The 144,179-nt window shown below is 38.5% G+C and overlaps 2 protein-coding genes and 1 non-coding gene across 6 annotated transcripts in view; 1 reads left to right on the forward strand and 2 right to left on the reverse strand.

Moving 5' to 3' along the window:
* Positions 1-11,674: 11,674 nt before the first annotated feature.
* LOC119819716 (heterogeneous nuclear ribonucleoprotein C-like) lies at positions 11,675-109,755 on the reverse strand. Its single transcript, XM_042055375.1, has 2 exons — positions 109,627-109,755; positions 11,675-12,637 (listed from the first exon to the last, which is right to left on the reverse strand). Exons 1-2 carry the CDS (start codon positions 109,753-109,755, stop codon positions 11,675-11,677), a joined length of 1,092 nt encoding a protein of 363 aa, XP_041911309.1.
* On the forward strand, positions 108,529-108,630 carry LOC119820127. Its single transcript, XR_005286396.1, has one exon. It is a non-coding gene; the product is annotated as a small nucleolar RNA SNORA28 (small nucleolar RNA).
* Positions 109,756-141,278: 31,523 nt separating the features above from the next.
* Positions 141,279-144,179, reverse strand: part of Hnmt (histamine N-methyltransferase) — a 23,631-nt gene continuing 20,730 nt past the window's right edge. For all 4 annotated transcript variants that reach the window (XM_038337098.2, XM_038337099.2, XM_038337096.1 and 1 more), the window contains exon 7: positions 141,279-141,942. In XM_038337098.2, the coding sequence (XP_038193026.1) occupies positions 141,587-141,942 (356 nt within the window). In that variant the 3' untranslated portion in view covers positions 141,279-141,586. The remainder of the gene's footprint in view (positions 141,943-144,179) is intronic.

A 144,179-nucleotide genomic window follows, 5' to 3' on the forward strand; every position in this document is an offset into this window, starting at 1 on the left:
TAAGGAAAACATCTAATTTTTATTTCTGGGCTTCACACATATGCGCACACGTATATTCCTATCTGCAGGCACGTGTGTGAACATACATGAACACATATACCATACACACAAAGAACACATGGGAGAATTCAGGAAACTATTAATAAGTTATATGAGAAAGCAAAATAAATCATTCCCACTATTCTGATCAGCAATGAACAGTACTGTATACAAAGAAATACAAATGCTGAATATTGATATAACTACAAAATATTATATTTATCTTGTTGGAGAAAGAAGTAAATGTGAATAACTAAGTGAGGGAGTTGAGTCATTAGCTAAGAAGTTGTACATGGGGAGTATATAATGGATAATAACACTTACCTAATATATAATAATTAATTGCCTATCGATAAATAGTTAATAAATAAAATGAGATATACTTACAATGGGATAATCAAAAGGAGACCATGCTGAATATGAATAAGTCACAATGATTATGTTGATGCTGAATGAACAAAGCACCATATTTTTAAAAATAAATGCTGGAAGCTGGAGAGTTTTCTTAATGATTAGGAGCACTTGTTGCTCTTGCAGAGGATCCTGGTGTGATTTCCAACAGCCACACTGTGGCTCAGAACTGTCTGTAACTCCAGCCCCAGGGGGTGCAATGCCTTCTATTGACCTCTGCGGGCACCAGGCCCACTCATGATGCACATACTTACACGAGGCAATACACTCAAATACACAAAATAATAAAATAAACTTTAAAAATATACATTGTCTGATTTCACTTATATAAAATTTTATATCAACGAATCTGTAATGATTGAAAACAAGTCAATGATAGCTTGGTGCAGGGAGGCAGTAGACAACTTTTGGGTGTTATAGAAATCTCGTCATTTTATTTTTTATTTATTTTTAATTGGTACTAGAGTTGAGCATAAACCTTTCATGTACTCAGCAAGTGTTCCTCTACTGAGCTATGTTCCCATACTTTTTATATTCTTTTAAAACTTCAATGGAAAATCCTCAGTTGCCCAGGCTAGTTTTGAACTTGTTCAGTAAGCCCGGCAGGCATTGAGCTGCCTCTGCCTCCTGAGCAGGTAACATTACAGGATTCTACCACAAGCCCGGGGCAGAGTTTAGAAAGGTTTTATTTGAATTTTCCAATGGAGAGTCACTGTAGGTTTGGAGTCTCCCTTCCATAAAGAAGATTCATTCCAGTAGGTGTGGTTCTGCTGCCATGTCCCATATGTATTTATATAATTAAATGGCTTGAGATAGCCTGAAAACAGAATCCCAGATAGGATTCTTGACTTCATGTTGAAAATCATGCTTCTGATATTTGCATAAAAGAAAAACGCATGAACATTTGACACTAGTGTCTGCTTTTTAACAAAGTAAGTTCTGTCCTAGGCATATAAATAAGGAAAACACAGCACCATTAGTATTGAGTCAGGCCTCCCTACTCTGCTCCCTTGCTCTGTGTTATAAGACTTCTGGACCATTGCAACTATGAATTGAAGCATTATATAAGACAAGATATCCTCATAAATAATGTGAGGAGATTTTAAATTGCTTATATGTTGACTTGGTAACTTTGCCAATACTTTTTTACATACTTTTCTCTGGAAAGAAAAATGTAGAAAACATATTTTAAATAACAAAATGCTGCCAAGTTAATTGGAAGTGACTTTATTTCACTGAATTAACCAAATATAGGTTGAAAAATTTGCTTACCTTACAAATATATCATACTGACTTTATAGGTTATATGGTTTCCCAACTAGTATAAACTTGCATAAGTGTGTTTTTTTTATTAGCAACCATTATTTTAAATACAAGTTTTGGAATCTATATGTGGATTCTAATCTAACATAATGACCTTTAAAAACATTAACCACACATGCACAGATATAGCGAGCACAAACAGATGTAAAAATGCACTTTAAGAGACAAATTTTCACAACTCGATACTTGTTCATTTTCTATATCAGTGTATTACACAGACACAGAAAACACAGTTTCTCCAACACAAATATAAATGTACTTCATTTTAATGATAATAAAATAAACAGCAAAATATAGGAACGTAAAGCATAAATTCTCATGCGCTTAAATTCACTTTTTTTTTTCTTGGCTGGGGGTTCTGGGAAGGGAAGGAAATACCAGAAAAGGAAGTTGGCCTGTGTGGAGGGCCAGTTTTGAACTGCATAGAAACTCTGTGCAAGGGTGACTTGAGGTAGCATTCTTGCTGATAGGCTTGGCAAACCAAGTCAGGAGGAGGCAAACCTCTCCCATCAGTAGATACCTTGCCAATGAATGGTCAGTCCTTGAGAACACAGATGCACACTGTAGTTCAAGGTTCTGATTAGGTTGTGGTTTGTCTTCTGATGAGGTGTTTTTACATATTATATTACAGCAAAGGTTGTTCCCATAACACCAGGCTTTTGTTTAGATTAACTAGGGCATAAAGCTCTTGAAATTATTTGCAACAAGGTTATTAATTTATGTAACTATTTTCAAGTATTATGGGAACCTAGTTTGAATTGTGATTTGAGTATTATAAAAAGAGCACTGGTTTTGCAATAAAGTATGCAGTTGTATATCCTATTCTGCATCCCCTGTGTCCTGATTTCAGTGGCACTACCCAGGGTCATCCATAACCGAGGACGTTGGGGAAGGGTCCCCAACAGGGCTGGGAACTGAATAGAAAGATTATAACTTCTTCAACTGACTGGTGAGAAACATCTATTCTAATGCCGGTCTATATCAGCACTGCAGAAAAGCAGGCTCTCCCAGCTCTCGCCTGAGGAACTGAGATGAATAACCATGCATTATGTTTTGACATTTACAAAGGCCAGAACAATTGCAAAACAACCATTACTCATCAGCTTCCAGTTAAAATCATTTTCCAATTAGAATTATAAGTTGCCAACAATTTTTCAGCTATACTATGGTGTGGGAGGTCCTTCTGTCTATGTGTTACTTTTATTGGTTAATGAATAAAGAAACTGCCTTGGCCTGTTCATAGGGCAGAACTTAGGTAGGTGGGAAAAGCTAGGCAGAATGAAAGGAGGAGGAAGGCAGAGAAAGAGCCGCCATGGAGCCGCCACCAGAGTAAGACATGTTGAATCTCTGCGGGTAAGCCACTGCCACGTGGCAATATACAGATTAATAGAAATGGGTCAAATTAAGATGTAAGAGTTAGCCAATAAGAAGTTAGAGCTAATGAGCTAAGCAGTGATTTAATGAACACAATTTCTGTTTGATTATTTCAGAGCTAAGCTAGCAGGGCAGCAGGAACCAATAAGCAGTCCCCTCCTGTTATAATACTAAATATTCAACTGGTTTCTGATTTCTGTGTATGGTTGAAATAGTAAACACGTTTCATTTTGTTGCTTCAAAGTATAAGACTAATGCATAGTGGCTCTCACTGTGACACAGGGCATTTTGCCACTATATATAAAGGTTAGAGCAAGCATAGGACACTTAAATTGTGTATTTTTAACTATCTAAGAAACCCAACCTTTTTTTCAAGACAGGGTTTCTCTGTGGCTTTGGAGTCTGTCCTGGAACTCACTCTGTAGACCAGGCTGGCCTCAAACTCAAAAATTTGCCTTCTCTGCCTCCTGAGTGCTGGTATTAAAGGCATGCACCACCGCTGCCTGGCAAGAAACCCAAATTCTTTAGGAAAAAAAATCGCAAATGTATTATTATAGTTACCATTTGAGGAATATTCTGTTTTAAAGACATTTTGATCATGTTATTAGTGTATAAGCAGAGGAGCTGTTATATGGTGTAAAATGTTTCAGCCTGGGAAAAGTTGTCGCTAAAACATGTGCCATTGTCTGCCCTCTGTCTTCCTAGAGCTATGGTGTACAAATTCACTGAGATGGTAGAAAACTGTGTAGCTCTTGCAGTACGCTTCTTGTTGCTGTGATAAAGTACCTGGCATAACACAAACGCTTCACAAAAGGAAATGCTTATTTTGTTTGACGGCTTCAGAGTGGTTCCACCAGGTTGGGAAAGTTAGGAGAGCTGGGAGGAAGCAAGAAGCATCCGGTCACACTGGATCTGCTGTTAGAAAGACGAGGAGAGCTGATCTGGTGCCTACCTTGCTTTCTCCTTTAATGAAGCTGTAATGTCAGTCCCTGGGATTGCAGCACCCACGTGCAGGGTGACTCACGATGCTCTAGTTAATTTTTCTAAAACATACTATATGTAGACTCAGCAAGAAGTTTATTACTATGGTGATTCCAAATATCCTCAAGTTGACACTAACAATTAAAAACCTCACTTTGCAGCTGATGTATTACTTTGTTTCTTGAATAAAGTTTTTTAAATGTTCAATTACTAAATAACTTGAAAACTTTTTAAACTAAGCAGGTCCAGATTAGGATGAAAGTGAGTCTTGCCACTATGGGAAAACAGTTTTTGTTTATTAATATTGAATGTTATATAAGAATATTCTGAATTAAAAAAATAATCTAAGTATATTTCATCAATGTATGTTCACAGATTCAAAAATATTTGGGTGAAATGATTTTAGATTTCTATTTATTCTTTCAATTTGGTGATGATAGATTTTAATGCTGCCAAGACTATTATTATAGAATAGGGAGAAACCAAAGTGAAACAGCAGACATACTGAATACATATTGTTGTTATTTCTTCTTACTTAATACACAGTTGGGGTTTTTATGTAGCTTGGGAAAATGACATCATAAATACCAATGAATAAACCACCATCACTCCTTTTACCTACAGGAGATCATACAGTTCAGGAATGTTAATTATTCAACAATGTTATTTTGGATACATCTATAAGAAGAAGATCAGTTCCAACTCTAGATGTGCTTATTCTCCAGGTTTTTAAAAGTGCTATAATACTGGAAAGAAATCATTCCACCTTGTCTGTGAATTACATAATTTTTTTTTTGTAAAATAGTTGTACACTGGGAGAAGCCTAAGGGGAAAAAAATGTTTCCATGTGTTATAAGAGACACGTATTTTCTTCAATTACCTTTTGCTGATGCTTTTTTCATCCAAAAAGGTCTTCATCTGTGGGAAAAGATTGCTAAAAGCCTCCTTTTATGTAATACTAAGACCAACCTTGATGTAGTTTTTCTGGCTTTGAATTATAATGTATGTCACCAGCAATGTAGGTTGTTATAATTCGCTTCTGACATTAAGATGTTGCCTTAGGGAATATTGTTGTAAACGAATCCTATGTGTTTCCTTGACTTCCAAATGCCCTTCATGTTTCAGCAAAACAATGCAATCAAAACTAAAGACCAAAACCACTGCAAAGCAAACCAGGCTACAAATTTTTCCCAAGCATTCCTGTAATACTTTACTCCTTCAGGCAGAGACTGTTTTGCTTTGAGAGCTGTGTATAATAATTTAAGCTTAGCAAAATGGCCTCTGAAAATGTCATCAAGGATATTCTCAGTCAGGTCCTATAGGACGGGGGAAAAAGACATTTGGAGTTCTTTGGGGTATGGGAAGCTACCCGAGTTAAATATTCCCAAGATCGTGTCCAGAATGAAGCAGGCATGCCCCTATTTACTTTTTTGCTCTAGCTTAGTGCCAGATTTTTAAACTGTAACTTCATGCTGGAACTAAAACTCAAAAGCCTCAGTTCATTTTCTCCACTGAGATGTGACCAATAATTTAGAGCTGGATCATTTCTGAAGTGTTTGCTTGTAGATGTCAAGAAAATAATTAATACAAAATTCTTAAGGAGGCATTCACATGGAGAGATGCTAGAAAAGTCATTTTTTAAATATTGGTCATAATATTGATAAATTAAATGTATGTAGAACATAATTAATTCATAGTAGAAAAGGATTGCCAGATAATTATTATAACAATATAGCAATTATCCATTTAACAGCGAACAAAATTGTGACAAAATTATTTTTCTTCCTCCTAGGTTCTAAAGAAGATTTTAATATTAGTAAATAAAATAAGCATCATTATTAATATTCTATGTGCCAAAAGATAGGTAAATAGGAGTGTGTGTTTATAACCATGTATATACTTTTCTGATATTATAAAATAACATTGGAGTATAAGTCCTTTTATAAAATAGCATATTCCCCAGGGTTTGGGTGAGTGTTTTCTTTGTTGTTGTTTTTATTCTTTACATACATCACTTCATGACCACAGTTTTCCCAACTCCATTCCTCCCAGTGCACCCTCTACCTTCTCTCTCCCCCAGATCCACTCCTCCTCCATTTCACTTACAAGAAAAAAAAAGAGCAGGCCTCTTGGGGATATCAACCACACATGGCATAACAAATTACAAGGCTGGGCATAATCCTTCAAATCAAGGCTGGACTAGGAAGCCCAGTGAGAGGAAAAGGGTTCCAAGCACAGGCATAATCATCAGAGATACCTCCACTCCCACTCTTAGGAATGCCAGAAGAACACCAAGCTATACAACCATAGCACATAGGCAGAGGACCTAGATAAGACCTATACAGGGTTTGTATTGTAGCTTCAGCCTCAGTGAGCCACTGTGAGCTCTGTTAGTTGATTCTGTGGGCTGTGTTCTTATAATCTCCAGCTTTGTTTGTTAACCTATGTATTGTATAGAATTTATCAACTGTGTAGCGGGAGCTATAGATAAACCACTGAATAGAATTTGTTCGCTTCCTAAAGCTAACTTTCTGCTTGTTTTAAGTGACAATATAAAAGTAAAATACTCCCGTCAATCTACTCACTGTTATCTGCAAGACCACAAGCCTATTCCAGACCCACAGCTCACAATTCTTTTTCTTTGTGAGCCATTTTGCTGGGTAAGTCTCTTTTTCTTTTTCCACTCCCCCTTCAAGCCTTTCTTCCACCAACTGGGATCATCTCCATACACATAGGCTTATACACACATGAAAAAGCCTACAAATCAATATTCATGATGAACATAGTTGCAAAAACTCTCAGCAAAATATTAACAAACTAAATACAAGTACATATCCTGAAGTATGGTCATGTTAAATGCATTAATAAAAAAAACTCCTAGTCACCAATATGCTGATGCCTCATTAAGGAATGAAATAAAAGCACTTCCCTTTGGTGCCACTTAACCAAACAAAAAACAAATTTGAATCCTCTACTTCATGTTCCCTGTGTCTTCTTAATCTGTTCTTCTATATATGTCTGTCCTTGTGTGTTTGTGTGTTTCTGTCTGTTGTGTGATCATGCATAACATTGATTATCAAGCAACCCCAAAATAGTTTATTGAACAATACCAATAAAAGAACTTTACTAAGAAAAATAATTACCTCTATAATGAAAACTTTAAGATGGTGAAGAAAGGAAGACAGTAGAAGCACATCTGATGCTCATGGATTAGAAGACTTAATCTCAGGAAATGGCCATCCTAAAAAAAATCTACTTTCATTACTCTTCAATCAAAATTCCAAGGTCATTCTTCATAGACAAAGAAAAATGTCAAAAATGTATATGAAGGCACAAAAGACTAAAGATATTGAAATCGACCTTAAATTAAAAAATACTATGGAAGGTACTACCATATCTGATTTTAAATTATACCACTAAGGCATATAATTAAAAATAACATGGAATTGATACAAAACAGAACATAGATCAATATAATACAGTCAGAGACCTAAATGTTTGTCATACAGATACAGCTATATGATATTTTTGACAAAAAATAAATAAAATACATTGGAGAAGAAAGAGTCAAGGTCTTCAAATTATGTTCTGGGAAACCTGAATTTCAGCACAGAGAAAACCTAAATTAGACCTTAGATGAAGGACTCTCATTGGTTAATAAAGAAACTGCCTTGGCTTTTTGATAGGGCAGGATCTAGGTGAGTGGAGTAGACAGAACAGGATGCTGGGAGTGAGGCAGATGCCTAGGGCAATTGCCATGCCTCTCCTCTCTGCGTCAGATACAATGAAGCTCCGGCCCAAGATGGACATACCCTAGAATCTTCTCAGTAAGCCACCACCTCGTGGTGCTACATAGATTATTAGATATGGGTTAAAGCAAGATTTGTGAGAATTAGCTAATAAGAGGCTGAAACTAATGGGCCAGGCAGTGTTTAAATGAACACAGTTTGTGTGTTGTTATTTCAGGTTTTAAGCTAGCCGTGCGGGAGTCAGGCAGGACGAAAAGCAGGCCTGCTTGCCTCCTCACTACAGACCTTTGTCTCTCAGCCTGGATAAGATTTAGCTAGAAATGGATCAAGGAAGTTACCATAAGACTTGATAGTGAGACTCCTACAAGATAAAGTAGAAAATATCCTTAAACTTATGCACACACACACACACCCTCTCCCAAAATAAACATTATCAGCACTTTAGACACACTTATGGACTTTCTTAATAGGATTTCTATAGTTCAGGAAGTAATAAAACAATTGACAGATAGGCTATTATAAAATCAAAAGTTCTGTATGGAAAAACGTTGTCAGTTGAGTGTGGGACAGCCCACAGAAAGGGTTCTCCAACTGCACAGCTACATTTTCAACAGATGTAGTTTGACGCGAGCAGAGTGATGGTAGGATGGAGGGACGGGAGACAGATAACTAATGTCAAGAGTGTTCAATAAACCAATGTTGAAACCTGCTCCTCACACACACACACACACACACACACACACACACACACACACACACACACCTATAGATATAGATAGGTGATAGATAGATAGATAGACAGATAGATAGATAGATAGATAGATAGATAGATAGATAGATAGATAGACAGACAGACAGACAGATAGGTAGATGGATAGAAGTTTGACTGGGTATTACCCAATATTTCCTATACAAAGAATACTGCACCTCTCAGAAACCATAGGTTACAAAAAAAACACATAATACTAAGTGTGTGATACTTAATTCACATTGTTGACTAAGCAGATCTCCAAAATAATATAGGCCATTGTTATGACTCTTGATTATACATTAAAACTTGGTGGTCCACCATTGTTGGACAAGGGTGTCAGTAGATCCCTCAAACAATACGAACTACTGTTACTGTTCTTGATTGCTCACCAGAACTTGATGGTAACACCCTATTGCTAAAGACATCACAAAATTTGATCACAGAATATGGAAAAGTCGAATTAGTGTTGACCAGGAAGTTTCTGTCCTGTTAACTATCTTTTATAGTACTAATTGGTACTGTGTAGGTTGCTGGGGAGAAAAGCCATCCAGAAAAGCCATCTATAAACCCTATGGGCTATGATGACTACTTTCATGGCAATATATGTCCATAGGTGAAATAGCATGAATGTTTTGGGAATTGGCATGTTTTCTGATTGGATTTAATGCCTTATCCACCGGAGTCAACAGATATCTGGTACTGCAAACATGGTCAAGAACTATGGTTTGGGAGTTTATTGTCCCCAAAGATGAACCAACTACTATTATTTTGCTAAGTGGCAATAGTATCAAACTGCCCTATAAATTAACATCCCTTTACTTATATATTATTTCAGCTCTCAGCCTACATCAGAGAAGTGTGTTTGTAAAGTGGATGGCAGCAAATGCTGAAGCTTTAAACTGGTCAGAAAAGAGAAAACAAGTAATTGTTCAGTGCTCAACCACAATTGGGAATCTATATCAAACTTTCTCTCTCCAAAAAGAAAGAAAGATGGTAAAAGGCTGAGGTTTGGTAAGAATGTAGAAAGGGAGTTTTGTATCTTTTTCTGAACACTGTAGAACCCAATGCACTCATAAACCTACAAAAGCTGTAGTTACCTGCACACAAGCTATCTATACCAAGTAGGTCAACGTTTCAGCTAAGAGTAGGGATAATTCCATCATGCCCCACATCTGTCTGAGGAGTTATCAAAATCATTGTTTTTTTTCCTACCTCAGACAAACAATGCATTTCACTTGGATCATACAATTTCCAAACTAAGTTAAGAATGGTGTGAAATACATATTTTGAATAATCGTTGGAAGGATACAAGCACTTCCAGTAAAAAAAGTGTCTTTGTACATTATTAAAACTCAGATTGTTCTCAGGTGCCCAGACTCAAAATTACCAGATAGAAACTGTATTAATTAAATCACTGTTCGGCCTATTAGCTCTAGCTTTTTATTGGCTAGCTATTACACCTTAATTTAACCCATTTCTATTAATCTGTGTATTGCCACGTGGCTGTGGCTTACTGGCAAGTGTCAGCATGGCTTCTCCTTGACTCTGCCCTCTTTCTCCCAGCATTCAGTTTGGTTTTCCCCCACCTACCTCTATTCTGCCCTGCACAGGCCCAAGAAAGATCCTTTATTAATCAATGGTATTCACAGCATACAGAGGGGAATCCCACATCATACTTCCTCCAACAGGGGCATACTTCCTAATTATTCTCAAGTAGTGCCATTCCCTGGCGGCTAAGCATTCAAATACAGGAAACTGTGGGACAATTCTTATTCAAACAACCACAGTGTGTCTTCACTGTAGAACAGAGGCTAACACATACACAATAATCAGTAGCAACGACAAACATACTGAGAAAGAAGTCAGGGAAGTAATACCTTTCCCAATTGCTTATATAATGAAATGAAGAATACCAGGAAATTATCAGACTACATGTAATATTATGAACCATTCTAAGAAGGATCCCTGAATTCATTACTTCTGTTACTGAAAGAGAAAGAGTATAATTCCCAAAGAAAAGCTAGTGAATAGCTGCTTTGTTATTAGGACCCTGAAAAAATCTGGACCAAAACCAGATCTTCAGACCCAGTACATACAAGGGCAAACAGTGCAAATATATGACAATCAGAGTTGTAATATGATCAGACAAACAAATTGAGAGCTAGAAGAAAAATATTAATAGATTTCACAGTCCTCTTGGATGATTGGGTTTTCATGCCATAACAGCATATTGTCAGAAAATAGTGCTTTAAAAAAGACAGATTCATTATTTTTCAGTTATGTAGATAAAAAGTTTTGTGTTTCTCTCAGCTAAAAACAGGCTGTGAGCAGAGCCCTATTCATTTGATATCTGGAGTCTCCAAGGAAGAGTCAACCTCTCTTCCTGCATGTAGAGACAGGCCATATTAATTTTTTTCCTGGTTTAGTAAGGAATTGTTTATTTTGAGAAAAAGATCCCAAACATCAGGCTGTTCACAAAAATAACCCATAGTATTAACTTTAGAAAACAAATATTAAGACTATTACCCTATTTTCCTGTAAGATGCATTCGACATGCCAACTCTCATTCACAAAAATACATGGTTACATTTGTGTTGAACAGTCCCACTCACGTGAGGGAAAATACACACCTCTAATGCAAAGCTGCTCTCAGGGATCACAAGTAAATGAGATGCCTCTGCAGTTAGGGAAGCAACTACTGAAATTATATGAATGGGAAGTACTGTACTCCCTGTATAACAAGAGATTATTTTGGAGACAGTTGACAAAAACCATACATCTTTTTATTGTTAAGTCAAAGAGGTATCAAAATTAAAAGCAAAACTTACAGGGTAAGACTTAACAAAACTACTAAGGAGCATCAAAGGAAGTGAGAATGAAACTAGGCGCAAGGCAAATATGAATCAATGAGCACAGGAGAGGGAGAGGGCGAACAGTGAGAATGTGCTGAGGACACTAGGGGAGAGGACCTGGTGTTACTTCCATCTCTCACAAGCGCCTAGGTAAAATGGATAAGGGGATAAGATCTCTAAATTCCGCTATGTGCTTAGGAGTCATCCTCCCCATTGACGCTGTCTCTGTCATCCTCTCCTTCCTCAGCTTCTTTTTCATCGTCCTTGATCAGCTCCAGCTGGTCATCCCCTAGATCCTCATTGTCGTCGCCATCCAGCAGGTCGCCCTCCTCGGCAGAGTCGTCAGCACACGCCTCAGACTCCATCTTGACGTTCGTCTCGTCTTTCTTCACAGAGGCGCTGCTCTGCTCCTCCTCCGACTTCTCATTCTTCATCTCTGCTGGGGAGGAGAAGGACAAGTCGGCTTGCTTGCTTTGTTCTTTTTCAGTTTTTTCCAGGCTTTCCAGCAGAGAATCCACTTTTTGTTTTATCTGAGTCATCTCCTTTTTAATGGCCTGAAGGTCATCACCTTTCAATTTTCCGGGTTTGGAAGAAGAGCCCCGTTGTCCACTCTTCGAATTGAATCCACTTTTGCCCCTCTGAGAGGTGTTTCCAGAAACACGTTGGCATTTAAAAGGCACCACCGCTCGAGCAAGAGGAGGAGGAGGACGAGGAGGAGGAGGACGAGGACGAGGAGGAGGAGGGCGAGGAGGAGGAGGAGGAGGAACACGAGCTGGGTAACTGTACATCCTGTCATAGTAATCCCGTTGAAAGTCATAGTCCAAATCAAATGAGGAACCGTACATCTCCACTGCAGATGGTTTCACACCTGCCTTCCCTCGGTTCACTTTTGGCTCTGCAGCCAGATTAATATCTAAAACCTGGCCAGCAATCATTCTGCCATCCTCTCCAGCTACAGCTGCCCGGGCATTTCTTTCATTGGCATATTGGACAAAGGCAAAGCCGTTATGCACAGAGCGACCCACAATTTTGCCATACTTTGAAAAGATTGCCTCCACATCAGACTTCTTGACCACAAGAGTATTGAGATTCCCAATGAATACACGGGAATTTGTGGATCGAGGATCTGTCTTGTTGATAACGTTGCTAGCTATCTCCTTTGTTGATGAGGTTTCTCACAAAACTGAAACGGAGGAAGGAGGAGGAAGAGGCGGCCGCTCCTACTGCGGATCCGGGCCGAGACCGAAGCTCCAGAGGGCGGGCAGCGCACGACTGTTCGCTCTCCGTCTCTCCACAAAATCTGCTTTGTTCTTCAAAGACAGGATGGTTGTACAAAATAAATTTAGATCCACTTAGATAACGTCGGGTACTGTGCCTTCTTAGGGTTTATAATCTTAAGCATATCTACAAATCCCTTTGCCACATGAACTAGCATATTTGTAGATTCAGGTAGTGAGGGAACAGATACGTTTATATGAGATTATTCAGACTATATATTATCAAATTTCACAGGTTTCTTGGCTCTCTTCCTCTGATCTTCTTCTGGACATTCAAAAACATTTCAAGGAACTCAGAATCCTGGACTGGGCAAGATGGCTTTGTACTTGTAAGAATATTTGTGTGTGTGTCCTGCTCTAGTATTTGGAGATGAATGTGCAAAGTATAGGTGGGCTAACAAAGAATAAGTGTGGTGATTAATAGGAACTTTTACAATGTTATTCATGTCATTTAAAAGAATATTTAGAATAATCAGCACCTATCTTTAAATGAGGGTTTTTTTAATATCCAATTCCCTGATAATTATGGAGATAAGAACTGTATAATTAAACTTAATTCCGTATGGATGATAACAGAACAGAACAGAATCACTTTCTATTTTCAAGGAGGATTGGAAATTAGTACTTCCCATCTACCTGTGGCAGTTCCCAGGCTACATCCCCACAGAGCATTGTCTTCTGCTTTATAAGTAATTTCCTTAGTATTTCAAGTGTTGCAGACAGATAAGACTGTACTTCTTCTTAGGAGAGTTATTTCAACATTGCTGTCACAGTCTGGAGTCCCAGAGTTTGTAAAACTGTACAACTGTTTTATTCATTTGTGTTTCTTTATTTGTTTGTCTTTTGTTTTTACCTTTTCTTACTATAAGACATATAGCATAGAAATAAATGTGTTTGTTCATTGCAGATTTTAATGGAATTGAAAATATAGTGACATTTTTCAAAGTTAATAGCTCATTTTCTTGTATAGATGTTAATGTTCTTTCCACAAGGTTTCATTCTCTAATTGTGAATCATGGTTTAATTTTTACCTGCAGGTCTGAACACCCTGTTCTCTTAAATTGTCTGAATTATGTGGGATGTCTTTCAGTACCAATAGAGTGAATTTTTTCTATTTGCCTAAAACTAACGGCATAAGATGAAAGTGGATACACTTTTGAGTTCCTCATGTTTTAGCAAGAATTTGAGAGGCTGTACTGTTACTGAGTTACTGAGCTGAGAGTTAAGTGTTCTCTCTCCCTGGTGCTATGTGTTGTGAATGCTATAATAATTCTTATTTTCATAGCAAAACTATGAGCTCAGTAGAAGAATGAGACAAAGAACTTGTCTTAGGTTTTGCACTTAGCATGTTAGACAGTGAGCTTTGGATCTGCTTCTGACTCAAACTTTTGCCTAGTTGAATAAGAGGTGTTAGAAAAAGTTGATTTCCCTAAAAAGCAGTGGCTCCTCACTTGGGCCTCTAAAAAAAGAATGAAAGTCTGGCATCACTACCTTCCATTTTTGCCCCCTGCCCCACGTTTTTACTTGGTCTTGGGTATTTCTACCTGACTGCATAGGTATGACCGTCACTCAAGAAGCATCTATCTAGAAACAAGTGCTAAGTAATCTCTTCCTTCTTTTCAAGGCTATGGCATGAAGACAAGAGTAGCCAAAGCACCTCACAATCATCTTAGGTCAAGTGTGACTAAAGGGCTCCAATCACTTCTCTAAACTTGAAGTTGTGCTAGGCTCCAGGAAGAGCAGTCACACAGGGCAGACTATACCACATGAAGGTAAATGTCAGCGCTGTTGAGACCTGGAGATGGGTCATCATCTCCTGGGAGCCTGTTCGTCCCTTAAAGCAATGAGGTCTTCAGATCACCTTGTAGAACCCAAACAGAGATGGTGGTGGTTCAACCACTTTAACCAGGGTTGCTTTTTATTACTTTCTGCTTGCTCTCTTGTGCTCTCTCCCTCTCCTTCCTTCCTCTTTCTCTCTTTCTCTCCTTTCAGCTTCTATTTTTTCCTTTAGTCTTTCTTCATCCTTTCTCTTTTTACTTACTGTTACAGCTTCCAAAACCCAGAATTTGACGTGGTTTATGATACCTGCATATATATATATATATATATATATATATATATATATATCCTTCTTTGTAGTTCAGCATTAACCAAAACCCCCATATCTTCATCTTATTTTTTCCTTTGCTTATGATTCTTGCTATCTCCTCTGCTTTTTATCTAAAACCCTGGCACTAATCACTATGTTTGCTTACTTTTTCTTTTTATTTCCACTCCAACCCAAATAACTAACATATTAGCATACACAGTAGTATTAGAGTCTGTTTACTCCCTAAACCAATCAGTTCTTAACAGGTGGATGTTTTGTAGCCACATATTACTAATCAGTGGATACTGTTGGAGCAGACAATATTCAATACACAGACGAGAGATAGACCCTAGTGCCTGGAACACTAGAGTTGTGGAGTATACACCAGAAAAGACTACTTTGACAGAGGTTTAAGTCAATAGAAAGTCTTTATTGGTCAGCTGCCAATTACACTGGGTGTTCAGGATCCCAATGTAGTATCAAGCCTTTCATGGGGTGACCTTTTAAGTATGAAAACCAAATTCTGATTGTTATACTTCAGTCACAGAAACAGTTATCCAGAAGTGGAACCACAGCAACCAAAAAAAAAAAAAAAAAAAACAAAGTTAGTGAAGGGTCCCATGCACCTCAGGGTGCTCCCCTCTGGACCCCAGATTAGGTACAGACCACACCCAAACACCAATTTCCAAATGCAAAAAGATCCTTTATTAAACAAGACAAAGAGACAAGGTGGCTGGTCAGAATCAGGCAGAAACTGCAGCAAATAGCTTTGCAGGTGTCAATTTTAAGGGTATAAAAGGGGAGGTCTGTGTTAGAATGAGCTAGGAAGGGTTGGGAATGTTAATTAGAGTAGTCAAATGGGGTTCTTATTCTTGAACCTTGACATTTTGATAGTTGTACCTTGGTGATCAGCTTCAGGAATGAACCAGGCATAAGAAATCTGTTGATTGCTTTTAGGAAGATTACCATTTTTACTATTAATCCTACCAATCCATGGGCATGGGAGATCTTTCTGTCTTCTGCTATCTTCTTTAAAACTTGAAGTTCTTATCAAACAGGTCTTTCACTGTCTTGGTTAGGGTTTCATCAAAATATTTTCCATCATTTGTGGTTATTGTTAAGGGTGTTTTTTCCTTAATTTCTTTTCGAGCCCATTTTTCATTTTTTATTTTTTACTTAGGATGGATTTTCTTTTTTTTTTTTTTTTTTTTTTTTTTTTTTCCTCATGGTTTATTTTTTTTTATATTTAAAAATTTCCATCTCCTTCCCTCCTCCTCCCCCCTCCCTCCCCTCCTTCTCCCCTTTCTCTCCCCTCCTTCTCCCCCTTCCCTCCCCTCCCCTCCACCCATACCTCCCCTCCCTCCCTCTCAAGGCCAAGGAGCCATCAGGGTTCCCCACTCTATGCTAAGACCAAGGTCCTCCCAACTCCCCCCAGGTCCAGGAAGGTGATCGACCAAGCTGAGAAGGCTCCCACAGAGCCCGTCCATGAAGAAGAATCAGAGCCCAGAGCCATTGTCCTTTGCTTCTCAGTCAGCCCCCGCTGTTGGCCACACTCAGAGAGACGGGTTTGGTCGCATGATCCATCAGTCCCATTCCAACTGGAGTTGGTGATCTCCCATTAGTTCTGTCCCACCGTCTCCATGAGTGAACGCACCCCTCTCGTTCCTGACTTTCTCCCTCATGTTCTCGCTCCTTCTGCTCCTCATCGGGACCTTGGGAGCTCAGTCCAGTGCTCCAATGTGGGGCTCAGTCACCTTCCCCATCTGTCGCCAGCTGGAGGTTCCCTCACGGTCCTGACTTTCTTTCTCATGTTCTCTCTCCTTCTGCTCCTCATCAGGACCTTGGGAGCTCAGTCCGGTGCTCCAAGGTGGGGCTCTGTCATTTTCTTCATCTATCGTCAGGTGGAGGTTCTATGGTGATATGCAAGAAATTCATCAGTATGGCTATAGGAACTGGCCTTTTCAGGCTCCCTCTCCTCAGCTGCCCAAGGAACTAACTGGGGGCGTCTCCCTGGAAACCTGGGAACCCCTCTAGGGTCAAGTCTCTTGACAACCCTCAGGTAGCTCCTTAAATTCAGATATATGCTTCCCTGCTCTCATATCCACCCTTCCTATATCCCAAGCACCCCATTCCTCCGAGCTCCCCCCGCTCTCCCCTTCACACTTTTCTCTCCCCATCTTCCCTTGGCCCAGTCTTGCCCAACCCTCAAGTTCCCAATTTTGCCTGGCGATCGTGTCTACTTCCAATATCCAGGAGGATTACTATATCTTTTTTGGGAGTTCACCTTCTTATTATCTTCTCAAGGATCCCAAACTTATAGGCTCGATGTCCTATAATCATGGCTAGAAACCGAATATGAGTGAGTACATCCCATGTTCATCTTTATGGGTCTGGGTTACCTCACTCAGAATAGTGTTTTCTATTTCCATCCATTTGCCTGCAAAATTCAAGATGTCATTGTTTTTTACCGCTGAGTAGTATTCTAGCATGTATATATTCCACAGTTTCTTCATCCATTCTTCCACTGAAGGGCATCTAGGCTGTCTCCAGGATCTGGCTATTACAAATAATGCTGCTATGAACATAGATGAGCATATGCTTTTGTTGTATGATTGGGCATCTCTTGGGTAGATTCCCAATAGTGGAATTGCTGGGTCCTGGGGTAGGTTGATCCCGAATTTCCTGAGAAACCGCCACACTGCTTTCCAAAGTGGTTGCACAAGTTTGCATTCCCACCAGCAATGGATGAGTGTGCCCCTTACCCCACAACCTCTCCAGCAAAGGTTATTATTGGTGTTTTGGATTTTAGCCAATCTGACAGGTGTGAGATGAAATCTCAAAGTTGTTTTGATTTGCATTTCCCTGATAGCTAGGGAGGTTGAGCATGACCTTAAGTGTCTTTTGGCCATTCGAACTTCTTCTGTTGAGAATTCTCTGTTCAGTTCATCGCCCCATTTTTTAATTGGGTTAATTGGCATTTTACCGTCTAGTCTCTTGAGTTCCTTATATATTTTAGAGATCAGACCTTTGTCAGTTGCAGGGTTGGTGAAGATCTTTTCCCAGTCAGTAGGCTGCCTTTGTGTCTTAGTGACAATGTCCTTTGCTTTACAGAAGCTGCTCAACTTCAGGAGGTCCCATTTATTCAATGTTGCCCTTAAAGTCTGTGCAGCTGGGGTTATGCATAGGAAACGGTTCCCTGTGCCCATTTGTTGTAGAGTACTTCCCACTTTCTCCTCTATCAATCTCAATGTGTTCAAATTAATATTGAGGTCTTTAATCCATTTGGACTTGAGTTTTGTGCATGGTGATAGATATGGATCTACTTTCATTCTTCTACAGGTTGACATCCAGTTATGCCAGCACCATTTGTTGAAGATGCCCTCTTTTTTCCATTGTGTACTTTTGGCTCCTTTATCAAAAATCAGGTGTTCATAGGTTTGTGGTTTAAGATCCGGGTCTTCTATACGATTCCATTGGTCAACTTCTCTGTTCTTATGCCAATACCAAGCCGTTTTCAATACTGTAGCTCTGTAATAGAGTTTGAAGTCAGGGATGGTAATGCCTCCAGAAGTACCTTTATTGTATAAGATTTTTTTGGCTATCCTGGGTTTCTTGTTTTTCCATATAAAGTTGATTATTGTCTTCTCAATCTCTGTGAAGAATTTTAATGGGACCTTGATTGGGATTGCATTGAATCTATAGATTGCTTTTGGTAGAATTGCCATTTTTACTATGTTGATCCTCCCAATCCACGAGCAGGGGAGATCCTTCCATTTTCTGGTATCCTCTTCAATTTCTTTCTTCAAAGACTTAAAGTTCTTGTCAAATAAATCCTTCACTTCCTTGGTTAGCGATACTCCCAGATATCTTATGCTATTTGTGGCTATTGTGAAAGGTGATACTTCTCTGATTTCCCTCTCTGCTTCCTTATCCTTTGTGTATAGGAGGGCGACTGATTTTTTGGAGTTGATCTTGTATCCTGCCACGTTACTGAAGGAGTTTATCAGCTGTAGGAGTTCTTTGGTGGAGTTTTTGGGGTCGCTTATGTATACTATCATATCATCTGCAAATAATGAAAGTTTAACTTCTTCCTTTCCAAATTGGATCCCCTTGATTCCCTTATGTTGTCTTATTGCTATTGCTAGAACTTCAAGCACTATATTGAAGAGATAAGGAGAGAGTGGACAGCCTTGTCGTGTTCCTGAATTTAGTGGGATAGCCTTGAGTTTCTCTCCGTTTAATTTGATGTTAGCTGTCGGTTTGCTGTAAATAGCTTTTATTATATTTAGGAATGACCCTTGTATCCCTAATCTCTCCAAGACCTTTATCATAAAAGGGTGCTGAATTTTGTCAAATGCTTTTTCAGCATCTAATGAGATGACCATATGGTTTTTTTCCTTCAGTTTGTTTATATGATGGATTACATTAATAGATTTTCGTATGTTGAACCAGCCCTGCATCTCTGGGATGAAGCCTACTTGATCGTAATGGATAATTTTTCTAATGTGTTCTTGGATTCAGCTTGCCAGTATTTTATTGAGAATTTTTGCGTCCATGTTCATGAGTGAGATTGGCCTGTAATTCTCTTTCTTGGTTGAGTCTTTGTGTGGTTTAGGTATCAGGGTAACTGTAGCTTCATAGAAGGAATTTGGCAGTGACTCTTGTGTTTCTATATTATGAAATACCTTAAGGAGTATAGGTATTAGGTCTTCTTGGAAATTCTGGTAGAATTCCGCATTGAAACCATCTGGTCCTGGGCTCTTTTTGGTAGGGAGGTTTCTGATAACAGTTTCTAATTCTTCGCGACTAACAGGACGATTTAGAGCATTTACCTGGTCCTGGTTTAACTTTGGTATATGGTATTTATCTAAAAAACTGTCCATTTCTTTTACATTTTCCAATTTTGTGGCATACAGGCTTTTGTAGTAAGATCTAATGATTTTCTGAATTTCCTCTGTGTCTGTGGTTATGTCCCCCTTTTCATTTCTGATCTTGTTAATTTGCGTGTTCTCCCTCTGCCGTTTGATTAGATTGGCTAAGGGTTTGTCAATCTTGTTGATTTTCTCCAAGAACCAGCTTCTTGTTTCATTGATTCTTTGGATTGTTTTCTGTGTTTCTATTTTGTTGATTTCTGCCCTCAGTTTGATTATTTCCAGTCTTCTACTTCTCCTAGGTGAGTCTGCTTCTTTTTTTTCCAGAGCTTTCAGGTGTGCTGTTAAGTCACCAATGAGTGCTTTCTCCGTTTTCTTTAAGTGGGCACTTAGTGCTATGAACTTTCCTCTTAGCACTGCTTTTATTGTGTCCCATAGGTTTGAGTATGTTGTGTCTTTGTTTTCATTAAATTCAAGAAAGACTTTAATTTCTTTCTTTATTTCTTCCTTGACCCAGGTGTGGGTCAGTAGTTGACTGTTCAGTTTCCATGAGTTTGTGGGCCTTCTGGGGGTAGCATTGTTGTTGAATTCTAATTTTAATCCATGGTGATCCGATAAGACACAGGTGGTTACTAATATTTTTTTGTAACTGTGGAAGTTTGCTTTGTTACCAAGTATATGGTCAATTTTCGAAAAGGTTCCATGAGCCGCAGAGAAGAAGGTATATTCTTTCCTATTTGGGTGGAATGTTCTATAGATGTCTGTTAAGTCCATTTGGTTCATTACCTCCATTAAGTCTTTCAATTCTCTGTTAGGTTTCTGTCTGATTGACCTGTCCATTGGTGAGAGAGGAGTGTTGAAGTCTCCAACTATTAGTGTGTGTGGTTTGATGGCTGCCTTGAGTTCTAGAAGTGTTTCTTTTACATAAGTGGGAGCTTTTATATTAGGGGCATAGATATTCAGGATTGAGACTTCATTCTGAAGGATTTTTCCTGTTATGAGTATAAAGTGTCCCTTTCCATCTCTTCTGATTGATTTTAGTTTGAAGTCAACTTTGTTGGAAATTAGTATGGCCACACCCGCTTGTTTCTTAGGGCCATTTGCTTGATAAACCTTTTCCCAACCCTTTACTCTGAGTAGGTGCCTGTCTTTGTGGTTGAGGTGTGTTTCTTGTAAACAGCAAAATGTTGGATTCTGTTTTCGTATCCAGTCTCTTAGCCTGTGCCTTTTTATAGGTGAATTGAGTCCATTGATATTAAGTGATATTAATGACCAGTGGTTGTTAACTTCAGTCATTTTTAGTAGTAGAGTTTGTGTGTTTCCCTTCTTCTAGTTGTGCTGGTGAAGGGTCGCTAGATGCCTGAGTTATTGTCGGCGTTGTTGGACTCCTTGGTTTGTGATTTTCCTTCTATTACTTTCTGCAAGGCTGGATTTGTGGCTGCGTATTGTTTAAATCTGTTTTTGTCCTGGAATATCTTGTTTTCTCCATCAATGGTGAATGCAAGCTTTGCTGGGTATAATAGTCTAGGCTTGCATCCATGTTCCCTAAGTGTCTGTAGCACATCTATCCAAGCTCTTCTGGCTTTCATGGTTTCCATTGAGAAATCAGGTGTAATTCTGATAGGTTTCCCTTTATATGTTACTTGACCTTTTTCCTTTGCAGCTCTTAATATCTGTTCTTTATTCTGTATGTTTTGTGTTTTGATTATTATATGGCGTGGGGATGCTTTCTTTTGATCCAGTCTATTTGGTGTTCTGTAGGCTTCTTGTACCTTCATAGGAACATCCTTCTTTAGGTTGGGGAAGTTTTCTTCTATAATTTTGTTGAATATGTTTTCTGGGCCTTTGAGTTGTAATTCTTCTCCTTCTTCTACCCCAATTATTCTTAGGTTTGGTCTTTTCATGGTGTCCCAGATTTCCTGAATGTTTTGTGTTAAGAATTTGTTAGATTTGTTTAGTTCTTTAATCTGTGAGTTTATTTCTTCTATAGTATCTTCAGAGTCCGAGATTCTTTCTTCCATCTCTTGTATTCGGTTGGAAATACTTGTCTCTGAAGTTTCTGTTCGTTTACTCAGAGTTTCCATTTCCAGTCGTCCCTCAGATTGTGTTTTCTTCAATACCTCCATTTCATTTATCAGGTCTTGTACTGTTTCCCTTACCTGTTTGATTGCTTTTTCTTGTTTTTCTTGTTTTTCTTGGGTATCTTTGAGAGATTTATTTATTTCGTCTACCTTTTTGTTTGTCATCTCCATTTCTTTATGGCAGTTTTTTACCTCCTGTTTAAGGTCCTCTATTATTTTTATAAAGTACTGTTTAATGTCGGTTTCTTCTATATCTTCTGGGGTAGGGTGTTCAATTCTTGTTGTTTCGGGATGTCTGGCTTGTGGTGATGTCATGTTGCCTTTCATGTTGTTGGAGGAGCTCCTGCATTGGCGCCTGCCCATCTCTTCCTTCAAAAGGAGGAGCGGAGGTGTTTGGTGTCCCCAAAGAATGATGGATCCTCCCCAAAGAATGATGGATCCTCCTGCAGACTGTCAGGTCCCCTTGCAGGCCAAGCAGCTCTCAGACAAAGGCCTACCTTGCTCCGGGCAGTCAAATGAAGGAGGGGACCTCCCACCGGCCTGGGTGCACTCAATTCCAGGTCCCCAGAGCCCAAACAGGCTGAGCTGTGGGATTTTGTGGCCCCAAAGACGGGAGGATGAGGCAGGGGGAGGGGGGGAGGATTCTGGGTGCAAGCTGGGAAGGGACAGGAAGAGAGAGGCAGTATCCGGGGAGAATAACCCCTGCAGGAAGAGCAGGAAGTGTGCTGGTGGCAGGGGGAGTTGTGGAGAGTCGGTGGTCCCTCACCGGGCAGCTGCCGCGGTTCGGGCACTCACTCCTCACTCACCCCAAAGAATGATGGATCCTTCTGCAGACTGTGAGGTCCCCTTGCAGGCCAAGCAGCTCTCAGACAAAGGCCTACCTTGCTCCGGGCAGTCAAATGAAGGAGGGGACCTCCCACCGGCCTGGGAGCACTCAATTCCAGGTCCCCAGAGCCCAAACAGGCTGAGCTGTGGGATTTTGTGGCCCCAAAGACGGGAGGATGAGGAAGGGGGAGGGGGGGAGGATTCTGGGTGCAAGCTGGGAAGGGACAGGGAGAGAGAGGCGGTATCCGGGGAGAATAACCCCTGCAGGAAGAGCAGGAAGTGTGCTGGTGGCAGGGGGAGTTGTGGAGAGTCGGTGGTCCCTCACCGGGCAGCTGCCGAGGTTCGGGCACTCACTCCTCACTCACCCCAAAGAACGATGGATCCTCCTGCAGACTTTCAGGTCCCCTTGCAGGCCAAGCAGCTCTCAGACAAAGGCCTACCTTGCTCCGGGCAGTCAATTGAAGGAGGGGACCTCCCACCGGCCTGGGTGCACTCAATTCCAGGTCCCCAGAGCCCAAACAGGCTGAGCTGTGGGATTTTGTGGCCCCAAAGACGGGAGGATGAGGCAGGGGGAGGGGGGGAGGATTCTGGGTGCAAGCTGGGAAGGGACAGGGAGAGAGAGGCAGTATCCGGGGAGAATAACCCCTGCAGGAAGAGCAGGAAGTGTGCTGGTGGCAGGGGGAGTTGTGGAGAGTCGGTGGTCCCTCACCGGGCAGCTGCCGCGGTTCGGGCACTCACTCCTCACTCACCCCAAAGAACGATGGATCCTCCTGCAGATTTTCAGGTCCCCTTGCAGGCCAAGCAGCTCTCGGACAAAGGCCTACCTTGCTCTGGGCAGTCAAATGAAGGAGGGGACCTCCCACCGGCCTGGGTGCACTCAATTCCAGGTCCCCAGAGCCCAAACAGGCTGAGCTGTGGGATTTTGTGGCCCCAAAGACCCATTTTTCATTTTTATAGAGGAGGGTTACTGGATTTTTTTTATTTTGTATCCAGCTACTTTCCTAAATGTGTTTAGCAGTTGTAGGAGTTCCCTGGTAGAATTGTTGGGGTTACTTATGAATACTATTATATCATCTGTAATTAGCCATACTTTGACTTCTTCCTTTCCAATCTGAATCACCTTCATTTCTATTAGTTGTCTTATTGCTCTAACTAGAACTTCAAGTACTATGTTGAATATATATATATGAAGTGTACAGCCTTGTCTTGCTCCTGATTTTAGTAGAATTGCTTTAAGTTTCTCTCTGTTTAATTTGATGTTAACTATCAACTTGGTATAAATTGCTTTTATTATGTTTTGGTATGTTCCTTGCATCTCTAATCTCCCTGACTTTTATCAGGAAGCAGTGTTGGATTTTTTTCAGGTTCACATATTGAAAGTTTTGTTTCTATTTGTTTTGGGGGAAACAGGGGAAGCTTTAGGAGATTTTGTCTATCAAGGGAAAATTTATCTGTGGGAAAATGACTTTGAATGGTGACCATGCCTGGTCACCAGTTCTTCTCAGTCTGCTTTCATATGTTCTTGCCATCATAATGTTCTTACCTTCCCACTGAAGCAAGGACTATGGATTGAAAGCTCTGAAACCATAAGCCAAGAGAAAAATAATTCCTCCCTTTAACTATCTCTCTGATAATTTTGTCATAACTAAAGAAAGCTAGCCAACATATTTTAAAACCAAATCCTTCTCATTAACTTTCCCTATAACTGAAATATTGTGCTTTGTAAGATATAAGCCTTAGTCTAGTAATAGCCATTAAAGTTGTAATAAATCTAAGCTACATTTATGATTCAAAGAAATATTCATGCATCATCTTTCCACTGTGGCACAGAAGAGGTCAGTTATAAACTATCTCTCCCTTTTTGTCTACAGCAAGTAGACTTGCTTATGTTTAACAATATAATTATTGTATTTTTATTTAGACAAAAGGTATTAAATTTCTGAGAGCACTTTAATATAACCCAGTTAAATGACTTCACATAAATTCTAGAATGACCTTATTTATTAAGCCATACAAAAGAAAATTCATCAAAAGCAATATGAAACACATAGTTTGGCACCTGAGCCACAACCACTGGGAGTTACATATCATAATCACATATTTTTTATTTTGTTTTAATTTTACTTTTTAATCTTCCTAGAAAATCTTGATGTATTTGAAATAGATTAGTTTTTCCACAATGATAGCTTTTAAAAGTAATTCCAAAGCTATTATCATTAAAGAAATCTAAAAACTTGTAAAAAAAACTAGTTGTAAAAAAATTGGATCTAAGAAATTAATAAGATACTTGATAATTTGTCACCCACTGAGAACCTGATAACCATCCTGTACAGACAATGAACTGATTTCAAGTTTCACTTTCATGAAATCCTCTGAAATGACCACTCATCCCTTTATAGCCTTTACATCTGATGCTTTGCTGCAGCTTGGAGAACAGCTCTTTAGCTTATTTTCACCATCAGTACAATGCTGATCCCTTACAAAGTTAATTTAAATGAACCCACCAGCAGTATACTTTTAAAAATAATTCACACCAATAACATCAATTTGAAAGTTCTCCTTTTTCTTCTTAACCAACTATAAAACCACTGATTCATATCTTTTTTTTCTATGAAATGTGTTTAACTTTATGAAGTTAAATATGTAGCTTAATAGTTTTATTCCATTACAAAAGAGTTGACATTGGGAAGTTCAGGGAGAAAGTGCAGCAGACGAAATGGAAGCTTAAATATATAGTAGCTGTGATAGAGGCTGAAATGAATCCTGATAGGAAGGCTTACATGTTTTCTAAAATGTAAAAAAGAGAAACTGACTTTGTGAGTTACCAACTGAAGTATTATCATTTTAAAATCTTTCTTGCCATACAGTGGACCCAGCAACACAATAAAGTTTTCCTCACCAATTACTTTACAACAAATCTAGGTTCTTTAGAAGTAAAACAAGATGTTATAAAACTCATTATTTTTTCAGAATAATATTTAATATGTAATCAGTAAAGCCTGTGTTTGTCATCCATCAAAATCATCAAATTAAAGAAGAACAAGGGTCAATTTTTTACAGCTGTACAAAGAATTTCCTTCAGCAATCAATTTGGAGATGATATTATGAAGTCAAAGTAAAATTATATAATTTCTTTTCTCAAAAGGCATACAGTTTATACATTTCTGACAAAATTTATTTTTTACCGGATTTATTTTGGAGACGCACAAAAAATCGAGTTATTATATCACAGAAAAATATACAACATATAAATGAAAAATGAATCTAAGCTCTTTATTTACCTTATTAAAACCAGATCTCATAAATTATGTTCATTAAGACACTTAATAAAAATACTGATTTTAGGAATTCTTCACTAAATATGAATGTAATATCCACTAAGATTTTTGCAACACCTCTTGTCCCTAATAACTAAGTGCCAGTAGTGAGTTTTTTATCAACATGACAATCATTACTTCTAAATCTTTTTAAATGGATACAAAATGGTAGACGCATTCTTCTTAAGACCCCTGATGAAGATACAAGTCCAACAGTCTAAGCTGCCCTTCCTACCTATATCAAAACAGCAGAACATACCTTAGCAATGCAAATTGAGTCTGGATTTTGAGAAGCATTTTAACCATTTTGTGAGGTGTGCTGAAACAAAGAAGTTTTGGTTAAGAACTAAAATTCCAAGAGCCAATCATAGTATTGTACTGCCTTGAAGTTAACAGTTGTCTAACCTTGGAAAAGTCCTTTTCCCATTCTGGATCTCATCCTTATCAACAAAATAGAGATAAAAATAGTTCTTTTTCTGCCCACTTCAGATTTTCTTTTTCCAAGAAAATCTCAATCAATATGAAGCCTTATTTTGTCAGTTAGTTAGGCATTAAAACTATATAATAATTTTCAAGTACCAGAAATGTCACAAGGATACAGGAAAATCCATTTTTGCAGCCTTGGGGGCTTTTACAAGTGAGAAACTAGCCCAACTCCATTTTGTAACCAGGAGCCATTGTTCAGTTAGATTTCTGTTTACTGTAAAATTTAAATTTCTGTTTCCTGGAAAACAACCTACATGTTTGACCGACTTTGACCTAGCAGCTAATCATAAACCCTTGTTCTTAGAAATGTTCTTTTCTCAAGTTCTACGCCCCTATTTTCCTAACTATTTCATTCCATTTCAGCAACCATGCTTCCAGGTGTTTTGTGGTTTTGCTTTATAAAAGAGGAGTGAAAAATTGACTTCCTTCTCTTCTCCTGAATTCTGTATTGGATGAGACAGCTGCTGGCTGGCTTTCCAGTATACACAATAAAAAGCCTGCTTTAATTTGGTCAAAATTCGTGTTTGGTATTTCTTTTTACCTCTGTGAGATTAACATTTTGGAGGCCTCAGTGAGATAAGACCACTATCAGATTCTGAAAGCTGAACCTTAGCTCTGAAACTCCAGAACCAAAGCTCCACTTCTCATAAGGATGCACCTTGGAGGTGCTCCACGACTCCCGAGAAAGACAAAAAGTCACACCATAAAGAACCAGTTAGTGCCTGCCTACGGTCTTCTTAGGTAAGTCATAATTTTGTGTCCATGACATCTGATTCTGGTTAAATTAGGAATTCCATTTGGGGGAAGTGAGGTACCTGATGAGACACATGAACACCTATTTAGGGCTTTAGCAAGATGCTGCATTGCCCACGTGATTCCCTGAGCCTTGTTCTGTGGGTTTTTTTTTTTTTTTTTGTCTCTTATGTGCCCTTTTCATAAGTCTTCCTTGACCTGGACTTGGGATAACTGAATGAATAGACAGAATGGGCAATAAGACTAGTAACCCTGATAGTCCTTTAACTGTATCTTGAATAATCTTACCTCCAACAGTCAAGCAGAATTATGATTATTCCATCACCAAAGGTAGCTTCCACAATTTTTGTGAATTGGAATGGCCCATTTTGGGAGTTAAATGGCCATCAGAGGGTCTGTTTGATTCTCAAGTAGCATAGGTAACCATAGCTGCCCTGACCAGATTGGATACATCTTGTCATAGGCAGAATCAGTCTCAAATCTGCCTCTATAGATAAACGTCTGCATGGTCCAAAATGGGTAAGGTGGTCAAGGTTTGATCGTCAAATAAGGTCCCCTCAGAGAGCTTTATTAGAGACTCATAAACTCCTCCATTTAACAGGAATATCCAGAAGACTGTCTCCTTCCCCCATATAATCACCACTGTCCCTCATTTCTCCCGTATCTCCTCCTCAGCCACAACCTCAACACCAATATTTATCTCATCTATCCCACTCTACTACCTCCTCTTCCCCATTCTACATTGGTTCACCCTATACACCCCCTGTCGTTTTCCCACCACACATCACCAGGAACTCCCTTATGGTCCCTCTGAAACTTCAATGAAGACAACAAAGCCCCTGTCCTTCCTTATGCCAAAGTTTCCCTCAGTAATTGATATGTTTATGTTCCTTTTTCTACCACTGACTTACAAAATTGGAACAACAAGAATCCCCCTTTCAGCACAGACCCTAGATCCTTATTCTCTCTAGTTGACTCTGTTTTATTCAACCATCTCCCTACTTGAGATAATTGCCAGAATATTCTCTGCACCCTCTTCATTTCATGGGAGAGGGCATGAATCTTGGCAGAAGTGGTAAAAAACATTTCCTGGAATAGATAACATGACTAGTAACCAAAGAGCAAAACTATCAATTGTTCAATTGTTTACTGACCAAATGAAAACCTGAATGGGACTACAGGACAGAATAAGTCACCAGGTTGAGTAACACCAGGCTTTATTGAAGGGACTAAAATGGACAGATCAGAAACCCACTACCTTTTTATTCAAGGTAACAGATATAAAATAGGACTCAAATGAGTCACCTAGAATCCTATTATTTATATAATCCAATATTAAAAGGATCCAGCAAACCTCAAGGTGATAAACCTAACCTTTGCTACTTAGTTGGCCCCAAATATATGTTTTAAAAAATCCAGAAAACTGGTGGTCTTTACAGGAAAGAGTATGTCAGAATTGCTAGAAATAACCCAAAAGGTGTTTGACAACAGAACTGCAAAGAAGACTTACTGGCAAGGAAAATGAGCCAAGCCACTGTGAAGGTACAAGTCGGCAGCTCCTTCAAATCTGCCTACTGGCCTTATGATGAGAAGAGAAGAGATGAGAAGAAGAGAGGAGAGAAGAGAGGAGAGGAGGGGAGGGGGGGGAGGGGGGGGGAGGGGAGGGGGGGGGGGGGGGGGAGGGGGGGGGGGGAGGGCAGGGAGGGGGGGCGAGGGGAAGGGAAGGGAAGGGAAGGGAAGGGAAGGGAAGGGAAGGGAAGGGAAGGGAAGGGAAGGGAAGGGAAGGGAAGGGAAGGGAAGTGAGGGAGGGGAGGGGAGGGGGGAGGGGAGGGGAGGGGAGGGGAGGGGAGGGGAGGGGATGGAAGTGGAGGGGAGGGGAGGGGAGGGGAGGGAAGGGGAGGAGAGGGAGGGGGGGGGGGGGGGAGGGAAGGGAAGGGAAGGGAAGGGAAGGGAAGGGAAGGGAAGGGAAGGGAAGGGAAGGGAAGGGAAGGGAAAACCCTCCAAAGAGATCAGTGTGGTTACTACAAATAACTGGGACACTAGAAGAACAAATGATCCCAAAAGAAGTAGATAAGACCTCCCCCCGCAAGGCCAGTCCTAGCCCTAAATAAATAGTGGGGCCAGGGCTCTTTCAAACTGCACTCTGGAAGACTGTGGTGACCTTCTCAATCAGAGGCCAACCTACAAACTTCCTGGGCAACGCTGGGGCTTCTCATTCAGTATGGAAGAAAGTCCTGTGATCCCTCACTAATCAAACAGTGAAGGTGCAAGGGGCAACAGAGGAAATTAAAAAATGCAAATGGACTATAGAACAGAATGTCAATTTGGGACAAGGAACAGTAACACACTCCTTCATTGTCATCCCTGAATGTGCTTTCTCCTTGTTGGGTAGGTACCTTTTAAATAAGCTCCAGACCACCATTTTCTTTTCAAGAGATGCGCCTACACTGCAACTGGGGAGCCCAGCTAAGGCTCTAACCTTAACCTGCCAAGAAGTAAAGAGCGCATACTTCTCCAGAGCCCAATGCAAACCTCCCAGGGGTTATTAAAGGAACTATCCATCCAGGATGTTCCCATGTGAGCTGAAGATAATCCTCTAGGCCTGGCCAAACACATGGCACCAGTTATAGTGGTATATAACACAGGAGCCATGCCCATCCTACTAAAAAAGTACACTATCATCTCAGAAGCCAAAGAGAAATAAAAACTTTTATCTCATATTTCCTCAAGGCGGGCATACTCACTCCATGCCTGTCGACCTGGAATACTCCCCTTTACCAGTTCAAAAGCCTTGGAACCCAGGATCTAGACCAGTACAAGATATAAGGAAAGCTAAAAATGGGTGGAAATCGTCCTTCCAATTGTCACTAACTTTCATTTCTGCTTACCATACTGCCACCTGAGCATAAAGTCAACAATACAGGCCAAGTGGTGGTGGCACACACCTTTAATCCCAGCGTTTAGGAAGCAGAGGCAAGCGGATCTTTGTGAGTTTGCGGTCAGTCTGCTCTACAAGAGCTATTTCCAGACAGGCTTCAAGGGCTATAGAGAAACCCTGTCTCAAAACAAAAAGAAGTCTACACTATAGATTCTAAACCGCACTGGAATAAAAAGATGAATTTTTCTCCATTCCTCTGTCAAAATTAAGCCAGCTCAACCTTGCATTGGTATGGGCCAGTCCTGAACTTGGAACAGACTTGACCTGGATCTGATTACTTTAAGGATTCAAATGTTTCTCAACCATCCTTGACAACCCCCCACCCCAAAACAGTACTTACGTCATTTTTGCAGTGCGTACCCAGAAGTTACCTTGCTTCAGCACATAGGTGGCTTATTGCTAGCTGTCAAGCACAAAGAGGTCCAACGTTTAAATGCTACTTGGGGTTTCTTAGAAATCTCGGCTCAGTTTGGCTACTGAGTCTCTAAAAAGGAAGTTCAGAGTTGCTCGCTCCAGGTGACCTAAGTGGGCTATGAATTAAAAGAAGGAAAAATGTTTTGTGAAAAGCCAACATTGAGGCCATAATAAAAATCCCTAGAGCCGGGCGGGTGGCGCACGCCTTTAATCCCAGCACTCGGGAGGCAGAGGCAGGCGGATCTCTGTGAGTTCGAGGCCAGCCTGGTCTACAAGAGCTAGTTCCAGGACAGGCTCTAGAAACTACAAGGAAACCCTGTCTCGAAAAACCAAAAAAAAAAAAAAAAAAAAAAAAAAAAAAAAAAAAAAAAAATCAGAGTAGTCCTGGAGGTCACTGGATGTTGCTACTCTGAACTCCTGGGTTTGCTGAGATTGCCAAACCATTGTACCAGACAAAGACAAGACACAACAAAAGGGGACTGAGGAGCATGAGTTGCCTTATGAACTTGAAAGAGGCTCTTATACAGGCCCCCACTTTAATCCTACCTGATATTTCCAAGCTCTTCCATCTCTATGTCCATGAAAGAAAGTATTTGGCCAAGGGAATCTTAACTCCGACTCTGAGTCCATGAAATAGGCCAGTGGCACACGTCTCGAAAAGACTGTATCCATTAGCATTGGATTGGCCTCTTATCTGCAAGCCATAGCAGCTATTGTGATACTCAGAAAAGGTACAGACGAGCCTACTTTGGGAAAGACTCTAACCACAATGGCCCCTCATTTCTGTAGAGGCCCTATTAAGGGATGCCACAAATTTCTGAATGTCAAATAACTACCTAATTCAACACCAAGCCCTTCCTTTATATAAAGACAGACTAACCTTTGGAAAATCCATGACCATTGACCCTGCTACCTGCTTTCAGAGAATGACCCCAAGGAACCTATCCATGACTGCTTGGAGATGCTAGATGTCATCCAAGGTACATGGTCAGACCTGATAGACATTCTGCTCTCAGCCACAGACACTGACCCTCTGCCTTGATGAATATGTCCCTACATCTTCTCCAGAGTATACCAGATTATACTCTAGAATGGGAGCTCATCAGAATCACCATGGATGGTAGATTCTACCATACGGGAAAATCTGCCTTCCCAAAATGTTTGGAAAGAATGGACTGACTACTTCCTGAATTCAAGGCATTTCTCACACCCAAGAAAATTTCAGAACTTATCTTCCCCCATGTCTGGTTGCCTGGCAGTGGGGAGATACTTCAAAACCTCTCAAATTTCTGTTTGACCTGTGCTCAGGTAAATGCCAAAAAGGGCATGCTTCCCCAAGGACACTGGGGTCAGGTTAGGGTATGCTATGCTCAGTCTTGATGCAGCAGGGAGGAGCTTGGTCCTGTCTCAACTTAAAGTGTCAGGTTTTGTTGACTCCCCATGGGAGATCTTACCCTTTTGAAAGAGTGTAGGGGGGAGGGAGAGGCTGGGGAGAAGCAAGGGGTGGAAGGAGGAGAGGGAGAACTGTAGTTGAAATGTAAAATGAATAAAAAATAAGTTAAAAAAACACAAGTTCAAAGCCAAAGGAAAAAAGAAAAGAAAAAGAAAGACTGTATCTGAAGATGAAAAGATACCACAAACAAATAAAAGAAAATGTGACTTATGTCTTTCTGGTTCTGAGTTACCTCACTCAGGATGATTGTTTCCAGTTCTATCAATTTACATGCAAGTTTCACAATTTCCATTTTAAATACCTGAGTAAGATTCCATTGGGCAAATGTAGCACATTTTTATTATCAGTTCGTCAACTGGATTGTCTCAATTTACTAGCTATTCTGAATAGACCATATGTGAGTATGAATGAGGTGGCTCTATCTTAGGATGTAGAGTCCTTCAGGTATATATATGCCTAAGAGTTGATAGCTGAATCATATAGTATATGTATTTCTACCTTCAGAAGGAATGCCCGTATGGATTTTGATAGTGACTTCATCAGTCTGCATACCAGCATTTGTGATCATCTTTGTTTTGAGACTTTAGCCGTTCTGATTGAGGTAAAATGAAATCTCAAAGTTTTAATTTGCATTTTCCTGATGACTATAAACTCTGAATATTTTTAAAATATTTCTCTGGCATTTGTATGTCATCTTCTAAGAACCTCTGCTTCTTTAATGCCCCATTTTTCAATTGTGTTTCTCTTTTCTTGATGGTTATTTTTTACTTCTTTTTATATTCTAAATTCTAGCCCTCTTTCAGATACATAGCTGATAAAGTTTTTTTTTTCCATTCAATGGACTATTTTCCCTCAAATGTTAGTGGTCTTTGCTATAAAAAGCTTTCTGATGTACCATTTCTTAATTATTGGTCATTCATATGTCATTAATTATTGATCGTTTCATATGAAATGCCTGTGCTTTCAGGAGCCAGCTCAGAAAGTTCTTTTCTGTGAAAATGGGTTCTACCATATTCCCTACTTGCTTCTCTACAAAATCCAGTAGGTCTTGATCCAGTTCATAAGTGGGGGCCCTTGATTCATTTCTAGTTGAGTTTTATACATGGGGAGAGGTAAGGATCCAGTTTCATTCTACACGCAACTATCCAGTTTGACCAGCACTATTTGTTGAAGGTTATCTTTTCTCAAGTGTCTTATTGGCAACTTTGAGAAATCAAGTGTCTAAAGAGTATGGATTATACACTGGTCTTCAATCCCATTCCATTAATCAGTATGTCTGTGAATAACCAGTCCCAAGCTATTCTTATTACTTGAGCTCTGTAGAATGGAAGTCTGGCACGGTGATAACACCAGGAGTTCCTTTGTTGTTCAAGATACTTTTTTCTATATTGGATTCTTTGTATTTTTGTATGAAACTTAAAAGTGTGTTTTCAATTCCTGTGAAGAATTGTGTCAGAATTTTGATGGGGTGTATGTTGAATCTGTAGATTGTTTTTCTTAGGATCACAATGTTGATCTTCCAACCAATCAGCATGGGAGGTCTTTCCATTTCCTTGCTCTTCAATTTTTTCCCCAGTGTTTTAAAGCTTTTATTTTACATCTCTCACTTCCTTGGTTAGATTTATTTTCAATAATTTTTATCTATTGTGAATATTGTTATTTCCTTGTTCATTTTTCTTGAATTTATCATTTGTATATAGAAATATTATTTATGTTTTAATTATGTATCCTACTACTTTGCTGAATGTGTTTATCAGCTGCGGACATTTTTCTAGTGGAATCTTTAGAGTCTTTTTTTGTATAGAATTGTATTTGCAAATAAGGATACTTCTTCTTTTCCTATCTACATCCCTTTTATCTCCTTTTCTCATCTTATTCTTCCAGCTACACTTTCAACTCATATGTTGAACAGGACAAGAAGAGTGGAAATTCTTATCTTGTTCCTCATTTTAGTGGAAATGCTTTGAATTGTTTTTTGTTTAGAATAGTGTTGGCTACGGGCTTCCTGTATATTGCTTTTTTTGTGTTGAGATATGTCTCACATATCCATAAATCTTCTAGACTTTTATCATAAATGGATGTTGGCTTTGTTGAAGGTCTTTTATGTATCTAATTAAATGATTGTGTTATTTCTGCCCTTTATTAATGTGGTAGATTAGCTTTATTAATTTATATACTTCCAATCTTTATTACTTCTCTGAAATATATATCTGATGAAAGGATGGTGGATAAACTTTTTTCCTGTGTTCTTGAATTCGGATTGCAAATATTTTATTGGAAATTTTTGCATTGCATTCATGAGAGTTAATAGCAGGTAATTTTCTCAGAGTAATACTGACTTTTGAAGAGGACTCTTCAAATATTCCTTTCTATTTTGCAGAATAATTAGAAGACTATTTATTTAATTCTGCTTGATAGAATTCAGCATTTAATCCATCTGGTCCTTGGCTTTTTTTATTTTTTTAAGTTTGGAGGTTTTAATTACTTCTATCTCAATGGCAAAAATTAAAATTGGTCTTTTACTATTTACTTCATAGTGATCCAACCTTATTAGGTCATATAATCTTAGAAATAGAAAGTCATTATTATTATGCAGGAACACAAATAAATGATAAATGCCTTGATGGCATAAATCACAAACAATCCCACACCAGTTTGGAATTATGATTAATAGAATGGTTATTTATTTAAAGGGGAAAAACTTACAGATCACCATCCCAGACAACAGCCCTCTGCGCAATCAGGAAGGGAGCCTAGCCGTCAGAAGCGGAGCCGGAAGCCAGAGAGAGAGCGCGGAGGGAAGTGGATGCATTTTTAAAAAGAGAGACCACGCCCCAATGGGCTGGTATCTCAGCGGCTATTGGCTGAAGGAGCAGAAGGAGCTCCCGCAACAATGCCTGAAGAGATAAATGCAGGAACATTATCATGGTTGTACTAATTTTCACCATAGACCTATACCTTGGCTATTCATGCTTGTGGTTTTGCAATGAGACATTGATATCTGGAGTCAGGTCATTGGTAGCGTTTCTTGAAATTGAAATCTTGTCTCCTCTTTGTGAATTAGGATTTAACTCTCTATTTCTTGTTACCTTGATTTCTCAAGTTATAAACCAATTAAAATGAGCTTTAGGGTTTCAATTGGGGGCAATTTATGATATGAATTCATCTTGATGATTGGTGTTAACTTCCTAATTTGGGCAAAAATAAAAAAAAAACTGTCAGGGGATTAGGTATGTTTGGGTCCAAAGGAACCCACCACAACTATGTCATATGGAAGAATGCTATGGTCCAAGGCTAAAGGCCATTTTGAAATAGTTTATGATGTATGCTCTTTTCCTATCCACAAAAAATTTTAGCACTGGATGTTCTGGTTTTGGACCTTGGCCACTCTGACTCAGAGTTTATAGTTAGCTCTCTGACAGGAATGACCGCTAACTCAAATTTTGCTTTCCTTTCACACAACTTTAATGATAGTTTTAATTGGCACATGGTGTTGAATTGACTCAGAGAGATACTCAGAAAATGCTATATTACTTTTTTCTTCAGTGTTCTTTTCCTAAGTCATGCTTTCTCCTTGACCACTAAGTACTATATCTTGTAAGGTTTTTTTTCTTAATTTCTGTACTTCTTGTGGATAGATAGAAAAAATTTTGCATTTTTACTTGATGACTTTACTGCTTTTGTATAATTAGTATAAAATTAAGATTCAGAGGATTGCGGTTTTAGCTGGCTCCATGGCCACCAATGTACATTTAGCTGAGTACCACTCTGAGCATCAGTACTTTCTTTAGAAAGTAAAATCTAGCTTATTTCATCCTTCAGTTGCAACAGAAGTACTAAATATTGGTTCAGGTAGATGGTTTAGTAGATAAATGCACATGCACACAGGTTTAAAAATTGAAGTTCAATACTAAGATCCTCCAAGTTGGCAAGAGAGAACTGGCTGCAGGAAGTAATCCTCTTACCTATCACACATACCATTGTAGGGCCATGACTGCTTTCATACACAGGTGCTCTCTAAATAACAAGCAAGCCAATAGACATGCTAGAATGACAGATACATCTCATGAGGACTCAACCCTACACAAAAAACTACTAGCAAATAAGAAATGCTGAGATTTGGAGAAATAGTCTTCTCAAGAGAAAAGCACACCAATCAGTTATTTAATACCAAATTGTCAGTCCCAAAAACATACATTCAAGTAACATTATACAGACCGAATATGTTATATTTAGGAATATATATGAATATACATATACATAAATTTATGTAATAACAATTCATGAAAAAAGAGGCCATGAATTTGAAAGAGATCTGGGGATAGTAAAATTACCTGGCGTGAGTGAGAAGGAAACATGGAACATGCAACAAACCAGCTTAGGAGTTTATTAGAGGGGGTGCATACAGGCTTGGGAATCCGTGTGCAGAGAGAGAAAGATGGCACATCCAGCTTTTAAAAGCTGCCTAGCTCATGTGCACAGGCGTTGGCATGACTACGTCATATGCAGGTGATGCAGATGACAGGCACACACATGCGCGCAAGGGTTTAGCTGAGTCATACATGGATGGAACCACACATGAATGCACGTGGGTCACATGGGGCTCTTTAACATCACTGCGCCGAAGAGCCCATCTGTACATGCTCGACTTTAGAACTCGAAGTGCAGCCTTATTAGTGACTGAATAATTACATTCCACCCTTTTGTTAATTATAAAAATTTGGGGGCTTGGGGGTCTCAATGGGTGGGAATGGGGCCTCATAAGGTTTCTCATGACTGCTTCATGCTGATATTGTGGGCGTTGTTGCTGATTTTGTGGATGTTGGAGAGTTGAGATGCTTGACCACGTCCTGGGGTGACTGATTACTGTTGTTTCTCCGAGCTCTGAAGAACTGGCTGGCTGGCAGCTTGGACCTTGAAAAATGCTGGAAAGGCAGAAAATTATGTCTGGAAAAATTTTAGATCCTGGTGATTAAGAGAAGAGAATCCCAAGATGGAAGATAGAGGGAGGGTTCTTTTGTGGGGGGTGGAGGAGGGAATTTCCCAGGGGTTCCCGAGACCAGGAATGATAAGGGAAGAATTAATTGATACTTATTCTGGGCAGGTCTGGTCCATTAGGTAGGTCCAATTGACTCCCTGGAGCTTATGAAAACATGTTTGAAAAGAAATAAATTTCAGACATATTAAAAGTTTATGATTATGACGATAGAATGGAAGATGGTGGGGGGGAGGAAGAAGGGGAAAATTATTGAAAAGGATAATTATTAGACCCTTTAATGTTTTGCATGAAGTAAATCTTAAAGCACTTGTTTTCCTTTAGCATCATGGTATTACCTTACCATCCAGGAGACACTGCTGCAGTCAGTGATAAACCTGTTGTGTTAAAGGATTTGGGAGAAAGAGGCAGATGGATCTCTGTGAGTTCAAGGACACCCTGGACTATTCAAGAGCAATACAAAAATGCAGTGGCAGCTCACACCTTTAATCTTAGTACTAGGGAGTCACATGCCTTTTATCCCAGCACTGGAGAGGAATATAAAATAGTAGGAGAAAGAGGTTTGGGGCTCAGTCTGCAGTCGCCCAACCTTGGTAGAGGCAAGACTTCTCTAGTAGCTGTAGGAGCCAGCCATGATAAGCTAAATATGAACAGAGCACCCAAAGGAAGTTCTTTACTTCCAACCATTATCACCTGCCAGAGTGGGACTCAGCCATCGATAAATTTAATAAGAGGCCTCACTCTCAGTAGTTTACCCTGAAGCAATACCTGGTTGCAGGAAGAACCACAAACTGAGATTATCTGAGCACCACCCAAGAACAGACCATTCAAAAGAAGATGCCTAACATTCCAACTGCTGTAGAGAGGATCACCTGCCAGCACACACTCACCAGGACACCCCTAGACATATGTCAGCCAGTCAGGGGTCCTAAACCTCAGAAAACACTCACCCTCACCTTTACTACTATAAAAACCCAACTCTAACCTAGCTTGGGGCTCTCCATTTATTCCAATACGTTGGACATGCGGAGAGACCGAGTTTGCAAACTTGTATAAAATAAAGGCTCTTTGCTTTTACATACAGGACTCAGTCTCCTTGTTGGCTTTTGCCAACAAGGATTTTATTATTCGTGCTACAGTAAAAAAAAAATATTAGAAAGTTTAGAAATATTTGAAAAAGATATTTTGAAAGTTTTGTCACAAAGAAATAATAAATGCCTAAAGAGGTAAATGCTAAGGATTAGTTAACAATACACACCTTATATTATTGGGGGTCTCTGAGTGACAGCCTCACTTCTCCCTCAGTGTTCAGACCAAACACTTAGCAAATGGGAAGTGAGTAAATGGATCTGAGGGTAAAAGGAAAAAATCAGCTCACACTTGACTTCTCGTCGTGTCCCATTTATTCTTCCGCCCTGCTGCAAAAGTTTCTAGCTTATACACACATACAGACACAATCAGCAAGTTTTGGGCAATAGCAAGGTTGATGTGGGATATCCTTCTATATATGTGTTGCTTTTATTGGTTGATGAATAAAGCTGTTTTGGCCAATGGCTTAGCAGAGTAAAGCAGGAGGGAAATCCAGAGTATATACAGAGGGTAGGTGGAGTCAAGCAGATGTCAGCTAGCTGCTGAGAAAACAAAATTAGGTAACACCATGGCCACATGGCAATACATAGACTAATAGAAATGGGTTAATTTAAGGTGTAAGAGCAAATTAATAATAAACCTAAGCTAATAGTCCAAACAGTATATAACTAATATAAGCCTCTGTGTTACTTTGGGACTCAATGGCTGCAGGACCAGGAGTGACAGAAACATCTGCTTACACAAGGTTCAGGGCTGGAATTCCTTCAGGGTCATAAGAGGCAGATAAGGATTTTCATACAAAGCTGCAACTGTCCATTTAACTTATGTATCAAAGTGGGGGTGGTTTGTGAAAACGTCCACGAACTCCTGGGGGAGAGGGTGGCTAATTAAGAGAGAGAGATTAAGTCAATAAGGGTGCTAGGAAGGAGAATTGGTGTGATACACTATATTCTTAAATGACTAAGGAAAGTGCTAAGACATTTATAATCAGTAGAAGGCATGAACAAAACTGGATTTGTCTTGCTGCTTTTGCCCAGCAGGCAGAGAGGGTAATTGGGTAACTAGGCAAGCTACATAAGCAAGCGGAGGAGGGGAGGGGGGAGATCCTGTGGCATTTGATCTGAGTTAGTCTATTTGCCAAATGTTGGCTAATTAAAGAGGACCTCTCAGCCCTAGAGATAACATCTAAGGTGGCCAGATCAAAGGGGAAACTGTGGTTATGTAGTGTAAAATCCAGAACCTGGCATTTCCAGCCTCTGGACCAAGTGCTGACTTTGCTCCTGCTGAAACCCAAGTGAGAAGAATTTCCTTTCTCCAGGGCCTTCTTGAGAATTCAAGGCATTCAGTGTATATTCTATATATCAAGATTATACAGACAAATGAAAAGTCATTCAGTATAATAGTACATGAGAGAGTTATGTCCAGTAATTGATTAACACACTGCTGGGGATTTTTGGAACAAGTCCCACTACACACACACACACACAAACACACACACACACACACACACACACACACACATATATATATATATATATATATATATATATATGAAATTTTTTAGAGTGGAGACTGTGATCCACCTAGATTCACAGTGTCTCCTGACAGAAAGGTCAACAATGCCATAGCTGTACAGTCCAGGAAAACATCAGTCTCAGTCTGCTGCCGGAGTCTTGGAAGATTCCTAGCAATTGGCCGGTCTTCAGTCCACATTTGCATCTCAAATATGTAGGCTCTAATATCAGTGAAGACATTTCTCAGCAACAGGATAGCTATAACTGCCAGCGAGAAGGGGGGCAATAAGGCAATAAGAAATGCCTACTTATTTTATGTCTTTTAAAGTGAGCTGCCTCTTGAAAGTATGGCACAGATTTAGGATAAGAGTTTTTACCACAAAAAAATACAATAAAGAAAATTCCTCGAAGGTGTGCCCAGCTGCTTGAGTTTCAGTTGATTCTAGATGTAGTTAATTTGAAAACCAAAATTAGTCATCACACTGATAAAAATTAAAATGAAATGAAATCACCTTAACAAAGGCAATAAATGAAGAGACGTATATAGTTTATTTCATAAAGGAGACTCGACTTCTTTCTGGTGTCCCTGGACTATGGGCAACAGAGAGAATTTAAATAAAAATAATATGGAAGAGAATTTTAGTGAACAGACAGGAAAAATCTGGAGACACTATGCTAGCTATAATCACCAGTAAGCCAGTGAGGTTGGATCAGTGGTTGAGGACCATAGAGTAGAATGTAAATGAGATATGGAGACATGTAAATACTCTATAGTACATTGTCTTCTTTGGTCAAAATAAGTTTTGCTTTAACCTGAAAGCAATGAAGTTTTGGAAATGAGAAGGAAATGATCTACAACCAGATTTGTACTTTTTTTCCTGGTTTTACTTTTGTTTAAATAACGATGAAGACTGAACAGTGTAATTCAGTTGGCAGAGCCCTTGCCTCCAATCAATGAGTCCTTTCATCCAATCCACAGCGTCACAAAAGTCAGTCTCTGGTGGAGAGGATCATAGTATATGGCAGGCACGGTTGGCTTTATATTATTTTTTTAAAAATTGATCACCCTATGCAATAAGCTACTGAATGTGTCATAGTAGTCTACAATCCAGCTCAAGAAACTATTTAAATAAAAATAGCCACCTTTGAGTATTACAAAATAGGTGGGGTTTGACTTAGAAAAAGTAAAATAGCAACATTAATTTTTTTAGAGAAAATTAAGATTCTCCTCACAGCTTCAAACTTTCTTCTTTAATCGTAGTGTAGACGTTATCCATGGAAATAGAATCTGTATTATTGCCAAGTTTCTCCCACTGTCAGTCACTGTGACAAATGCAGGCCAGGGTAACACAATAATTAATCACTCACGACACTGAGTTCTCATGTGACTGTTCAGGATTTTCAATAGATTCTGTTGCCTGGAAATGCCACAGACGGACACTAAGTGGTCTACTCTTGAGTAAAGCCAGGAATTGCCCTTTTGGAGAAATGGTGATGTGGAGCAAGACTTTAGAGGCTTTGTTCTTGTTTGTCTGTTTCACAACTTCGTGTGGCAACTGTTTCGATTGCTTCCTAGCACATTTGCACTTTCCAATCTGGTCTTGTCATAGCGGACTGAAATGAAATAAAATATACTTCAGAGTACACTGAGACATGGAAATAGTAAATAATTCTATGTATCATTTTAACCTCTGAAATAACATAGATTGTCTTCTACTGTAACCTTGAAAATTTTTATTTATTAAAATTTATTTTATTTATTTGTTATTTTATCTTTGTTATTATTTTAACTGATTTTTATCATACCAATTAAATGTATAATTTAATTATACATATTCAAACACACTTTCAATATTCCGTAGCTTCCTGGTAGGTAGAGAGTTTGTCAGTAATCAGTGCCTCAAATCCATGTTTCTGGGTAAAAAATGTTGTAGCCTTCTGATTATTATTCACAAAGTCGTCTTTTTGAATTATTTCTCCTCTCGTACAGTTTTCATGATAGCAGTTTGATGCCTTAGCAGTTTCAAGGTTATCGTGTGATTGAAAAGCCTACTGCTTACTTCAAAGTGTAACATACAGAACTGTGCCGTTATCCATTAGAGCAGCATAATAGGTTTTGGTAATGCCTTCCATGAAGTGCTGATTTAGAAGGATCAGTCTACCTTTTGAAGCTATTTATCAGTCTCTGCTTAGGAAAGTGTTGAATCACTCTAAAACATCACCCAGGAACGACTCTCTGAATTACTTGGAATAAAAGCTAAGCCAACTTTTATTTCTCTGCTAAACAGGACCAGCGCCCTCCTCTGTGAATTCCTGAGTAATAACAAACAAAAAGCCAAGTTTATCTAGCCTTTTGATAGACTCAAGCTAGGCTGCAGTGAATGTTAGCAAAAAGCAGTAGACTTGTAGGTAGTGGCAATTCAATTGGAAGAAAAGAAGTACTCAGAGATAAGGGAGCAGGTTTTACTAAAGTAAAAATACACAAAAGTTAACTAAATCACAATTATCCCAGGGTGCAAAAATACATCATTTCTTCTCCTCCCCCACCACATTTCTCTATTCACACATCAAATTTTAGTTTTAGAGGTGGCTGCTTGAGTGAGTTTAGAGGACAGCATCTGTTTAAGTAACAGATGTCTGTGTCACCAAGGTGCTATATTCTCACTTTTTATATATGGAAAAATTGCTTCTGAAAGAGTTTAATTGTCTTTATGCAAATGAAAACATCATATTCTTCTCCTTAAAGGGTTTCTTGCCCTGATGTGGATCCACAACAACCATAAATGAACTGAACCTCGTCAATTTGTTTTCCTATCTGATGGAGTTTCATGCGCATTGCTAATTATGCATGAAATGAGGTTTGGAATTGCAAACATACTTGCTTTAATTTAACAAGTCCCACTGGGTTAAAGTCGGATTAAAGGGGTAAGAGGTGATGCTGACCTCTTAACAAGATAAATCCAGGCTCTTGCACAAGAAGAAACCACATCTCGGGCACAGACCAACTCCCTCTGACAGCTCTAAGTGGGGAGAGGAGTGCCTGATGACTGACTTCAACTTCCATTCTATTCTGTTTTGTTAAAAAAGATGAAGGAAAGTGTGGTTTAGAAAAAAGAAGAACAAAACCAACCCCCCAAGTTACAAAGGAAATTAGCCATTTCAACTATATAGCAAAACAGGAAACGTGTAAAGAATGTTTCTATTTCTGCTGTATACCAAAGTGGCTGTCTTTGGTTATCTTTGCATTTATGCAGTTGACCCAAAGTTGCAGTACTTAGTTTTGCAATGGAATTCCCTGCTTACTTAAGAGTAGAAGGTAGAAAAGGGAAGCGGGAAGTGTTGGGACATACCTCCAGTCCCAGAACTCCAGCAACTCAAATAGGATGAGTGCCAGGAATGGACGACAGCCTGGGCTATCTAGAAAGTTTAAGACAACTCTGAGTTGCACAGTGACACCTTTTCTTAAAGAACTGAAACTAAAAGCACAAAACAGAGACAGTCTAAAGCCATCTGAAACAGACAGATAAGTAATTCAGAGAAATCAAGAAATTAAAGTCTTAACTTCTACAAACACTACAACAGAAAACCGAGTGTTTGGAGAATTTGCGTTCCCACACAACAGTGTCAGTTATGCAATGTTTAAAAATTGTAAGGCTATCTAATCTATTGTTAATTAATGAGATGAATTAATTTTGAAAAATATAATAAAGTATGTCAATGTTTGAATAACTGTATATTTCTGTGAACAATGTTTTCCAAGGCACCAATACATGGTGCTAGAGAATCATGCATAGTAAAACATATAATTCAATGTAAGACACCCATGTTATTGTGTTATAATTCAGCAGAGTACAGGGAGAGTGCCTTGATAGTATTTCCCATCCCCTACGTAATCTTTAAGAAACAACTTTAAGAACAATCGAGGTGTTCAACAAAAATCAATGTCTACTATCAAATGTGAAGACTGTTATAATTGCTTTTGACAGTTTTGATTCATAAAGTTTTCTAAGGCTACTTATGTACTAAACAATTAAGTGCAAATAAAAGCCGATACAGGAATTTAGCTATCATCTATTAAGCTAAACAATAATAAGTAATAGCTTCATAAAATCCCCACAGACTGTCAGACTGGTTGACTTATAAGTTAAACCTGAAAAACTGTATTAGCCAGGATTGTCTAAAAAAACAGAACTGGATGTATCCTCTGTGTGTGTGTGTGTGCATGTGATCTGTGTGTGCACATGCACACACCTATGAGATTTATTAAAGTGGATTATAGGTTATGGTCCAACTAAAATTTAAGATTACAGTAATTATTCTATCCTTGAGACTGGATATCTCAGCTGGTCTTTAGTACATGTGGAATCCTGAAGAAAAAACTCTCAGGCCAGTCAAGGAATGGAACATTTGGAGGAAGAGATGGGCAGGCACCAATGTAAGAATTCCACCCACAATCTGAAAAACAACATGAAAACACCAGAACCAGCGAACTTACAACAGGAGGACTTGAGCACCCTAATCCAGAAGAAGTAGAAAAATTGACTTCATGAAAGTGATAGAGTCCCTTAAACAGGAGGTGAAAAACTCCCTTAAAGAAATGAGATGAGAATGAGAAGAATAACAAAAAGTTTGAAGAAATGAGTAAATCCATAAATGATACCCTAGGAAACCAAGAAAAAACAATCAAACAGATAATGGAAACAGTGCAAGACTTGAAAACTGAAATGGAGGCAAGGAAGAAAACACAACCCGAGGGCCAGCCGGATATGGAAAATCTATGTAAACGAACAGAGACTACAGAAACAAGCATAATCAACAGAATACAAGAGATAGAAGACAGAATGTGCCTTTTGATTAAAGCATAATTACAAAGTTCCCTCTCCATTTCTGCCTCCAGTACCTCCCAAATCCATAGCTTCTTTTCCTTTAGTTTTGTGTGTGCTTGCACACACACGTAAATCCAACTTGCTGAGTCCATTTAGTGTTGCTTTGTGCATTTGATTTTAGATCTGACCATTGTTTGGATAATTATTTGTATAATTAATTAGAGGCTCGTTGCCTCATTCCTTCTTTTGACGTCATTTAACCTGTAGTTATTTTCTAGGGCTGGAACTCCAAGTGTGTTCTCTATTCCACAGTAGTATGTCTATTGGAATTGTTCCTTTCTGGGTGTTGTTTCAGCACCCATGTTGTTGAGGTATCACGTATATAACTTCCCTGTTTTTTTTAGGAAATACAATCTCCCAGCACATTTCCTGGTCCCCTGGCCCCTACAGTCTTTCCAGCTATCTCCCATGAATTTACCTAACCCTTAGATATGGGGACTGTCTTTCCATTTTCTGGTGCCTCTCTCAATTTCTTTCACCAGAGATTTAAAGTTTTCATTATAAAAACTTTTAAGCTTTTTGATTAGGTTTATTACTATTTATTTTATTTTCTCTAAGGCTATTCTGAATGGTAGTGTGCCCATAATTTCTTTCTCATTTCATTAGTTGTTGGTGTACAAATAGGGAAATAATTGTTGAAAGTCAATTTGCTGAAACTATTGCATGCTTCTTGTTTTCTGGTAGACTTTTTGAGATGGCTCAAATAAAATATCATATCTGCAAAGAGGATTAATTTACCTTTTCTTTTCTTATTTGTATCCCTTTAATTTCTTTCTCCTGTCTTGTTATTCTAACTAGTGTTTCAAGCACTGCATTGAAATGGGGAGGTGGTGGTAGACAGGCTTGTCTTCTTTCTGGTTGTAATGAGATTGTTTCAAGTTTTTCTTCATCTAAGATGATGTTGGCTATGTGTTTGTTATAAATAACTGTTATTATGTTGAGATTTTTTTCCTCTCAAGTCCTAACTCTTTCAGACTATTATAATGTATGCATGTTGAATTTTCTAAAAGATTTTTGTCTGCGTCTATTGAGATTATCATGTGAGTTTTGTCTTTAAGTGCTTGTATATGGTTTTCTTATGTATTGACTTGTGTTTATTGAACCATACCCATCTCTCAGATAAATCCATGAACACAGTGGATATTTGTGACTTATCTCTGTATTCCATTAGTATTTTATTGAAGATTCTCTATCTATGTTCATTGGGGATATTGGCCTATAGTTCCTTTTTTGTCTTATGTCTTTGCCTGGTTTTGTAATACTGGGTATTAATAGTAGAATTATAGTTTTGAAGCTATCCTGCCATTTTGTCGGATAGATTTCTTTTTTGAATCCATCTGGGCCTGAGCTATGTGTTTTTAATTTGTGAGGCTTTTTCCCCTGTCTTAATCTCCTCATTTGCTATGTATCTGTTTATGTTATTGGTCCTTTATTTATTTGGTTTGAATGAATCTAGAAATGCATCTTTTTTATTTTAGGTTTTCAAACCTAAAGGGTTACAGGTATTGGCAGTATTCCCCTTTAATGGTCTGAATTTCTTCTTTGGAGTCTCTTATAATATTCCTCTGTTCATTCTGTTCATTTGAACCATCTCTTTCCTTTTTTTGTTTGTGGGACCAAGGGTCTACTAATCTCTTTTACCATCTTACAGAGCAAATTCATGAATTTGTTAATACTTTGTATTGTTTTATTATATTTCACATATTTCTGCTCTGATTTTTCATTTTTGTCAGTTATTTGATATGGGTTTTTCTTGATATTAATTTTTATCTTTTTAAGGCATTGATTTGTACATTTTCTCATTGTTTTAATGTAGGCACATAGAGCTATAAATATATCCAGTATATAAATATATCCGGTACATCCCAGAGGTTTTGTAGTGGTGCATTCATTTTCATTTAGTTCCCAGAAGTTTAGCTTTCCTTCTTGACTTTGTCTTTGACCCATTCATCATTCAGCAATGACTTGCTTCTTCTGCACATGTTTGTGTACTTACTATCACTGTGTTTACTGTAGACTTTAAAGCTTATTGCATAACAGTCAAATAGGATATTTGAGTTATTTCAAGTTTTCAGAATTTGTTAAAATTTGTTTTCTTTCTTTACTTTTAAAAAAAAAGAAAACAAACTATCTTTTTTCATTTTACATATCAATCCCAGTTTCTACTCTCTCCCCTCCTGCTATTCCCTTCACCTACTCCCTCCCCCATCCACTCCTCAGAGAGGGTAAGACACATTGCTTTAGGTGAAGGTCCAGGGCCATCCCTACTACATCTAGACTGAGCAAGGAATCCATCCAAAGAGAATGGGTTCCCAAAAAGCCAGTACAAGCTGTATGGATAAATCCTGATGCCACTACCAGTGGTCCTGCAGTCTGCCCTAGCCATACAACTATCACCCACATTCAGAAGGACGAGTTTGGACCTATGCTGTTTCCTTCACTGTCTGACTGGAGTTGGTGAGCTCCCATTAGCTCAGATAAACTGTTTCAGTGGGTGAACCCATCATGGTCTTGACCTCTTTGCTCATATTCTCACTCCTCTTACTCTTCAACTGGACTTTGGGAGCTCAGTCCAGTGCTCCAATGCAGGTCTCTGCATCTGTTTCCATCAGTCTCTGGATGAAGGTTCTATGGTAATATTTAAGATATTCACCAGTCTGACTACAGGGCACCATCTCCTCTATTGCTTAGGGTCTTAGCTGGGATTATCCTTGTGGATTCCTGGGACTTTCTCTAGTGCCAGATGCCTTGCTAGGCCCATAATGGCTTCCTCAATCAAGGTATCTCTTTCCTTGCTCTCATTTCTATCCTTCCTCCATCTCATTCCTTCAAGTTCTCCTCCCTCTTCCTTTCTTCCCTCGTCTTCCCCTTCCACCCTCACTACTCCCCTTACCCAAATGCTCCAAATTTTGTCAGGCAATCTTGTCTATTTCCCCTTTCCGGGTAGACTTTTGTATGTTTTTCTTAGGGTTCACCTTGTTACTTAACTTCTCTAGGATCATGAACTAGAGGCTCAATATTCTTTGCTTTACAGCTAGTATTCACTTATGAGCAAGACACAGACAGTGGCACTACAGAGCAGACCAAGAACGGTTCCCAAAGACACAGACAGTCACTGCAAGGATTGGAGCAAGATGCAAAGACACTGCCAGCATTAATTGAAGAAAGAGATGTGTAGGCACCAATGCAAGAATTCATCCAACAACCTAAAAGCAGTGTGGTAACACCAGAAACAAGTGCTCATACAACAGGAATACTTGATCATCCTAACCCAGAAGAAACAGGAGAAAATGATTTTAAATGTAACTTTATAAAGATGTTGGAGACCTTTAAAGTAGAAATGGAAAACTCCTTTAAAGAAATGGAGGGAAAAAACAAATAAAAAATTGGAAAAAATAATAAATCTCTCAAAGAAAACCAAAAAGAAACAATCAAACAGGTAAAGCAAATGTTTCAAGATTTGAATACTGAAATAGAGGCAATAAAAAAACCCACAAACTGAGGAAATTCTGGATATGGAAAATCTGGGTAAATAAACGGGAACTACAGAGGCAAGTGTAACAAACAGAATACCTAAAGATGGAAGAGAGACCTCAGAAGATACTATAGAGGAAATAGTTTCATTAGTCAAATAAAACATTAATCCAACAAATTCTTAACACAAAGCATCCCGGACATCTGGGCCACCAAGAAAAAGTGGATTATTGAAGTCACTATTACTGAGTTGGAGTTAATCTATGTCTGATTCTGTAGTACAGTTTTTTATAAAATTTTGAGCACAAGAGTTTGGTGTATATAAGTTTGGGATCACACCATCTTCCTGATTTATTGTTCCCTAGATTAGAATGATGTAGCTGTGCTTTCTTCAAACCACCAGTTCCAAATAATGACTTGGAAACATTTTATTAATTAAGAAAGCTTGGCCTTTGCTTGGACTTGTTCCCAACTAGTTCTTATAAATTAAATTAACTTGTTTGTATTAATATATGTTCTGCCATTTGGCTAATTACCTCTTCTCCATATTGTACATCCGAATTCCTCCATGTCTCGCTGGCGAATCCTATCCTCTCAGATTCTTTCCCTGACTTCCTTTCTCTCCCTGAAAGTCCCACCTATCCTCTCTTGCCAAGCCATTAGCCATTTGGCTCTTTATTAAATTAATCAGAAGGTGCCTTAGACAAGTGAAGTAAAATAGAGTCACATCTTCACACAGTGATCAAACATCCTGCAAGAAGATGAAGCATCCTTCCTTATCTCTTCTAATTAGTTTCTATCTGCAATCTATTTTGTAATGAATCGAGACAGCAGTGTGTGCTCACTTTCTGGTTCCATTTGTTTGAAATACTTTTTCCATCCTTTCACATTAAAACAGAGCCTGTCTTTAAAGCTGAGTTTCTTGTAGACAACAGAAATATGAATTTTGTTTCTTAACCATTCACCCGCCTGTGTCTTTTGATTGGTGATTGGGGCAGTTAATATTTACACTTGTTATTGAAAAATATATGTTGAGTGATATTTTTCTGTTTCTGTTCTTAGTCATAGCCTCTGTTTCAATTATTGCTTTGTTGTTTTCTTTCTGTGGTCTCTTGGCTGTGCTTATTTCTCTCTTCAGTCAGAAGCATTGCTTCTAGTGTTCTCTGGAGGTTTCGTTTTTGGACATGAATTATTTTATCCTTTCGGTATCAGGGATAGTTTTTCTTTCTCCTTCAACTATGCCATATACCTTTGCTGGGTACATTAATATATGCTGGCATTTATGGTCTCATAGATCTCAATGACCTTGATATGCATGTGTACGGGCTTTTATGCTTTTTAAAGTTTCTATTGAGACATCATCACCTGTCATTCTACTTGATCCATTCTACTCATGAAGTTTTCTCTTGAGTTTCTAGTTGGGTTACTGACTTCTTCAATCCTTTCTTCATTTTAATTTGAGTGGAATTATCTTCAGTGTTTCTATATCTTTACTGAATTTGCTTTGCAAATACCAGATTGTGTTCGTCATTTCATTCAGTCTTATATTTGTGGGTCCCCCCCCCCTTTGGGTATCTTAGGAGTTTATTCTCTTTAAATTCATTATCTTTGAGTTGAGTTCAATGAATTGTTTGTTTGTGCATTCTTTAAACACCTTGAATTTGTTAATGAAGTTTATGATCTTTTAAATTCTGTGTGTGTCCTAAGGTTCATCTAAGTAATTTTTATTGAAGGACTGTTTCTGTAAACCTTGTCATTTTGGAAAGGGGGCTTACTGTCTTGATAATTTATGTTGTTTTTATTATTGCAACAACATCTGGGATTTTTGATTTTTGTATCTACATCTTATGGGGACACACTGAGCTGAAACACAGCATGGGATATATGGGTCTGGGATGAGTCTAGGTGTCAGATGTTGCATGGCAGCAATTAAGTCAACTTGTCACAGGATGTTTGAGGTGGTACAGGCAGAGTTCACCAGATTAGGCCAGACACTGTTGGTGGGATCTAGGTTAAATCTGATTATTGCTAGGGCTGAGAAACATAGGATCAGACAGACTCACCAGGCTAGGCTCTAGCGCAGAGTATACACAGGCTAGCTAGGCCTGGATATTAAATGTGATATGGAGGGATAAAGTTTTGTAGCTTTATGAAGCTCTGGACAGTACAGGGTGTGCTTCTTAGTCCGAGTTCAGAATTTTGGGGTAACATGAACAGGGCTCACAAAGCGAGACAAAGAGATTAGTTTATAGGGCTAATGGTCGAGCTGATGGCTGCACAGGGTACAAAGAGATAGGATCAGGCAGAAGTACCAGGCTTCGCCCTGGAGCAAGCTGTGTGTGTGTGTGTGTGTGTGTGTGTGTGTGTGTGTGTGTGTGTGTGTGTGGAGGGGGGGTGTTTGACAGAGCTGTGCTTAGAAGTTGGTTGTTGTGCTGGAAATATGAAATCATGGGGTTGCAAGAGGGGTCAGAGGGCCTGCAGGGTGTGTGTTTTGCCCCAAGCCTGGATGTTCAGAATGATAATATTAGGATTCACTCAACTAGGATGGGATACTAGATCTGGGACCTGGCTTAGATCTGATGTTTGAGAAAGTTGCTGTGAAGTGGTATCAGGCTTAACCCAAGCCAAAATCTATCTCATATTTCCAAAAAAAAAAAAAACCCACTTGATTCTATGGCTCAGAGGTTAAGAGCACTGACTTCTCTTCCAGAGATCCTGAGTTCAATTCCCAACAACCACATGGTGGCTCACAACCATCTACAATGAGATCTGGTGCACTCTTCTGACCTGCTGTCATACTTGGAGGCAGAACATTGTATACATAATAAATAAAATATTTTAAAAAGATACATAATGTCTAAATTTATAGCAAGGTAAAAGACTTTGGTTCAGCTTGTAGGTGCTTAATTCCTTAAATTAAGTCTTTACCAATATGTCTCTGGTGTGATTTAAAATGTAAGAGTCTTGGATATTCCAGGTCCTAGAGAAGTAGAGACTTCTTCTGCCATGTTGATATCATTTAATAAATGATACATCTACCATACTATGTTGAAACTTTTTAGCTAAATATGGGTTGTGGAAAAGAGATTATTTTTTATTACATGCATCTGTCATGGGCATGACAAGGGAGGCTGCAATACGTGTGACACAATCATGATACCTGTCCCATCTATTCTTGGGTAACCTGACAGATATGATCACCTTCTCCTTCCATGATCTCAGGTCACCTTCATGCTCTGCCATTGTCTCCTGGAAATGACTGACTGCCTAACATTTCCAGCATAGGAATGTTTCTTTCTCTTCCTGTTTTTCCATTTCAAAGAGCCAATGGATTCATGGTTCTGTATTGATTTTCTCATAAACTGTTTCCTTGAGTACACCTTCAGAACAACCTGAAGATCACCAACAATCTCTTTCATCGGTCTCTGTACTCACCTAAATGGATGTCAGAGATAGAAACGAGACTATTCATGAGGCCGAGTCCTGGATGGCTGCTTATTGCATTGACCAGTTTTTACAGGAACTCCACTTTGAAAGTTTGTTGTTTCAACACAGTGTGTTCTCACTCATAAATGGACACTAGAAGAAAAGCAAAGGATAACCAGGCTACAACCCACAACCCCAGAGAAGCTAGGTAACAAGGAGGACCCTAAGAGGGACACACATGGAGGCCCCAGGAAAGTGAAATAGCTAAGCTCTCCTGGATAAACTGGGAAGGGGGACAGAAGGAAGAGGATGGGGATGGAAAGGGGAGGGCTCAAGGTGGCCCACTTTGGGGAGGGACAGGGAGAGGGAGTCATGAAAAAGATATCCTGTTAGAGGGAGCCATTGTGGAGTAAGGGAGAAAAACCAGGTGATAGGGAAATTCCCAGGAATCCAGAAGGATGACCCCAGCTAAGACTCCTAGCAATAGCAAAGAAAGTGCCTGAACTGGCCTTCACCAATAATCAGATTAGTAACTACCCTGTCATCATAGAACCTTCATCCAGTAACTGCTGCAAGCAGATGCAGTGATCCACAGCCAATCACTGGACTGAGTTCCTGGAGTTTAGTTGAAGAGTAGTGATCACATGAGCAAAGGTGGGGGGGGGGGTCAAGATCATGATAGGGAAATTCACAGAGACATCTGACCCAAGCTAATGGGAGCTCAGGGACTCTGGACTGACAGCTGGGGATTCTGCATGGAACTGAACTAGGCCCTCTGAATGTGGATGACAGTTATGTGACTTGATCTGCTGAGAGGGGAGGCCCTGGTAGTGGGACCAGAACTTATCCTGGTTGTATTAACAGGCTTTTCTGAGCCCATTCACTATGGTAGAATTGTTACAGGGGGAGGGGCTTGGTCCTGCCTCAACTTGATGTAGCAGACTTTGTTGGCTCCCCAAGGGAGGCATTACCCCCGCTGAGGAGGGGATGAGGGATGGGATGGGGAAGGTGGAGGTGGAAGAAGGTGAGGGAGGGAGAACTGGGGTAGTACGTAAAAGCTATTTAAAAATTAAATAAAAAGAAGTTTGTTGTTTCTCTTATTTATATTGCACTTTAATACAATTTATTACTTTGCCTCATTTATCTTAGAGCTGTGACACAATTCTGAGGGAAGGCGGGGATAAAGTGAGTAGAGATGGAAGGGTAAAGACAACACACGAAAATTCCCACCAGCAATACTTTTTCTCATTTAGAGGGGTAACTCTAAGACAAATTTACAAATAATTAGAGAGATGGCAGCTTTCTTGCCTCTTGATCACAAATCAGTACCAAGAAGCTCACTTTTGCAGGGCGGTGGTGGCGCACGCCTTTAATCCCAGCACTCGGGAGGCAGAGGCAGGCAGATCTCTGAGTTCGAGGCCAGCCTGGTCTACAAGAGCTAGTTCCAGGACAGGCTCTAGAAACTACAGGGAAACCCTGTCTCGAAAAACCAAAAAAAAAAAAAAAAAAAAAAAAAAAAAAAAAAAAAAAAAAAAAAAAAAAAAAGAAGCTCACTTTTGTCTTCAGACTAAAGGGCTATACCTGATGGGGACGAAGAGACATTGGGTGAGAGGCAGCATGTCTAAACAAAAGCAAGAAAACTTCAGATATTGTCTGTAGATATCTCAGACTGTTAAGAAATTCTTCCTATTAAGAAATTAATATTTCAAAAGGCCAGGAATCTCTACATATGCATTCCAGTACCAAAGTTTATATTAGAAAAGTAATCTATCTTAACTTGCCACTTTAAATTAAGAAATATAATTGAAGGGCTCTCTAACAGGCCCAAGCAAGGTAAACATGGTGCCAGAAGGTATTGCTCTCTTCCCCATTCCCTCTCCCTTGCTAAACCATTAGATTACATTCTTAAAATTTGGCCACTTTCTCCTGCCTAACTCATTCCTGAGGCTGAACACCAAGGTCCAACTATCCAAAAGCTAAAGTCTAGTAATCAAAATTCATCATTTGATTGCATCTTACTCCAGACTACATTACTGACTAACATGCCCAATCAAGATTTACCAACTCATCCGAGCACAAACTTTCCCTTTTCCTCCTTAAAGCAGAGCCACCTGCTGTCTTTTGCACAATGCAAAGGCAGCCCCGGTCCTACAAGTGGTGGTAAATGCATCTCTTTTGTGCTGAGAATTTGGTGTCTGGGTGTTTTCTGTGCAGATTCTGAGGGCCCTTCAAGGAAAAGGCATAAAAATATTTCGAGAGTCGTGTCAGTGCTAAGCAGAGGCAGTTTCCACGGGTCCATGGGGCCATGTCTGAAGAATGCCACCTCTACTACTGAGTGCTTAAAAGTGTGTGATCTCTTGTAAGTATAAGGAGTAATAGTTAACTGGAAATCAACCATATTTCCCTTCCTCTACCTTAGCGGCCATCAGTATAGTACTTTCTTTTCGGTTCTGCTGTCAAAGATAGAGGAAAAAATACTCGCCGATTACCAGCACACACAGGTGCATTGATCAAAGAACATGCTTCTAGCATAGCAAAACAGCTAAGGTAGAACACGGCAGATTTGTAATTAGGCTCAGTATTCAGAATGAGGAACCGACCAGGATGAAGAAGATGAAATTAAAAAAAAAGAGAGAGCTAAACTAGGAATGCCACTTGGAAATTAGTAGACATCTCTTGCATGTTGTCTGCAAACAGAAACATACTAAAGTATGGCTGACTTTTTCAGAAGCCTTACAATCTGCTTTCAAATCCTTCTATCGGGTTAAAAAGACAACTCTAAATGTTTTCTGCCATTGACAGGACTGTGTTCAACCACAAGTGGCAATGCATAAAATTCTTTGTCCTAACTTGAACTTGCCATAAGGAGTGTCATTCAAAATAGTTCTATGATTTTAAACATTTGTAATGAAAAGTTGTTCTTCGTACTCTGGCTTCTCTGCCCCGCCCCGGGAGCAACTATCCTACCTTGGCCCCTCACCCCGAAAATGTGTGTCTGCTCCAAGTTTGTCTCTAACCGCTCCTTGACCAGGAGCGCCTCTCAGTTGCTGAGTTGGGGCAGACTGAGGGGCCAATGATAATGGCACTAGGATTTGTCTCTATTGCATATACTGGCTTTTTTGGGATCCTTTGGATGCACACCTTCCTATGCCTGGATGTAGGTAAGGAGGGCCTTGGACTGCCCACAGGGCAGGGTGCCCTGCCTTCTCTTAGGACTGGAGAGGGTGGAGGAAAAGTGTGTGGGGGAGCCAAAGGGAAGTGGGAGGAGTGGAGGAAGTGGGAATTTTGATTGGTATTATTTATAAAGTCATAAAAAAGAAGAAAAAAAAACAGAAGGAACACAGCTCTCAGTCATAATTTCATTCTGAGATTCCCGAAGGCAGAATCGCCCCAACTCCAGTTAACTCCAGTCCCATGGGACTGATGGAACATGAGACCAAACCGGACTCTCTGAATGTGGCCAACGGTGGAGGCTGACTGAGAAGCCAAGGACAATGGCACTGGGCTTTGATTCTTCTGCATGGACGGGCTCTGTGGGAGCCTTCTCAGCTTGGCTGATCACCTTCCTGGACCTGGGAGGAGTTGGGAGGACCTTGGACATAACTTAGAGTAGGGAACCCCGATGGCTCCTTGGCCTGGAGAGGGAGGGGGGGTATGGGTAGAGGGGAGGGGAGGGAAGGGGGAAGAGGAGGGAAGGAGATGGAAATTTTTAAATATAAAAAACTAAGCCATATTAAAAAAATCAATACACATTTAACTCATTTAATAATGGTTAAATCCACTAAAATTATTAAATCTTTAATCCAGTTTTCATTGACACGTTCTTGCATAAATTCTGTTTTTATAATGTAGACTACTTGACAAACCATACAATCGTTACAATATTTAGAGTCATCTAAATCATTACTTCCAAAAGTAAATGATGTTACTATAGGCAGCATCAACATTATAGGACATTTTTAAAAAGTAGAATATGTATTTGTTTATTTCAAACAATATTTTCATTGTTTCTTTGACAATGCCATGCAATGTATCTGAACACATTAATGTCCTCTTTCAATGCCTCCTATAACCACCCTTTCCATCCTCCCATCCCTTTCCTACCCAACTTTGACTTTTTTTTCCTCCTCTACCCCAGTTCCAGTTTGTGTTACCTAACTAGTTGTGAGTGAGGCCTGGTGTGTGGTTGATTTACCAGATTTCACATCACTAAGGAAGACTGACTCCTCCCCCCTTTCCAGGAATTATTAAATGCCAGTAGTTATTTCAGCTAATTATGGGATTTTTATCAACACTTTCAACTCCCATAGTTGGTTACTCCCATGATGTCCTTGCCCCTTTAGTCTTGCCAGGCTAACACAAAGTTTTCAGTGTCTGTAAGTGGGTAAAACTGATGATCATTTTCCCCCTCAGGCAGTATACATAGACCATGAAAGCTAGCCAGTGTCAACGAGACTTTCAGGTCTATACCAGATCAAGCTGATGTACTCTGATTTAAAGATGTGGTGCCTTCAGCAAGTCAAGTAAATTTTGGGGTTTAATCAAAGATTAGCAATGACAAATTGGACCGTATGAAACTAAAATGCTTCTGCATAGCAAACAACACCATCATGCAGGAAAAGAGGTAACCCAAGAATAGGAAAAATATCTTTACCAACTACTCATCTGATAAAGGTTATAATCTAGAATATATGTAAACACTAAGAAAGAAATAGCTCAGTTGGAAAACAGGACATGGATCTAACCACAGAGTTCTCAAAAGATAAAATACAAATGATTGAGGACTTTTTTTTAAATGTTCAACATTTTCAGTCCTCAAGTAAATATAAATTATAATTACTTTGAGGTTTCATCTTACTCTGGCAGAAAGATCAAGAAGAAAGAAACAAAGAACAATAGATACTGGCATAGATGTAGTGAAAGGGGAAACTTATTCACTGCTGGTATGAATGCAAACTCCTGGCACCATTCTAGAAATCACTGCAGGGTTTCAAAAAAAAGTTATAAGCTATCATATGATCCAGCTGACTCTTCTTGGGCATTTACCCAAAAGATTCTACATCTTACTAAAGACATACTTGCTATTTCATATTTGTTGGTTCTTTATTAACCATTGCCAGAAATGGAAACAGACTAGATATACCCAAACTGATGAATAGATAATGAAAATATAGTGCATATACATAACAGAGTATTATTCAGATAGTGAATCATGACTCATCTTCAATAATTCTAGGAATTTCCATCTTATTTTCCTGCAAATTTCTGAATTACCCTCCACCCCACACACCACTTGCAGACATCTATTGTTAGAAGGAGATCCATCCCTTGCTCCCATTTTCCCTTTCATATTACTTGTACCTCGCTATTCTCTTCTCAAAACCTTCTGTTCCAACTACATGATCCTCTTTTACTTTTGTGGTTTCTCTCTCTCTTCCCCCCCCCCTCTCTCTCTGTGTGTGTGTGTGTGTGTGTGTGTGTGTGTGTGTGTGTGTGCGTGTGTATGAATGTTCACACATGATGATTTGGAGCTAGAACCACAAATAAGAAAGAACATGTAGCATTTGTCTTTCAGAGTCTGAGTTACCTCACTCAATATAATATTTCCTGAGTCCTTTTATTTATCAGTGAATTTTATGATTTCTTTTCTCTTTATAGCAGAAAAGTCTTCCATTGTGCATATGTACCACATTTTAATTAGTCTGTCATCAGTTGAACTGCGCATATGCTGTTTCTAATTTCTAGCTATTATGAATAGAGGCAATGTCTAAACAGACAGTTTAGAAAGTGTCTGTGAAATAGAATATCAAGACCTTTAACAGATGCCAAAGTGTGATGTAGCTGAGTCACATAGTAGATGTATCTCTAGCCTTTTCAAGATTTCTTCACATTGCTTTCCAGAGTAGCTAAACCAGTTTGTGATCCCACCAAGAGTGAACAGGTTTCCCCTTTCCACACATCCTCTCTAGCATTTGCTGTCAATTGTTTTGTTAATCTTAACTATTCTCACTGTGGTGTCATGAAATTGTAACATATTGTAATTTGCATTTTCTTAATTGCTAAGGAGAGTGGACATTTGTTTTTTTTTTTTAAATAATTTTGTTTCTTCTTTGGAGAACTGTTCATATTCAGTTCCATATCCTCCTTTTTTAAAAGTTTGTAACTCATTTTCTTGACTCAGGTTTTTATTCTTTATATATTCTGAATACCAATCCTCCGTTACATGTTTAATTTACAAAGTTCCTGTCCCATTCTGTGAACTCATGATTGATTGTTTCCTTGGGCATACAAAAGCTTTTCAGTTTTATGAGATTCAGCTTTTCAACTGTTGTCCTTAATTTCTGAACAGATAAAGTATAATTTTGGAAGTTTCATCCTATACCAAAATTTTGTAGGGCACTCTTAATTTTCTTCAAGCAATTTCAGCAATTCACATTGAAGTCTTGATCCATTTGGAGTTAATTTTCATACAAGATGATAGATGCAGGGCTGATTTCATGTGGGCATTCAAGTTTTCTAGCACCATGTTTGAAGACACCCTCTTTTCCGACGGTGTGTATTTGCCATCTCTGTCGAATATCAGATGGCTATAATGACATGCACTCAAATTTGCATCTTCTGTTTTAGTCTATTGGTCTGCATTCTGCTTTTGTGCAATCAACACACTGTTTCTATTACTATAGCTTGTCACATGTCCTGAAATCAGGAACAGTAGCCACTCTAGCACCCCGGACCCCAGCTTGGGGTTGCTTTGGTTATCAATGGTCTTTTCTGAGTCTTTAGTCTTTATTATTCATGTTAAAATGGGGTGAGGATGTTACCTCGGGTTGCATTGAATCTGTAGATTGCTTTCTGTAGAGTGGCCACACTTACAATATTAATTCTACCAACCTTGAACGTGGGGGTATCTTTCAATATCTACTGTCTGTCTCAACCTTTTCCTTCAGAGATTTGAAGTTTTGATTTAAAGGTCTTCTAGCTCCTTTGTTAGGATTATTCCTGAGTATTTTATAGTTCTTGAGCTATTATGAATGGAAATGTGTCCGTGATGTCCTCTCAGCATGTTTGCTGTTGTTATAGAGGACCTATTGATTTTTATGAGGTGGTCCTCTGCTACTTTGCTCAAACTGTTGATATTTCTAGAAGTTTTCTGGTGGAATCTTTTAGATATCTTATATAGAATATCATATCATCTGCAAATAAGGTAATCTGAAATTTTTCCTACTTGTTGCCCCTATTTCTCCAGTTAGTGTTTTGAGCATTATATTGAAAAAAGAGTGGGGATACTAAACAGCCCTAAATCATTTCTCAATTCAATGGGATTGCCTAGGATTCACTCCACTTAGGATAATGTTGTCTGTGTATTTGTCATATATAGCCTTTGTTATATTGAACTATATACCCGCCAAGTCTACTTTCTAGGACTTTTGTCATGATAGCAAGCTTGATTTTTTAAAGGCATTTTTCATCTATTGAGATTATCTTGTGATTTTTTTCTTTAAGTCTATTTCAGTTTTTTTTATTTTTACATTACATTCAACATTTATGCTGAACCACCTCTGCACCTCCTACATGAAGTTAATTTGATCATGTTGATGATCTGATATATGACTGTATTCAGTTTGCTAGTATTTTATTAAAGTCTTTTGCATCTTTGTTCATTAGGGATATTGGTCTGTAGTGTTTTGCTTTTTGTTTTGTTTTATTTTGTTTTTCTTTTCTGTTTATTTTGTCCCTTTCTGATTTTGTTATTAGAATAATACTAGCATCATGGGACAAGTTTGAGAATGCTTTTCTTTTTTTTTCTTTCCTTTTTTGCAATAATTTACGTATTGAATGGTCATCATCTTTGTAAGTCGGATAAATTTTCTGTGAATCCATGTGAGTCTAAGCTTTTCGTATTTGAAAGGGTTTTTATTGCTGTTTTAATCTCTTTGTTCTGAGTCAGTTTAGGTTGTTGATTACATACATTTTGTGTTTTGTCATTGTTATTGCTATTGTTTTTGCTGTTTGTGTTCTTAGTTTCACTCTGTGTTTTAGTAAATACAGCCTCATTTTTTTTTCCTTCTACATTCTCTCAACTATGTTTGTTCCTCTCTTTAGTATGAAGTCTTGCTTCTAGGATTCTCTGTAGGAATTTGAGTCTTTTAAGCCTATCTATAGCACTCAAAGTTTGGTTTTGGCTTCTGTTGTTGTTTTTCCTTTACCTATGGCAGATAATAATGCTGGATGTTGTAGTCTAGGTTGGCTCCTTTGGTCTCTTAGAATCTGCGTTCATTGCTTTGGGAACTCCTGGATTTCAAGGTTTCAATTAAGAAATCTATGATCCTAATGGGTTTTCTTTTATATATGACTTATGCTTTCTCTTGAAGTTCTCAATGAGTTTATTGTCCTGTTTATGGTATTCTGTATGTTTCTTGTGTCATGAAAGATATGTCTTTCTTTCCTTCATTTGGGGAAAGTTTTTTTATGCTATTTTTTGTAGATCTGGTGTTTGTCATCAACCTGTGCTTTTTTTTCAGGTGATTCAATTTAATCAAATGGCCAGACTTGATCAAAAGAAACTATATGCGTGTACAAAATTCTCAAAAAGTAAAAAAAAAAAAAGCATTATTTTACATGATGGTTAGAAACAAACAAACAAACAAAATAGACATAATGCCCAAGGAAGATCAAAGGATGAACAGAAAGTGAGGAATCCTGATACACAAGCTCACCACACTGCCCAGTTTCTATATACAATGATTCTGTCTCCATGAATTGAATTGCATGCTCTTAGACCTTTCCTTCTCTGAGGCAGGACCATCCATCCAAAAACAGACAAGAGGTGACATGCCAATGAAAACACAAGTAAGAACACAAGATTTTCAAAATGAAGATTCACCCTTCACTCAGCCATCCAAATAAGTCTAAGATGAACATAGCCTCCAAAAACAATCCAAGGTAATCCTAGCACAAGACTCTGGGCTCATAACTCATCACAGTCAAGCACCTATGCTGGCCCCTGAGATTTACAAGCTGACTGATTTTTCTCCTTCTTACACACATGAACATCTGTAAAATGGCAACTTCAGAATCAGCACTGGTGGGAACATCATAAAAGTGTGAGAATTTTTTACAAATGTGTAGATATCTCAAGGGAGGCCCCACACTCACACACACACACACACACACACACACACACATTCTGAGAATCTCATTGTTATCACCATGCTATTCCTGAAGCTACTACGGTGATTGTAAGAAGCCTAACATGAATGCTCACTTATCTACAAGGTAGTCCTTCAAATTAGTCAATAGACCCATATAATGATGATGTGCCCATTGCATCTGAGTTATTAAATACGTTGATTTCTAGGCGTGTATGAGTGGCACATTTTGCACACTAAGGAGCCACATATGACCAGAGCTGTTATTTGAAACTATAGGAAGCAGGCCATTTCCATTTGTACAGAATTTCTATAATTTCCTGAGTAGTAACAAATACTTATAGGCATAGATGGCACTTTGCATTGCAGCTGATTTGTGAGCTGATAAGCTTTCACCTGCGGTAGGATGACTGTCTCATGGGATGTAGGTGACACAAACACAAACTTCAGTAATATCATCCTACCTTTATGATCACTTAACTTTATAACATAAAGATGTTTTATCCTGACTCTGTTCTTTGTTTTTCTTCTCATTTTTTATTTTTAATTTTTATTCATCTATTTATTTTATATCCCAGTCAGAGCTTCCCCACATCCTTCCCTCCCAGTCCCCCCATTCTCCTCTCCCACCGAACCCCAATCCCTTCCTCTTCCATCCCCATTCATGAAAGGGCATAACCTGTGACTCTTAATCTTCATCTATGCTGATAACCCAGTCATTTTTGTCTTTCACATTTTTGCACAGTCTCTACATGTTTCTGTCTGGAGTTTTCCCCCACTTTTTGCTTGTATCATTTAATTCCTTGATTTTATTTTTGAGACTTAATATTCTATCTTCTATCTTAACCTTTACACTCTTTTTGAGTTTTCTAATTGGGTTATTGAGTTACTTGATGTTATTTTCATTTCAACTTGAGTTCTCTTCAATGTTTCTATCTCTTCCATAAACTTTGTTTTCAAATCTTAGATTGTCTTATCATTTCATTCAGCTTCATGTTTGTGCATGACTTCTTGAGAATCACTCAGGCTTTTAGTCTGCTGAAATTCGTTCTCTTTATGTTCATTAAGCTTTTTGTATTCTTTAAACTTCTTGAATTCATTAATAAAGTATATGTTTGTTCTTTTAGGTTCGGTGTCCTGATGTTGATCTAAATAATTGTCATTGGAGAACATTACTATAGGACTGGTGGACTTGAGGGGTTAAAGAACATATGCTATTTTTATCTTTTATGATGTTTGTCCAATGAAACCTAAGTATACAGACTTCTTTTGGGGGGTATCCAATGTGGAAGCAGAAGGCTAGCCTTAACTTGGAGTTTGTAAAAGACACTGTCAAGTGGCACCAATCTGTTCCAGGGCTCTCTCTGTTTGTGGGGTAAGAGTAAAGAAAATTGTGGAAGTTACAGATAGGATAAGGTCCACTAGACTCAGAAAGATGGTCTTGGAGCTCATAATGTGTGGTTGGGCATGGCCTGGAAGATGGATCTGGTGCAAGCAGTCATAATTGTACCAGAGTGGGGAATGATATGTGATCTGGCAAATACCAAGGAGAGAATGAGAGTTTGGAAGGTAGTTAAAGTCACTGTCATATAGCCGCAAGATGACAAGAGTGGTCTGGAAGTCATGTTGGGAAAGCACAGCTACTTGTATCCTCAAGCTAAGAGGGTAGGTTAAAGCAAGAGAAGGATATTTGTGGGGGGGGGGGAAATTTCAGTGCGTTTATATGCTAATGGAAAAAACACAGTAAGAGGGAAATATGTCTGTAGATTGTAGGAATGATTTGGTTGAGTTGGTAAGAGGAATGACACTTAGTACCTTGGGGAGGGACTCACTGTAGGCAAGAGCCCAGTGAATTACCTCTGGCCTAAGTAGGGGATTTGCAAATATACAGAAACTGACATTCACTGTAAGCAGGGTGAAGGCTAGATATGGTCAGTTGCTTTTATTTTCTCAATAAAGTATAAAGAGTCAGCTAACTGTGATTTTGGAGAGGAAGTGGCAATTTGAGAGAAATAGAAAAGCGATGCATTAGACACTAGGGGGATAAAATAGTGATTAGATTTGTCGCATGACTTCTGAATACTATGAAGAGCTCATTTCAGATCATGAATCTTATTGCCTTAATCTCTCAAGTACCAGGATTACAGGCATCTTTGCTTATACCAAATGTTCCAATCTAGGCCAGTGCTTGGTAGACACAGGAACTCCCTTTCCACTTCTGTCTTTAAGCAAGGGTCACTATAATTTATCCTCCATACACCTGACAACAAGATTGCTGTGAAAACCAAGCTTACATTCTTGCAAAGATTTTTCACAGTCTTCATATTAAAAATGTAAAATTTTAATGGCCTTGTTTCCAGTTAAGTTTTAATCTGGGTTTATTGTTTTCACATGAACACTCTCAACACAAAAACCACATGTCTGACCTTAAAAGGGATAAGAGATAGTTTATTCTGAAATCATTTTGAGGTACACTGACCAGGGATCACAGATTTTGCTTCCCCAGTTTGATGTTTGAACATGGAGTGGTTTCATGGAGTTTTATAATTTTACAGAACAAAGGAAGTCATGAATCAAGGTGAGTTTAATGCATTGGTGGGTCCATCAGATATGCGGTTATAGCAAGATGGGGAGGGAAGCTTTTCTCTAGTCTAAGAGGTTATCTATTGACATTCTGAGCTTTGGGGTTAGTGGAAGCCAGTGGGTCTAAGTTAATAGACTCCAAAGGTTTTCATCTATTAATTACAGAATGCTAGTAGTTCCACAGAATGGTCAAGGAATGGCTGTGCCAATGGCTAGAACTAGGACAAAACAAAGCAATTATTTATCCTCTGGACCTATAACTTTCCAGTCTCTCCACAAGACTCAAGTCATAATCAGTTAATCGACCTTTGCAGATACAAGTTCTTTCTAGGAGTTCTCAGTCACACTGTTCACCTGCATATCTACCATATTGGGGCAGGTTTATTGGCCAACTAAAAATATCCATAATATTCTGCTTTGTCCATTTTTGTCTGACTTCCTCATTTTGAGGACTCAGTTCTAAGTAGATGGGTACATCTTCTTAACTCTTCTCTATCATTTATCTTAACATTTTTCTATAACCATATTATAATAATTTATTTAATCTTTTCACAGCAATACTGCATGTAAAATCTGTCTAGGCAGTCCTGTACAATATTTACAAATATTTTGGCATGATTTTGTAGTTGTTATGATAGAAACCAACAAGAATCTTGTACATGCTAGGTAAGTGCCCTGCCACTGAACTTTGCTCTATGACAACTGTCGGATTTCATTTACAGACACCAATCAGCTGAATTAAAACAATAAAACAATTTCATAAATCTTCCAAAATGTCTGTTTCTGCTGCTCTCTACAGACATATAATTCAAATTGTCTCTGTGTAGTACCAGTTCAATTAAAGATTAAAGCTAGCTTTGGAAAAAAATATGTTCCTATGAAGAGCATGTTCGAGCTGAATTATGTAAAAACTTCCCATCAAGCCTTAGAGGCTCCTTAGTACCTTTCATAGTTTTAGATTTTTCCCTACATCATGATTTTTTAGGAAATATCCTATATTTTAGCATATATATGTGTGTGTGTATACATATATATATATACATATATATATTCATATGTGCATCATGTAACTACAACAATAAATGGAATCAAAAGTTTGTATACATCTTCCTATTTCTTAGCTATAAATAGTATTAGATCATTGGAAAACCAATTTCTCAAATTAAACCTTCACACAAAGAAATGTGGAAGAGGATAGACAGAAAGGAACAAGTAAGATATGGCTATGGAGGGGGTTGACATTAAATGTGGTGTAGCATGTGACCTTGCTGGTGAAAATTTTGACATTCATATAAAGAAGTAAGATGGATATGAACTTGGCCTGAAGGTGTTGAATGAGTACAGTCTTCTGTGAGTGGGCTTCCAACTGGTGAACTGACATACATATTAGGTGGCCCAACAGCAAAAGCAGTGGATTTGTTTATGGTATTTTGTAGTCACTTGACTCAAAGCATAGGAAAATGAAACCAGTACAATCACAATAGTTACAATAACACAAGACAAACAATTCTCTACCAGAGGATACATGGTGGGTAGGAAATAGTCAAGGTTCATGCAAAATAAACATAAGACTTCTTTAAATGTTCTCAGTTTTGGTTAACTCACCCTCTATGCCTCTTTTCTCTAGCTGCTAATCCCCATACACACTTAAACTTTAGTTTCCAATATTTTCCCCCTCATTTTTTATATCATATACTTTCTACCCTAGCTTCTTCTCTATATATACAAATATACAGAGGATAGGTAAGTAGGTAGGTAGATAGATAGATAGATAGACAGATAGAGACAGACAGATAGATGTGTGCATGTATGTTCTATGTAAGCCACTAGGTGGAAAGGGCATCTATGGTCTTAACATTGCAGAACCCTGCATATTACAATACAAATCTGCTAGGCACATTGGTGCAATAGTGGTAAGACTATTTATAGGGTAACTAACTGCTCACTTGATTCGATTTAGTGCCTGTTTTATGGGAGGAATTTTCTGCCTGGTACCGTAAACCATGCTCAAAACCCTTGGATTGGAAAATCATAGGCCCTAGGGGAAGAGCTTATTGATGTTATTTGTCTAAATGGTCATTTGATCAAATTGTCTTCTGAGTATTTATATTAATATCTGTCAGAGAACATGGTTAAAAGAATGACTCATGGTAAACAATGCCTTGGGGTACTGGGAGAGAGGCTCCAGGAGAAAGACAGAGGGTCTTTTACCTCAAGGGCATTTTGTTCCCAGTATTGTTCTGGGATGGGATGGGATTTCGTGCCTCCTGTGACAAACATTTGCATTCAATTTATAAGGCGTGTTTATTCTTGTTGGATGTCGGAGCATAGCTATAGAACCCAGTCTGGTGGATAGAGGTGCTGAGTGCTGTCCTCAGTGTACCCAGAATCTGGATATGCTTTTTGCTTGTTTTCCTGCTTTCCCAGATATAACCCATAGTACATGGTAGGCAATTGTGTTTAAACAGGCCTGTCGGAGAAAATTCTGGGAAAGGGCTGCTCTGGTAATATGAAGTTTGTGCTTACATGCATTTATTTACATGTTTTTTTCTAATCATGGTTTTCTGATCATGTTTTCAGAACTCAACAACCTTCCTTGGATCATTGCTTTCTTTGTTATAGTCGCATATAACATTGCACTGGAACTGAAGGAAAGGTGTCTGTAGCATTAGCCCACGTTTAGGGTCCTCAAATCACGGGTCTCATAGACAAATCTGCATATGTTGATGAAAGCTGACAATATCTAGAGATTTGTGGGCCTCCCAGTCTTGTCCAGAGAAACTTCTTCCTGCAGTAGGTAGCAGTGAATGATAGCTGAAAATGAGCAACATTGAATGCCCATCCTTAAGTGAGATATCTCTGTCAACTCTGTCCCCCAGCCTCAAGGAAAATTGTAGAAGAGCAGAAGGAAATTATGCCCAAGAATGTTGGGAGCACAAAGGTCCTTGCACCCAAAAATAAGCATTAAAGAAATTATAAATGTTAAACATGCAGGTCTGTCTCTTCAACCGAAGAGATACATAGCCTGCTTTCTTTCCAGAAGGCAGGAGTGGAGGTGGCTGAAAGCCTAGGTGACCCCTGCACTATCTGTACATCCAACCATACATAGATCTCTAAAGCTCACACAAGCAGCCCTAGAGGTGAATAATATTCTGTACGGCTTTTGAGTTATCTGTACAGTCAGGGCCTCTTCCAAGCAGGACCACAGATAGCAAATAGACTAGGTGACCTCTGTGCTATCTGGATGACAGAGATCATACCAGATTCTCCCCCTAGACCCTTAATATAACACATACAAGCCTATCTTAAGGACCAACTTCATAGAAGAAGCAACATATACTTTTAAGAAGTGTTTAGTTGAAGTGATATCTCCTCGTGAGTACATGGAATTGTACTACACCAGGATTTTCCCCCCAAGTTGCACAGTACTCAAATATGCCCAAAATAAACTGCCCAGTGTCAGACTCTGGAAGATTGAGCCAACACCAGGTTCTGAGTCATGCTGAATCAGACTTCTTTCTTGTCTCAAGCAGATTGTTGTTCTACTTAATGTGACGTTCTCAGAGACCCACACACAGAAGGATAGAAGGGGTGCTATGTAAACCTGTCTTCTGAACATTACTTGCCTGTTACATTTATGAACTCATAGCATTAGTAGTTACTGGTCCAAGACCTATATAAGATAAACTAAGCTAAAATTTCCAGTATGAAGGGAGGAGGGATTTCTGAGTTTACACCCTTAGCTGAGAAACTATAAGATGTTTGTTTAGGAGTATGGCTACAAGTGGGTTCCCCATGCCTTAGCAGAAGATGACTTCATGCCCATATACATATGGGCAACACTAATAATACTCAACTGGGTTTAAGTAATCATAAAAAGAGGGTATGAAGTTGGAGTAAGATTTTTTAGAAAGTCCTGGGGGAGGCCTTGCAAAGAATAAATAAAAAAGAAGAAAATCTCAACTGTTAACTAAAGGGAAATAATACAAGAATTTATGAAAATGTATCATATATAAAGGACAAGAAGTTGAACATTCTTATGGGTATATGTGCATGTTTATAAATATCTGCACACTATACGTGTAGTATAGGTGCACATTAAATGTTTACATTGTGAAACTGTATACACATAAATGTGTATGGTGCATGCCCATGATATGTGCATATGGCATGCTATGGCACATATGTTTGTTTCTATGTCTGTATGCATGTGTTGTGCACAGTATTTATACATGTGTATATGTGAATGTGTGTGTGTGCTTATGGCTGTGTGTGAGAGAGTAGTGTGTGTGTAGAAGTTGTATGTTTCCCCTTTTCCTTAGCAATTGCTTAGAAGTCCTCAGTCCTCGGCCCTCCCACAAGGAGAAAAAGTGGCAGAGAAGACTCCTGTTTCTTACTCTGCTTCTAGAGTACGTGGTACCTGCGTGGGCATTTCTCTATAAGAGGCACAGAATTTGTACTCTCCTTGGAAGGCAGGAAGGACAGAGAGAGACTTTGATGGATAGCTTTCCCAGAAGAGGGAGACTGAAACTCTGGGATCCCTGCCTCCATCTGGGTGTTGCTCTGATGAGATAATTTTTCTTATTAGCCTCCACGACTCTTTGCTGATACACAGATCTGTTTGTGCCTACACAGGACTCTAAAAATATGTCCTTTCCTTTGTTCTTTGCCTTTCAAAGACGAGAGCTCAGAGCCAGGCAGCAACTGGCATCTCTTCATTTAAGTAGCCAGGATGCCATACTCTGTAAGCCCCTCGTAGTCCTGAAGAGAGAAGAGTGGGTTCTTGTACACAAAGCTCTCAACATTAGTACATTGGATTATATCTATTACTCAAGTCTTTTACCCTGACAGGCTGTGGACACTATAAGGTTATAGTTTGCCATTTAATCTTTTATTTTCTCAGCATTTCAAATGTATTTTAATAGATACAGACTGCCTAAAGATCTGAGAGTAATAAAACACCCACTGATCAGCCTTATAGACACACACTTTTAATCCCAATAACCACAATAACACACACATTTAATCCCAGTATCCACAATAACATGCACCTTTAATCCCAGTGGTGCATGCTTTAAATCCCAGCCCTAGAGAGGAATATAAGACGGGGGAAGATAGTTCTCAGACAGACAGTCTTATTCAGAGATTCTTAGAGGAAGGTTCACCCTTTCAGACTGAGGTCAAGAGCCAGTGGCTGGCTGTTTTGCTTTTCGGGTCTTCAGGTTGAACCCCAATTTCTGACCCTGAGTTTTTATTAACCGTGCTTCAAGCATTAACACAATGTTTGGTACACAGTAAATATTTGATAAATCCTTGTTGGCTTGTTGGAATGTGATAGCATCCAAGGCTAAAAAGCACCTGGATGCTTTCTGGAATAGAGTTTTGAGAAGAAAGGTGAAAAGTTCTTCCCAAGGGAGAAAGTTGATGTGCCCAGGCTTTTAGTACATAACTGTGAATAATTATAAAATTATGGGAAAGTCATTGTTGAACTACACTGATATTACATAAGCCAATATAATAAATCTTTATAATGAATAGTCATTCTATTGGTACTGTTCCTCTACAAAACCCTGACCTAATTCTGTGTTTTGGAAAGAAATCAAGTATCTTTTTCAAAGTGAAATTAAACTCAAAATTATTTAATGGGTCCAACAAGGGCATAGCACTGGGATACAGAGGAAAGGGAAGGGGAATTTTAAAATTCCATAGATCCCCATCTCTGCCCTCCTTTCTGATGAATATAGGAAGAGGTCTGGGTAACAGTCAACATTAACCTAAAAGATACATACACACACACACACACACACACACACACACACACACACACAAAGATTTGGACTCAAGGCAAAGGAGTACTGTTATCCTTTCCACTATGGAAAATTTTTCAAACTGAAGATATCTTAAAGTAGAAATTAAGTGACTTGGGTTATACAGTTTTGAATGAAATTATATGTTAGAGATATATTGTTTTGTTTCCTGAAATGGTCTCTTCCCAAGTATTTTAACAGACTCTGAACATACAGTTCACAGTCTAGTAGACACATATCTGACAGACACATTTGATTTAAAAAAGTGATTCTTCAAAAATGACTGTTCCCTAGAATTTTTATGAACATTTAGGACAGGTGGCAGAATCTGAGATAACGACCGAGAAGTGAGCCCATCCACACAACTGCCCTGGGCACTCTCTGCATGAGAAGACCCTCTAAAGTCAGTAAAAGTTGTCAGTGCTGTTGTTGACTCATGCTTTGTAAAAGCCTGATAAATATGAGTCAGAGCTAGTGGTTTATACTTTCTGCTTTCTTCAAAGGTCTCAACTTCTCTCAGCTTCAGTTTCTTGTGAAACTGAATTAAAACTTTAATAAAATGAGGCTATCTGGAAATAATGTTCTTACACAAAGTTTAAAATGGAATAAATATAATTTATAGTGTTTTTTTTAGCACAACTTGAGACTATTCAGTTGCCCAAATATAACTCATACTGTATTACTTCATGTCTTACCTCTTTGGTATGAGATGAATGAGTATTGTCATTACTTTGTTAAAAGTAAAAGTAAAGAAAAAAAATAAGTTTCAGAAAATTAAGAAACATGTTGAAGATCACATGGCGATGCCAAGCATCTTGAAGGTGCTGCTTGACTAAGCTTCAGTGCTTAGACAACTTTGACATACCCTTCACTGCCCTTGGTGAATCTGCTGCCCAACTCTTGTCTGTGGCTCTGACATGTTTAATGTTTGAATTCCTTGCTCTTAGGGGCCCCTGACTGGAGGCTAGAGGTGGGAAAATGTTGCAGTTCTTATAGAAACTGGTCTTAGTAAGAATGAAACTTAGGATGGTTCCTGGGAGAATTAGCGATGCAAGAAATTAAGTATTTTATAGAACTTATTATTTAAGTGATATTAGTAAGCATGAGACATAAGATTTGACAAAAATCATAAAAAAAGGAAAACTTAGGGAAATTTTTAGAAGCTGATAAACTATAACTAAATGATAAGTTTTTCATGCTTTGCCTTAGAAACACAGAACAAGCATGGTCAATGAAAAGATTTTTCATTATAAAATGAATGGCAAACCTTGGCACCCTCCTGAAGGCAAATTAAGCAGTTCTAGGAACCTTGATGCTCTTCTGCCCTTTGCAGGACTGTGGTAAAGGTAGAGACCATATTGAAACAGGAGTTTATAACAGAGACACAAAGAGATATGTCTTGATTCAGTGAACTGCCTGGCTTCCTGAGCAGACTTGCAGATCAGGACTTCTCTGAGTGTAGAAAGAATAAAGAAAAGAACATGGTATTTCAGAAGTCGAGGGAAAGGATGGTGGTTTTATGTCAGATATAAAAGAAAGAATTTAAACAAGGGACCGAGACATCCTGTTTAATATTAGCTGCAGGGTTTTACAACACCGATTTTAAGAAAAAAGATATTGAGTTAAAAGAATTGATTTTACCATAATGTCAAATTTTAGTCCTCATGAAATTTGCTGTTTATTCGTTTTATTTCTTTTATTTTGGTATGCTTATGTTATCATAAAAGACTTTAGAAAAAGTATGTACCATGAGAAGACTTTGTAATCAATGATTAAAGTCTATGAGGAAATGATTTTGTGTGTAGGTAAAGCCTGTGAGAGATGCAGGTTGTCAGAATAAGACAAGCCATCCCAAGACTCACTTCCTCTCTGTCCATCTCCTGTGAAACAACACTCAGAATATTCCTGTGTCAGATTTCTCCATTGCTGCTCTTGCATCCGCACACTGCAGACCCTGCCCTCATCTGGAGCTAGACTCTGGCAATTACATAGTAAGAATAGACCATGAATCCAATATAAGGCTGTCTAAAACAAACTTATTTTCTTCATCTTTACTTTTAAAATGATAAGCGAGTTTGTGTGGTTACAAGGAGCTGCAGGATCTGAATAATTAGTTGACACATAGTACTTTGTCTTTCAATGTCTTGTTATTGCAGCTTTCTTAACATCATTTCTATAAGCTGATAGTTTAAAAACTAGTAATAAATTGCTACAATTGTCATCATTACCCTCTATCTTACACTTAGTTTTATCTTATCTTAATTTGCTTTATTCATTTGAATCACCTGTCTTTTTCCTCTGATATCTTGAATTAAAAGTCTTTGAATATTCCTTCTTAATTTTTCTTGCTAAAATTCCATGATGTATCCTACATGTTTATAAGATGTGCAAATTGCAAAACATAGCAAAATTCTTAAAACTAGGAACAGTTATATCAAGTTATTCTTTAAAAAAATCCTGTAATATATCTTAAGATGGTATATAGTATCACTAGAAAGAATATCAAGAGCATGAATGAATCTTTAAAGCATGAAAGCTAATTAAAAGCAATCAGAAATTAATATAAAGTGTATAGCTCAAATTATTTGACTTCTAGAAAGGGGTTTAAGTGACTCAGGGCCACTGACTCCTTTTCCAGAGAACCCAGGTTCAGCACCCACAGTGTGGCTTCTAAAAGTCTGTAATGCAAAAAGGAATCTGATGTCATCTTCTGACATACATTCAGGCAAATGCTCATAAAAACAAAATAAATACATCAAATCTAGAACAATGAGTTATATGTAGTTCAGCTAAGCTATGAAAACAGAAAGCAACTCAATTGTTGTTTATGACCAGAGGTGAAAAGGGTAACTTGACTTTTAGAAGACAAGGGAATTTTCGAAGAATAATTAAATATTCATGTCTTAATTTTAATCAAGGTTATTCTACACATATACACATTTGTCAAAATTTATTGTATAATACAATTCAAAATGATAGAAATATTTACTTATACTTAAATTATACATAAATAAAAATTAATTCTTTAAATTGATTTTTTTAAGGCCAAAGAGATTTGCAAAGGACATGGAACCACAAAAGACCTAGAGAGCCAAGACACTGCTAAACAAACAGAGCAATGCTGGAAAGATTATCATGCCCTATTTCAAGATATATTTCAGCAATCTAGTAACTGAAACATGGTATGGCACAATAACAAATACAGTGCATATATAGACAAAGTATTTGTTTTTCAAAGAGATTAACGCTTTGCCTAGCGATGTCACAACTCTTAGTTAAATTAATTTTATTACTATTATTTACTGCTCTGAAGAGTATGTGTCTGGCCCAGTATATGTACTGAGGTCAGTAGACAATCTTGTAGAACTGGTTCTTTCCTTCTATCTTTATGTGAGTTCTGTGAACCAAACCCTGGCTTCTGAGACCAGTGGTTTTACCTGCTAAGTTACTGCATCAGCCCTTAAGATTCTTTTAATTCAATGATTGCTCATTGGTTCAAGATATTTCTGAAACACAGGGTGGTAAACACATCCTTCAAAATGAGCTCTCTCATATATTTAACCTATGCTTCTTAAATTCCATAGGGATAAAACTGCAAGCAGCAAAATAGTATTTGTAGTCCCATGTACTTGAGAGGCTGAGGCAGGGAGACTGATGAGCCTAGAAGACAAAGAACACTCTGGGCAACATAGTAAAACTCCATCTCAAAGTTAAAGTCAGGAAGATAGGTATGGAAAATTAATAAGGCAGAAATTTAAAAACTGAAATCCAAATATGTATCACCTAAGCACTTCGATGTATGAATTGGAGATTAGTTTTTTGCTGTTTCACTTTCAACAAAAGTACATTGTCTATAATGTCTAAGTCATTCAGATAAGGGTAAATATATTAGTAAACAGAACGCATCCTTATAACCACTACTCAGACTAAACAGAGAGCAACATCAACATAGATGTCTCTTTGTATGCTTTCAGACTAAGTGTGACTCCACCACAACACACAACAAATTGAAAACCGCACCATACAAGAGATTTATTTCTAATATTTCATCTTGCCAATATATAAATAATGGAAGAAACATGAGTTAATTAGTTAGTTGAATGGAGACAATATATGATAGAGTCTGAAATTCACAAAAATATTTTTATTATAACTTTTATTACTTAAAACAATCTTTAATTTAAACGTATTTTGATCATATTCTTCCCGCTCCCAAGTTCTTCCAGGTCCTCTCCTTCTCCCTAACCACCCAATTTTAAATTCTTTCTCAAAACGTAAACAAAAACCCAATACAGCACTCCAAAAAGAAGAAAAAATCATCCAACTATAATCAAATAAAAGCACACACACACACACAAACACACACACACACACACACACACACGCAAAGCGGGGTGGGCGGTTCATTACTGTTGGTCAACTACTCCTGTCTGGAGTGGTTGGCATACTCTATGCCATTTCACTGGAGAAAACTGGTTTTCCCTCTCCTGGCAGGTACAAAGGACATTGTAGTTATTAACCTTTACCCTAGTGTCTAAGTTTTCATTCATTCATTCATTGCTCCTTTCTTCATAGTAGCCATGAACTGAAACAACCTAGATGTCCCTCCACAGAAGAATGGGTGAAGAGAATGTGGTATATTTTATACAATGAAGTATTACTCGCCATTAAAAAATAACATCAAAATTTTCGGGCAAATGGATAGAAACTAGAAAAAAAATCATCCAGAGTGAGGTATCCCAGACCCAGAAAGACAAATATGGTAAGTGCCTTGCTCAATCATCATCATAAAAATGCTTTCTTTAAAAATTTCACCCAAACCCTTTGGTATATTATCTAGAACACAATGGAAGGTAATAAACCTTTGCTAGAAGGATGGAAGTGGGGAAAGGGAAAGAGGATGCAAGTGAAGGAAGGACCTTATTTTAACTTAGTCTGGTTAAATTTATGTACCTACAGACAAAAACGGTTGGTTAAAAAGCCCAATAAGAAAATATCATTAATATTTTTTCATATATCTTCAACCACCTCTGCAAATTCACCAAGACAATAAATTAAATACTGGGTTTGGATTTTTAAAAACCCATAATTATAAATATCAGACATTAAAATTGCTCTGCAAAGCATATTCCTGTCTGTTGTTGCCTCTGCAAAATCTAAATGAAGAAGAAGGAAAGATGGTCAAGTTGCTCCGTGTTTGCCCTGCCCTCCCCTGAGCACTTGACTTTGGGGACAGGAACAGGTTGTGATTATTGAGTGCACATGGCAGCTTGGCTGAAGGATGATCAATGGACTTCACCTCAGAAGCCTTGCCTGAATGAAAAAAGATCATTCTCCCCAAGATAATGGCAAGCTTGAGCTGGACTTGCGGTATTAGAATGTGAGAAAAGAGGACATCTTCCTAAGGGGGGGAAAAACCATTCTGTTAGCCTGAGTCTGATAGTTGACACCACAGGAGTTTGCATTTTTCAAATGATCTTCTCTGGTTTAGATTTTTATCAATATTCTTTGTATCTTTTCTTAGAAAGTAGGCCAGAATTGCCTTCTTTTCTCCAAGACAGAATAACCAAACATTACAAAAGGTTTCTGCCAGGAATATGGAGACTCAGATAAGAAATCTCATCCTTTGCTAGTGATAAATAAGCTATTAAAAACCAAGGAGACAGTTGGGAAGCCTGAAATGTACAGATTATGCGGACACCTCATCTGTAAGACCTGCCCCATTGTTTACCCACAATACTGAATCTTCTCTGTTTATATTTTCTTTTAGAGATTTTTCTTTTTCCTGAACTAAAGTGTTTCATATGGGAGACTGAAGAGTTGCCAGGGCTAGTCCACCTGGCTGTGAAATTGATTGTGCTTATTGGAGCAATACCAGTGGGGTGTAATAGTAGAAAATTTAATTTGGGGTCAGCCTAAACCCTTGATTCCTTTCTTAGTTTAATGACAACTGCGATTTCTTTTTTCATAAACTTTCGGGCTGATATGAGAGCCCACACCTTCTAGGTTATAGAAGCTTTTTGCCTTCTAGAATCTAGATATCAGACCCTGGAGATTATCAAACTTGAGTGAAGCCTCTCCTACGTAATAAGTCCAGAACAGCGAAATGGGAGGATGCAAAGGTTTATGGCAAGTGAAAATCACTATGTTATATTTGGTTACATTTGTCTGACCTTGAACAATCTTAGGAGCTAGGGTAGTCATTTCTGTTAAGTAATTCATTTAAAATTGCTTAATTAAGAAAGAAATTTTCATTGAATCCTCTAGATTAATTTGCACTTCTACTTAGGAGCATCAACATTTATAATCAATTTAAAGAGGAAATGAGCCCAGATTATTTTAGAGTCTACAATGAAACCTAATTGGATTCATTTAGACTGAAATTGGAAATATAAGGAAATCTGATATATTTTTAATTTCCTACATCTGAGGGGCAATAATGGACCTTTCATCTTTGTGAGGCAATGGCTTTTAGAGTTGAAATAGCCAAAACTGGAGTTGCCGACGAAACGGACATTTTCCCGTAGTTTACTCTTTAGGAAGCACTCAGCAGAGCTAACTTACAGAAAACCCCAGGTAGGCTTGGACTACATGGTCGAGAAGGTGAGGAGAGAGAGAGAAGAGGTTGCATGGGATCGGCAAGGTCTGCTTTTCTCAGACTCTGCATGTTCTATTTAGTGTCTTCCCTCCTGAAGAGGTATTTTTAAACGATGCTGTCAGAAATCTCTGAATCATAAGGAGTGATTTAAAGAAGAACAAAGCTGAGGCAGAAGAAACATCTTTGAGCTTATTTGTTTAATCCCAGAATTTAGTCTGTTTTCACTGCTTCTATGATGTACTGGGAAGTTTATAAAGGAAAGGCATTTACTTAACTCTCGGGTCTTGAAATTAGGAAGTCCGCCATCTGGAGAGGTCTTCTCGCTGTCTCATAGCACAGCAGAGGGTATCACAGACAGAACAATCATGTCAGCTCAAATCTCTCCTACTCTTCCTATAAAGCTATATTATCGCTGTCCATGGAGTTCCCATCTCCATGATTCTTCTAACTCTAATTACGTACCCATGGCCCCACCTCCCGTTTACAATAACAATAACTTTAAGGGGTTGGTTTCAAATGATCACTGAGTCAGAAATTGTGAAATTCTGAATTAAGAGAGCAGTAATAGAAATAGAGCAGAGATCTACATTTTAGAGCTGTCAAAAGTCCTTGGTGTGCTATTGGGAGAAGACAGGGGACGGGGGAGACCAGTGAGCATATGGAAGAAAGAAGGCAGGGTTGACTAACAAAGTTCTGCTTTGGGTTTCATCTACCCACGGACATTGTAGGGGGCACAGAGGTCTTTGTGCTCACAGATTAGTACTAGGGAACCCTGGGATGTTAAGCCCATAGGGTTATTCCTTTAAGGGAAGGAATGTAGACCTATTATCTGCCCAGAATGCCGGGAGCATACATGCTTTCTAGCCTGGTGATCTTTGAGCTGTTTGTATAGCCAGAGACCACATCAGTCTCCCCAGGACCCTTATCATAATCTTGTTTTTTCTCAAACTATGGAATCCATCTTTATAGAAAGTATCAATGTACTTTACAAAGAGTTTCAATGCAGTCACACCTGACTTTTATTTTGTTTACTTAGTTCCTCAGAAAAAGAGATGTATGTATGCTTAGTTGTGCATGTGGGATTGGGCTAATTCTCACCAGAAAAGTTCTCATCAAAATGTGCTGTGTTTAAATATGTCTAAAATAAACCATTCTGTGCCAGAAGTTTGAACCAACGCCAGTTATCCAATTGTGTTGGTCTGAACTGCTTTTTTATGTCCAGCAAATTATCTCTCGGCAACCTTGTAAATGTCTGAAGAAGACCCCTTGTCATGTATCCATGCCTCCAAAACAAGATTATACAGCTAGTCCTGCCCTTTAATAAGTAATAGGCCACAGTTCAATAGATAAGCACATTACCCTAGTAAAAGTGAACAGCAGCCTCACTGAGAACTCTAGGAAAGAAAACGGTGAATGGCCAGTTTTAGACCTAATATATTGGTGAAGACTGCATTATAATTTGTTCATTCATTCTTCTTCAAACTTTTATTCCGTCTCCTTTTATATTTTAGGTGTTGGTGGTTTAATCTGGGGCCCTATTAATGCTTCACAAGTTCCCTACCCCGGCCATGAAGTTGAATGCCCAGAACTTTCTGAGTTTTATCCCCATACCTGATGTACTTTGTATTGTTAGACACACTACTGCAGCTTCCCAGGCTGAGGGTAAACTTACATTTCTCTTTCCCCAGCCCCTCAAGGAGCTAACTGTGGAGCTTCATCATCCGGATCAGTCAATTAACTCTTGTGATTGAGGGTCCCCTGACCATCTAATTCAACCCTTCAAATTCTTTTCTTGATTCATCTGTGAAGCTCTTTTCCTTGCTCTGCTTTTCTTTAATAATAGCAAATGTCACCGTGTATCTTAAATTAAAAGTAATTAATTTTTATTCAACATTCTTATTCACCATTACTAACTCTCTGCTTAGAATAAACTCCAGAGGCTAATGATCTTTGTCTTGCTTCTCTACAAACTCTGACAGTGTTTGCCTCTCCCCATAACTGCAGGGATGCCAGAATCAGCTTTGGGAGCTGTGAACTCTCTGAGATAGAGAGACCCAGATAGCCTGTTGCAGACTCACAGATATATTCTTGGTTAGGTACCTCCTCATATTCGTACGACTGAAGAAAAATAAATGTGGTCTGTGATCCAATCTCTGGACTATAAGCACTGATAACTGAACTTAACAATTGTGTACGTGGTAGGTGGGTGAATGAGTGTAGATTAATGTCACATGTTATATTGGGGCACCATGGTGAGGATGCCCAGCAAAAAGTGAGTCAGATGATCCTAAAAGTCAAGAAAGGTCCGGACCATAGTTACACACTTGCATCAGAACCAGTGGATCCATCATGTTTAGAGCACTATTAATTCCTATTATGGAAATGATTGGCTGAGATGAGAACAGGACTCAGAGGGTGGAGAAATGACTCTATGGTTAAGAGTACTCTAATGCTTTTCAAAGGATGGAGTTTGGTTCCAGTGTCACACATTGGGCAATCATGACTCTGTGTGTTGGGGTGTGTGTGTGAGTGTGTGTGTGTGTGTGTGTGTGTGTGAGGAGAGAGAGAGAGAAGGAGAGGAGAGAGAGACGAGAGAGAGGAAGTAAGAGAGAGAGAGGAAGAGAGAGAGCGAGAGAGTGAAAGAGGGAAAACAGAGAGAGGACGACCATTGAAAAATTGTCTCTATGTCTCTCCAAGACATATGTCTTGGAGACTAAACTTGTGAGGGCAGCAGCACTTCTTTTACATGGCATTATATGTTCTTCTTAGTGTCCCAGTTGAAAATGATATTCATTTGGAGTCCACAGTTAAAACCAGTGGATTTCAGAAGCTCTCACTCTTACCATTCTATGCCTAAACCACCATGTGAACTCTTATATTTAATGCCCAGATTCAAAGGGGTGGAAAGAATTTCCCAAGGTAGATATATAGACACAGAAGTGAAAGAAATCTGCTTAGTTCTTTACCTTGTTTAGGAGAAAAAAACTGTTGCATCCAAGAGACACAAATAAGTATAGGAGGTAGAGAGAGGATAATATTTATGAATTTAGCACTTACCAGAAAGTAGTTTCCTGCTCCTGGAAGAAGACTGAAGTGACGAAAGCCCATATAACACATTGTAAAAAACACTTCAGTGACATAATTGAAGTCACTGTGCTAGGCATACAAAACAGTGAACAGGCCTAATGCTGCCTATTAGCCAGGGTTTATAAATTCTGGTTCAGGTTGCTCAAAAAGAAAGTGAAATAGAAATCACTGTAGGCAGTTATTAAAGCAAACATCCACTAAGTGTGTAGACTTCAAATTCATTCTTTAATCAAGCCACCATTATTTAAAACTATGCTGCTCTTTTGGCTTTGAATTAGAAAATTAAAGTAGTAAAATTCTAATTTCAAATCTAAAGGTAACATCAGAAATTGTTACTATGGCTTTCCTCTGGTATCTCCGCTCTATTTTTTTTGGTGATGTGAAAGCAAAAGACTGTGGTGAGGTGAAAAGAGCTGACGTAAGTGAGGGCAACAGGCACACTGAGACTACAAAATTCAAATTTGATGCTTACAATTTACTCATTTTCTATAGGTCCATAAATTTTCTCTGTAAATTGATAACAATAAACTGATAAAGATATTGGATTGAACAATAAAATACCTACAATGATCCATTTTAATTATTTATCTTGACACAGTCTAGAATCACATAGTTTAAAAAAATCTCAAATAAGACATTTTCTAGATCAGATAGGTCTTGGGAATCATTTCGACTTCCTTAACTGGTATAGGAAGACCCAGCCTAAAAGTAAGTTGGTTGTATTCCTTAATTTGGGCACTGGAATTAATAAGAATACAGAAAGCACTAGGTGGTGGTTGCACACACCTTTAATCCCAGCACTCAAGAGGCAGAGGTAGCTAGATCTTTGTGAGTTTGAGACCAGTTTAGTCTATAGAGTGAGTTCCAGGACAGCCAGAGCCACACAGAGAAACTCTGTATTAAAAAAAACAAAACAAAAAAACAAAACAAAAACCAGCAAAAAAGAAAAAAGTAAAGAATGAAAGAAAGACTATAGAACACAGAACAGCTACTTGTATACCCTTGACAGAAGATTGGGTCCTTGTCTATTCAGGGAGTGTCCTCCTCTTGATCTAGTTATCTCAAAAACAGCTTTTGGAGGGAGGGACATACTCTTGTGAAGGAGTAAGGGAACACCCACCTAGTCAGCCAGATGAACTGAATCAACACTGCAGATTAAGCAGTGACAGATACCACAGCCAGATCATACTGGTGAAGATTTGGGATAAGAGGAGCACTCGTCCATTACTGGTAGGACTGCAAACTTTTATAGCCAATATGGAAAGCAGGTAGAAGTTCTTCAGGAAACTGGAAATAGATCTGTCTCATGGATTAATGACTTGATGTCTCAAATTATTCAAACAAGTAACTGTTCAAATTGTCCTTTGTATCATGTTAATATAGTCTTTTGTCTTCTTCCCCCTTTTTGTATTTGGCTATGAGAATGTATGGAAAATAAATATGGGTGAATTCAGCATGCAGTATTCACTGAGTTGCCCTTCTGTTACTATCCTATGTCTTAGTGATTTTTTTCTTATCTCTGTTCCTTCTACTTAACATTTTTCTAATCCTCATGCCCCTACCCTGGTAAATGGTATACTTGCCAAAGCTGGTCCCTGACAAAGATGCAGCCATAGCACGTGTGAGTAGATACCTAAAGACTCTACACTTACTACAGAGACACTGCTCAACCATGTTCATTGCTTCTCTATTCATAGGAACCAGAAATTTGAAACAGTATGGATGTCCAACAACAGATGAATGGATGAATAATGAAATCGTTATACATTTTTTAAATGAAATATTACTCAGCTGTTAAAAACCATGAAATTCACAGGTAAATGAATGGAGCTAGAAAAATTACCCTAGGTGAGGGAACTAAGACTCAAAAGACAAATCTGGTATGTATCTTCTTATATACAGATACTAACTGATAAATCTTGGGTAAGCATACTACAATCTGTATAACCACAGAGGTTAGGTGTAGAGTAAGGGATTTATATACATAAGGATCTCTCAAGGAAGGGTAAATAGAATATATACTTATGGATGGACCTAGAGAGGAGATTGGAATGGGGGCATCAAACAAGGAGGGGGAGGAAAAGAGATCAGGAAGGGGCAGTATTATGGGGAGGGACATATAAAACTAAAAACCTTTTGAAACCTATTACAGTGGACACTTATTAACACACACACACACACACACACACTAAATCAAAATGGACTCAATAAACATCAGGAGAAACAAAGCCCCAACTAGACCTCTTTTGACACCCAATAAAATATCCAGTGCCAAGAATAGATTACATATAACTGAATGGTTGACCAGAAGAGCCACGTGGAAATGTCCAAACAACTCAGCCTATTGTCATAGCTAACGGTTGCTCCCCACAAATGGATGGTAAGGCCCTAATGCTGAAGATAACCCCAACATACCTCACTGAACATGGGAAATCAAGTTTATGTCTAGCTAAAGCCTTGACCCCTACTTATTGGTGTTCAAAGTACTGAAAGGTATTTTACACGCTACAGATGAGAGTCATAAACAGCAACCCAGCTACAAACCCTTTGGTATACAGTGGTAACCATTCTGCATGATCTACTGATACAATTGTGCTATAAAATCATAGAAGTAAACAACTAAATCTAATTGTCCTTATGGCCTATCCTAAGAGATGGAATCCATGCATGACACTGCTCAAGTGGCCAGGAATCTGAGTCTAGGTCAGAGACCTAGGGAAAAACCAAATATTGTTGTTCTGCTAAAGGAACTTTGCTGTGGGACAATGGTCTATACCCTATCACTTGTATTTTAATAAAACGCTGATTGCCCAGTAGCTGGGCAAAAAGTAGAGGCAGAGTGGCTAGAATAGGAGAATTCTAGGAAGAAGAACGAGTCAGTCTGCAATCATCACCCAGATACAGAGGAAGAAAGACGAGAATGCCTCACCAATAAAAATACCAGGCCACGTGATTAACACAGACAAGAATTATGGATTAATATAAGATGTAAGAATTAGTTAATAAGAAGCCTGAGCTAATAGGCCAGCCAGTTTATGATTAATGTAGACCTCTGTGTGTTTTCTTTGGGAATGAATGGCTGGGGGACTGGACAGGACAGAAACCTCTGTCAACATAACATAGCAATAAAAAGATTCCTAATGAAATTCTTCTAGGCTCAAAAATCAGTATCTTACTCAGCCATCATCAGAGAAGCTTCCTCCTGCAGGATGGGAACTGACATAGAGACCCACAACTGGACAATGTTCAGAGTGTGAGATCTTGAAATATTGAGTTATAAATGAGATGTCTTCATCAAACCACTCCCAGTCTCACAGCTCAGGGAACACTGTGGAAGAGAAGGCAGAAAGATTTTAAGAGCCAGTAGGGATAAAAGATACTAAGGAGACAGGTCTTTTAGACACAAAGGGACTGAAGCACATATGAACTCACATAAACTGTCATAGCTTTCAGTGGGCCTGGTCCAAGCCAGATGGGGGTCCCAAGACTTTGAGAAGAAGTGTACACATGCCCCCACCCTAACACAGCGCTTTCTCCAATTGACAACTACTCACAAAGGAACAATTTTCTTCAATGAAATCTCACTGAGAATACAAACCACACTTAAGGGCAAGTTCCATGCCCAGCAGCAGATAGCCAATGTAAAACAAACCCAATGCTAATTTTATAGATATTTTATCTCATAATGCTTTGTTTGAACAATTTTTACCTTTCTTGTCTTTTGATTATTTATTATGATACTAATTTTCTGTTTTTACATTCTTCTCTGTGTGTGTGTGTGTTTCTAGTGCTTTTTCCTAGTTTCCTTGTTTCTCTATGTTTGTCTGTTTGCTTTGTTTTATTCTAGATTGTTTTTGCTTTTCTTTTCATTTTTTAACCAATAAATTTGAGAGAGAGAGACAGACAGAGAGAGAGAGAGAGAGAGAGAGAGAGAGAGAGAAGAGGTATAGAGAATCTGAGACAAGATGAGAGGGGAAGGAGTGAAACCATGTTCAGAATATACTGTATGAAAACAGTAAAGTTCATTCATAGCAATTAGTGCCTACATAAAGAGAGTAGAGAAATCTCACACTAGCAACTTAATAACACACCTAAAAGCTCTAGAACAGAAAGAAGCAGCGACACATAGGAGGAGTAGATGACATGAAATAATAAAATCAAGGACTGATATCAATAAAATAAAAACAAAGAAAACAATACAAAGAATCAATGAAATAAAGAGCTGGTTCTTTGAGAAAATCAACAAGATAGACAAACCCTTATCCAAACTAATCAAAAGGCAGTGAGAGAACATCCAAATTAACAAACTCAGAAATGAAAAGTGGGATATAACAATATACAATGAGGAAATCCAGAGAATCATTAGGTCTTACTACAAAAACCAGGACTTCACAAAATTGGAAAATGTAAAAGAAATGAACAATTTTCTGGATAGGTACCACATACCAAATTAAATCAAGACCAGGTGAACAACTTAAATAGACTTCCTAACTGCAAGGAATTAGAAGTAGCCACCAAAAGCCTCTCAACTGAAAAAAGAGCAGGGTCAGATTATTTCAGGGCAGAATTCTACCAGAAATTCAAAAAAGAGCTAATACCTATACTTCTCAAATTATTCCACATAATAGAAACAAAAGGAACATTGTCAAACTTTTTAATGAGTCTACAGTTACCTTGATACTGAAACCACACAAAGACTCAACAAAGAAAAAGAATTACAGACCCAATCTGCCTCATGAGCATTTATGCAAAAATACTCAAAAGAATACTGGCAAACTGAATCCAAGAACTCATCCAAAAAAAAAAGCATCCACCATGGTCAAGTCGGTTTCATCCCAGAGATGCAGGGATGGTTCAACAAACAAAATTCTAAGAATGCAATCCACCATATAAAGAAACTGAAAGAAAAAAAATACAATCATCTTATTAGAAACTGAAAAAGGATTTGACAAAATTCAACACCCCTTCATGATAAAGGTCTTTGTGATGTGGGATTTCTCTCTGTATGCTGTGATTACCATTAATGAATAAAGAAACTGCTTTAGACCTATAACAGGGCAGAACTTAGCTAGGCGGGAAAACTAAACTGAATGTTGGGGAAAAGGAGGGCAAAGTCAGAGAGAAGCCATGGGGCCACCGGAGACAGATGCTGGGAATTTTACCCAGTAAGCTACAGCAATGTGGTGATATACAGATTAATAGAAATAGATTAAATTAATATAAGATTTAGCCAATAAGAAGCTAGAGCTAATGGGCCAAGCAAGGATTGAATTAATACAGTTTCTGTGTGATTATTTCAGGCTTAAGCTAGCATAGTGGTTAGAAGCCAACAAGCGGCCTACCTCCCTCCAACAGTCTTGGAGAGATCAGGGATACAAGGAATGTATCTAAACATAATAAAGGCAATATACAGAAAGCCAACAACAAACATCAAATTAAGTGGAGAAAAACTTAAAGGAATTCCTCTAAAATCAGGAACAAAACAAGGCTGTCCACTCTCTCCATATCTATTCAACATAGTTTTGTTGAATATATTTTCTGGGCATTTGAGCTGTAATTCTTTTCCTTCTTCTACCCCTATTACTCTCAGGTTTGGTCTTTTCATGGTGTCCCAGATTTCCTGGATGTTTTGTATTAAAAAAATTGTTGGATTTGCTCTTCTCTTTAATCAATGAGTTTATTTCCTCTATAGTATCTTGAGCATCTGAGATTCTTTCTTCTAGCTCTTGTATTCTGTTGGTTATGCTTGTCTCTGTAGTTCCTGTTCATTTACCCAGATTTTCCATATCCATTCATCCCTCAGTTTGTGTTTTCTTCATTACCTCCATTTCAGTTTTCACATCTTGAACTGTTTCCATTACCTGTTTAAATGCTTTTTCTTGGTTTTCTTAGGTATCTTTGAGAGATTTATTCATTTCTTATAACTTTTTGTTTCTCTTCTTATCCATTTCTTTAAAGAAGTTTTCCACGTTCTGTTTAAGGGCTTCTATTATATATATGTTACATTTAAAGTTGATTTCTTCTACTTCTTCTGGAATAGGATGTTCACGTCTTCTTGTTGCATGTTCACTGGCTTCTGGTGTTGTCATGTTGCTTTTCAGGTTGTTAGAGGAATTCTTCCATTGATGCCTACCCATCTCTTCCTTCAAATGCAACCAGGAGAGTCTTGGCATCTTGGTCCAATCTTTGCTATGATTGACTGTGTACTTGGAGAATTTTCTTGGTCTGTTCTCTCTTAGGACCCCTCGGCATTGGAGCTGGCTGTGCTGGTGGATCTAAGGGCCCTGCAGATGGAAAGGAGTGCCCTCTGGATGGATCTCCTCAGTGCAGGAGCAGGAACTCTTCCTGGGCCAAGGACCTCACAGACAGTAGGGCAGGTTTTGGGGAGGCAGGGTCATGTGGAACAAAGAAACTCCTGCAGCAGGAGCTAGAGGGGCCCTGTACTCGGTTCCTGGACTGTTGGGCCGGGTGGGCACACACACCCTCTGGATGGATCTCCTCAGTACAGGAGCAGGAACTCTTGGTAGGCTAAGGACCCTCGCAGACAAAAGAGCAGACTTGGGGAGGGGGCAGGGTCATGTGGCTCTATTCAACATAGTTCTTAAAGTCCTAGCTAGAGCAATAAGAACACAAAAGAAGATCAAAGGGATACAAATTGTAAAGATGTGAAATTCTCACTATTTGCAGATGATATGATAGTATACACAAGTGACCCCAAAACTCTACCCACTTGTTTTCTGCTTGGCAAAACTGGCCTTTGGGCAAAGAACTGCCCATGCCTCAACCACTGACAAAATGCACAGTGTCCAGACTAAACAAGCAGGATCCAAGAAAAAAGACTGCCAAACCTTGTTAAAACAGGGTAAGACTGTTTTTAAAAATTTCCCTGCCTCTAAAAATGGTCTGTCAGTTGCTCTAGGCCTTAGCCAAAGTAGGTGGCTTCAACATTGCAAATGAGACTTTGGATAATTGCCCAGGTAGCCAGTTGTCTCTGTCATCTACTGCATATTTTGGAAGCTGCTTTATTGTACTTCCTGCCTACTCAAGTAATATTATCTCCTTTCTCGGGCCTTTGATGGGATTAAAGATTAGATAGTCATAGTTACTTTCCTCTTATGATTTAGCCAAAAAATTTTTCTAATACAAGACTTAGACTCCTTAGGATATATGATTATTAAAACATTTAGCATATGTTCCTTGCTTAATATTGTTTAGGCTGGTTGTAATTCTAATTTTTATACTTGATATCTGTTTTATTGTATATAGTTTTGTATCAGGTTTGGAACTCTCTTATTTAGAAAAAATGAGAGATGATGGAAAATCTCCTTCAGCCAATGGCCTTTGAGAGGCTGGACCAGGTTGAGGCATGACTTTGGGTACTGAAAGCTGTGGTCAGCCCATTCGTCCCTCTTCTTCCCCCGCAGCACACCTGGATATTGGACCCCATTCCTATTTCCTCATTCGTGAGTTTTCCTTTTTAATAAAGAAAACCTTAGTATACCCTATTTGGAGGTAGTTTGAGGTTATTTGATTCATGTTCTCCCCATCTGACATGTTCTGCTTCCCAGTGATATTTGTATTCATTTCTGGATGTTGAATTCAATACCATTGATCACTGTATCTGATTTTATGCTAATACAATACAGTTTTTATTAGTATACCTCTATAGTACAATTTGAGGCTGAGAATTATGCTACCTCCAGGAGTTTCTGTGATTAAGAATTGTTTAAACTATCATGGGTGTTTTGGGGAGTTTCCATGTGAAGCTGAAAATTGTCCTTTCAATATCTATGAAGAAATATGTAGAAATTTTGATGTGGATTTCATTGAATCTGTAGATAGTTTTGGGTAGGATAGCCATTTTCACTATATTAATCCTACAGACCCATGAAGATGGAAGATCTTTCCATCTTCTGATACCTTCTTCAGTGTATTAAAGTTTTTATTTCAGTTGGTTGGCATTATCCCAAAGTTTAATTTAATTTAATTTTTGCTATGGTGAAAGGTATTATTTCATTATTTTTGTTTCAGTTCATTTGCCATTTGTATATAGAAAGGTTACTGATTTTGTATGTTAATTTTATATCTTGCTTTTTTCTGAAAGGATTTATCAGCAACATTAGTTTTCTGATGGTAGCTGGGCTGTGGTAGCGAATACCTAATCCCAGCACTGGGGAGGCAGAGGCAGGTGGATCTCTGTGAGTTCAAGGCCAGCCTGGTCTACAAGAGCTAGTTCCAGGACAGGCACCAAAGCTACAGAGAAACTTTGTTTAATGTCATTTATATATGCATCGTGTCATCTGCAAATTAAGATACTTTGATTTCTTCTTTATCATTATATCCCCTTGATCTCCTTCAGTTGCCTTATTGCTCTAGTTAAGAGTTTCAGCAATAGCTATGGAGAGAATAGACAGCTTTGACTTGATTTTAATGGAATTGCTTTGAGTTTCTCTCCCTTTAGGTTGATGTTGTCTATGAACTTGCTGAAAATGTTAAAATATATCCCTAGTATCCTTATTCTCTCTAGGACTTTTATCATAAAGGTATATTGAATTTTATCCAAGGCCTGTTTTTTATTTAATGAGATGATCACGTGATTTTGATCTTCAGTCTGTGTCTATAATAAATCACATTTATCAATTTATATGTATTTAACTATCTCTGTATCTCTGTGATGAGGCTAATTGACCATGATGGATGATGTTTTGGATATGTTCTAGTATTTGGTTTGAAACTGTGGCCTCATAAAAAGAATTAGGCATGTTCCTTCTGTTCCTGTGTTTGAGATTATTATAATTCTATATGTTGCTATATGTTCTTGTCTTCCATTGTTTTGGTTTCTGTTGCCCTACCTGAATCTTAAGAGACTGTGGTAGCTGTGGGTTGCCTGGTAGGGAGTGGTTCTGAATCCTAACATGAGTGGCCTTTGGGTGCCCTGAATAGAATGTATTTCTAGGTAATAAGGGCTTAAAGGAAGGAATGGTGATGGGTTAGAAGGAGGCCTAAAAGGAACCACAGGAAGAAAGAAAGCTATATCGGCAAAAAGGTTTACCAGAGTCTGTTGGAGGAGGTTGCTTGTTTATTTCCCGACCACCCAGACTCCCAAAATAATCACTCAGAAACTATATTATTTGCAATACTATTTGGCCAATAGCTTTAGTATATTGCTTGCCAGCTCTTACATCTAGAACTAACCCCTCTCTATTAATCCGTGTATTGCCACATGGCTGTGGCTTACTGGCAAGGTTCTGGCTCATCTATTCCCGGAAGTGGCTACATGGCATCTCCTACCTCAACCTTCTTTCTCCCAGCATTGAGTTTAGTTTTCCCACCTACCCCTATTATGCTAAGCCACTGGCCAAAACAGCTTCATTATTAACCATTGGTATTCACAGCATACAGAGGGGAATCCCATATCAAGAGTTCCCTTGAAAGTAGTCTGCTACTGTGCTAGGCTGAAACTAAGCGATTTACAATGAAGGGATAAGGAAGGAGAGTGAAAATCATCAACCTGATTCCCAGGCCACGGTGGCCAGCAGCTCCCTAGGTGTAGAGTGTCTCTGGTTATTGGTGACTGACACAAAGGAATGCAGTGAGAGAAGTCTGCATCCCCTTTGAGGCTCTGAGGAGCCCCCCAGGTAATGGAGGCATTGAGGGATAACAAATGTCTACAAGTCCATAGCTCTTTTCTTAACAATGAGTCTATGGTTTGAATGCAAAATGCCGTGCAAAGTGTCAAGTGAAAGAATATTTGGTACTTGTCTATTGGTGATGTTTATCAAGACTATAGAACCTCTCTGGAAGATAAACATCACTGGTGATGGGCCCTGAGGTTTTGTACACTGGCTCAATCTCTTGTTCACTCAACTTCCTGATGGCCTATTCAGTGTGGCCTGTAACGACCCATTCCTGCCACCTTGCTTTCCACCATGCTGAACGTCATCATCCCACACCAGAAGACAAACTCTTCTTCTCTTAAGTTGCTTATTGCTCAGTATTTTATCTAGTAGCCAGCACAGAGTTGAGCCCTGCGATCTAGATCGATAAAGTCCATCTTATGAAATTTTATCTAAAATTGTTTGTCTAAAAATGTTAAAACTTAGGCTTGAGAAAAAAAATGCCAGCTGCTTACCTATTTAGGAGTCTGTGTGGGGTCGTGTGTGTGTGTGTGTGTGTGTACAGATTCACACTAAAGTTCAGCATCCTGATGCAGATGGCCTTTTATGTGTCTGCACAGAACTATACTACTTTTAGTTTGTGTAATTTATTTAAAGTTCATTTGTTCATATCAAAGTTTCAATGAACATAGAGCAAATATTTCTGTTGAGAAACCCATGGTAATGATCTTCATGAGTCTTTCTATTCTGGCTAGACCAGTGGTTCTCAACCTGTGGTTCACGACGCCTTTGGGGGTCGAATGACCTTTTCACAGGAGTTACCTAGGACCATCTACATATTAGACATTTACATTATGGTTATAACAGTAACAAAATTACAGTTCTGAAGTAACAGTGAAAATAATTTTGTGGTTGGGTCCACCATACCATGAGGAATTGTATTAAAGAGTCATAGCACTAGGAAGCTTGAGAAACAATGAGCTAGGCCATCCTTCAAAATATCCATTTAGTGTCATACAACCTCTCTCTGGTACTTGAGTAAACCAGGACCATCATCCGAATGGATGCTCAGTAGCAGAAAAGAATATATATGACAGGATGCTCAGGGTTTAGTCATGATTTGCTCCAAATTCAGAGAAGCCCGACTCATGATACCACTGTCATTGTGTTTGTGGTGCAGTTTGTGGTCAGAGACCTAAGCTGTTTATAGAAATCACATGAACAGCAGCTTCAGCCTCCATAGGTTTCCAGGGGATAGACAAAGAGGAAGATTGCCAAACCAAAACATTGTTGAAATTGATATTACAAAGCATTTACATTGAAACAAGCCAGCTTCAAGCTTCTTCTAAAACACATTCTTGTTTTTCTGTGCTATGATAAACTTTTCTGTAATTCATTTTTACATGTAAAGAAGATGATGGTGGATATTTATTTTGAATGAACACAGATGAGCCGTTTGTCTCTCTTGCTTCTGTCGAAATGGATTTAGAAAACATGATAATTAAAAAATATTGTAAAGAATGGCCTGACATTACATTTGTTAGTAACAAGGACAACTGTATTTTCTCAGTACTTGACTGAGAAAAGGAAATCATAAAAATGGAGAAGTAGATGCCAGGAGTTCAGTACCTATAGAACTTTCTATAAAAGTATAGTTTCTATTTTTTAATTATCCACAATAAATATTTACAACATTGAGATCTTAATAAATACAGGTTAGACTATCCAATGTGTCCTTCTTTCTAAACCGAACTGAATTAACTGCGTGGCTGATCTGTGACTGCAAAAACTAGACATTTGGCAGGTAATTTTTAAGAATAAACTGACCAAAACATCAGCCAATTTGTCAACTATTTTTAAGTTTGGTCTTTGCTCAGACAGATAGCATTTCTAATTTTTTTCTTTGTCAGAGATACTTTTGCTTCAATGAATCTTGACTTTCCTTGGGAATTGAAATCTGAAGAAAAATGATAGAACTAAAAAAAAGAAAAGAAAAGAAAAAGAAAAAGAAACTACATACAGTTAGATGTGTGATGGAATACTTCCTAAGTACAAAGTTTTTAACTTTTGTTTTATTTTGTTGCATTACCTCATACATTGCATCCCAACTGTGGGCAGATTCCCCTCCCTTCACCCCTCCTACTCATTCTCCACTTCCCCTCCTTCCCCCAGAACAACTCCTCCTCCATTTTCCTTCCAAAAAAAAAAAAAAAGAGCAGATATCCACCAAACATGCCATAACAAGTTGCAATAAGGCTAAGCACAAACCCTCATATCAAGGCCGGCTGAGGCAACCTAGTAGGAGGAAAAGGGCCCTAAGCACAGGCAAGAGTGAGAGATACTCCCACTGTTAGGAGCCCATAAAAATGCTAAAAAAAACGTAACTATACATATATGCAGAGGACCTAGCTCAGACACCCAGTCTCTGTGAGCCCAGATGTGCCCAGTTAGTTGAATCTGTGGGGTTGTGCGTGTGTGTGGGGGGGGGGGGGTATCCTTAACCCTTCTGGCTTCTATAATCTTTCCTCTTCTGTGGGGTTCTCCTGGCTCCACCTTGTGTTTGACTGTGGATCTCCACATCCTCTCCCATCAGCTGCTGGTTCATACATTTGGTGACAATTGGGCTAGGCACCAGTCTCTGAGTATGGCAGTAACAAACTTTTCGGTGCACCCTAGAGATTCCATAACAAGATAAAGTCTTAATTTCAAGGATGATACTGTAGAAATAGCAGGGCACAGGACAGGTTTATCGGGTGTGAGTCTGAGTTCAATTCCTAATATGTCCTTGTCTCAGTGATTTTTTTCCTGTTGCTGAAATGAAATACCTTGACACAATAATTGAAGGAAAGGGGGATTCTTTTGGCTTATTGTTCAATAATATGGTCAATCAAAGCAGGTAAATCAAGGTAGCAGTACCTTTCAGCAGCTTGTCACATTTTGTTTGCAGTCAGAAAGAAGAGAGTAACTACTGATTGTTCTCAGCTAGATTTCTACCTTTTATTTCGTCTAGGGCCCACGCCCAGGTAAGAGTGGCGCACACTTTCAGGACAGGTCTTCTAAATCAATCAATGTGACCACATTTCACCATAGGCATGCCCCAAGGCTAGTCTAATCACATGATTTATCACATGCATGCTGGAAGTACTGAGTCATTCTAGAACCTGTAAATTTGATAAACGATATTAACCATTACACTACCTAAATGAGTAACCTCTACACTTCAGCTATAGAGAGAGAAAAAGACAGAAACAAAATGGTTAGACATGAACAAAGACATACAGAAATATACTCTCTCACACCACAGTGCGGCAGAAGATGTCTTTGTAGCAGAGATAATACTTTGTTGAAGAATTAATATTTGAGCAAAAGTCTGAAGATATAAAGCATAACTCTATTTGAGGTTCCAGGGAAAATATCTTTTTGGGGGGAAGTTTGAGACAGGGTTTCTTTTTAAGAGCCCTGGCTGCCCTAGAACTGACCTCTAACTCACTGAAATCTGCCTGCTTCTGCTTCCCAAGTGCTGAAATTAAAGATGTGAAAGATTGTTTTATTCTTTAATATAACTATTCCTGCTTTTATACTGAATATATACCTGGGAGGAGATACTTGGAGACTGTGTAAGTTTTCTCAAGCTTTTACCCACTAATTTTATCATTTTTTAGTATACTGTATGTCTAAAACTATCACTGGTATGTGATCTTTCTTATTTCCCTATTTGTCGTAAATGCCTATTTCCACTTTTCCCTCTGAGTCAATTCTTCCCTGTGCTGCAAATCCCAGCTTCAGATTGTTTCTTCTGCCTAGACATCCCCAGGTGGGCCAGAGTTCTATTCTTTGTATTACCTCAATAGCTTCAATAGCTTCATGAATAGTTATATAATACATGCTACTGTGTTTAGTGGCTGTTTCTTATTTCCTTATGAGTCATCCTGTCTCACTGCATTCTCTTTGAGAGGAGACCATACTGAGCCAGGTGTTTTTCATATCAATACCTAGCATTGGATCTGAAGTACAAAGGGCATTCTATATGTGTTTGAACAAATGAATGAACGCATGCATTTATTGTATTCTTTCTAAAATTCATTCTCAGGTGGAATAATTCAGGTGTTTTGTTGCTGTTACAGTTAGAAAAAGATAAATAATGTTCATTTCTAAACATAATATACTGCCAAAATTATTCCCTTGGGGAAATTTACTTTATGATATTCTTGGCATCTCTTCATGTAATCATTTAAAAACAGTTTATAGTTTGCTTGCTTATTTTATCCTACCATCCTTCATTGTACAATAACCAACATTTTCCTCGTGACACATGATTCAGTTTGTAGGTATATTTTTAGAGATACAGACAAAAAAAATGAGCCCTATTATTTTCTCTGCTAAGCTTTGTTTTTCTGAGTGTCTCTTTCTATAATAACAACTTATGCTTCCTTAACTCTTGGCAGTAAAATTATTCCTTTGTATTTGCTTTATTTAGTAAATTCAAGAGAGCTTTATACAAATTACTTTAAATACCCTGACAAAACAAAACAAAGAACATAAATGGACTGTTTTTATAAAAATGGCCATCATTATTGTCATCACTGCACAAGAAGTAGTTTAAGTCATTGATGTATGAAATCATGCTTACATGTGAATGAATGGCTTCCTGACTGTCTGTTGTTGGTTGTTTTTACTCTTTACTCTTTGGGGAGGCTGCCACCCTGCTACCAATTAAATATACACAGAGAGGCTTATTATTACTTATAAATGCCTGGCATTAGCTTGGCTTTTTTCTAGCCAGCTTTTCTTAAATTATCCTGTCTATCTTTTGCCTCTGGGCTTTTACCATTATCTATTTCTATATATCTTTTCTTTCCTTTTTATTCCATGTCTAGCTGTGTGACTTGGTGGCTGGCCCCTTCTTTCCTTGCTCCTTGATCCCTCTCTCCAGATTTCTTCTATTTATTCTCTCTGCCTGCCAGCCCAACTCATCCTTTCTCCTGCCTTGCTATTGACTTTCAACTCTTTATTAGACCAATCCGGTGTTTTAGACATGCAAAGTAACACTACTTCTCCAAGTTAAAAACATGCTGGGATTTACTATATCCAAGAACATGTTCAATCACCATAGATGGTGAAAATAAAACCTTCCATGGTAAAACCAAATTTAAACAATATTTATCCACAACCTCTACATACTGAAGATACTGAAAGAAAAGATTCTACAAAAGGTTAACTACACCCATGAAACACAGGAAATAAAACATTTAAGACCAGCAAAATCAAAAGAAAGGGAACATACACACACACACACAATACTTTCTTCTCTGTGCCTCATGGAACTTTCTCCAAAATTGACCACATACTTGTACACAAATCAAGTCTTCACAGATACAAGAAAACATATTTAAAATACCTATACAGCACCAGGTGGTAGTGACAGGGGGATCCTTGAGAGTTTGAAGCCAGTTTGGTCTACAGGGTGAGTTCCAGAACAAAGGAACCCTGTCTCAAAAGCAAACAAAAAAAAAAAACAAAAAACCCTGTACACCACTTAATTAAAAAACTAAAAGAAATGAATAATTTTCTCAATTAATACACTTTAGCAAAGTTAAATCAAGATTGGATAAGCAATTTACCAATAACCCCCAAAGAAATGGAAGCAATAATTAAGAGTCTGTCAACCAAAAAAAAAAGACCCCAGAGCCAGTTGGTTTTATTGTAGGATCCTACCAGACTTTCAAAGATTTAAATACAGCACTTCTCAAAATATTCCACAAGATGGAACCAGAAAGAACATTGCCCAATTCATTTTATGATGTCATAGCTACCCAGATACACAAATGGCATAAAGATCCAATAAAGAAAATTTTACAGACCAATTTCCCTAATGGATATAGATTAAAAATAGTCAATAAAATATTTGTAAAAATGAATATACCAACACATCAAAAAGATCATCCACCAAACAGACTTCATCCCAAAAATGAAGGAATGATTCAATATACAAAAATCAATAAACATTATTCACCATAATTATAAACTGAAAGACAAATCCACACTATCATCTCATTAGATGTATAAAAGTCCTTGACCAAATCCAACATTCCTTCATGATAAAAGTCCTGGAGAGATTAAGAATATAAGGGACATACCTAAACATAATAATTGCAGTCTACAGTAAGCCCACAGTCAATATCAACTTAAATGGAGAAAAACTTGAAACAATTACAATTCTAATATCAAAAGTAGACAACTCTCTCCATATCTTTATACTTGAAGTCTTAGCTGGAGCAATAAGAAAACAGAAAGGTATAGAGGGGATACAAATTAGAAAGGAAAAATTTGAAGTATTTGCAGATAAAAGTATACATACATTGAAAAATTTCAATAGGGAAGTCCTACAGCTGATAAACACTTTCATCAAAGTAGCGGGATACAAAATTAACTCACAAAAAAAATTGTAACCCTAATATATGCAAATAGCAAACTGACTAAGAAAGAAATCAGGAACACCACACTTTTCATATTGACCTCAAATAATAAAAACTATCTTAGAATAATTCTGACCAAGTAAGTGAAAGGCTTGTATGATAAAAATGTTATTAAAGAGAGAAACTGAAAAAGATATCAGAAGATAGAAAGATCTCTCATTCTCATCAGTCTGTAGAATTAACATAGTAAAAATGATCATCCTACCAAAAGCAACTTACAGATTCAATGCAATCCCCACGTAAATCTCAGTATAATTCTTCACAGATCTTGAAAAGACAATTATCAGCTTCATATGGAAAAAGAGAAAACCCAGGATATCTAAAAATAATCCTGAACAATAAAAGTACTCCTGGAAGTCTCACCATTCCTGATTTCAAGTTTACTACAGAGGAAAAATGATTAAAAATAGCATGGCATTGATATTAAAACAGACATGGTGACCAATGGAATCACATTGGAGATGTAGGCATAAATCCTTACCCATATGAATGCATGATTTTTGATAAAGAAGACAGAAATATACACTGGGGAAAAGACAGCACCTTCAACAAATGGAGGTGATAAAATTGGATGGCCAGATATAGAAAAATGCAATTAGATCCATATCTATTGCCCTGTACAAAACTCAAGTACAAATGGATCAAAGACCTCAATATAAAACCAGGTACGCTGAACCTGATAGAAGAAAAAGTATGGAATGCCCTTGAACTCATTGACACAGACTGACTTTCTAAACAAAACACCATTAGCATAGGCACAAGATTAACAATTAATAAATAAAATGTCATGAAACTGAAAAGCTTCTGTAAGACCCATGAAACCACCATTCAGACAGAGCTGGGAACTACATAATAGAAAAAGATTTTTAACAACTTCTCATCTGATAAAGAACTAATATCCAAAATACATAAAGAACTCAAGAAACTAGATATTAAAAACAAAAACAAAAAAGCAAATAATCCAATTTTTAAATGGAGTATAAATGTAAACAGAATTCCCAAAAGAGGAAACTCAAATGGTTGAGAAACACTTAAAGAAATCTTCAGCATCCTTAGGCATCAGGGAAATGCAAATCAAACTACTTTGATAGTCTATCTTATATCTGTCAGAATGGGTAAGATCAATAATTCAAATGATAGCCCACACTATCAATCAAGGATGTAGAATAAGGGGAACACTCCTCCACTGCTGTTGAGAGTGTAAATTTGTACAGCCACTATGGAAATCAGAATGTCATTTCCTCAGAAAGATAGGACTTAGTCTACCTCAAGATTCAGCTACACCACTCTTGGGCAAATTCCCAAAGGATGCTTTGTTCTTCTACAAGGATATTATTTAATCATATTCATTGCTGTTCTATTCATAAGACCAGAAACTGGAAACAACCTAGATGTTCCTCAATAAAAGAATGTCTCATGTGTGATTTCCCTCTGTATGCTACAAATATGTTTTATTACCATTGGTAATTAAAGAAGCTGTTTGGCCAATGACTTAAAAGTAGTAAAAAAAAAAAAAAGAGTAAAGCCAGGCAGGAAATCTGAACACAGATATAGAGAAAAAGTAGTCAGAGTCAAGGAGATTCCATGTAGCTGGCCAGCCGCCAGCCAGAACCTTACTGGTAGGCCACAGCCTTGTGGTGATTCACAAATTGTTAGAAATGGGTTAATTTAAGATTTAAGAATTAGTTAATAAGAAGCCTTATTAATTAGAGCCACTAATTAATAGTTTCTGTGTCATTATTTGGGTCTGGGTAGCTGGGAAACAAACAAGCAGTTTCCATCTACAAAATGGTGCCCAACATGGGAATCAAACCTACAACCCTGAGATTAAAAGTCTCATGCTGTATTGACTGAGCTAGAGAAAATGTAGTTTATTTATACAGTAGATTATTAGTCAGCAGTTTAAAAATGACATCATGAAATTCACAGGAAAATAGGTGGAACTTGAAAAAAATCATCCTGAGTGAAGTAATATAGAACAAAGTAGGTAAATAGGCATGTATTCACTTATATGTGAATATTAGCCATTAAATCAATAATAACCAATCTACAATTCAAAGACCAAAAGAGGTTAGGTATAGTGGAAAGTACTAGAGGAGAAAGGGCACGTGGATTTCCCTGGGAGAGGGAAATAGAGTAGATTTTACAGACAAACTGGGTGAGGGACAAGAAAAGGAGGATCAGGTGGGGAGAAGGAACAGGAGATGGGATTTAGTGGGGATTTGGGGGAGAAACACCTAGTATTGAGGAGCATTTGAGGGATGATATTGAAAGCAAAGTCATTACTGATGTTTGGAAAGACTACTGGGTTTTATAAGTTGATGTGTTCCCTGCCACATTGCTGAAATTATTGATCTTTTCAAGAAGTTTTCTACTAGAGATGTTAGAATCTCTTATTATGACATTATACCATCTGAAAATAGGGATAATTTTACTTCTTTTTCTCTTTGTATTCCTTTAATTTTCTCCTTTTTTAGCCAATTTTTCTAGCTACTGCTTTAATTACTATATTTAAAAATGGTAGGAACGGACAACCCTATCTCGTCGCTGAATTTAATGCAGCTGCTTTCAGCTTGAGTACATGTGGGGAAGATTAGCTGTGGGTTTGTTGTATATAGCCTGTATTGTGTTGAGGGACATTCCCTCTAGTCCAACTGTCCTAGGATTTTTTCCAGAAAACTGCATTGGATTTTGTTAAAGATTTTCTGTTTTTGTTTTCTTTTTTTATCTATTGAGATTATCATGTGATATTTTTGTCTGTATATCCATTTACATTATTTATTATATTTATTGACTTACATATGTTGGAACATCACTGGATTTCCAGAATAAAGCCAACTTTATCATGGCAGATAATATTGATATATGTCTGTATTTGGCCTGCTAGTTTTTTTTTCAGGATTTTGGCATCTATGTTAATCTGTAGTTTTGGTTTTTGGGGTGTGTATTTATCTGGTTTGATTTTAGATTAATACTGGACTCATAGAAGTAGTTTTTCGAGTTATCTTTTAATTTCCATTTCTTAAAATTAATTTCCATAGTAATGGTTATAGTACTTCTTTGAAAAAACTCTAGAATTCTGCTCTGAATCTATCTTGGCCTGGGTCTTTCTTTTTTCTTTTGTCATAATGACTTTTATTTCTATTTCAATCTCTTTATTTATTATAGATCAAGTTGGGTTATTGGTCTCTTCCTGGTTTGACTTTAGTAGGTTGGATGAATCAAGAAACCCATCCATTTTAGGCTATCTAACTTAATGAAGTACAGTTTTAAAAAGTATTCTGTTTAATATGTTGTATTTCATTGGTGCCTGTTGTAATTTTTCCCTTTTTATTTGTAATTCTGCTAAATTAGGTTATCTCTTTCTTCCTATTGGCTAATTATAACTAGGGCCTGTCAATATTGTTTATTTTCTCAAATAACCAGCCTTCGATTCATTAATTCTCTTTACTGTTTTCTTTGTTTTTATTTCATTAATTTCTACTCTGATTTTTTTATTTTTTCTTGCCATTCACTGGGTTTGGGTTTTATTTGTTCTTCTATTTCCAAATTATTGAGTTGCACCATGCAATCATTTATTTGTGTACTCTTTCTTATTCTTTAATGTAGGTACTTAGGGCTATAAATTTTCCTAAACTGCTTTTAATGTTTTCCAGGGATTTTGTTGTGCAGTCTTTTTATTTAAATTTCTTTCTTTCTTTCTTCTTTGACCTATTCATCATTCAGTTATGAGTTTTTATGATTTGAGCTAGGCATGCGGACTTCCTTCTTTGGTTGTGTATTGGGTATTAGAGTTTGTCCTTCCTTAGTTTTGGCTAACTTATGAGCTGTGTAAACTTAGGGAATCCACCTAACTTTACTATCAACACCCTTTCTACAAGCCATCAGGGGATCCCAAGTCATACAAATGGTGAACCAGACTAGTCTTCAATGTTAGATTATTTTGTACTCCATAAGAATTACTTCTTTGTGCAAGAAATTGCTTCTTTGTTTTGTCCTACTCTGAAGTGTTAATTTTATTTTTATTATTTTATTATTATTACTTATAAATCTGTTTGTTTTTAATAAAAGACAGAAAAGGGATATATATATATATATATATATATATATATATATATGCTTGTAATAACAATTATTGAAAAAAGAGGCCATGATTTAAAAGAGAACAAGAGAAGGGAAAGGAGAGATGCACTTATAATATAAATGAAAATTTTTTAAATGATAAGTAAACACTAACAAAAATCCCTACACAATTTATTTGATCAACTAAGTCAATTTAAGGAACAACCAATATTCAATGTCTCCTGTATCCATATGGATATTAAAATATACATAAATAAACATCTCAGAGCATTTAACAACAGTGTCAAATTTGACCCTCCTAGTATCTAACAAAAGAAATATTCTCTGACACTATGTCCAATACTCCTTAAATTTATTACCTCATAAATCTTTTTGCCTGATGTAACATATTTATTGGCTAATCGTGTGCTGTTTTTGTTTTTTAGGATCTCCCCTAACCATAATATGAGTCTCAAAAGAATAAAGACTTTGTTTGTTTCATTTGCTGTACTATCCCTGGTTGTAAAAGGGATGAGATTCAGATACTAAGAAACAAATATACAGGATACTTGGGTAATGAAGTACTAAATCAAATGGAGCCTGTGCCTTAACCCAGAGGCTCAGTGATTTACAAAGACCATTATAAAATCTTTTGCTATTATTCTCCTTCCTTATAGAAAAATATCACCTACCCTTTGCTTTTGACCTTCAGGAATGTTCTCTCACTCCCTATCCTCCATGAAATTTTGTTCTAGGGAAAATTAGGGCCACATTCTCCAGTATTCCTAAGTTAATATGAACAGAGGTATAGCTTTAATAGACAGCTAATGATCTCGATGGGTCTCACTTTCAGCATTACTGGCTCCAACCCAGAAGATTATTAGATTATCTCCAAATGTGCTTTTTGTGAAAATAGATCCAGAAGCCATGAGTCCCAACAATGGTTCCATTCAACTGTGTCAATGTACCTAAATGCTAATGCAGGACTTACTAAAATGTAGATTGAAAGTCAGACTTCATTTGCATTATCAGACTCATATCTTCCATTTGTTTTTATTTTTTCTTTAATCTGGAGGGCTTTCAATAGGATTAGATGGAGACTTGCTAGGTGGAAATGGGTGCCTTCAACTATAAGCATATTCAATTAAACTGAATTCATTGCCTGCATGGGACAAGTTAAAAGAAAACTAAATAGATAATGATTACACATTATTAAGAAAAGAGACAGTTCTGGAGACCAAATTCTCTTAACACATCATTAAACTGGGCTCATTTCATATGCACAGTTTAACACCAGCCTATAAGGAGAACATGTTTTGAGGAAATCAGCAGAATGTTTATGAGCTCTAAAAAGCTTTTAATAAAATGCAGTGTTTTAGGGAAGGAATAACTTCTAAGCTTCACTTGAATACGCTAATTAAAGAGATGCTCCTACTGATTCTGAGTTCTATTTGTCCTTACTTCTATGTTTTTAATATGACATTATATCAATTCTCCAAGACTTTCATACACACAAACAATGTATTTTGATCATATTCAGTCCCCACTCCTCCTTTTAACTCCACTCAAGTCTGCCCAACCCCCAATTTTATAATCTCATGTCTTCTTTTTTGTTTTATTTTGTTTTGCAATTTGTGTTGTCCATACACTCATGGGCCATGAGCACAATCCATCTATATGCACTAAAAACTGGTACCCCACCCCAGATGCCATCATCTCTCAATATCTCCTCAGCTAGAACCATGGGATCATGAGGTTCTCCCTATCCATGGTAGAAAAATAACTGACTTGATTCTATGTAACACATCTTATGTAGGCAAGCAAAGTTGCTTTGGGCTCCTCAGTGCAGTGATCCTGTCCTGCTTCTCTCAGGTTCTCCTCGAAATATGACTCAGTTTTCTTCTACTTCCATAATGACTCTTTAGTCTTGATGTGTGGGGGTGTGATATATATGTCTCATTTGTGGTTAAGCACTTCATGGTCACTTATTCTCTGCCCTCTAACCAGGAGTGAGCTTCTGTGCTAATCACCACATACTGCATAAAGAACAGTCCCCGGTGAGGCTTGGGAGCTGCACTAATCTATTGGCAGAGGGATATGAACTTATAAGGCAGTTAGATACTATGTCTGCATGGCAAAATAATCAAATAGGTATTCCCCTGGGGGGTCTTGGTATTTTTAAATATGTCTCGAAAAACCAAAAAAAAAAAAATTCTAGTTTATTTGGATAGATTTACCATACCCTACATGTGCTTTCTACTATAGAACAGATTTTTAATTCAATCAGAAGGCTTTCGGTTACCCCCATACCATTCTTTCTGCTATTACACCCATGGCCATGTTTTGGAACACCAGTCCTCAATGTAGCTCTCAGGGTTCACAGCTGAGACTTTCCTCACCCAGCAGCCTACACAGCACCTCCTGGCATTATGAATGTTAGCCAGTAGAAAGGAAGATTGACGTCAGTGTTAACTTGATATTTCTCTATCCACTGTCTAAATTATGTAGTATCCTAAGCAACAGGGTCTTACCAACAAGTTATAGTGAGCAACCAAGAACAATGACAATAATCTGGATTTTTTGGGAGGGTCTCCAAGACACCCATGACCAACAATTCAAAGGGAGATATCCCATACCTGCATACTTGAATTTTTGTTTGTTTTCTTCTTATTTAACAACCTATGGCTTCCAAGAAAAGCATTATCCAGTATATAGGATAATTATAATTAGTATTATATATGTATGTGTAAGTGTGTAAATATACAGTCGTATAAATATATGAAGCTTATAAAATAATGGATTTCCCTATAGCCTTTTCAAACTCCCTATTGTTAGTTATCCTTCTCCTACCCTTTCCTCTACTGTGCCCTTCTATCTACTTCCCCATTTAAACACCCCTTCTGATTATTCCCATTTTACCCTTGTTCTGTTTTTTTATTCACCTCGTCTAGGTTACATTGCATATTTTAATCACTTATATAAATGCTCCATATTCCTTATTAAAAAAATGTGTCAAATTGACTACAAGTTATAAGGAAATAAAAAAAACCCAGATTCTGTTAAATTGGTGGATTTATCTGTCTGGGTCTTTAAATCATCTGTCTGGGTATAAGTGTCCATGGACTGATACTGAGACTATTTGACAAAGAGACTCTACTGACTGTGGCAATAGAAATGAAAATAATTTCTGTATGTTGAGTTTCTAATTTTGGGAAGGTGCCATATAGTTAGTACCTAATTAGTAGCTATCCATTCTTTGAAAGGTAGGATTTGAGATACTTATACCACAGCAACTTGAATGACAAAGTGACTTGCTTGGTATCATATGAATAAAGATAAGCTGTGATTCATACTCATGGATAACACACATAAACACCCATATTCCCTCAACAACTTTTAGCCCATCTGTGGAGTAATTATACTTTAGGGAAAAGTGGTGTTTCAAAAGCATGTAAGTAGCTCACATAATTTTGTATTGTAAAAGAGCAAAACAATCAATGGCATTCATCACATAAACCCATCTAGAAAATTTTAATAAAGTCTTCTAGGCAGATGCATATCTTTTAAAATATTCAGAATCATTGGTATGATTTGTTTTGAGCTACAATTTGCCAATGCCTTTCTATTCCTCTTAATTCTGATAATAACACCTTAGTATAACTTTATGACATCAACTGACTCTTTCCTTTGACGTATTTTGGCCCAAGCCATATTTATATTTTAGTTCAATGACTTTCCACATGTCAAAAACTTGGTCACTGAGTGTAGTCCATGCCTGCTGTAGAAATCCTAGCAGCATTCCTAAATGGCCCGAGGGGTGTTGCTGTAGGAGCTCCTTCTGCTCCTTCAGCCAATAGCCATTGAGATACCAGCCCACTGGGGTGTGGTCTCTTTCTCTTTAAAAAGCAGAGGCAGCCCTCTGCTAGCTCTCTCGCTCCAGCGACTAGACTCCTTTTCTGGCTGTCAAGTGTAGGATGGTGTTCTGTAAGTATTTTCCCCTCAAATAAATAACCCTTTGAATCCAAACTGGTGTGGGATTGCTTCGTGCTTTATCTGGTGCCCAACGTTTGGTTTTAGAACCACCTCCCCACCCTCTCCCAACCCCTCCCACTCCCCAGCTCCCCACTCCCCCATCCTCCCCATCCCCCGGCTGGGCTGCAGTGGTGTAGGAGAATTGTCTGTTTTCTGTCAATTATGTTTTAAATAAACGCTGATTGGCCAGTCAGGTCAACCAGACAGTAAGTAGAAGCGGGTGGAGAACAGGAGAATGCTGGGAAGGAGGAAGCCCATTCCTCCTTGGTCCAACCCAGACCACCAAAGAAACAAGATGTGACCTGCCCTGCTGAGAAAGGTACCAAGCCATTGGGCTAACATAGATAAGAATAATGGGTTAATATAAGCTACAAGAGCTAATAAGTAGCCTGAGCTAATGGGCCAATCAGTTTTATAACTTATGGAGATCTCTGTGTGATTTTCTCTGGGACTAACTGGCTTGGGGACTGGGCAGGACAGAAACCCCAATGAGCCTGGCCCTCATGTTACAGGGCGTCCCCTCTGAGAAGCAAATCCTGGATATCTCACAGTGAACTGAGCTGAGGGCCTCCATATCCTGAGCACAGCTGTCATCAGCCAAGGTCTCCGGACCACCGGTCTGCAGCCCATGGGGTCTCAGGGTGGTGTTGGTGGTGATGAACTCTGGGCAGCTGTTCTCAATGAAGTGAGAATTACTGTATTAATCTGGAAATGGAGGCTCAGAGATGAAGTGAGGTGGCTTTCGCCTTTGAGGATGTGGCTGTAGTTTTTGCCCAAGAAAAGTGGGGAGCAGCTGGCTCCAGCTCAGAGGACCCTGTACCAGGAGGTGATGCTGGAAAACCGCAGGCTTCTCTGGTCTCTCTGAGGTATCCTGTTCCCAAACCTGAGCTGATCTGTTGCCTAGAGCACGGGCAGGAGCTGTGGCTGTGATGAAAGACCATTCCACAAGCGTAAGTGCAGGTAACAATGGAAAAACCAAGGCCACAGAACTTTCCACGTGTGAGCCAGCACTATCTAAGGGAGTCTCATGCCAGGGCAAGTTAACAAAAAGCCTCAGGGGACTCCCAGTCAGTGCAAACTCCTGGTCAAATTGGTTCCTCGGAAACACAGCAAGGACACTTTCAAAAAGGGTCATGGCCTCAGATCAAGCAGCTTCCTGGGAAAATCAGCCTTGAACCTGATAGCTTTGGGACAGCTGAAGACGTGTTCAAAGGTTAGACAGAAGCACATCTCTTCAGGAAATGTCCGTAATTGTGACTCACATGAGTCAGATAAGGACCCTATAATTCAGGAGGAGGAAAGTGTCTACAAATGTCATGATTGTGGCAAAGTATTAAGCAAGAAGAGCCTCCTTGCTCGACATGAGAGGAGTCACTCTGGAGTGAAGCCGTATGAGTGAGTGTACTGAGTGCAGGAAGACCTTCAGCAAGAGCACAAACCTTCTTTAACATCTTATGGTGCATAGTGGGGAGAAGCCTTATAAGTGCATGGAGTGTGAGAAGGCCTTCTACCGCAAATCCCACCTTACACAGCACCGGCGGATCCACAGTGGTTAGAAGCCTTATAAATGTGATGAATGTGGCAGAGCTTTCTCATACCGCTCCACTTTTGTCTTACAGAACAGGAGCCGCACTGGAGAAAACCCTTTTGTTTGTAAAGAATGTGGAAAAGCTTTCCAAGAGAGGCCAGGCTTCGTTCGCTACTACATCATTCACAGTGGGGAGAACCCCTATGCGGGCTTTGAGTGTGGCAAAGTGTAGTATCAAGCAGCGGGTTGCATTCCCGCTGCCTAGCTTTCAGCCTCCTGGCTCCTGCACCGCTAGCTTTGCCCCAGAAATAACAACACACAAATTGTATTGTTTTAAACACTGCCTGGCTCATTAGTTTCAGCCTCTTACTCACATCTTGACTAACCCATATCTAATTATCTGTGTAACACCACGAGCGGTGTCTTACCAGGAAAGATTCAGCATGTCTGACCTGGCGGCTTGCTTCATCGCATCTCTCTCCCTGAGGAGAGGCAAGGCAGTCTGCCTCAGAGAGCAGAGGCATGGCGATTTATTAACTTAGGAGAGGCGTGGCATCTGACTGAGCCATCTACCTCACTTCCTTCTTCCTGTTCTGTCTACTCCACCCACCTAAGGGCTGGCCAAGGCAGTTTGTTTATTAGCCAATGAGAATCCTCCATCAGCAAAGTCTTCAAACACAGGTTCTACGTCATGTGGCACCGATGAACTCATACTGGGGAGAAGCCGTCTGAGTGCAGTGAGTGTGGGAAGCGTTTTGTGAGAGCATAGCCCTGATCTGCCACTACGTGATCCACACTGGAGAGAAGCCCTTTGAGTGCAAGTGGGGCAAAGTATCTCAGGAGACACCAGCGCATTCACACTGGAGCCTTACCTGTGCAGCAAGTGTTGGAAAGCCTTCACCCACTGCTCTACTTTCATCTTGCATAAAAGAGCCCACACTGGAGAAAACCCCTCTGAGTGCAAAGGATGTGGGAAAGCCTTTAGCAATAGAGCTGGCCTTATTCGCCACTTCAGCATCCACACTGGAGAGAAGCCCTATGAGTGTGGCAAGGCCTTCAGCCGCTTAGTGAGTTCCCTGATCTCTCCATCCATATCTTTTTTGAAAGCAGTCAGATCTAGCACAGTTCCACAACCAGCACCCTTACTTAGTCTAGCCCCACTGCCTTCACTGCTGCCAAACCCTGGAGATCCACAAGGAGTCATCCTGCCTGGAAACAACCAGAGGTTCCTCCTGTGAATTTCCGAAATACTCCACTCAATACTTAGACTTTGCTGGTCCTATTACAGGGTCTATCATAAGGAGTCTCCACTGTATCCCCAACCACACCCTTCCCACGACCTGCCAGATGTAGCCTGGGTCCCACCACAGTGGAGCACCTTGTCTGGTGTCTATTGGCTACTCCTTAAAGAAGCTTTAGTGTCTGGGCAGAACTTTCCCTAACAATACCCCAACCCACAAAACCATCTAACGTTTTCACCCAACCAAATCTACTCCTACAGTCTGGGATTGAAACAGAAAAGACATCCTGTGAACAAGCCCAGTCCCCTCTATCTACCTGACTTCACACCACACGAGGCATTTCCATCCGCATTTGCCCACATATCCTTTCTTCTGCCCCAACTGGATCTGTCAATTACAGACTCAGAACTAACAAAAGAAGTTCACATTCCCAGATGTTGTTGCAAATATTCCAATAACATGAAAGACCAAGTCAGTATTATATCTCTAAAACCTAGCAATCCTATAGAAATGTTTGCCAATAAAATTTACCCAGATGAATCCCAGGACAGAGAACTTAAAAGAAGAGTCACAGACTCCATCAAAGACTCCAAGAAATTTAAATAAGGCACAAAGAAACAGCTCAACAAAATTAAGGAGAAAGAACTTAAGAAGAATAGATGCCTGAGTAACATCTAAGAAAATGCAAACATAATATTTATAGAAATTAAGAAGAAAAGCCAAGACTTTGGAATAGAATCAAATAAGGACATAGAAACACTGAAGAAGAATCAAGGTGAAATAAAAATGGAATAGAAAAATACAACTAGAAAACTCAAAGACCTTAAAAGTAGAATTAATAAAGAAGAAAGGACTCAAAGCTAAGGTAGAAAATATAGGCTAAATAAGAAAGAAAAATGGATATTAACAAAACAAGAGTCATACTGGAAATGGGGGGACACAATTAAAAACAAAAATAACCTTCAAATTATAGGCATAGGTGATGAAGAATATCAAATCAATAGCATAAACCAGGTCTTCAACAAGATTATATAAGAAAACTTTCACACACTACAAGAAGCATAAGAACACCAATTAGACAAGACTGTATGTTTAAAATATTAGTTTATACAAAAAAGAAAGTGTATTGAAAGCTGTAAGAGAGAAAAAAATCAAGTTGCATATAATGGGAAACCCATCAGAATAACAGCTTTCTCAATGGTTATGTTGAAAGGCAGGAAAGCCTGAGGCAATTGCACTCCAGTGCTAAAAGTTTATGATGGTCAGTTTAGCCAAATAACATCCAAACTATCTGGCATCAATAAAGGAGAAAGTAAAACATTCTATGACATAAACAGCCTTAAATTTTTTATATTCAGCAAACACAATCTAAGAAAAATATATAAAGCAACTTTCAGGCTAAATATAGGAATAAACATAGCAGAGAGACAGCAGAAAAAAAGACAAAGCCATAATTATTAAAACACAAAATGTCACTGAAAACATAAACAATCACACTAAAAATCAGCAGAATGATGTCCACAATTAATATACACATTTCAATAATAATGTTAATCATGACCTCAGTTCTCCAAACAGAAGACATAGGTTGACTGAATGGATCTAGAAAGAAAAATCATCACTTTCTTGTCTACAAGAACTACATCTTGGATTTAAAGACAGGTGCCACCTTATTATAAAAGTATGAATGAAAATATTCTAATCAAATGGGACCAGAAAATAATCAGATATCATTATCCTAATAGGTGACAATATATATTTCAAACTAAGACTAATTAGAAGAGATAAAAAATTATATTCTAATCAAGGGAACAGTTAACTAATAAGATATTACTGTCCTAATAACATATGCACAAACTCCAGGACATACAATTTCTAAAATAACAAAAAAAAATCTATTACTGGATTTAAAGACACAGATTAATACCTATTCATTAATAGCAGGTAATTTCGATAATCCACTTACTCCAAGAGATGGGTCATTTGAGCAAAAAATTAACAGAGACACATCAGAATTAATTGATATCATGCAGCAAATGGACTTAACAGATATTTACTGAATATTACATCCAAACACAAGGGAACACACATTCTACACTTTCTACTCAGCAGTACATAGGAAGCTTTGCAAAAATAGAGCATATCCTAGCCGGGTGGTGGTGGCGCACGCCTTTAATCCCAGCACTTGGGAGGCAGAGGCAGGCGGATCTCTGTGAGTTCGAGACCAGCCTGGTCTACAAGAGCTAGTTCCAGGACAGGCTCTAAAGCTGCAGAGAAACCCTGTCTCAAAAAACCAAAAAAAAAAAAAAAATAGAGCACATCCTAATATATGAACAAAATTTACAAATTCAAAAACATTGAAATCATTTCTTTATGAAATCTGACTACAGTGCCGGGAAAGAAAAATCTTAAAAATGAAACTCATGGAAATTGAACAACTCATATTACTGAATGATGAATCAACCAAAAAAATGAGAAAGACATTTAAAAAAACTTCCTGGAACTAAATAAAAATGAAAGCCCAATACAACAAAACCACTGGGAGAAATTGAAAACATTCTTATGAGGAAACTTTATAGCCCTTGGGACCTACACTTAAAAACAGAAGGAGTTCAAATAAATATATTTATGAAACAATTCAAAGCTTTGGAAAAACAAGGCTAAACCAAATGCAACCCCAATCAACAGCAAAAAAATAATAAAAACAAGTACAATAATCATTCAAAGAGAAATAAAGAAACCAATGTAAAGAATCAATTGAGCTAATAAACAGGATGGACAGACACTTGACCAAACTGACAACGAGAAAGACACACACACACACACACACACAGAGAGAGAGAGAGAGAGAGAGAGAGAGAGAGAGAGAGAGAGAGAGAGAGAACAGAATCAGAAATGAACAGGAAAATATTACAACAGCTATCAAAGCAATTAAAGATCTTATAAAGGAATGTTTGAATGTTTAAATCCTGTACTCCAACAATACTGTCTGACACAATTTGAGCTTGCTATAGCAAGAAAGTCTAACCTATTCCGGTGTTCTCTTCCTCGTGGACAAGCCGTTATATAGGCTCAAACAATATTTAAGAAACAAAAAATTGCAATTGTGGAATTGGGACAATAGTCAGCAGTGTATGACGAAGAAACCACATTTTAGGCTAGTCATGAATGGAGCTAGCTGTGTAACGTGGAAGGAAGATAGTCATGTTTCGTGAAAGATTTTCTGTGGCTCATCTTTGGAATTTTGCTGTGCTTTTTCCTATGGTGACAGAAGGTTTTCTGCCCCCATCCTGGGCTTACTTGTATTTGATTGGATGACAAGTCCAGTCGAAGCTAGGTGACATCTAGGTGGTTAAAAATGAGGCTGGCTAAAATTTAGCCCGCCCAACCCCCAGGGTTTCTCTGTAGCTTTCGAGCCTGTACTGGAACTCGTTCTTGTAGACCAGACTGGCCTCGAACTCACAGAGATCTGCCTCCCGAGTGCTGGGATTAAAGGGAGCACTGTCAGTGCTCAGCTTACTTGAGCTTTTTAAAAAAATAACATTAGTCTCATTTGCCTCCCACTACATTGTGATCCTAGAGAATCAATCTAGTACATTTACCGCTTAATTTGCTGACTCCCATCTGTTTCAGAGAGGACGAATTCATTGTCTCCATCTACTCAGTAGAAGCCCCAAGCCCCATCTAGTGAGGCGCTGACTGCGAAAGAATACAGATACAACGGGCGACACTGAGCCTTTAAAACACTGGCGAAGGGGGCTCGCAACCCTCTCCTGCAATTTGGGCACCTGCATACGTGGCATTCGCTTACACATGTGCCCAAGAATTGTTTTTAGATTTATGAGTGCTTGGCTTGCAATTAATGTCTGTACTGCACGCGCTTTGGAGGCCAGTAGAGGGCACCGACTCCCTGGAAGGACTTGATGGATGGATGTGAGCTGCCACGCTGGAGAACTCAACCTGAATCATCTGTAAGAACAGGTGCTCTGGATTGCTGGGCCATCTCCAGGACAAAGACTTGTTTACTTGATCTGTATGAGTGTTGCTCGCATGCATTTAAGTGCACCATGTACATGCCCAGTGCCCAAGGGGGCCAGGTGCTGGTGCTGGCTCCTCTGGAACTGCATTTAGAGGTGGTTGAGACTCATGTGGGTGCTCAAAACAGTCTTCTGCAAGAACACCAAGTGCACTTAGCCACCAAGCCATCTCCAGTCTTGCTTTAAAAAATGTATATGAGAAATGCATTGCTGGATGGTGATAGCATTTGCTTTTACTCCCAGCTCTTGGGAGGCAGAGGCAGGTGTCCATTACAGCCAAAGCTATAAAGGAGAAGAACCCTGTCTTAAAAAACCAACAAGTAATCCTTTGAGGTTTGTTAGAGGTGAATGTACTCAATTCTCTGACAACCCAGCAAGACAGTGCTGCAAACCTGCTTTTACAGATGAATACAAGCTTACAGAATCAGCAGTGAAATGGAATACAAAATGCTTAACCAGTTGCCAGTGCAGCTGGCAAGCCCAATGCTGACAACACATTGCAGACAATAACAAAGCTAATATCTTGGATTAAACTACATAATTTAGACATTCATTAAAACTATTATAAACAACTTATAAAACAAGCACCACACATTGAAAAGAAGTTAGTTTTTAAAAAGACGTCCATGTGTCTGTCTATGCATGCCCATTGGATCCCTTGGAGCTGGGAACCCAGTCCAGTCGCAAACGCTCTTAACTATTGCATCCAGTTCCTGGTCTGTAGAACATGATGCCTTGGCGGTAGGCCTTTGTTTCTCATGGAGCTTTCCTGTGCTGTGTGTGGTTGTGCCACAGAGGGAGCTTGGATAAAGGCCAGGCAGTATGAGCGTGGATTCTCCCTCAATCTTTGTCGTGAAAACATTCTGAGTTAGAGCATTTACACCTGGGAAGATTCTTCAGGTAAAATGGAGGCCTAGGAAATCATTGTTGCACTCAGCTCGCTTGTGGGAGGACATCTAAGAAACTTACAGAAAGGTAGATGTTCATAATTAAAACATAAATACCTGAAATTCCAAAAGTCAACATAAAATATTAATATAGCAAGATATTTTGACTAGGCAATATCTATAGTTTTGATTTTAGTGGTTGGTAGATGTCAATGCTTAACTTTTCTCTGTCTATTTGTAGCCTCATTTTCTGTAAGACTCACGGTTATTAAGGAAAACAGTACCTTGATTCTGGCCACAGGAGATGGATACCAAGAAACAAAATAGATTGTCTGAGCCGGGCGGTGGTGGCGCACGCCTTTAATCCCAGCACTCGGGAGGCAGAGGCAGGCGGATCTCTGTGAGTTCGAGACCAGCCTGGTCTACAAGAGCTAGTTCCAGGACAGGCTCCAAAGCTACAGAGAAACCCTGTCTCGAAAAACCAAAAAAAAAAAAAAAAAATAGATTGTCTGAGGGAAAGGACTTGCACCTGAAGATAACATTTGCAGAAGGCAATGAACTCTCAAGAATGCAAAGATTAGACATTTGCATGAGGTTTAACACCAAAGTTTAAGCTGCTGGAGGCCACTAGTAAGTCTGGGAAACTATACAAACAGTTCTAGAACCTCACGGTTGACACCTGCCCTAATAGATGTCCAGAATGTCACCACCATTGGGAGCTTGATTATGTTGTGGAGAGGGGTATGAATAGTTAATGTGATACACCAATCTCTGTTTTTATTAAAATACACTCTTTATATTTTCATCATAAAACTATAATTATTAAAACCCCAAAACATAAGTTCTAATGGTCAATCCCGGAATTTCCCAATATTAAGTAATATACAATTATTGGAATCATAGTGTTTTTCCTAAAGAACTACCATGTAGGCCAGTACTTATTGAATCAGACTGCCTATAGTACAGAAACATCTCTCTTAAAAATAATTTCAACTCTTATTTTCTGCTTACTATAGAGTGATAAATGAAATAGACTGTTGATAAGAGTGACTAATAGCTTGAAACCCTAACTTTGTGACTGAGGATTTGCTTTTGGAAGTTTTCCCGACCACACGGAAGCGATTTGTATACCATGATAGTGAACCTTAGAATGTGGGTCTGAGAATGATCTAACATTTACTCTCCTTGTCATCTCAGGCAAGGTACTTGACTCTTTTGATCATTTGCCCCATTACTAAATTAAAATAAAGAATACCACTTAACTCAAAGAGTTGAATGGGTGTTGAAATGATAATTGAGAGTTTAAAATTTTATTCTGATGGGCCCACCTCCTTATAGACTTACTGTTCATGGTATCTTCCATTCAGAGAATCTTTAGTATCTACTTTCTAACTTGTTTCTTCTTTATGCTAGGATTCTCAGTTCTTCCATGAACTTTAATCTCTTATATGTTACTTAATGGTTACAAAGATTTAAATGAAAGCACAGTCATTCTCTGAAATATATTCCTAAATAAATATGTAAAATCCAAACCTTTCATTCCCTTTTGGAAATAAACCAATATAGATAGAACTTTCTAGCATCTAGCGTTTAAACTAGCTTGAGATCATTAAACTCATTTTCATGGATGACCTCTACTTGAACTCATTTCTCTGGAAATAAAAGTTTAGTGGATTACTAATTCTACTTAGAAAGTAATTGGAAGACTTCAGCAAATGAGGAAAATTCTCATTTCATAGGGACTTGGGACTAATTCAAATGAAAAAAGCTCCATTGATGACATGAGTTAATTATACAGCTAACATGAAATAACCTTACCTAGAATTGCAAAGACTCTTAAGACACCCTTTTGCAGGTATCAATGATTAAAAGACTCTTTAACAGAAAAACACATTTTTTGTACATTCTCCAAGATATATAATATAGAGACAATCAGGTCTAATACTTTATATAACCACATTTAGTAGAACTATTATAATCTCCAAAGTTAGACATAAAGGTGGGATTTCTTCAGATTTCAATCTGTCCCTTTATCTCACTCTTTTGATAGTTCCTCTCTCTATTTTCACCCAATTGTTACTTTATATCTTGAGAGGTCACAGATCCCAAAGTTCCTACAAATCTACCTTATGCAGTTGCATAGCTCCTTGGAGATTCCATCTGCCTTTCTGACTGTTGTTGCATTCTTGTGCTGCTGATTCCCAAATTCTCCACCTCCCACTCACATCAGCCTGCCTGCCTACCATTACCAACTTAGGCATTTGCTTTACCAAAAGAAAGAAAATAAGCAAAAGAGAGATCTGGGGAAAGACCCAGCTGTCTATATTAACATGGCTACCCTAGAAATTACGGAATGCAAGTTTCATACCAAGTTGTCCCCATCTTGAGGACAGGTGGTTGGCTTTGTGTTTCCCTGTCAGCCTTCTCTTTTCCAGGAGTGAAACGCTTGAGGACATTCGTCTTGGGCATTCAGAACTATTGCCCTATTGGTAAAATTCTCTAGTGATGGCTCTAGTGAGTAATTATAATTTATATTCATAGTTTGGGGAACATGAAATGACTAGATTAGCCAACAGAGAGGTGAGAAAACAAGCAACGATAAAATAAATCATAGAGTATTTAAAATAAAAAAAAATTTCCTCATACTTATTTTGGGGGTGGGCATGAAGGAAGCATGACTGATAAGACATGCGCATGGAGTTTAGAGGATAAGTTACAGAATTTGGTTCTTGTAGGCAGAAACTGCTAGTTCGTTTCACAGTCAAAAAATTCAAAGAAAACACAATAATATACATAATCCAGACTCTGTGTATATTCCGTCTTTACGTGACTTATTTTTTTACTCTATTTTTTACAAGTTTAATACTTATTTTCTTATCTTTACTCCTTTAATCTATGACTGTCTTACTCTTTTATACTATAACTGTCTATACTCCTTATTATAACTGTCTATACTCCTTTCTCTCTCTCAAGCTTATGTATATTTATCCAACACTGTGACCAATTTAGAGGTCTTTGCCATCTGAATTTGCCTTTATTGTGTGCCTAGCTGGAATTATTTTCTGACCAGGAGTACTTTTTTTTAAATGTTAAGTGGGCATTGCTGGGACCAACTCCGTGGCCCTGCCTGTTGACTCTTCTCAATCCAACATGGTAGAGGCATGTTCACTGCCTCTGAGAGCAAGCAATTTGTAACACGCTACTGACAGATCCCATTTAAGTGTTTGACCTCCTGAAAGAGCCAGAGCTATTTGTGCAGCTAGCATGAACCAGGAAACTCTTCCCTAAAGAAGTCCCCTAAAGCACAGTCTTTGCTGCCAGTGTTGAGTCAGGAAGCTCTCTCTTAAAGGAGCTGGCAACCCAGCTTACTGCCAGCAAATAGAGCCCATCAGGAAAAAAAAATGTAGCTACCAAGAAGCTGCACTAAACTCTATTCTTTTGCGTCTAGAATTTCTTTCCAAGCTCTCTCAGGTTTTATATGGACATAGTCAGCTCATGTTGGCATGCCAGTTTGTAGGCAGAGGCTGCTAGTTTGTTTCCCAGCCACCCGGACCCAAAATAATCACACAGAAACTATATTAATTAAAACACTGCTTGATCTGTTAGCTTAGGCTTCTTATTAACGCTTACATATTAAATTAACCCATTTCTATTATTCTGTGTGTTGCCACAAGGTTGTAGTTTACCAGATAAAGTTCTGGTGTCTGTCTCCTTCGGCAGCTACATGGTGTCTCTCTGACTCCAATTCCTCTTTATATATATATATTTTTTTTTCCAATCTGACTATATTCTGCTCTGCTATAGGCTGAAGCAGTTTCTTTTATTAACCAATGATAGTAAAACATATTCACAACAGACAGAGGGGAATCTCACTTCAGATTCCTGCAGTGGTATTGGTAACCAGCAGGAAGCCAGAAACAAACTGACTGTCCATCCACCAAGAATGAAGTGGACCCCTTTTATCCATGCAAGGCGATGTGTAGGTGCTATTCAAAGAAACAGACCTGGAACAAAACAAACAAACACTTGATGGCCTTAATACCTGTAAAAACAAAGTTTTTACTCAGAAAGACCTTTTCAATACTAAAATCTTCATGGTGTACTGGCACTATGAGAGTTTTTCTTTAATAGTTACAGCACTTTTTATTTCGATTTGTGGTCTTTGATACACTTGGAGCCTTTTTTCTTGCAGAGCCCAAGATATAGGTCCAGTTTTATTCTCCTATAAATGGACATCACCCAGTTTTCCAAGCACTATTTAAATGACTGATCTCTTCTAGTGTGTGCACATTTATTAATGATTGTGTTCATTTGGGTCCTCCATTTCTTTGGTTACCTAGGTCAGTCTTATTTATCAATCGTCTTTATCTTCTCAAAGAACCAACTCTTAGATTCTCTGTATTGTTTTCTTTGTTTCTATTTAATTAATTTCTATTTTTAGTGTTATTTCTTGACATCAACTGAGTTTGGGTTTGGTTTGTTCTTGTTTTCCCAATTTCTTGAGCTGCATTATTGTATTAATTTGTGCTCTTTCTGATCTTTTATTGTAGGCACTTATGACTTTAAATGTCCCTCTTCAAACTGCTTTTACTGTACTCCAGATATTCAGTGTGTGTGTGATTGTGTGTGCATGTGTTTGCATGTATGTGTGTGTTTGCATGTGTGTGTATTGTGCATTGTGTTTTCATTTTCACTTAACTACAGGAATATTTCTATTCCTTTCTTAACATCCTTGGCCCATTCATCATCCAGTGATGAGTTATTTAATATCTACAGTTTTATGAAGTTACTAGAGTTTTTCTCATCCTTGATATTGTTTTATTACAAAATGATCAGATGTGATACATAGGATAATTCAACTTTTCTGTATGTTAAGGTTTGCTTTGTGTCCCAGCATGTTTTCTATTTTAGAGAAGTTTCCATATTCTGCTTAGTAGAATGCATATTCTGCATTTTCTATATTGTTTGGTTGCAATATTATGTGTTGTATGTGTGTGTGTATGTATGTGTGTGTCCAGTTGATGTAAGGTATTATTTAGCCCTGAGGTTTTTCTAATTATTTTTATCCAAATGACCTATTTGAAAAAGTGAGCTTTGGAATCACCTTTATTGAGTTAGTGTTAATCTGAATCTTTACTTACATTAGTGTGTGTGTGTGTGTGTGTGTGTGTGTGTGTGTGTATGTGTGTGTGTGTGTAATTGGATATACCAGAACTTGGTGTATACATGTTTGTTATGTATTATTTCCTTGACTGATTGATTTTTTTATTAGTATGAAGCACCTTTCTTTGTATTTTCTGATTAACTTCAGTTTAAAGTCTTCTTTGTCAGATAATAGGATGGAGCATCGGCTTGCTTCCTACTCCTGTTTGCATGGAATCATTTCTTCCATTCTTTTATTTTAAAGTTATGTCTATCTTTAAAATAAGATATATTTAACGTAGAAAAAATATATGGATTTTAATTTCATATTTATGAGTCAGCCTTTGTCTTTTGATTAGATAATTGAAATTATTAATATTTGGAATTATTATTGAAAAGTGTATGTAGTTTAAATTGGTTTGTGCTGTCCCTGTGCTTTGTTTTTCATTCAATTATGGCATTGTTGGTTTTCTTTTTAGAGTCTCTTGACTTGTTTATTCTTGTCTTCAGCTTGAAGCTTTGCCCCAGACATTCTTTTCCAGATTTTTATTTTATTTTTCATGTAAAATGTCTTTCTTCTTCAACTATGGCTGATGATTCTGCTGAGTACAGTAGTCTAGGTTGGTAATTCTGTTTTAATTTGAATGCATTACTCCATGTTCTTCTTGTTTTCAGTTTGCATTGAGAAATCAGGTTTAATCTCATGGGATTTCTCTTGCATGTGACTTGTGGTTTTCTTCTCTTGCAGACTTCAATATTTTTTCTTTGTTCTGTATAATTAGTATTCTAACTATGATATGCTGTGGGGATTTTCTTTATTGGTCTTGTCTAGATAGGGTCCTATGCATTTCTTGTATCCCTTATGGTTATGTTATTCCTTAGCATTGAGAAGTTACTTCTAAGATCTTGTTAAAGATTTGATATATGTCATTGACCTTGGATTTTTCTCTCCGTTCTATGCTTATGATTTAAATACTTGATCTTCTGGTGGTACCCCACATTTCCTGAGTGTTCCTTGCCTCAACTTTTAAACTTTTCATATTCTTTGCTCATTGTGTCTAGATCATCTACTTTCTCTTTAAATTCTGACATTCTATCTTCTCTTGATTCATTCTGCTTTTGGGACTTTCCCTGAATTTTCTAATATGAATACTGACTTTTTCAATTCAATTTTCATTTTGCTTGTGTTCTGTCATCATCAATGTTTCCATCTCTATCAAATTCCATTTTCAAATCCAAAATTGCCTTCATCTTTTCAGTCAATTGTGTGTGTCTAGTTTTCTTGGATGTCGGTCACATGTTTATTGTCCTCTTGAAGTTCAATGAAGTGTTCGTTCCTGCTGTTTTTTTAATTCCTTGAGTTCTTTGAAAAGCTTAGTGTTTCTTTTAGATTCTGTGTCCTGGACTTCATCTAGGTTGTACTCCTTAGGCATATACCTATAGTAACTGACAGGTTTGATGGGTGACATACTGACTTAGACATCTATATGTATTTAGCTGTATTTTATTTTTTATGATTTGACTTGGGCTTGTTAATTTCTTTCTTTGGTTGTGTATCTAATCTGATAATCTGGCCTTCTTTAGACTGAACCAGTACATGAGATATGTGACCTAAGGTAAACTAGGTAAAATTGGTGGGTCAGCTGTTTAAGTGGATCAGACAGATCTAGCTCCCAAACCAGAGGTCTGGAGATAGGCCTATGGGTGCATAAATGCCAGCGTACGGTGAGAAAGATGATAAAGGGGTGGAATGTCTCATCAGTCAAATGTGACTCTTGAACAGGTTCAAAAGCCAGGTGTGTAGAGATGGCAGCAGACAGAAGGAGGTTGGGAGAAACTGAGAAGGAATGAGAAAGGAAAGATGCAGCTTCCAACGGTGGCTTGGAGGGTTATTGAGCAGGTGGCTTGAAACTGGATTTGTGAGGCTACAGATGGAGATGAGTGGGGGGGAGCCGATCTTGTGAGGCAGCCTTCTTGTCTACTTCTAAGCGGAGACAAGTTCTGCCTTCTGGGTCGTATTTCCTCCGGTGAGATTATTCTTGCCAGATCTCTGTGTGCTCGGCTTTCTCAGGATCACATCTGTGGTTCAAGGATGCTTCTTAGAGAAGCCTCTTCTCACTGATTTAGCTCGTTATCTTTAGCTTATTCTATTTACAACTGTAAGGTTATTTTTTTTCCTTCGAAAAGCTGCCAAATCATCCCAATTTGATGCATGAAAGCAGAATATCAGCATTCCATTAGCCTTGATATCTTGAATCATTTCCTTCCATAAGGAATAGTCCTATAACTTCTCCAGCTCCTCTCAAGTGCTTAAGTTCTAATCCAGTAAACACTCTTACATTTTTTAAAAAATTTCTTTTACTTGCACTCTTTAAAACATTTTAGCTCCCCCAACACGGCAGTCCTTTGGGTCGGAAGAATACGTTAGACATTGAGAGCATGATCTTTGTAATTCCTTTTAGTTTCACTTGCTCTCCCGGTCACACTCAACTGCACAAGTTTCACTTCATTTTCCTTAGCCTGGAGCAAGGGTAGAAGAGGGTGACTGTAAACTGGCCGGTGCCTTCATAGGCTTATAGCCCAAACTGCTCATTCTCTTTCAAGCAAGAAGATAGCCAACGTGCTGTTTTCTCACACAGCAATGCGTTATATGTGGGGTGATTACACGCTCTTGAATTCCTGGTATGTTGCACTCTTTTCTCCCACACGTGGTTTTGGGAATCACATCATCCAGGTAGTAATGTGTATTCCTGAGACTGCATGTGGAACAGAGAAAATTATCCACCTTCTCACTGATCACCCGGAGCACACAAGATCTGCTTCTGATATCTCTTGTGGCAGAGTTTTTGGAAGCTGTCAGCTATGAGAAAGATTATGAGTTCTTAGGTCTCCCAGATTTCTGCTTTCCATGGTTCAAGTTTCTAAGGATGAAACAACTTGTTCTATGGTAATGGGATGCTCACTGACAAAGTTCTGCCCATCATTCTTTATCCTCACACCTGGCTTGATTTGCACACTTTATAGCCAGGCGGGGGTACTTTGACATAAACGTCAAGAATAATTTTATTTCGTCTTCCTCTTTATCTGCTTTAGAAGATCTCATACTCTCAAATTCGGAGCCACTTTATATCAGTTGTTCTCATCTTCAGGGTCTCTGGTAAAATACAAAGACAATGAAATAGGAAAAGCCTGATGTAGCACCTTGTTATTTATTCCTTTTTCATATTTGCCATGAAAGCTCCAATCTTGTCACCTGGTTGTCACAGCACACAAGATGACCTTAATAACTATTCACTGATAAATTATTGGTAGTATTTATGTGACCCCTTTCATAATTGTATAACCCTGTGCTTGTAAATTAAGCTAAATGCATCAATAAGAGAAAATATTCGGCCTGCAGAGAAAGGAATATTGGGCTTATATTTATGTAACAATCTTTATATAGGATCTGAAAAATCTTAGAATCTAGTCAGTATGAGAAATTTACAGCTCCAATCACTCATATTGATGACTCATGGGAATTTTCTTTAAAATCTAGTAAACTTTTTAGTTATTTTATGTCATTCCAGGACATGGCAAACCCATCTCAATTCATTCATCTCCCTTTATTTCTCATAAATATATCTACATAACATGGTATCTTTACACAGAGCCAGAAGAAACCATTTTTCAGACCATCTATAAATAGACTGGTCTGTTCATTAAGCAGAAAACTAAGATTTTTCTAAAAAATAATTCTTCATTACATGTAAGCAATGCTTGAGTATCATAATCACCATTATCTGAAATGCTATTATGTGTTAGCAAACTTTTCAGCTAGTCTTTTGTACAGAGAAAGTAATAATCCAACTAATGTGTGTTTTCTTGGTCAGAATAAACAATAAAATTTGAAAAAGAAAAAAAAAGAAGTTTAAAACAACAGCAGCAATAAAGGAAGGAAGGAAGGAAGGAAAAAGAGAAAGAAAAACCCAACACCTGAAAACATTTAAAGGAAAAGGATTTTCTGGAAGTTCTCTCGCCTGAAACACATGCATTTTTCTTTACTGAGAGTCTCTTACATCAGAAAAATAAAATTCCAGAGTCATTGCTGGTGAAAATGCTATGATTGTATTTACAGAGCCATGGAAAAGGTCAAAAAGGCAAATCATACTTCTGAAAATTATTTGCCCAAAATTTCCTCCAAAATCTGGAAAAGAAAAGAAATAAGTAGAAAACGATTTCAAAGAAAACCTCTGAGACCGCCAGGCTTATTATCAAAACCAAATAATATCAAGTCATATTTGAGCTTAGAAAAGTCTAAAAGAGCAGAAGGTATAAAATAAAAATTTTTCAGACCTAGTAGGTTGTTCAGAGGCTGAGTATAGCTGTATAGCTTGCAGCTCTGAAACTAAGCACAGGAATAGCCTCTTCCCTAAAACTGTGCATGGCACTGGCAGGGCATCTTTAGAGGAGCTCTGCTGAAAACTCTCTCCTCCTGTGTTTATATTATTTTCTACCTTGTACCTCTCGCAGTGTGCACTGTGCCAATACACACAGTGAAGGGAAGACTATTTGTGAACCTATATGACTGTTGGCCCAACTTCACAAAGACAAGACTGAGATAATGTGGTAACATGCACCTCTGTCTTTCACGTGTTTGCCCTAGGAACTGATGCAATTATTCTGCTCTAGGAACTGATCCAATTACTTTACATCTCTTTGACTCTGTAAACATGAAGCCAATAATTTAAAGGATTATGTGAATCTTTCAAATAGGAAGCATTCAGTAAATAATATAATAATCACTGCTGATGAAAAAATAGAATTTGAGAGAGCAGCTTTCCCTGGATTAACCTCTGGATGAGATGAAATTTTTCTATACATCTTTCAGTTATTGCTTTCTAATTTAATTTTGTCTATTAAAGAACATATTTTGATCTAGATGTGATGCTGTACACATGTAATTCAAGGACTTGAGAGGATGAGGCTGGAGGATAACGGTTCAAAACCAACCTGGGCTGCACAGAAAGTTTCAAGCTTGCCTGTGCTACCCCGCAGCTACTACTTGTAAAAACTTCTGGGGTAAGACAGCAGAGGAGAGTTACCTCTGTTTGTACCAGAAAATAAGAAGTCAGGACAGCAAAGACTCTATTCCAAAGCCAGAAGAATGGAAGAGCATCAGATGTCACAGAGAAGGCGATACCGAAGCTGGGGTATGGGGAAACAGAAGCACGTGGCTGTAACCACATAGTTCCCAACATTACATGCGACAGTCTGGAGGAAGGAAACACAATCTCACAAACAAGTGACAGTGAGGGTACTGATTGGTAAGGGTGAAATCCTGTAACTTGCAATGGTGACGAGTGGGAGGATCCTACTAAGGCCCTTTGAGGGAGGCCTCAGATTCCGAAGGGCTTATCTCACCTGAGGAAATAGGAAATGCATACACATCCTTACCTCTTACAATAGTGTCTCCCCCCCCACTCTCTCTCTGTCTCTCTGTCTCTCTCTCTCTCTCTCTCTCTCTCTCTCTCTCTCTCTCTCTTTCTCTGCGTATTTGTCATTTATTGTCTGACAAACTGGCAGCGACTTTCTCTGAAGGAAATGCCAGGCAAGAAATAGTGTTGCCTCTCAGGGCCCACCAATAGCTGCCCCTACATCTATAACGAAACTAAAACTGAGAAAGTTCCCAGAGGGGAAACCGAAAATGTAGGTCATGAGGAGGTACACTACATCATTAAAGAACTTAAGGAATTCACTAGCTCATTCAAGCAGAACTCTGGGAGATAAGTGTTAAAATGGATTTTAGGAGTTTGTGAGAGCAGAGGAAAGAAAATAAAACTGGGTCAGGCTGAGTTTATCTATATGAGGTCACTGAATGGAGATCCTGTTTATGTAGAAACTCACACAGTTAGAAATGATATCAAAGTTTCATTGATTGGATAAAACATTTGTCAAAAGATCGCCTGCCAAAAAGAAACTGGAGGTACCTGATGTTGTTGAAGGAATTTTAAGGTTCATGGAAATTGAAAAGCTAGAATGAATATGCTGGGTAAAACCTAACTTCCAGACGGGTGGGGGTGGTGCACGCCTTTAATCCCAGCATTTAGCAGGAAGAGACAAGCAGATCTCTATGAGTTCAAGGCCAGCCTGATCGACAGTGTGAGTTCCAGGACAGACCTAGCTGTCCTACATAGAGAAACCCTGTCTCAAAATAAAATAAAATAAAATAATAAAATAAACTTCCACAATGGGAGCTCAGAAGACAAGCTGTTCACTAATCCTATAAGGCAGAAAGTGGTGAAAAGGTCACAAACCCAGAACAAACTCTGCCAGAGGGGAGAGTTTCTGTTCCCCTGTGGCTTGCTGAAATCCTCTGCCCTGTGTTGAAACTCTAGGCCCTTCCCCTCCCCTTCCCCTCACTGCCACTGCCTAACTCCATTGTCCACTATGGCTGGCATCCTGACAGCTGGGACAAGGTAGTTTCTAAAGATATAATGGCCATGTCTGGTCAAGGGACTCCAAGAGGTAGTAGAGACTGCATGCTGCCCTGCAAGAGGTAGTAGAGACTGCATGCTGCCCTGCAAGAGGTAGTAGAGAGAGACTGCATGCTGCCCTGCAGCCCCTGCAGCTGCGTTTCACTTCTCCATTTGCTCCCCAACCCCCCTTTATAAACTTCCTGTATTCCCTTCCATCCTCAGATATGCCCCTTGTCCCTCCAGAGTGTCTGCTCCCACTGTTTGAAATAAACAGCCTCTTCTGCCGAAGTGAGACTGGTCTCTTTATGCCTCTTGTCACTCAACACCACCTCAGAAACCTAAATCACCAGCACATCTGGAAGCCTCTGTCATTTCTCTTTTCCTTGAGCCAGACCTTAGGGTTGGAAACACAGCTGCTCAATTGGATGAATCGAATGTGATGGGTTAAACTGGGCCCTAGCGTAGAAGAATAGGTGGCAGCAGTGAATCACCAAGTTTGCCATAGCTGTCATCATGGGTAGCATGGACAAGGAAATGTTTATAATGGCTTGACCCACAATGGGTAGCACAGGGAAAGGGAGTTTTATGGAGGAAGGACTTTTGTAGACCTTTGGTACTGGCTAATCAGCCATGGCATTTCCAGGAATGAAATAGACAAGCCTACTACGTTTTGTTCAATTTGTATAAGCAGAAAAAGAATCTCAGAGAGTGTAAGAAATACTACCTTTGAGGGATCTCAGGCCCTGAGCCAGTTTGCAGACATGACCCAGTTTTCAGACACAGAATCCCCTGAATGGAGGAGTGACCAGGTCCTCGTGACAAAGGACTAAATGGTTTTAATGCTAATCTTTCTTGCATTTTCCCCAGAGAAATCTACTGCCTTTTACAAGCATGACCAAGCACTGAGATAAAGAAAACAATCAGACTCTCCAGGGTCTATTGGATTCTGGTTCTGAACTAACATTGATTCAGTTTCTGGGAAACCCCAAGAATCATCATGGCCGTCTAGTTAAAACGGGTTTATAGAGAGCTGGTGTTTAGTGGGGTTTTGATGGAAGTCCAACTCACAGTACCTCCAGTGGATCTCTGAACGCATTCTCTAATTATTTACCTAGTCCTAGAATGCATAACTGGAATAAATATACAAAGAAATTGGCAAAATTTCCACATTGTTTCTCTAACGTGTGGAGTGTGAGAAATATTGGAAGCTTTTAGAATTTTTCTCTACCAGGGAAAATAGTGAACTAAAATCAATATTATATACTTCGTTGGTTGCAGAAATTAGTTTCGTCATCAAGGACTTGAAAGACGCAACCACCTCCTCTCCCTTTAACTCTCCTATCTGGCCAATGCAGAAGATCATGGAGAATGCAAATTTACTGTAAAAAATCTAATCTGCCCTACCAGATGTGGTGTTCTTTCTTGAGACAATTAACACATCTCCCGGTGCATTGTATATACAGCTATCGATCTAGCAAATGTCTTTTTCTAGTACCTGTCTAGAACCACCACCAGAAGCAATTTGCTTACAGGTGGCAAGGCCAACATTATACCTTTACTGTTCTACCTCAAGTTTGCACTAACTCCGCAGTCCTTTCGTGTAATTTAATTCCAATGGACAATGACCATCTGTTTCCAAGAAAATAACACACTGGTTCACAGCATTGATGACTTTATGCTGATTGGGCCAAGTGAGAAGAAGGCAGCAACCACCTCAGCCATGTTGGCAAGGCATGTGGGCATCAAATGGTGGGAAATAAATCCAACAAGAATTTAGGGGTCTTTTACTCCTACCTCAGTAAAGTTTCTAGGAGTCAAGTGGTGTGAGGCATGCAGAGATATTCCTTTGAAGGTGAGGGATGACTTATTGCACCTGGATGCTCCTACCACCAAAAAAGAAGCATAACACATAGCGACCCTGTTTGGATTCTGGAGACAGCACATTCCTGACTCAGAAAAGCTCAAGCTTTGAGTGAAGCCTGGAGCAGGAAAAGGCTCTTCGATAGGTGCATCTGGTATGCAGGCTGGACTGTATGATCTAGCAGATCCAATGGTACTTCAGGTGTCAGTGGCAGATTGGGATGCTGTTTGGAGCCTTTAGCCGTCCCCTGTAGGTGAAACATAGAGGGAATGTTTGGGATTTTGGAGCAAGGTTCTAACATCATCTGCAGACAACCGTTCTCCCTTTAAGAGACAGCTCTTAGGCTACTACTTGGGCCTTAATGGAAAATGAATGTTTGACAATGGGCCACCAAATTACCTTGTTACTTAAACTAGCCATCATTAGCTAGGCATTATCTGACATGCACAGCAGCAATCAACTGTGAAATGAAAGCGGTTTAGACATCATAGGACCTAAGCAGGTCTTGAGTGCACCAGCGAGTTACTTGAAGAAGTAAATTACCCAGATTTCTATGGTTACTACTCCTTGACAATTCCTTATGGTCCCAAGCATATATCTATAGCCTCTTGGTGAATGTCTTATTTAGAGTTGTCATAGTTATGACGGAACACCACGACTAAAGAAAGTTGGAGAAGAATGGGTTTATTTGACTTATACTTCCAAATTATTATTCATCATTGAAGGAAATTCATGATAGGAACTCAAAAGGGGCAGAAATCTAGAGGCCGGAGCTGATGCAGAAGCCATGGGGGGTGTGCTGCTTACTGGTTTGCTCCTCGTGGCTTGCTCACCCTGCTTTGAGCACCCAACACAAACAGCCCAGAAGTGACCACACACACAAAGGACTGGACCCTCTCACACAAATCACTAATTAAGAAAATGTTCTACAGGCTTGCCTACAGCCTGATATCATGGAGGCATTTTCTCAATGACGCCTCCTTCTCTCTGATGATTCTATATTGTATTAACTTGTCATAAAACTAGCCAGCCCAGTGAGTGTCCTATAACTTGATGGCTCAGGAAGAGATGACTTGGGCATGGTTTTCTGGTGTTTGTGCACGCTATGCAGGTACCACTAAGATGTGGCTGTTCCAGCATTACAGGGATAATCCAGAAAGATGGGGGATGAAGGCAAGTCTTCAAATTTGGTAGAACCTGGGCTATACACGTTTGTATATTTTGCTTGGAAGGAGAAATGGTCAGACATGAGAGTGTTTACTGACTAATAGGCTGTAGCTAATGGACTGACTGGATTGTCAGCGACTGGGAAAGGACATGATTGGAAAATAATTGAGAAAGACTATTTGGGGAAGAAATGTGTGTGTAGATCTCTCTAAATGGGCAAAGGATGTGAAGATACTTGTGTTCCTTGTAAAGTTCACCCAAAGATAACTTCAGCAGAGGAGGAGTTCATTTATCAAGAAAATAAAATGATGTATTCTGTGGACAGCCAGTTTCTTTCCCCAGCCATCTCTACCATTCCTCTAGTGGGCTCATGAACAAAAAGGTTATGGTGACAGAGATGGAGCTTATACATGAGCTCGATAACTCTGTTCCTCAAAAGAATCCTAACAACTACACTTGGGTTGTGGCCATCCTGAGCATCGGAACCATTCTTATTCTTCTTTTTAAGTTCCCTAAACTAGATATCTGATGGTCTGTCTAATCTGTGTTCAAAGAAATTTAGCTTCTTATCATTAAATTCCCTTGATAGAAACCTGAGCGTTCTCATCATTTTTAATATCTGTATATAAATGTACATCCTTAATGCGGCAACTGGGGAGACTATTTGTAACTGTTATTATTTACAACTCTATTTAGAGGTATGTAAGTAGGACTAAAGAATGCAGAATCAGCTTGCCACAAAAAGCTGAAAGGACATTTTAACTCTTTCACACGCACAAAAATGAAAGATTGCTGAAGTTTGCTTCCAAGCCAAAGGCACATCTATGCACACAGTGGAGGCTATTTCTATTTCCAATCCACATGGCTTCTCAAACGTTCCTTTTCTTTCACTGTAATCTTCCCTCACTTCTTCTCAAATTCAGGGAATTACCATGGTTTTCCTTACATACAATGGGGTGGGGAGAACACTTGACAGATGTAGTTACCATTAATGCCTGACATTTATATCAAGTTCTCGTTCTGAACATCAAATTTGAAGGCACAAAAATGAGACTGCTGCAAACCCTGGTTGTGCGTGGTTGCTCTGGTCTATACCTAAATACATTTTGTTCTTAGTGGGGACTAATTGTATCTCACAGATCCCTCCAATATGACTTAAGCTACCAGACTTTTGTTATTCCTTGGTGGAAAGGTAAATCATACTTGGAAGGGGTTTGTTGTTTATTGGTTGATAATTTTGTTTTTTGTCTAGAGCCCAGTCCTTGGGAACAAAGATGCAGCTCAAAATTGTTGAGGTATCATGAGAGAGAGAGAGAGAGAGAGAGAGAGAGAGAGAGAGAGAGAGAGAGAGAGAGAAACAGGAATTGAAGATGGAAGCCCTGACAAATGAAGCCAGAGCAGCACAAAGAGTGCCCTGGTAATTTATAGTCTACAAGCAGCCCTGGAGTTCATTATCATGGTGACAAATGCATTGTCATTGTTAATAGAATATTTCCTGGAGAGGACTTCTTGTTATGCAAGTCAGGTTTGGCATGCCATACAGCATTATAGCAATAAAGTCTACAAGAATTTTCAGTGAACTTCAATTAGTAATACATTACAGTTAATGGGAAATATGTGCAATAAAGATACGGGTTTTTATATGTGCCTTCTGGTATTCTATGAGTCAGTGATTTATACTATTATTTATATTAACATTCTTCAGCATGAAATGGCATGGTTTGGTAGAAAACCACTTCACTGGTAATATGTATTTAAGGTAGCTTTGCATACAATAAAAATAAAAATACAGCATTAGAAATTTATTTATTTATAGTGTTTTTATTTTTATTGAATACAGCATTATTCAATAAAAGATTTTACTATAAAGCAGTAGCATAAGAGATAATATCTTTAAATTGAATCTAACATCTTTTGCGTTCATTTGTTTGTTTAACTCCATTCTGTTATTAAGAATCCCATTAACATTTGCTGTATATTGATGTCTTTTGTTTGCTTTCAAGTATTATTATAAATTAAGAAAATGCATGAGCATAGGTGAGCTTGTAGTTCACAACCTTTTGCTATAAAAACCAACAGCTGTATTATAAATACCTGAGTGACCTGTGCGTATTCGTCAGACACTCAGACTTACAGACTTAGTCATATTGTGATGGTTAGTTTTTGTTAATCTGACAGAAACTAGAATCTTTTGGGAAAAGGGAACCTGTATTGAAGAACTGCCTGCCTCGGAGTGTCTATGGGGAGTTTTCTTGATTGCTGTGGAAGAACACATCCCACTGTTGAAGGCACTATCCCTGGGAGGGTGAGCCAGACCTGTTTAAAGGAAGGTAGCAAGTCAGTAAGATTTCATCTGTGATCTCTGCTTCAGTGCTGTTGCGGGGTATTCATTAGAAAACAGTGCTCAGACATGCATTTAAGTCAATAGAAAGTTTTTATTAACCAGCCAGTGACTACACTGGGTGTTTGGGATCCTAGTAAATCCCTGAGCAAAGGGTGAGCTCTTAAGCACAAAACTATGCTCTGGGCTGACATCCTTCAGTTAATAAGAACAGTTAGTCAGAAGCAGAACTACAGAAGCTAAAAAGAAAGGTTAATATATTGAGATTTTTATTCCCGGAACTATATGGACTTTGATGGGTTAGGCCTTTGTTTTGGTTTTGGCAGGCAATTCTCAGTACAGTTAAAATTATTTGTTATTTTGTAATCTTAATATTTATTTTCTATGTTTGTTTTCTGAATTTTTCAAAGGCAGACTCTCACTCTGTAGTTTAAGCCAATCTGGAACTCGCTGTGTTGCCCAGCTTACACACTCATGGGGATTCTCCAGCCTCAGTCCCCTAAGTACTTAGATTATAGGTCCAAACTATTGAACTTGACTTCATATTTCTTATTATTAAAAATTTACCTACAATACAATAGTACTGTTTAATAATGATACTCTGTTAGGTTTGATCCAGAAAAATCTTTTGATTTATATGTAAAAATAAGTTTCTAAAATCTATATGTGTAATAATACGATATTATGTTCTTTGGACTCTTTTGGGGGGCCCACCATCCAACTCTCAAATCAATCACACATGGAGTCATATTCTTATTTATAAACATCTAGCCTTAACTTGGCTTGTTTCTTGCCTGCTTTTTTAAACTTACACACCCTGTCTACCCTTTGGCCTCTGTGTTTTTCCCATTCTCTTACTTCTTTAGATCTTATTCTTACTCCGTGGATTGCTGTGTAGTTGGATGGCTGGTCCCTGATGTCATCCTCCTTTTCTGGCTACTTCTCTAGAAACCCTTCTCCCAGTTTTCTCTTCTATATAATCTTTCTGCCTGCCATCCCCAGTTTTCCTTTCTCCTGCCTCACTATTGACCATTTAGATCATCAGGTGGTTGAGACGGGCAAAGCATTACAGTTTCACAGTGTTAAACAAATGCAACATAAACAAAAGCAACACACCTTGAAATAATATTCCCAACATACACATGCTTTAAATTTCAGATGGAACTAGACAGTCTGCATCTCTTCTGTATCATTTATTTTAAGAGAAGTTAATGAATACCTCAAAAGCACTAGATGGACAATGTTTACAGAATCTCTCAATGGTAATGTCTCTCCACTTTAAAATGGAACTAAAGACCATGATGAGTAACTATGTCTTCTGTTCAGTGGCTATTCACCATTATACAAATTAAGCATATGCATAATCCAGGTAAGTGATAAAAATGGCTGTACTTATCCAAAACCCATGACCCTATTTTAACAAAAAAAAGTTTTTTACTCAAGAAACAGTAAGAAACAGTAGTCAACTATCCTAGCCACAATGCAACCTGTATTTAATTTTCCAGTGTTTTATTTCAGCAATTGATGTTTATTATATTGTTTTTACTTGAGAAATTCTTATGTTATTATATTGTATTTTGATCAGATCCACCTGGTTGTCCAGTCCTCCTATTCCTATTCTGTGACCTCACCATGAATAAGGTCAGTTCTTTTCAAGTAGTTTCCTTCCAAATTTCATGTACTGCCTTTAAAAATAAAATAAAAACACTGAGCCTACTTAGTGCCACCTCAATTTATGTGGACATAAGACTCTTTACTAGAGTATTCAGTCTGCAGCCCTGAAGAAAACTTACTTTTGCTCCCCTAGCAGCCATGACTTGCCAATAGCTTCTTAGCTAGGTGAGCTCCTCATTTATCCATGCTGGAATTTCGGCTGATGTGATCATAGGGAGGTCTAACGCGTGCAGTCCCAGCCTCTGTAAGTTCACATTTGCAAAGGCCGTGTCATGTTCAACCAAAATATGTTTTCCGACAAACATTCACTACTTCTGGCTCTTACAAGCCTTCCACTCCACTTTCATAATAATCCCTAAACCTTTCAAGGAGGAGTTACAATGTAGATGTCCTGTGTAGAGCTGAACAGTCCATAATCTCCTATCATTTGCACATTGATCAGTGATGGGTCTCTATATTATTTGTTAAATATTGCAAAAAGGAATCTCTCTGATGAGGTGAAAATGTGCTAATCTGTGGGTATGATGATAAGAACTTAAGAGAAGTTCAATGCTATGTACACTTAGCAAATAATAAATAGTATTAGTTTCTCCCTTAAAACATATGACCTAGCCAGTCATGAGTTTTATACCACATTAATAGTATCAGGCATAATCCAGTTAAAAAATTATTGTGTTTTTATTGGAGCAGGTTCTGGATCCAGTTAGAAAATTATTGGTTTTTATTGGAGTATTTCACAATAAGCTTCTTTGCCTCCTTGATAGATTTGTTTAAAAGAAAAACTGGAAAAGATTAGAAAAACTAGAATCTGATTAACCCACTATAGTAGGGAAAGAATTCAGTTGTTGGTTTTTTTTTTTTTTTCTTCCAAAGAAAAAAAGCACCTAAAGAAAATTTAGGATTATGGTCAAGTCCTGACTGGAATATTCTATGAGGCTGGCTCATCTCAGCCAGCAGTCTTGAAGCTGCTCTAGATGTAGAACTGAGAAGAAACAGCAACAGAGGTGCTCAGAAACGTCAGATCATCCAGGCCATCCATTCCAAGTGGAGATTTTTTTCAGGGGTCTTCCTTGATCAAACCTTATTTTTTTGAACCCAGAATGAATCCACAGCCTCTCATTTCCTGTGGAAACAAAAACAAAAGCTCTTCTCCAAGTAACATACCTTTTGACTTAAATTTTGAAGCCAAGGCATTTTCAAAATATGTATTAATGTAGGATTAATCCAGCAGCATTTATGATCAAATGTCTTTTAGTAGCTGTTACTACTTCCTCAGTAGTCAAATAATTTAAAGACAACACAATAGCATACAGTATCCAGATTCTCTGAGTGTTTTCCATCTTTACATGGCTTTTTTTCTTACTCTATTTCTTTTATTTTTAATTTTTGATTTTTTTGAGACAGCATTTCTCTGTGTAGCTTATACTGTCCTGGAACTCACTCTGTAGACCAGGCTGGCCTCACAATCACAGAGATCCACCTGCCTCAGCCTTCCCAATGCTGGGATTACAGGCTTGCACCACCACACTAGGCTCTAAACTTTTAATTTCTTTTTACAAATTGGAAATTTAGCTGGGTGGAATCTTAAGGTCACCACTCCCTTTATTCCATTTCTTAATCTGTTTATCTCCTTGAACATGCCAAAGCAAAGACCTGTATTTTGAGAACTGTATTTTGCTTACAGCCATCTTAAGTTCACAAGTAAGATATTCACCTTTGCACTCAAGTTCCGGATCTATAACATTAGCCTAGTGAGACCTGCAGGCACCAGGCTTTTCAAAAACATTAGCATTTTCCTTTGTTAGTCAACAATCACAGACCCTCAGTATTTACTTATCAGCTAGGGATGTCTCCAGGCTTGAATTCCAACAGACTTGACACATCTCCCCTCCCCCTTGCCTGTTTGCTATATAGCAGCTTCTGAGGATATAATAAATGGTGGTTTGATCAGAAACCCTGTCTTGCCATCATTTCTCATGTCTTTTATACCCTCCATTCCTCTCCCCTAGGTTTATCAAGGATTCCCATTCGCATCCCCCTGGCTGGGATAGAACACATGATTTACTTCCATTCTACTTCCTGGTGCCCCCTTTCTCCTCAAATTATACATTTTGTATTTTTCCTTTCTCAGCATCTCTGTTTCATTATATATCTTCATTAGAGTTAACAATAATAACCACATGACAGAGTCTATATGAAGCTGTTTTGAGATTTTTCTCTGTTGATAGAGTTAATCCAAATATCTTTACTTTAGTCTCAGGCACTCTTCAGACAAGAGCAAAAAGCAGCCACTTTCTTCACCAAAATATCACAATACTGGTGCCTAGGCTCCATACTAACATTCTTCCCCTCTGAAAACTTTTGATCCATGACCCACAGTTCAAATCACACTCAGCATCACTGTCCTCCATGTTCCTAATAGGATGGTCCATTAAGCAGCACTTAAAGTGTTCAACTGCTTTTTTAATCTATAGTCCCAAGGTCCATGTTCCTTCAAACAATAGCATGGTCAGGCTTATCACAGCAATACCCCAATTCCTGGTACCAACTTCTGTCTTAGTTAGTGTTTCTGTTGCTGTAAAGAGACATGACTACTACATGATTACTTCAGGACTACTACAGCAACTCTTATAAAGGAAAATATTTAATTGCTTGGCTTACAGTTTTGGAGATTTAGTCCATCAACATCATGATAGGAAATGGCAGCATGCAGGAAGACGTGGTGGTACTGGAAAAGGAGCTGAGAATTCTACACCTTTTATCTGCAGGCAACAGAAAGTGACTATCCAGGCAGCAAGATGTCTCTGTCAATTCTAGAGTTTTGGAAGCTGCTTGCAATGCACTTTCTGTTTACTTAGGTAATATATCCTTCTGGAGTCTTTGATGGAGTTGAAGAATAGTTATAGTTTTCCTTAGTTATGATAAAAGATAAAGTAGATATAAATATTGTAATTGTAATTCTTGTTTGATTCCTGTTCTGTTATATGTAATTTTACTATGTTAAAGTTAAAAACTTCCTTTTTATTTAGACAGGAAAGGGGAGATGATGTGGGATTGCCCTCTGTATGCTATGAATATGTTTTATTACCATTAGTTAATAAAAAAAAAAGAAGTTGCTTTTTCTTGTGGCAGGGCAGAATAGAGCTAGGCAGGAGAATTCAACCGAATACAGGGAGAAAAAAGATGAAATCAGGCAGACGCCATGAAGCTGCCCAAGAAGCAAAATGTGAGATAACAAACTACAAGCCTTATGGTTAAATATAAAATAGTAGAAATGGGTTAATTTAAGATGTAAAAGCTAGCTAGGAATACACTTAAGCCATTGGCCAAATAATGTTGTAATTAATATAGCTTCTGTGTGATTATTTGGACATGGGTGGCCAGGAAACAAAAGTACAGTCTCCATTTATAATCCACAAATGTCCCTGTGGTAGGAGTGTACATCCTTTGGGTATATGCCCAAAAGTAGTATTAGTGGGTCTTGAGATAAATTGATTTCCAATTTCCTGAGAAACTGCTATACTGACTTTCAAAACAACTGTACAAGTTTGCACTCCCACCAGCAATGGAGGATTGTTTCCCTTACTCTACATCCTCTCCAAGATAAGCTGTCCCGGACCCTAAGAAAGACATACACAGATCCATTTAGGAAGGGGAAATAGACAAGGTCTCCTGAGTAAAGTGGGAGTGTGGGGAAAGGGGAAAGGTTGGAATGGGACTGAGGAGCCCAGAAGGGGAAGGTTGAGTTGAGGGAAGGACAGAGAGGGAGAGCAAGAAAAGAGATATCTTGATAGAGAAAACCATTATGGGGTTAGCAAGAAACCTGGCACTAGGGAAGTTCCAAGGAATTCACAAAGATGACCCCAACTAAGAATCTAAGCAATAGTGGAGAGGGTACCTTAACTGCCCTTTCTCTGTAAGCAGATTGATGGCTACCTTAATTGTCATCAGAGAACCTTCATATAGTAACCGATGGAAACAGATGCAGAGATCCACAGTTAAACACTGGGTCAAGCTCCTGGAGTCCAGTCATAAAGAGAAAGAAGCAAAAGGGTCAAGATCATGATGGGAAAACCCACAGATACAGCTCACCTGAGCTAATGGGAGCTTACTGATTCTGGACTGATAGCTGGAGAACTTGCATAGGCCCACTGAATGTGGGTGACAATTGTGAGGCTTTGGCAGTTTGTGGGGCCACTGGTCATGGAACCAGTATTTATCCCTAGTGTATGAACTGGCTATTTGGAGCCCATTACCTATAGAGTGATACCTTGTTCAGCCTAGATACAGGGAGGAGAGCCTTTGTCCTGCCTCAAGTAATAGGACAGACTTTGCTGATTCCTTATGGGAGGCTTCACCCTCTCTGAGGAATGGATGGGGAGAGGGGTGGGGGACAGTGGGAGGAGTAGGAAGAGGGGAGGGTGAGGGAACTAAGGTTGGGATGTAAAATTTTTTTTAAAAAGATTTTTTTAAAATAAAAATAAATGTTAAAAAAGTAGTCTTTATTTTCTTAGAAACCATTCTAATGAGGTAAACATATATAAATACACTTTTAATATATTTTTGTTTATTTATAATAATGGGGATCATTACATACATATACATATACATATACATATACATATACATATACATATACAAGGCAAGAATTCTACTAACAGGACTATATATAAAAATTGTTTAAAGAACAAAATATTATGCAGTATCTTTGTTAAATAAATATTTAAAATCATTAAATATACACTTGAATTGTTAATCCCACTGATCAAGAAGAAGACCACTACCACAGTTTAAAGCCAAATTTGAATCAAGCTTTTATTAAATATTGGCCAGGTTGAGGACTCTAACCAGATGGGAAATGGCCCCCAAGGCATTTAAATTTGCAGGTGCTTGAAAAAGCCAAACCCACAATACACTGCATTTCCTACCAGATCCAATCAGGGGCAAGCATTTGTCCTGATGTATTTCCTGCCTCATGCCCATATGTGATCAAACATATCTGGTGTAGCTAGCCAAACAAACTTGTTTAGGGAAGTGAAAACATGTGGCTTGGTATTTCCCATAAGCAACAGACTCCAGCATTTCACAAAATATTGATCCTTGGGAAAGGAGATTACAGGTTAGATTCATTCTTGTTTCATGAATCTCTTAGGCATAGTAATTAAAATTTAAAATATGGCAGGCGGTTATGGCACATGCTTTTAATTAAGCATTCAGGAGGCAGGGACAGGAGGATCTCTGTGAGTTCAAGGCCAACCTGATCTACAGAGCCAGTTACAAGACTGGCTCCATGGCTACTGAGAAACTATCTCAAAAAACAAACCAAAAATAAATAAATATAATTTTGGCTCTCACAGGTTCTGCATCATTTATTTTAGACTATGAACATTAATTCTCCATGAATTTTCCATCTCATTTTATGAATGTTGGAATCACTTAATTTTCCTTGGCTCAGGGTTAAAAAGTCAATTATTGGCTGCAAATTTTTATGATAAGAAAATATCAGGCCTTCAAATACTGTGTAGCAGACTATATTTTCTCTTGCATTTGACAATAACCTCTAAGAGCAAGTACCTGAAAGAGTCCGTAGTTCAAAATTATGCTAATTCTAGGGGAAATGACTCAATCTGGATAGAGGGTATTATTTATTTTTAAAATGTTTCTATTTTTCTTGTTTCTTTTTTGGTTTGCTTTTTGTTTGTTTGTCCCGGGGATCAAACTCCAGGCCTCAAGTATGCCTTGCAATTGTTCTAGCATCTATTTAATATCTTGAGCCATATTTACAATAATAACTAGACAGATAAAATATAAGCAGAGGGTTCAAAAGAGAAGGATTTATCAGCCATCCTGTCTTACCTACCATTTGAAAGGCACAACACTACACTGAGAGATTCAAAATGATTCACAAAATAGCATTCCAATTTTATGTTGTGTTGTTTTTTCATCTTAATCATAAAAGCAAACTTGGAAAGTCAATATATGACTACCCCATATCCTTTGTAGTATCAGTTGATACAGGAAGAAGTCAATACTTGCATCCACTGAAATTGTATGGGTATTGTGACTCAGCAAGACAATGCAAGGGTAGTTCCATATTCTATTCTTGTTGAGGCCATTTCAGGTTTAACTAGAATTTGATCTCCTTGATAGAGAATCATATAAAAAATTTCCCAACTCCATTCTAGGAACCCAAGGTCAGAATATCCTAACTAATTTGTCATAAGTCTGTTTGTGCTTAAGAAACCCCTATAGCTGGTGACTTAATTTATCTGCTTCTGCAAAGTCCAACCCACCAACCCTTTGTAGCTACTGACTGAGGTGTCAGGATGTGGTCTTTACCTTTAAAAACCCTGTGCTCAGGACATTCAGAGCCACACCCAAATACCAGGGTGCAGCCCCAACCAGCTGGAATAAAGACTTTCAACTGGCTATGAACTTTGTCTGAGAGGCCATTTCTGATGGCTACCTGTAACCCTGACACTAAGTTGTATCCATGTGTGGAGATGGTTTTCGGTTTAAAACAGCATCTAGTAAGCCAAGCATGGTGGGTTACTCTTCTAATCTCAGTACTCAGTTGATATGGCAGGCTTGCTCTAAAGTGGTTTATACAGTCCAGTTTACACAGTCGAAGACAGTCTGGCCTATAAAATGAGTCTGTCTTACTAGCCAAAATAATACAAATATTTTTTAAAAAGGAAACAAAGAAGGCTTGTATGAAAGTTACAAATCACCATGCTTTCCTTTATTTACTTGTTTGTTTGTTTACTTAATGTGCACTGGTATTTGGTCTGTATGTGTGTCCCTATGAAGGCATCAGGTCCCTGCAACTGGAGTTTACAGACAGTTGTGAACTGTCATGTAGGTGTTAGAAATTGAACTCGGGTCCTCTGGAATAGCAGCCAGTGTGTGCTCTTAACCTCCAAGCCATTTCACCATGCTTTATTAAGCAAATCAAGAGTTTATTAAGTCCCTCGAGATGTCTAGCCAGCTGGCCAAAAGCAAGCCAGGGTATCTTTACAAATATATCCTTTGATTTGTAAAACGTGCCCAAAAACCAAGCCTCCAGAGGAATCAAGTGGTTTTATATCTCAGGACCTTTCCTCAGCAGGGAAAGAGGGCCCTTTTGGTGTTGTCAAACACTTAGTAAGATGAGTGAAAAGCCATTTTTTATTTTAAAGCAAATGTGGCCCCCAGAGGGAGAAGGTACAGTCAGGGCAATTTGACCTTTCGGAAGCTATTTCACTGTATATTTTCATTCTATTAAACTAAAGTAGATGAGAATTTATTTATTCTTGCATTTTCTAGGAAAGGCCTACAGGAATGAGAAAAGGGTCATATTTATAAATAACACTCTGTGAGCATATTCATTTCTATCATTAAATAGCATGCCCATTCTTTTTCTACAAAAGGCCACAATTGCTATACAGTCTTGAATTCTACCTGTCTATTGAAGTTGCCCAACCTGTTATGATTTTTGCTGCGGGTCCTGGCAGCTTGTGGTGGGTCCACAAACCAAAGTGGTTGGTCCAGCCATGTGTCGGTGGACTGATCCTGCAGACAATGAGTCCCCGGAAAGTGCAAGTTCACGAGCAAAGGTGCAAGTTCCTGGTGGCAAGCAGTGCAGGGCAGGCGGCATGTGGGAGGCATATGGACAGACACATTGTACAAAATAGAATTGGGTATTTATTAGTTGAATTATGGAGGGTAAGGTAAAAAGGGGAAAAGGGGGTTGAGAGAAAGAGAGAGAAGGAAGGAGAGAAAGAGAGAAAGAGGAGAGAAAAAAGAGGACAGAGAGAGAGAGAGAGAGAGAGAGAGAGAGAGAGAGAGAGAGAGAAGAAGGGGGAGCGGGAAAGGGAACAGAGTGCATCAAGATGGTGAGAGGAGGGAGGGACTACAGGGAGTGGGCGTGGCTTGTCTTTTAAAGTGACGAACAATCATAACATTCCCAGCTCTTTTTTATAATAAAAAGCAGGAGATTAGACACCACAGGTTGACAGAATTGGGGCAGCAGATTCTCAAGATTGCTTCCAGCTTATTTGTGGGCATCATCTTTTGGGGGGGAACCTAAGAAGGCTGGGTGCTGGCCACATTCTGGCATAGCTGGTCTCTTTGCTCCTGTCTGGTATTTATGGCATAGAAATGTCTGGTGTCTCTTATATCTGTTTAAGGTATTGGCAGAAGAAAGAACAATGTTAAATTAAGGAAAAAACAGTTTTTTAGGACCAGGGAATTAAGGGGAAATGTTTAAGGTGGATCCTTTAATTTGGCTCCCTAGAACTCAAAAGAATTCTTTGGGTTTGTGAAAACAGAAGTTTTAGACACATGCACTGTATAATGACTGTGACATATTTTTGTACAATGAAAAGTATTTTTAAGACTATGGAAGGCAGCATAAGAGAGAAATTTGATTTGAAATTTGTTTGGTGAGGTTTTTTTTTTAACCTGGCAAAACCTCTCAGCTATCAAACTGTATCAGAGATCTTTGAGAGGGACAAGATTTTACTTGAGTTACTGATTAAAAAATGACGGAGAACTTACTTGGTTGGCACCCAGAGCTACTCTTTTAGTGTCCTCCACGGTCGCTGAAGGTCGCTTTTGCCTTTTGCTGTTTCGTGCAGGGCCTGCGAGGCTCCAGAAGATCCTATGGGCTAAGAAATCTGTAGGAAGACAGGCCTACCTGGACCTGAGCAGCTAAGCTGTCGATTCCAGCGATTCTGTCCATGTCAGGAGATATTCAGCTTAGATGAAAGGCAGTTTTGCCCAGTGTAGGTGGACATTGTTCTGTGTCCATTTGTCTTCTGTCTTCTTTGGAGAAAGGAAAATGCTGCTGCTAGGAGCCAACCTGCCTCTTTCTGTTATGAAAAGTTTTTTAATAATTAAATATTTAAATATCACAGTTCCCAGATCTCTGAGCAGTTGAGGGTTGTTTATTAGGTATAACTACAGTATAGAATCTGTCTGGAGAGTTGGGTCTGAGCTTGACTATACTGGCTCTTAACTTAACAAGTAAGATTTACACTCGTAAAAAGACAGAAAGAAGAAACTGCTTGCAGTAGAAGGTTAACGGCAGAACTGACCATAGTAGAGAGCATCTCAATATATTTTAAATGAGGGTTGGATTAAATATAAGGTATTTTTGTAAGAGACTTAAAAGTACATACCAGTTTAAAACATGAGACTTACTGATTTTGTAGTCTGAAATGAGATGTAATGAACAATTATTATACACAGAAAGAGTGAACAGGAATTGAGCAAAGTGGATGCTTGGTGGGCCCTACCAAAAGCATGTCACTATGCAAAACACATACAACAGAGTCAACAAGAGGAATTTAGTGAAAACCAAGGGACAAGGCGGGGTGTACTTCAGTAAAGATGGGAGAGCTTGGTCACCTGACCTGGCTCTTAGCCAAGATGGTGGCAAAGTCACCTGACCCCAGTCAAAATGGCAGGAGCCACGTGTTGTATGAAAAAAAGCCACAATTTTTGAGATGTAAGGATTTTTAAGCTTAATAAGAAGGACCTAAAGGCGTGATCTGCCCTGTCGCTAAGCCACCATGCCACAGCACAAGCCAAAGAGGGGAGCAAAAGGCTGGAACCAAAAAAACTGCACCATGCCATGTCTGGAAGTAAAAAAGCCAGCTGAAATTTTAAAAAGCCAGGGAACATGGATGGTTACTATTCACAGCCAAAATCATGAAAACCCGCGAAACAGCAGCACCTCAAGGCCTATAACGGGAACGTCTCCCCGTATAGGTAGGGTGCAAATCTGTGTGAACACCCAGGACCCATGAGCTGGGCATCCCCTAACTCCAGGTGGGGTGTTATGGCCTGGCTGGATATGGTCGTTCGAGGTGACTCAGATACCAGAGAGGCTAGAGGCTGCTCCAAGCAGCGTTTTACAGCGAGGGAAGAAAAAGAAAAGAGAAGAAATGGGGAAAAAGATGAAGAATCTGAGGGACCCTGGGTTCCCAGTCGAATACACGGCATGGGGAGTGTACAGTGCTAATGTGGGTTGACTGACCCCGGGTCAGTCCAAACATGATTCCAGTTAAGGGAAGCAACCATAGCAGAATGGGGGAGACTCACCAATTGAAGCCAGGAAGCCGGTGGTGAGAGTAGAAAAAACCCTGGTTTAGGAGCCTGACACTGGGAAAGGAGTTCCGGGCAGGAGCGCCTATCTGAGTCATGTGGCACCAAATGTTATGAGTTTTGCTGTGGGTCCTGGCACCTTGTGGCGGGTCCACAAAGCAAGGTGGCTGTCCCCAGCCATGCAGCGGCAGGCGGGTCCGCAGACAGTGAGTCCCCGGAAAATACAAGTTCCCAGCAAAGGTGCAAGTTCCCAGAGGCGAGCACTGCAGGGCAGGTGGTGTGTGGGAGGCACATGGACAGACACATTATACAGAATAAAATTGAATATTTATTAGTTGAGTTATAGAAAGGAAGGCAAAAGAGGAGGAGGTGGTAAGAGGGGAGAGAGGGGAAAGAAAGAGAAGAGGACAGAGCAAGAGAGAAAAGAAGGGAGCAGGAAAGGGAACAGAGAGAGTCAAGATGGCGATAGGAGGGAGGGGGGCTACAGGGAGTGGGCGTGGCTTGTCTCTTAAAGTGACGAACAATCATAACACCACCCCCATCAATCATCCATAAATCACTGATTTATTATGATCATTCAGTGGTCTTTTTCAGGAAATCTGACTAGGTAACTATCATTTATTTATTGTATTTTGTAATTTAAAAAATTGATGAAGCTTCCAAGAAAATACACTACTGTATGTCAGTTTTATGATTATAAACATAGCTTGATTATTTGTCAATGTAAACATATTCTAAGCCACAGAGAAAAGACAGGGCACAAATACTTCAAAGCTGACTATTGTACAACATAAAGTGCTAATGCTATCATGAGAATGACAAAACACCACCCATAAATTAAGGCTTCTATTGAAAGACCCCTGGTGTAGGGAGACTCTCACTCAAATCTCAGGATAACACGACCCTCCCCAGTAACTCACGAGAGACCATCCTTACTGCAATCACACGAGGTTTATTGACAGGTACCAACGCTGGGGCAGAGACTCATAACACACACAGGGGAGGAGTTCGACCTCAAGTAGCTGGGAGAGGGGGTATTTAAGGAAAAAAACCACAACCCAGTAATCCAAAGGGGGTAGGGAGGGTGACATTGGAAAATTCTGAAAATACCAGTGATGATTACAAGGGGGGAACTCCCTGTTTCTCAAGATTATTCTCAAGATTACAATCTAACTTCATCTTCAGCTAGTTCCTAAAACAGAGGCACTGAACCGGCTAATCCTAGATTTTTGGCTCTTCTCTTCCTGCTAAAGGGGTCTGGATTTACCTAGGTCTTTCACTATACTGTGAAAGTCACAGTTCCCTAAGCTATTAAGATCCATCTTTTACTCTGCTTTAACGGGAAGTATCATTTTATTATAGAACATACTTATGAAATATTACTTATTTACTAACTTAAGATATATTATTCTTATAAGAATAACAGAGGATTACCTAAAATAATATCAATAAGTCTCCCCAAATTCTCTGAAATCCTACCGTCCAAAGGTAACTTTGGAACAAAGTCATGAAATTAGTATAAAATATTAGAAGATCTTTTAAAATGTTTCAGAAACTAAAACTTAAGAAATGAAAAAGTAAACTAAATTGAGTTGCACAAAATAAAAGCTTCAGTATATCAGAAAGAGAAGAGATGATTATATCTTAGATAATGTAGAAGAATCACATGACAAAAAGCCAATTTTGTAATCTTTTTAAAGATTTATTTAATTCTTAATTATGCGTGTGGAAGGAGTATGTGCACATAAGTGTTGATGCCTCCAGAGATCAGAATCAGCATCAGATACTCTAGAGCTGGCCTTACAGTCAGTCGTGAGGCATAAGACATGCATGCTGAACATTGAACCCAGGTCCTCTGGAGCAACCATCCCACCAGCCTCTAACTTTATGATGATATTAATAAAAGGCACAGTAGAAACCACAATAGGAAAAACTAGGAAGACAAACACGTCTTTAAAAGTGGAGAGATATCTACTGTCTGTGGTGAAATAATCAATAAATGTCACTTTGCTATTATTCAAAGTATAGAGGCACATATTTTATTACTATTCCAAGAATTTCCAGGACAATGAGAAAATGGAAAGAATTTTATTAGTAGTAAGCCAATGAAACTCAAGCCATATCTTTCCAGTTAGGTAGTGTGCCGCCTGAATGCTATCTTTCAAGGAGAAGATATAACTGGAAGGAGCCCACATGATTCTGGTGGAAACCCAAGAATATCTCTGAAATTTGTAGATTTCACTTATAAGAGATAAGATCATATCCTTATTGTAAGATTAGTTTTAACTTTAATACGTAAATATGTGTTTAATTTATAAATTTAATGTAAAAATAACCAACAATTATGCAAAATGTAAGTTCTGAACACTCATGATTTATAGTTATGCCTCAACCACTATAAAACTCAGATTATTATTAAAAAGTACCTTCCCCTCTTTCTTAACACTAAATTCAGGTTCTTGAAGATCTTTCATAATTTCTGCTCTGAGATCCGGTGGTGCTGTTTTGCTAAAGTTGCAAGTTTCTGTCAAAAAATCCCAAAGCAGGTCTCCATTTTCATCACCATCAGTAAAACAGTCTGTGATGTCCATGGTGGATAAAAGGTCATAACACTCATACTTAATCCCCAGGCCGTCCAGTATCTGAGTGAGATCAGAGGATGTGACGTACTGGCAGAGGTCATCCCTGGGTAGGCGGGATCCATACTTTTTCCATAGCTTGTCCCAGCCACTAGTTCCTATGCAAAAGAACAAAGTTCATGTTTTCTTTCTTTTCTCTTTATCTTCTTCCTCACATTATACTATACATTTAGAATAGAGCAGTCAACAAAACAATACTCCGATCCTTTGTGGAGCTTACATCAAATGGCATAACAAAAGTTGGGAGAAAATTAAAATAAATAATGAAATGTGTATCTATGACGTAACGAGTAAATAAGAAGCAATCAGAGTAAGGGATGAGGATGGTCAGAGCCATTCAAGCACTGCTGTTTTACCTATGGTGATCATAGAGTCTGTTTAGTATGGTGACATTTGAGCAACCATAGCTAGACATCACAGGGAAGATTACTCCAGATGGAGGGAGCAGCTACAAAGGCTGTAAAGCCAAGGCAAGGCCAGCGCAGTTAAGAACTGACCAGGAAGCCAAGAAAATTGGAGTTGAATGAGCAAAGGGGAAAAGCAAAACACACTAAAGAAATATTTTAGTATATAATACTCTTCATTTAAAACAAAATTCACATATCTTGTACTTATTTCTCTTCTTTTGCATTTCATTTTTCAGATTGAAAATCAAAGAGTTCTGCTAGTTACCACAAGTGAATACTTACTGAGTTGGAATTGCTCTGTAACAGAAGCAGAGCAACATAGAAGAAACTAGAAGTACACTGACCACTAAATGACCCGACTTTATTCTGATTTCAACCTGTCTTTCTCGTCCTAATTTTACTTGTTTATCATATATGATTTTGTCTGACTATCCGCATACCCAGCATATATGCCCATGAGAATGTATGTTTGTATTTCACCGAGCCTTTTATTTCAGCGTACATACATGTGCAAACATAGTTTCTGTGTTTTATTCACAGACGTTCTTAGATGAATCATATTCTCCTCTTTTGAGTGGACTTTTAGAACCTTGTAGTTCTGGTATCAAAAAACACAAATAACTGCTCCGCTGAATCCAAACACTGGTTGAGCATTTTCTGTGTGCCCAAGGCTTCCCAAAGGTGCAGCAATAGACAGAGAGGCAAAGGTACTGATCTTAACTCTCCTGAGTTCCTAAAAGTTTCGGATGTGAAACAGCAAGAGAGAGCCAAGGCAGTGATGAGAGACGGGAATACACAAGACACTTGGGATAAAAACTATAGCCATTTACTCTGCGTTTTTAATTGTTATGTGTGAGAGAGTATGGCTAGGAAAACTAGAAACAGCCTAGTTAACTAACTGAACTGATGAAAAATTACTAACATATCTGACAGTACTACTTCTTCCTTCAGGTTGAACATCTTATTTAACTGCAAACCAAACTATTAGAAAAGGTGATTTTCAAAAAGTATTTCAATTTATATTTAATTAATCTATTCAATATTTCTGACAAATTTAGGCAAATTTCTGAAATATCTTTTCTTACTTTACTGAGTGGTTTAAGAAGACATTAATGTGACCTTTCTTCTCTGTGGTAAAACCTCCAAGAAGTAGTGACTACGGTAACAGGAGGACCTCATCCGAGTTCCAGGTTAATGAACTGAACTGCTAGGCATTCATTCTCGTGTCTAGGAACTATGTTGATTACAAATGCTTACCTCTTTCAGAAAACACTCTCCTAATCTTCAGTCAGGATAAGAGTGTGTGAACTACTTATAAAGAAAGTGAAACCATTTCCACCACCTGAAGCTCACTTATGGAATAATTTCCGGCTCAAAATTAATCTTTTTTTTTTACTGTGTTTTGGGTCCATATAAAAATATATGGGACTCATCAGGATCCCATGCATGAATACATGGGCCTGGCTATCCAGAAATAGCCTAAAATCAACTAAGGCTACACATGTTGAAAGCACACTAACACTTATATCCATGTGTCCTCATACCTTTCCCTGGGCCTGTTTTGTCCTCACATTTCTTGACACCAATAAGCCACGGGTTATAGTAACTCTTCATGCTGCAGCCATCAGACTACTGTATCTATAAAGGGGCTGGGTCAACTCTAAATTGCACATAGAATACTTATATCACATTTTAAAGGATATAATGCTTTTTTTCTTATTGGCAAATACCTAGCATTCAAATATTGATCTGCTCAAAATGTCAGATCCAGTAGTAAAACGGTTATTAATATGAAGCATGTCAATCCTGGATAAATTTCTGTTCAGAACAGTGTTTATGTTTTATTGATGCAGATAATAAAAGTAATTTCCCACAACATGGAAAACCAAGTTTGCTTTTGTAATACAAAGCACCTTTTACTAAGTGAC

The sequence above is a fragment of the Arvicola amphibius genome, chromosome 7, assembly GCF_903992535.2.
Source record: "Arvicola amphibius chromosome 7, mArvAmp1.2, whole genome shotgun sequence".
Lineage (NCBI taxonomy): Eukaryota > Metazoa > Chordata > Mammalia > Rodentia > Cricetidae > Arvicola > Arvicola amphibius.

Coding starts and splice junctions, on each gene's coding strand:
- LOC119819716 (XM_042055375.1), bottom strand. CDS start 109,755: ATGGCTTGGTGGCTAAGTGCACTTGGTGTTCTTGCAGAAGACTGTTTT. Junction 12,638..109,626: donor CTGGCCCCCTTGGGCACTGG/GCATGTACATGG, acceptor TCATCAACAAAG/GAGATAGCTAGCAACGTTAT.